The sequence below is a fragment of the Cottoperca gobio genome, chromosome 23, assembly GCF_900634415.1.
Source record: "Cottoperca gobio chromosome 23, fCotGob3.1, whole genome shotgun sequence".
NCBI classification, from domain to species: domain Eukaryota; kingdom Metazoa; phylum Chordata; class Actinopteri; order Perciformes; family Bovichtidae; genus Cottoperca; species Cottoperca gobio.
Window position 1 is genome coordinate 14,964,784 of NC_041377.1, and position 126,174 is coordinate 15,090,957.

General features: G+C 40.4%; 3 protein-coding genes across 8 annotated transcripts in view; 2 read left to right on the top strand and 1 right to left on the bottom strand.

Annotated features, from left to right (window-relative positions):
- LOC115028165 (protein mono-ADP-ribosyltransferase PARP12-like) overlaps window positions 1–10,151 on the bottom strand; it is a 13,089-nt gene extending 2,938 nt beyond the window's left edge. Inside the window, exons 1-10 of one of the 4 annotated variants that reach the window (XM_029461679.1) lie at window positions 9,780–10,151; window positions 8,629–8,764; window positions 7,627–8,329; window positions 7,482–7,532; window positions 7,272–7,398; window positions 6,087–6,249; window positions 2,336–2,444; window positions 2,139–2,235; window positions 1,945–2,014; window positions 1–114 (exon numbers count right to left, since the gene is read on the bottom strand). The exon at window positions 1–114 is cut by the window's left edge and continues 17 nt beyond it. In XM_029461679.1, the coding sequence (XP_029317539.1) occupies window positions 1–114; window positions 1,945–2,014; window positions 2,139–2,235; window positions 2,336–2,444; window positions 6,087–6,249; window positions 7,272–7,398; window positions 7,482–7,532; window positions 7,627–8,329; window positions 8,629–8,764; window positions 9,780–10,051 (1,842 nt within the window). In that variant the 5' untranslated portion in view covers window positions 10,052–10,151. Of the gene's footprint in view, window positions 115–1,944; window positions 2,015–2,138; window positions 2,236–2,335; window positions 2,445–6,086; window positions 6,253–7,271; window positions 7,399–7,481; window positions 7,533–7,626; window positions 8,330–8,628; window positions 8,765–9,779 lie in introns of all 4 variants that reach the window. The other 3 variants (XM_029461678.1, XM_029461677.1, XM_029461680.1) reach the window with 3 other exon arrangements.
- A 3,094-nt stretch (window positions 10,152–13,245) lies between these two features.
- etv6 (ETS variant transcription factor 6) lies at window positions 13,246–38,147 on the top strand. 2 transcript variants are annotated; one of them, XM_029462068.1, is made up of 8 exons: window positions 13,246–13,639; window positions 16,839–16,968; window positions 30,722–30,886; window positions 33,679–33,813; window positions 35,831–36,430; window positions 36,584–36,726; window positions 37,418–37,518; window positions 37,624–38,147. In XM_029462068.1, exons 1-8 carry the CDS (start codon window positions 13,610–13,612, stop codon window positions 37,724–37,726), a joined length of 1,407 nt encoding a protein of 468 aa, XP_029317928.1. In that variant the 5' UTR covers window positions 13,246–13,609; the 3' UTR covers window positions 37,727–38,147. The 2 variants fall into 2 exon arrangements, with proteins under 2 accessions (XP_029317928.1, XP_029317929.1); XM_029462069.1 differs by having other exon boundaries at window positions 16,842–16,968.
- Window positions 38,148–38,997: 850 nt separating this feature from the next.
- Window positions 38,998–114,259, top strand: LOC115028108 (chemokine-like protein TAFA-2). 2 transcript variants are annotated; one of them, XM_029461527.1, is made up of 6 exons: window positions 38,998–39,444; window positions 81,948–82,051; window positions 96,124–96,279; window positions 106,430–106,554; window positions 108,481–108,527; window positions 113,354–114,259. In XM_029461527.1, exons 2-5 carry the CDS (start codon window positions 81,949–81,951, stop codon window positions 108,508–108,510), a joined length of 414 nt encoding a protein of 137 aa, XP_029317387.1. In that variant the 5' UTR covers window positions 38,998–39,444; window position 81,948; the 3' UTR covers window positions 108,511–108,527; window positions 113,354–114,259. The 2 variants fall into 2 exon arrangements, with proteins under 2 accessions (XP_029317387.1, XP_029317388.1); XM_029461528.1 differs by lacking the exon at window positions 38,998–39,444 and adding an exon at window positions 72,871–72,986.
- Window positions 114,260–126,174: the final 11,915 nt, after the last annotated feature.

The window sequence follows — 126,174 nt, forward strand, 5'->3', positions numbered from 1 at the left end:
AAGAGCTTTGTTCTGAATCCTCTCTATTTTGACAACGTCAAAGCCTCTCATCGAGACAAGGAAGAGAGTTTCAATCTCCTTAAATTCTTCTGAGGAGCGCTGGAGGGAGACTCGCTGGAAAATACAAAAGAGAAAATGTATTATTTTTACCCAGGCAAAAAAATTGGATTGACTCGTATGGTGGGACTCATGTGCAATAAGAAAGTAAATCTTTACTTAGGATACTGTTAATTACTTAAGCTTATCTGTATTTATATCCTTTTTTTGGTTGTCATACCTTGTCTCATATTTCTCTTCTTGTTAATAACTCATAAAATGGTCAGGCTCCAGCATATCTGAAAGATCTCACAGTACCTTATAAACTAGAGCATTGCGCTCCCAGAATGCAGTTACTTGTAGTTCAGGGGTCGGGAACCTATGGCTTGCGAGCAAATATATGGCTCTTTCGATGACGCGATATGGCTCGCAGACAATTTTGAGCTGACATTTAACATGATTAACAAGAAATAAATAATTATACTGTGTCATTTTAAAGTAAAACATTTAGCAGTGGATTTGTTTTTAGTTCTCCCCTCTCCTTTCCTCCGCTCTGTCTCTGACTGCACAGCGCACACACTTACACACATGTGTGTGCGTGTGTTTGTGTGTAGGGGGCGGAGCCCCGCCCTTCGCGAAACAGCAGAGGAGAAACTGCACAAAGCAAGCAGTAGAGCAGGGGTGTCAAACTCAATCACAGAGAGGGCCAACATTAAAAACGGGGACTACGTCGAGGGCCAAACACGGTCCACATGTATTGAACAGGATACACATATTGGATAAAGTGCAAAAAGATATGGAACATATTTAAGTCAACTGCAAACGGATTGCTGAGCAGTTCAATTTAAATTTCTGAGCTGCAAAGTCGGCAAATACGCTCAATTTATCAGAAGAATGCGGTCGGGAACACAGCGGTGGAGATGTTTGTCAGTGTTTGGAAACACGTAGTGACCAAAGTTTCCTTCTGCATCAGAGTCTCCCACAGGCGCAGCTTGGCATCATACATGTCTGTTAAACCTGCAGCTTCAGGGCCGTGTGATCACAGTGAGATGCTTCATTATGTCGCACAAACAGGCCAGCTCACATCGTCCCAGAGATCTGTGGTGTGTTTCCCTTTGCTTGCCAAAAACTTTCATTTCATTCACACATTTAGATACTTCCTCAAATATGTACTTACTGTGGTTGTGCCATGCATTGATTTAATTACCAAAACCGGCGGGCCAGTTATGATAGGCATATGATATTTTCTCGCGGGCCGGATATAATTGCCTTGAGTTTGACACCTGTGCAGTAAACACTGAAACGTGCACATAAATGAGATAAATAACGTAAGCATTTAGTTTGCTCTCCTCCTTCTCTTCCTCTCTCCTCCTTTATGTAAATGTATGTTACTAACTCAGCATCTGGTGCATCATCCCCGGAGTTTCTGTGTCTCTCATGTGGCAGGTTGCCACTGATAAAGTTTACATCAGGATCATGAATCATGGCTGCGCCTGCTGCCCTGATTCTGCCGGACACCGGGAAGCCTTTTTGACATTGATAACAACATTATCTGTGCCCCAATTGTTGAGTTTGTACATTCATTCTGCGTATTTCACTCTCAAAACCGTACAGCTACTTCCAAAAAGTGCATTAGAAACCATGCATGATTAAAAGAGTAACAGCATTCAGGAGTTACACAAACAATAAGCTAATATGGCCATTGTGAAAATTATGACGTGGTTTTGGCTACTCTAGCAGCTACACTAGTGCTAAGTTAAACTAATAATTTAATGGTTTCTCCTCAAACATTTAAAAGCATGGACATTCACCTGACGTCTAAGCCATGGCATAAATGTGAGACGAAACAGTAGAGACTTTTAGGTTACGGATGTCATGCAGTTTGAAGGTGTGGTGTGTTCACAATACCCCGTATCCTGGTTGAGGAGTCTGTGTTGCATCCCAGTGAGCGGGTATAGCCAAAACGAGAGGCCTTCTGCTGTCAGAAACCAAAGCAGGATTAGGATTAGTTTTACCGTAAAGTGATTTGAATAACAATGTTTCTTAAATAAAAAGGTGGACAACACAAGTGAGACCAACATAGTTTATTTGGGACGTCGTACCTCCCTTTCCTTGTTTCGACATCAGCTGCGGAGACAAACTGGGGCCGTCTTCTCACGAGCCTCTTAGTGCCATATTCCTCGTTTGTTTGTAACATGTCTGAGGAAGAGAGAAAAAGGATTATAATACTGCTTGAATATTTTTTTTAAATGCACAAAAAACTGTAAACACAGAGATCCATTGGGTAATATTTGTTTACCCAGGAAACTCAGTGAGTATGACGGTAAACCGGCGGTGAACTCCACCACATCTTCGTCATTGTTCAGAAACTTCTGCTCCAGGTCAGAGCTCTTAATGCGCCCACCAGCCTGCGAAGCAAAGCAGATACATCTGATTTACCTCAAAACTGAACTGAAATGATAGGTGACCAATCAGGAGCCAGTTGGTATGGTATGCAAAGAGACTATTGCCTACAGAAACTTAAAAACGAAATATATTTTATATATATATATAGGGGGCGGAGCCCTGCCCTTCGCGAAACTGCGAAAAACAAGCAGTAGACCAGGGGTGTCAAACTCAATCACAGAGAGGACCAAAATTAAGGCATCGTTTCGGGGATGAAGCTTGGAAACTGCAGCGCCCACAGAGTCATACTTTGCCTTGAGTGTATCATTATACTGGAGGTTAATCAGCTCCATTTGGATGTTCACATGTGCTGTTTCCATGTCAAGTGCAAACGGATTGCTGAACAGTTCATGCGCAGTCGGGAACACAGCGGTGGAGATGTTTGTCAGTGTTTGGAAACACGTAGTGACCAAAGTTTCCTTCTGCATCCGAGTCTCCCACAGGCAGCTCCGCTTGGAACGCTCTCACTGCATCATACATGTCCGCGATCACACGGCCCTGAAGCTGGAGGTTTAACAGTGAGATGCTTCGTTATGTCGCACAAACAGTCCAGCTCACATCGCCACTTTCCCTCGACTCAGCCATCGCACCGCCATGTTCAGAATGTATCTCCTCAGGAAAAGCCTTAAATTGTCTCTTATAAAGTTTCCTGTCTGTGTTACGGTGCTTATTACTTGTTCCATCTCCAGATCTTTACAACATAGCACTTCCTGGTGTATGATGCAGTGATACACCCAGCTCACCTGCACAGTTCTCCCGCTGCATCTTCTCCCGCTTCCTGCACTAATCCGCTCTTTTCATCACATCGCAGTCTGTCGTCAGTCCCGTCAGTTTGTCCCGGAGCAGCTTCATTTCATTCACACATTTAGATACTTCCTCAAATATGTATTTTCCCCTGGTCGTGCCATGCCTTGATTTAATTACCAAAACCGGCAGGCCAGTTATGAGAGAAATATGATATTTGTGGCCTTGAGTTTGACACCCGTGCAGTAGACACAGAAACATAAATTAGATAAATAACATAAGCATTTAGTTTATTTATTAAAAGAGCACCTGTTCAATGTGAAAAGTGAGTTGTGAATATAAAAATGTATGAGGGGGGCGCGGAGTTCCGTGGGGGGGGGGGAGATTGCACCATTGCACAGACAATGGTAGGGGAAACACTGATAGCGCTTTTAGTACACGGAGACGTGATATACTTAAAATTCAATTTTATTAAATATATGGCTCTCAAGGATATACATTTAAAAAATATTTGGCTTTTATGGCTCTCCCAGCCAAAAAGGTTCCCGACCCCTGTACTAGTAGGATTTCAGTTTTGTTCTCATTTAATTTTAAGAAATTATTGCTTATCCATTTATTTATTGCTGACAGACAGGTGGTGATGGAGTTAATAGCTGTAGTATCATTTGGTTCAGCAGAGATGTACAGTTGTGTGTCATCCGCTATGATATATGTTCTGAACCAGTTTAATACACAGTCAGAAAGACCAACCAGTTTTTCTAGACGATTAATTAGGATGTCATGGTCGATCGTGTCAAATGCTGCGCTCAGGTCTAGCAGGATAAGAATTGAGACCTTGTTTGTCAGAGTTTAGTCTGAGGTCACTACTTATTTTAGTCAGAGCAGTTTCTGTGCTGTGGCATGCTCTGAAGCCTGATTGAAATTCCTCCAGGATGTTGTTTTCTTTAAGAAAGGAGTTTATTTGGACCGAGACTATTTTTTCTAGTATTTTGCTGATGAATGGAAGGTTATATATTGGCCTGTAGTTGGTCAGCGTATTACTGTCTAGGTTAGGTTTCTTTAGCAAGGGTTTTACAACGGCTGTTTTGAAGACGTCTGGGAAGATGCTCGTTAGAAGAGACGCGTTTATAATATTTGTGACTTGAAACTTGAAATGCTGTGGAATATCCGCTTAAAGAATGCTGTAGGTATCCGGTCAACACAAGAGGTGGAGGAGTTACATTCTATCACAGTTTTATGAAGCTCAGTTAATGTGATGCAGGTGAATGTTCCCATGGTTACATCACAATGTTTGCAGATGTTCTCTGTGTCTGCATCATAAGTGATGCTGGCTCTGATTGAAGTTATTTCATTATTGAGGAACAATGCGAGTTCTTCACACTTTGATGCAGAGGACTGCGGAGGGGTGGGGGCAGTGTTCAGTAGTTGGTTAATAGTCGAGAATAGTATTCTAGAATTTACAACATTCTCTGTGATAATCTTAGAAAAGTGATCCTTTCTTGCCAGCTGCATTGCTTTACCATAGGCAGCCATGGATTCTTTGTAGATACCGTAGTTAACTGTGAGCTTAGTTTTCCTCCATCTTTGTTCAGCTGCTCTACAAGTCCTCTTAGTCTGAGTAACATTGCTGTTGTTTAACCATGGGGAGATTTTGTCAGTGCATTTCTTTTTGACCTTTAATGGAGCAACAATATCCAGGGTAGATGACAAGGTGTTGTTTAGATTTTCAACCATGAGATTTAAGGAGCAGTCTGAGCATGGCTCACATGATCTCATGATGTTAGAGAATGTTTCCTCTGCTGTGTCATCTAGTATTCTTTTTTTGACCACTGTCTCTCTTTTGGTCTTTGTTAAGATTAGGTTAGCATCAAAACACACACAGTGATGGTCAGATATTGGTAATTCGATTACCGAGACCTTATCGATGTCCAGCCTTGTCATTATCACTAAGTCTAGCGTGTTACCATGCTGATGAGTGGGTTCACTGATATTTTGTTTTAGATCGTAGCTGTCCAGTAACTTTTCAAGTTCAATAGTCTTCGGATCATTCTTCTTATTTACGTGAATATTTAGGTCTCCATGCAGGATTATTCTTTCACATCTAGTGATGCTGAGTGAAATCAGCTCTGAGAATTCCTCTAGAAATAGTGCTGAATATTTTGGTGGCCCGTACAATGTGATGATGAGCAAAGATAATTATGCTTTGAGCTCAATAGCAAGATATTCAAATGATGTAAATTCACCCAGGTCAATGTCATTACATACAAGCAACGCTGATAAAATTGCGGCAATCCCTCCCCCTTTCTTATTTTGCCTGACTGCCTGATAGTATTTATAGTTTGGAGGACACGTCTCAGTCAGTGTTGCCACACCATGTTGTTTAACCAGCTCCAGTAGCTCCGCTTGCCGAGGCGTGTTGTCAGCGTGCATATCTTCAGTTAAACGGTTGGCTGCTTCTGACATATTTTCATGCTGCTCCACTGTTTACTAACTCACACTGTTATCTATGAGGAACTGTTTCAATGTTTGCAAGGTTTTTATGACGTGGCGTTATCGGAGAGCAATGACTTCAACCCTTGATCAGCCTAATCAGATACTCAATACCTAATGTTGCATCCCTATTTCAGAATATTAGCCATATAGCATTATATAATTAATCCATTGTTGCTATAAAAAAATACTGAAAAAAGCAACTCTAACTGAACTCAGGAAATTAAAAACTCAGCACTTCTCCGCGACAGGTCCGGTATGTTCTGATGACATTTTTCAGCCCTGATATTAGTTAGATTTTGTATTTTGGGTGTGTAGTATGCAGTTATAACCTTCAAATAAATAAATAAAAATAAGAAATTGTGACTCACAGATGAAGCATACATGTTCCACTCTTCAGAGTCATCCTCCCAGTACCAAACCCACTCAGTGGTGTGGATGAATGTTGGCTGGAGCAGAGAGTTCACGGTTGAGAGTCGTCGTACTTTGTTCGATCCACTGGACATTGTGTCAAAATGCACAGGTGGGCTGCTGCTGCTAAAGACAGCGAAATAAATAACGATTGATTAATACACTTCAATTAATTTTAATAGCATGTCATCTATTGAGCTACACCGATACATTAGCTTGAAACATCAGATCAATATTGGGATTTTTACCTATGCTATGTTAAAATTACCTTTCATAAAACGTATTTAATTATTTCCTTTAAAATTATATAATATTATATAATATAATATATATATATATATATATATATATATATATATATATAAATATTTTTCAAATTCTAATAATTAATTGTGATTTAATACTATACCAGTAAGAGGAAACATTTTTTTTACTATAACTATAACTATAGTTCTCTCTCCATAATGAATATGTCATTGACATGCCCTGAGTGATCCCTCTATGCTTTATATCCCACCCAACAAACTAGTATTATAAGGAAATAAAGAAGCAAGATGCTTAATATGTTCGTTTTTTTGCTTTCATTAGAAATTGGATATCGGTATTGTTGTTTTTACACTATTGTATTGTGTTTTTTGTGCGGATTAAACAGATTATATATAATGTGTTATGCATATGTGTGATGCTAACTAGATTTAGTTATCTTTGGACAGAGTCAAGCTAACAAAATATTTCTTTAAAATAAATAGTAACTAGAACTAACTTTTCTTGTAACTGTGTATATATTTTAGGGGTAGACTTACATCTCACATACAGCAAACTGCATTGTGAGATTAAATAGCAAGAAAAATGTTATTGTTATATCTGTGTTTCTACAAATAATAATCTTTATTATTGTTTGTAAGATTATATGTTTTTTACTTGCATACACAACTGCCTCCAACAGTGACAACAATGTAATTGTTAATTGTAAAGTCAAACATTAGATACACACTGTGAGCAGAAGTGATGGGCAGACCAAACTGGAGGACTGGGTTTACTGGAGGTCGTAAGATTGGAAATTGGTTGTTTAAGTGTACACCTAAAAATAACTTTGCCCCAGAACTGCAGAACTACAATCTCCAGTGATTGTCAGTAGAGAGTACCTGTATGTGTTTTTGGGGTCACAGTAGTCCTTCTCAATCGCCTCATTTTCAGGTAAGGCGGTCCATTGATCATCCTCTCGGACCTCCCATCTGTACGGCATCTTGTCGTGGGCTTTAAGACATCGCTCTGAGAAGACATCGGTCATGAAAACGAAATACACGCCGATGATAAAATTCACAGTTTCGCATATGACGTCATTGATTACTCACCCTCATGTTTACAGTGTCCTTTGATGAAGTACAAGCATATCTCCGTTTTATCTAAAGGAAACAAACACAAAGTGCATTATAAAGTGCTGTTTTTACATTTTACATTTTACACACTGTTCTACCGAAAGCTTTTGCAGTAGTTTACCTCTGACAGGTCTTGGTCTTCTTTCGGCTCCATCATCACTGTTGTCAGCACCAGGCATGTCAGTAGTGGAACGGGTACATTGCGGCTGTTGATGCGGCTCTTCGTTCAGACCGTCTTCGCTGTACAGATCTAAGGTGTCGATGTCAGCAAGGATTTCATCAATGGAACAGTTTTGATGCGGTTGATGGTTGCCCCGATTTCCCCTGTTGCCCATGTTGCCGCGGTTGCCCATGTTGCCTCTGTTGCCTCTGTCGCCCCTGTTCCCTCTGTTGCCCCTGTTCCCTCTGTTGCCCCTGTTCCCTCTGTTGCCCCAGTTCCCTCTGTTGCCCATGTTGCCTCTGTTGCCCATGTTGCCTCTGTTCCCCCGAAAACCAACTGCCCCTCTCCCTCTGTACCACTGCATTGGGTGCCAATTCATGCCATCGTCACTGCTCGCATCATTTAGTTGCCGCGGTTGGCGGTTGCCCCCAGCGTACCTCAGAGCCAGTATGTTTGCGTACACAAACTTCAAGGAGGGAATGAGTTCGTCAGGCACGCCTCTCTCAGACAGGATCTTGTATGGTTGTGGAGCATTCAAATCATGAGTCTTGGAGCAGCTGCAGTTGGAGTTCAGGTACTTCTCGCAGATATGCAATCTTGTGCAATTATAACCTTCCTCACACAGGCCGAGCTGCCCGCCACCATTGTTGTAATTATGACAAATCTGGGGAAAAAAGCAAGGAAAACAGTTATAAAACAATAAACAGTACATTTAATTTTGCACACGACTGACAGGTCACCTACAGATGATTCAACTTTCTGCAACAAAGTGCGGGCAAACTTAAGGTTTTGGATAGAGTAACTTTTGGTGGCGAATTGCGGCGAGAGAATACCCGCAGCCAATGAGCAAAAAGAGTCCTATGACTCATGTGACATATATGACCTCTATTACAACAAATGTCTTCGCGCCTGAAAACCTTGAAAAGTCCTCTGGATGAATATTCTGTATGAAGTCAAACTCACTTGGGGCAGGAGCCAGGGATCGGTCTGCATCAGCAGTGTGCACAGCTCGGCTCGCCTCAGGCTCTCCAGCCCATGATTTATCAGCAATCCCGCATTGTGATAAGATTCCAGGTCATGGGAGAATCTGCATCCTGTACTGTCATCAAAAAACACAAAACACATAGTTCATTCATGAATTTGAATCATATATGGTTGTTCAGCAAAAATCCTTGCATGACATTTTGTAAAAAGGCAGGTTATTGAATTGCAATGACTACTGCAGAATGGTCAAAGTTAAGATGAAATTAACATTATATGCAGTAGGCCTATGTGCCAATTTAAGGAATAGTTCAGCGTTTCGAGTAATATGTTTATTTACTTTCTTACTGATAGTAAAAGATTGATACCACTCATGTTTGTATGGTAAATATATAGCTAACGCCAGCGGTCTGTAAGCTTAGCTTAGCATAAATCCTGAAACAGTACACTGGTTGCCAGAAAAAAACTCCATGACCTCCAGAACTTACTTCTTTACAAGTTTGGAAAGGGAGGGGTGTTGTTGTTGCAATCTGCAACCTTACCTCTAGATGTCATTAAATCCTACACACTGGACCTTTTAATATAACTTTATTACAGAACGCTTCAAAGGTGATGGAAAGTGGGTTTTGGTAACAGAGTCAAGCTAGCTAGTTTCCCAAAATGTTTGTACCTTCCGCAAGATGTGAAGCTATTGTCACAAAATTCCAGACTATTACTTCAATAGCATTATTCTAAGTTTGAAGCTACTTAAAAAGTCGAAGGAACCATCAAGTCAATGTGCTAAATTAGCCCGTAAAGCTACAAAATGTCCATGTTCGTTTTTATGACAGTGAATTTGACAGTGAAATGTGAACTTGCAAGACAAAACAGTGCCTGAACACACCACGAGTTTCAGGGCCTTAAGGGTCAATAAACTATACAAGCTCATCACATTTAACTACAACCCCTAAACAAACCGTCTCGTTGTTCATTGAATAGCTCTAATCATATGTAAAAAATAATGATAATTTCAATGTCAACAATAAATCTTGATGACAAACAAGTGAGATATTTCTGAAAGAGCACAGGCCTTTCCATTGCCCGGTAGTCATATGACTCTCCTAGGTTTCATACTTTAAAGGAAACGTATTTACCTCGACCGAGTGAAGGGACATAATCCAGTTAAGAGGAACTTTCTACACAGGTGAAGCCCCCCGCATCCTCCCGGACATTCTTTCCCTCTGCACAGTTTCAGGCTGGTCCTGGCCACCACCTTCGGCTGCCCGAAAGGACAACACAAAGCAAATTTCTCTCGGTTACGAATGATCTCATTCGTTTCATCGCTTGAGCCAAGATTACACAGCAAATCCTCAGTGTTAACTGCTCCTTGGTTGGCGCAGATGAACTTCAATATTTCCAACTCCATTATTTTGACGCTCCTTCTGTGTTTGCTTCCACCTCGAAACCTCCTTCGAGCCAAACACGACAACAACTGCAGAGTGGCTGCTGGTTCACTGTAGCAGGAAGATCCGGTATCATTTCTCCTGATTGGAAACCGAAACCTAAGGAATAAATGCTGTAACGCTGCTCTCGTCCGCTTGAGGGCGGTAGCGTGTTATATGACCTCATACAGCCATGTATTCATATGATATAGATTTCCCTCTGCTTTAGGCCTATAGTTGATCTGTCCTATTAAAAATGTTATACATATTTATAATCATCTTGAGATCCATATCCTGAAAAGTAAAGCCATTGAAAAGACATGTCATGATAACAAATAATCTAATATATTTCATATTTTATTATTTTGTAGGTGTACCAGAAAGGAAATTTCACCGAAAGAAACTAATTGTATTTCTCATTCACATTTAATTTACTGAATAATTGAGAAAAAAATTAAAAGATGGCTGTATCAAGTCTATTGCTATCAGAAAAATGTAAACATTAAACATGATTTAATAATCTGAATCTCATTGCATTATATGTTTATGAATGTCATAAATATTTTCTTTCAAAGTGTTTTTACTGTAATCCCTTTAATGTAAATCTGTAAATCCCACCAACTAACACATGCCAAACGCAACGTGTCACCCTTGTGGTTGAAATTCAATTCAATACATTTTATTTGCACGGTAAATCATTCTAAAGGCAATGAATGCTTAATGAATTATTTCACCTACATTTAGTCTAGATCAATATCTGTAAATTTGTTTTCACCATAAATTATTATTTTTCTGTAGCTCATCATGGTTGATTTTTTTTTGGCTAGTAATCTGCTGTGATTTAAAGTCAATTGAATAACATTAACAAATAACAAAGATGCATGTCTAATTATTAACCAGGTCTCAGTCTGCAGCATCAGGGTGAACGCTCATCATTCTCTCAGCTTCACTCGTCTGCATTTGCTCGTTAACTTGCACCACATTTCCCATCAGCCTCATTGCTTCCTGTCCCCCTCCTTTCCTTCAATAGAATATACAGTATGTATATTGGATGTGATTTTCATCTGCTGCCCCCAGAAGCTCTGAAGCTTTAGGTTTCAGTGCAAGAACAAAAGCTTTCAGACTCACACCTCAGACATGGGACCTTTGTCACATGTCAGATGCTTCTACACAGGGCACGAGGAGTCAGAGAATGATATCCAGTGTGGGAACATATAATGTAAATCATATCACTAGATCTCAACTAAGTCAAACACCACAAGATCATTCCCTCCAGTCTTTTAATTGGCCACTCATCATAGGTTAGGTTAGTTTGTTTAGCACAGTGCACCATCTGTGAGGGGAAACTTGTGCCAATTAAGTTGTTTGTATGGAAATGAGTTACTGTGCAGCAGTTAAATCCATTTAAGGCAGTATTAATAGATTTCTTCGCCACTAGGGGGCAGTGAACACGCTCTAAATACAACAGTGGAACATTATCAATTGGTCTACTGAAAATGTAAACTTTTAAAATCCTAAACTATTAGATGTGCTTATTTACAGCAGATAAAAAAAAAACATTAAGATTCATTTGAATTTGTGTTTCTGGCAACCTGATGAATCGAAGTATGATACTCCTCTTCCACCAAAATTAAAGAGTACATGCAGGTTTTTTAAAGTACCCACTTCCCATTGTATGCTTTCAGTTTTTTCTTTCTGGTGTGTCACGGTTAACCTCACAGACGCATTGGGAAAGCAGGGTTAGTGAACAGTAGAGAGCAGCCTGCAGGCCAGTGATAATGTTAGGGTGGTTATTCCTTTTTAATATCTGTTACTTATTCAGTCTCTCTTTAAATCCTTAACCAGAGTTTTTCATTGTAGGAACAGTTGAAGACTAACAAAGACGGTTTTGATAAGTTTTATTTTGTTTCTCTCAAATTTGAATGAAGTGTGTTTTGAGGATCAGCGAAATAAAATGACTGTTTCTGTCAATGGAGTCTGGTCCCTGTTGATTATATTTATTATATATTTACTTAAACGTGCATCATAGCTCCACGTCAGAAAAAGAGGCAAAAATGATGGTTTCCTGGGTGTCATGTTTCCATCACTGCCAATGGGAGCAGGAGCAGATAAATACCTGTGACTACTGCAGAGTCATTTGTCCTGGAAATGAATACCAATATTGACCTTTCCCATTGAAGACAAAAGCCAGATGTTAGTGAGTTTGTTTTTGTCCAGGGGAAAGGGGGCTTGATATTAACTCTCATTTTTAGCATTTCATTCGTTGTTAATATAAAAATATTGATTGGTTCAGGTTTAATATTTCTGCGAGTGCAGTATTCATTCAGATAATATTTCAAGTCTCCATCTGAATTCCAATGAGGACACAGCTATCTTTTAACCCTTGACCCCTTGTGGAGAACTGGACCAAGCTGAGGGACCTTACTTTGACCACCACTTCATACTTCAATACCTTTTTTTCATAAAGCTGATAAGTTGAATGAAAAAAAGCCCCCTATAAAGAGTAATCAGTAGCTTACTTTATTAATTTGTATTAACTTCCTTTCCTTTCCTTTAGTAACCTATGCCTTTTGTTTTATAGTTGTTGTATTAGGCTATCTATTGAGCAGAATGATTGACTTTAAAGTTTGAAGGCTATATACAATATTTTATTTTACCTTTATATAAAATGTATTAATTAGTCAAATTAATTAGTTTTCATATGGAGTTCCTACATGTTGATTTTCTCTTATATCTCCTTAGCTTTTTTTTTTTTTTACCTTGCATGCTGTGTAATTAAAGCATGGCTGTTTAGCCTGTTGTGTAACCGCATTTACATGAAGCTTTGATTTAAAATAAAGAAATAGAAAAGCAGTCTGTCTGTCAGTGTGTCTCTCAGACTGCTAGATGTGTGTCTGAAACTGCGACCTGCTGCGATTTCCTGCTTCGGGTTTCCCTTTAAAAGGGGGCAAGGCTCAATGCTGGGAATTCACGTCATTTCGCCGTTTTACACACATTCAGATCAATGAGAGAGAGATAGAGAGTGCGTGCGAGAGAGAGAGAGCGAGAGAGAGAGTGCGAGAGAAAGAGCGCGAGAGCGAAAGAGAGAGAGAGAGCGAGAGAGAGAGTGCGAGAGAAAGAGCGCGAGAGCGAAAGAGAGAGAGAGAGCGAGAGAGAGAGTGCGAGAGAGAGAGAGCGCGAGAGCGAGAGGGAAAGAGAGAGAGAGCGAGCGAGAGAGAGAGAGAGAGAGGGGGAAATAGAGAGAGAGACGTGCTCTTCCAGGAAGGGATTATTAACCAGCACGCTGCCGACATATGAAGGGAAAACACACGCAGACAAAAGAAGTTTTCACACCGACAGTCGCGCTATGGAGCCGACCAGCAGATAGAAAAAGAAAAAGCAGCCTATATGAATAAAAAACAACTTCTCCGACAACAACAAGCCGAGCAATCGAGCTGCCGCTTCTGCTGCTGCTGTGTGGGTTCCTATAGGAAAGAGAAGGAGATAAAGAAGAGGGCACAACGGAAAAGTGGAAGGACAAGGAGAGAAGTTGACGGGAGATAATGTCTGAACCCTCCTCCGCTGCGAACAAGGTAACACCGTCCTCTTTGTTTCCCGCTGACACTTTCCATTTAAGGTTTTAGTCCCTCGTAGTATGCGTGTAGTACTCAGTGCACGGATTTATATTACCGTATAGCTCACGAGCTGCACGAGCTGAAGCGCCATTCAGTTGAGGCGCGTTTGTTTTGCTAGTCATCTGTTGCTCGCGGCTCCACGCTTTTAGTTCGCCTCCGCTCTGCTGATGGGAAGAAGTCGTGACTGTCGGTGGCACGTTTCATTTACCGCCGCAAAAAGTCACCAAATGCCGGTGTGCGACCATGTTGTTAGCTAGACATAACACTTTTATAAACGAGAGGTGAAGCATCAGTAAGAAAGCGTTTAAGGGGATTCTCGTGCAGTCACAACAATACAGTAGGGATTGTTAAACTTACTGTTAGATAGGCCTATACTACAGTAACCTATTATTTTACAGTATTGTGTGTCGTATGTACTGCCATTGACTAACTCGGTATACTGCAATTTAAGTGACCATATACAAAAATAACTAAACAAATGCTTAAATGAAAGGTTTCTTCTGTTTAAGAGCAGATACTATTGGTGGATGGACAGAAAATCAATGGTCAACTTTTTGATAATCGATTAATTGTCATTTATTGAACACTTCCAGCTTGATCAAGCTTCTCGTGCGTGACGTTTTGCTGCTTTTATTTCTTTTAATATCATTGTAAAATACTATGATTTGGTTTTGGGATGTATACAATTGTGATTGGCATATTTTGATTTTTTTGTTTGTTATAGACTAACCAATAACTATCTGATCAGCAGCCTTGCCTTTTGTAATCTAAATGACCATTCATTAATCAGTAATGAAAGTAATCTATAGTTGCATCGCCAGGAAGAGGAAGGTTGTGAGAGATGAGGCAATAATCAGCAGCAGCACAGACATGATCCCAGTCCCAATAGGAGCCGATTAATCTGCAATAATTTTCATCATCGATACATTATTTCTGTCTTGCAGTTAAGCAAAACACACAAATATTTACTGGTTCTGGCTTTACTAAAGTTGACAATAGGCTGCTTTTCTGTTTTTCAATTGAATATGTTTTGTTTTTGCACTGTTGGTCAGACAACACAAGACAGTTGAAGATGTCACTTGTGACTTGCATTTTTTAATTATCAAATTATCAAATTAATCAAAACGTTAATTGTTTTTTAAGTAATTTAGTTGCAGTCCTATTAGGACCAATGTAGAAATATTATTTGGGAAGTCAAGGTCTGCAAGCTGTTCACAATGACGGTGTAATGTTGTGTTTCGGTATGAGGGATGTCTTCTCATTGCTGAGTCTGATGTCACTGCACAATTGCAGTTGCATGCTGGAGAGTGATCTGCACACCACAGCCGCCAGTAGACAGGACTCCCCTTCACCTTTTTAAACAGCAGCCCAGTCTGTGAAATCACTTTGCCTTTTCTGCAGTCTCTATCACAAGCGTTGTCCTAACTCCCCCCCGTCGCCTTTCCACATACCTGACCTTTTTCAAGACAGCTGAATTTTTACAAAGTTGGTTGAAGAGAAGCCTTCGCCTCTGAGAGGAGGAAATAGAAGACTGAAAGATTATTGCTCGGCTTCCACAGGAATTTCCTGGTGCATACAGTTGCTGTGCAGGTCTCAGAGTGGCTGGGTGGTGACAGCAGGCTCAAATTGGAGGGAGAAAAGTAAAAAAAAATTGAGCTTCATTTCCTCAAGAAACTAAAGTGGCTTCATGCTCTGCCCTTATTTGCAGGAAGGGAAACCACTCAACAGAGCTGGAAAACCTCGTACCATTACCTAATTTCAATAAGTGTACAATTGCAGAGCGAGATTATCCTGGAGAGGGCTACATCTAACAACTGTTCTCATTATAGAAAAATATGCTGATAATTGATATTTTTCCTGAATAATTGATTATACGTTTAGTTTTATACAGTGGTCTAAATATAGGGGGAAATGCCTGTCACAATGTCCCAGAGCGAAAGGTGACATATGCAAATTGCTGGTTTTCTGTCCAAAACCCAAAGAGATCTCTTTTTTAGAATCATGTAAAACAGAGAGAAGCAGCACATGCTCATATTTTGGAAGCTGAAAGGGCACAGCTTTTATTTTGGATAAATTAGTTAAGTGATTAATTATTAAAAATCCGATCCGATTACACGCAGAAACACTTTCTGCGTGGGTTTATGTTCTTCAAGAATCCAAATACTACATGGACGGTTGTACGTGTGCGGTCTGTGCCTGGTTGATGTAACAGGTGTTTTGGTGATAAAGAAAATTGGGAAGACTGCTACAGCATCTGGCCTGAACCGACTTATCACTGCATTAGTCTTATTTTAAATGCAGGTATACAGTGTATACTTACCACTCTGAAATGAAACACCTGGAAGAACTGACATCTAAAACATTTGCTCTAAAGTTCAAATTATCCTCGTATTTGAAATGAACCCTTTCCATCATATTGTAATTACTATTAACTTCAGATCACAAATCCATATGGGTCATTTTCACTCACTTGTAGGTCACAAATTGTCTTTCTCATATAATTGTAATTGTAGCCTAGTTCAGTAGGTTTTCTGACGTTTTAATTGATTTATTTAAGCAATAATTGAGAGAAAGTAATAAGTTGTAGACTGCCTCGTGTGTTCCGTAACCAAATATATTTGCTGCAAATATAGGGCTGAAATGATGAGTAGTTGATTGCCAAAACGTAAACAAAAGCAAAAAATTGGATTATAGATAAAAATGTTTAATTTATCAAGCAAAAACGTCAAAAATGTGCAGGTCCCCAAACTTTTAAGATATTATGATGGAAATATTTCAATTTGTTTTGACATTTTATACATCAACTGATCCAGCTGTGTTGTTTCTGAGCCTCTAACCCTAACCCTAAAGACACTGAGATCATCTTTACAAACAGAGCGTTTGGTTGGTTTAGGTTACTTCAGTGCACTGCAAGGCAACACATGTGCTAAAGCATGTGTGGCATTCTGGATATGTGCATTACCAGAATGTGTGTACACGGCATGACAGTTTATTAGAAGCACGCACTCCTCCGTGTACAGAGATAAAAACCAAAGGCTAGCCGATGTTGTGGGTGCATGGCAAGGTGAGGCGAGTTGGCGTGGGACTGTTTGGGTTCAGGGCCGGTGCGTCGTTGAGCTTTGTGAGCCATGCTTTGTGTCTCTGTGTCTATTCATAGCAGGAGAGGAGCTCTTTCAGTCCTTCCGCGAACCCGCTGCCAAACTCCACTTCCTCCCCCGTCCATGCTCCCGCCGCGAGGCCAGCCAGCCGAATGGAGGACGAGCCTGCCAGGCTGCCTGCGCACCTGCGTGAGTCACACACTCTCTCACACACACTCTCTCACACGCACGCACACACACACACACACACACACACACACACACACACACACACACACACACACACACACACACACACACACACACACACACACACAAACACACACACACACAAACAGATGAGCAGTGATTCCTACACGCATTGATCAGTCGGTCATTTGCACAGGACAAATGGATTTTTGTCAGTGTTTTTCCATCATCTTGCGCTGCAAATGTTTCTGTTTGGTTGAATTTGTAATTTGGGAAGTCAGATTTGTATTTGTCTCATCAATCAGCTGTCAATCTAACTGTGTGGGCGGGACCGTGGCATTTTTGGATTTTCTGTCATTCCACTTTGAGCTTCTGTAAGTGGCGATATAAGAGTTTAGAACAGTAAACAAAAGCAATAGACAGCAACATGAATTAAAAAAAAAAGTTTACTTTACTTTAATAGTTTAAACCCATCACATGCAATTATGACAACACATACACATTATCACTGCATGAGTGCCGGCCCAGTCATGCTGGACCTCTCAGCTGGGAGGCGTTGAAGCAGATCCGGGGTCAGACACCTGAACCGTACACCCTTTCACTGGACCAGAACTGACAGACCTATTGCACTGGAACAACCAGGAACAGTTACACAGCAGTCACAGAATGAGGCTGGCAGGTCACTGCCAGAGACACCAAGAGCTGCCAGCCAGCAAACTTGTGCTGTGAGAGCCAACACACGGGCACCGATCACGAGGGCGTCCCGTAATAACATACGTGGATGTACTCAGGAAAGATGCGGGAGCAGAAAATACTGGCGAGCTAGCCAGATGCATGGAGGATCGGGATGACTGGAAGCACCGATGGAGGGCCCGTCTGAGGACGACCTAGTAGTAGTCAAGTACAGATAATGTAGAGCGGAGAACACACGGAATGATATAAAAAAAATTGAACGACAAACTGATTGGGAAGGTTGGTCAAGGGAACCAAGACCCCTGCACATTTTTAGTAGGATTAAGAACGTATTCCCAATTATTTAGAAAAATCCCTGGATTGTGGATATGGAGCGTTGGGATAGTTGGAAAAGCCAAACAGAACAACATTATGTCTGACTAATGCTCAAATAAATCTACATCTGCATGTTTTCTTCTTCAAGGTTCATGTTTTCATTAAAGCCATTTAGTACAAGACGTTCACTTTACATTTCTTCTGATCATTGAATTAGAGGCGTCCTTGAGCCTCCTCACAGGTAAATTAGTCCCCGCTTGCAACCGCACTACTAGTAATTGAATGATGGGCGAAACGTTCACTATTATGGAATAAAATGAGTTTTAATTGCTTCCAACATCTCAGATTTTATTTTGGATTCTTTTAAGGTCGGGTGCTCAACGACGGCCATTCTTCTGTTGTGAGCCAATCAGAGCTCGGTAGGCGATGTTAAGTCATACTCCTGTGCCAAAGCCTGAACAAAAAAAAGAGTATTAATAACGCAACTGTGCAGGTTGTTGAAATTGACTTACAGAAATAACAACTCCTAAAGCAAGACTAAATTCATAACAAACTCTATATTTTTCTCAAAGGGCACCATATTGATGTATTTAACGTACAACATGTTGGGTGAAAATTCCTCTGGTTTTTTTCATATCCAAAAAGCAAGGTTATTTTTTTTACAAGATCTAGCGGCACTAACTGACATTACTGAGTCAGTGAGCTGACGTGATGACTCTCTTCTGCTGTGTTTCAGCATTTACCCTTCTGCAAAACCGTACAGCAAAAGTTGCATAGTCACGCTTTTTAAAAACGCGTCAACAAAGGAGTTGGATGAGTGATGAATGACAAATGATGTTGCTTTTCTGTCGGGCAATATTCACATTCATGACAAAAACAACAGTTAAAAAAAATTCAATTCATTGAATTAATCGCACACAAAGAAATGCTCAGTGAATGTATTTTATATTAGGTATGCTTGCTTTGTCAGCTTAAACACGCTTAAACCTGTATGAACAGCATGAGAAGCTAAAGCTGGAGTTGCTGGAATCAGACAGTTAACAAACTCACTGGAAGTCAATGTGGCTTTTGTTTCGAAGCACCAAGTATAACAAAATTGCAGGTGTTAGATGAACCTGAACTGGTCAGAATTTGACACTACCTGAACTTCCGGGTGTTAATTGAACCGAGAGAGACAACAAAGTGAAACAGTCTGTAGGTGAGGCAGTACAGGTAAAACAAATCTATTGATATATGTTTTTCATAATTCAATGAAGCAACACACTTTGAGACTTGGGTTCGTTTGCATTGGCTCACTGTTGCTTAACCAATCGCAGAGCAGGCGGGGCTGGTGCTGTGCCAGGAGATAGGCTCGATGTTCAAAGAGTAACGCTAAGCTGCTTTGTCCATGCGTCCGTCAATATTTAACCAGTTTATTATTATTTTTTCTTCGAGCAAGCGTTATGTTTAGGGCTGTTGTAGGGGGGGGCGGCTGTACAGGCTGAATGAGATGCACAGGAAACTCCCTCAGACCACTTCCTCTTTTGCATTGTTGCAGAAAAAAAGGAAGAAAGCTCAACAGGTCCGTGTTGAGTTTCCTGTCGGGTAAACCGATGGGTCAGCTCACATCCGCACACATGTGGAAGTCCTACTTTTTGTTTTAATCAGATTTCAAACACAGATCCTCGCACAGACAGGACTCTCGCACATCTGCAGGTCAGGAAAATGTCACTTTTTTCCCCTCTTCTCGCTCTTCACTGTTTAGTTTAAGGTCGCGATCCACTCTCAGACAGATGTCTTTGTCACTGAGCGCTCAGTCTAGAACACCTCTGCTCGTCCTTTCTCCTCCTGCCTATCTAAACACACATGTGCTGGAAAACAAGCCGTCCATTAACCCCCACACTCAGAGGGAGTTCTGTCTTGAGGGGGGAGAGGGGAGGAAGAGGAGAGTGGAGGAGGAGAGGTGGGGGGGGGGGGAAGACAGAAAGAAAAAGAATGAGGGAGGAAATTGCAGTGTGGGCAGAAATCCGCCTTCTCCATTTCCTGGGGAGGAAGTGGATTAGATCGGGGAGAGTTGCAGCCTGCTCCTCACACTAAAAAATGCTACCAGGCTCCATTTTTAACCCTTTCAGTCAGACATCACAATACAACCCCTCTTTCTTCTTCTTTCGGCTGATCCCATTAGCGGTCAGTTTGAAGATATATTTGAAATAAATCGTCTTTTTCTTTTTCTCCCTATTGTTATGAAATTTGGATAAATTCCTTAATCTTTTACCTCTTTTGCATTAAATACCTTTTTGATTTTTTTGCAGTCAAATTAGGGCTGCACAATATTGGAAAAAATACATATACAGTGTATATATATATTAACTAAGCTTTCTGGCTTCTGGCTGCAGCTTCATATTTACCGTACAGACAGATGTATGGTATCAAACGTTTCATCTAACGTATCTAAAGTATTAAGTATTTCTTAACTAAACTTTGTGATTATTGTGGCGTTTAATGTTTAAAGAGGGCATTTCAAGAAATAGAGCCACACTAAGACATTTAAAGGCCTTTATTTAACCATGTAAAAACCAACATATAAATCTCTTTTCCACCTGGCCAAGAAGTCAGCACTTAAATTACGCAATTGTTCAAAGGAATTTCTTTTACATTTCTTTGTGGCTTTAAAAAAAAAAATCCCCATGACACACGTCATTACGGGAATCATCCAGCAGTATTAGTCTGCGAGTAGACACATATGCAGCTTTAAACAGCAAGCGGAGGAGTGCTGTCAATTTTTGTTTGTCTACGTCAAAAGCGAGAAAAACACCAAAAGGCCTGGGAGGGAATTCGCCACCACGAACTGGAATCGTCAGGTTTTTAATTCAATCGCAATCCAGACAACATCGCTCGACATGGCTCCCACGTACTCAGAGCGTGACGCAACTCTAGTCAGTGGGAAAACACTGAATTATTTAAAAGGTCCAAAACACAAAGTGTTACAGTATTATTTTACAACAAACATGCATGACATACAAAAGAAGAGTGGCTGCAAGAGTAAAAATATTTTTCTGGATGATTTAAAAAAAAAAAAAAAAAAAAAAATCCATGTCCATGGAAACAAGACTGACTGGTTTCCTTGGTGTGTGTGTGTGTGTGTGTGTGTGTGTGTGTGTGTGTGTGTGTGTGTCTGTGCTCACAGCTGGGTTTGCGCTATGCATGCTTGTGCGAGTGGGTGGATGAGTGTGAGTGAATCTTGTGTCTTTTGTGCAAAGCTTGCCAGAGGTAGTGTAGGTGTATAGTGTGTGTGTGTGTGTGTGTGTGTGTGTGTGTGTGTGTGTGTGTATGTGTGTGTGTATTACCGTACATGACTGCTTTTTATGTTGTGTGAGTGTTTGGTCTTTCTGAGGGGAAATTTCCTGCCCCTGGAAGCAGCCCTTGTCCTCAGGAATTTCCTGAGTGGGTAGACGACGCTTCCTGAATAAATGTTGTTGTTGTTGTTATGTGTGTGCATGTGTGTGTGTGTGTGTGTGTGTGTGTGTGTGTGTGTGTTTGAACTCGCTCTCTTTTCTCTTCTGAAAGGGAAACTGTTCTCACATGCCAGCGAGTGAGCTGAGCGCAGCCCCCTTCTCTTCCTGTTCGCGACACACTCCACATGCCGTTTGGAAGCGGAGGAGGGGGGGGGTTGCTTTACTCTAAACATCACAATGAACACACACTCGTATTACTCTTACTGGCGACGTGTTGATTTCAGGCGTTAATAGGAAAAGTCACAAAAGCACAAATGCTTTTCCTTTTGATACATATCCATAAACACTTATTTGGTGGTTGGCAATGATGTGTTTTATATCTCCGACATGTTTGGAATAAGGGAAAGAAAAAGAGATGCTGGGGGTGTTAGCATGAGCAGTAAACAGACCACATACAGCAACTTAAACTTCATCAACAGGCAAACAGCAGACAACACTGTTTTAAACCTGAAGCGGGACAAGCTGAGATATCCTGACTTGTAGTCCCTAATATGTTCCAAAACCCCAAACCATATACTTTTATTTCTAGTAGATGTTTTTGAAATCAATATTCTTTACTGCTTTTATATAAGCAGAAAAAGATACAATACATATAATAATAATAATAAATCATACACTTTGACATTTTTGCCTTTTTATTGATAGCAGTTGAGATGGGCAGATGCAATAAATGTCACCAGCTGGACTAACTGACTATGGAAATCGGATTTTTATGAGACCAGGCAGCTGACCATGAGCTGTCATTTATTCGCAAAAAACACACTGACCTTTTGAGTTTTTTTGTGTTTGCTTAGAATAAGTCTGTAGTGCAATTTTTATTTTTACAATATCTTTCTGTTTCTGTAAAATGTAAAGTTCCCAAGCCCATGATGAGATTACTTAACCTCTTGCCATTCCACCCCTTTTTCTTTGAGGGGTAGGGGTGGTGTACATCATCTGAAAGTTGGGAACCTGAAGATTAATTTGTTGTTCTAGTCATAAAAAAAAGTTTAATTAAGTAATTATTGACATTTGGAGACATTTGCGATTGAATGGCGAGCAATTCTGTTCTGGAAACTGCTCAGAAACTCCTCGCCGTATATCCTCTGAAAGCCCTCAGTCTCTACTTTGTGGCTGTAAAGTTTAATGATTACCCCAGAGGTCCCAACAGGTCATTTTATACAATGAGGTCAAGTTTAGAAATAGCAAAATTATGCAATTCCAAGACTTTTTAGGGACACCAGCATGCAGAAATATTCAAATACTCCATTATAGAATAGGCAAAAATAACCCATTTGTACTGCATGCAAAGAACTGCAGGATTTTTGCCCCATTGGATTAGCAAGTGACCCCTTTGAATATGTCCATCCCTCGCCAAAATGCTGCCTAACTTTATTCAGCCTCCTTCCTGACAAGCTAGCATGAACTCCTTGTAACTAGTAAGTTGATATTGACATGAACAATCAGTTGGGCTTTAATTGGCAGGTGATTCTGGGAAATGCAGTGTTGAAACCCCACACAGTTGAACACTTGCCAAGAAAGGTGAAGACGACATTCCAATATGAGGGTATGGTTTCCACTTTAGCCCTCATTCAAAGTTCTTTAGCTCTGCAAAATCTACATAGATCAGTGACCAATGGTTCCCAATGTGGGGAAATTAAAACAGTGTTTGGCAGCATAAAATAGTTCATGTATAGGTTTATTTCTGAAAATGACTTAATAGAAACAATCTTAGAAGTGGTTTGGTTGAACTCCTTACAGGTCGTAGACATATGAGAGTCCATAAGTAAACATTGTTTTTAGAAAAAAAAAGGTTGTGAAACACTCCCATGGGAAGCCTTGCAGTAAAAGTGATCACTGCACAAAACTCTGACTTGAAGAAGAAGAAGAAGAAGAAGAAGAAGAAGAAGAAGAAGAAGAAGAAGAAGAAGAAGAAGAAGAAGAGAGTATAGTATAAGGGTGTGTGGGTTTCAGACAAGCAGGGTCCTTTGATTAAGTGAACAAATGTCTTTGAAGCTTCTGCATTTTCAAAAACAGAAAGAGAGAAAAAATTGGCTCCTGAACAAAAGGAAGAGTGGCAGTTGACGCTGGATTCAGGAACTAACCTACAAGAGCCGGCTTGCTCCTGCACTCAACAACAAGCGATCAAAAACAGGTCGCGCTACTTCCTGGCCATAAAAGTTCCGTGTGATTGATGATCTGTTTTATGTTTGTTTTGACTGGATGAAGTCCAGGTTTGCTGGACGGGGATAGGCACGTGCATGCCGGTGGAGGAAGCGGAGGATGAATATGAGAGAAGGGGGAAGGTTCTCTTGACTGAAAAGTAAAAGTGTGTGTGTGTGTGTGTGTGTGTGTGTGTGTGTGTGTGTGTGTGTGTGTGTGTGTGTGTGTGTGTGTGGATTTTCCCCTGCCGCACCCACCTGAATGGAGATGAATAGTGTGTGAGCTGTGGAAATGTGTAGCTCTCATACCCACATGTCCTTGAGTCAGGGTGTCAGAAGGTCATGGTCAGCCTTCCTCCTCCTTCCTCCTTCCTCCTTCCTCCTTCCTTCTCCTCCTCCTGTCTGTAGAATGAAAACCCTTTTTCTTTATTGAGATAGCAAGACCAAATATCCGCCTACTTCTGCTCCGAGAGAATAGGCAAACATTTACCGAAGAACTGAGTGACTAAGGGGCTTTGAGTTTGGAGAGCAAAGTCCCAGCCTTTACTGATGCAGCACTGCATTTTCAGTTTATTTAGTTATACTTCATTCAGGTCAGGCTAAGCTAAAATCCTTGGTCTTATATTTTAGGTGTATATTTAGAGTGTTGAAGGAAACAATACCTGAGACTTTCAGATTCAAGTGTGACTCGGAAAAACAGCAGGTGTGCAGTTTTGTTGCAGCTTCACAAATAAAGAGAGGGGAAATGTGTGACACACTACAAAAGCTGAAGCTGAACGATTCCTTTTCTAATTGAAAATGGACCTGAAACTGAGATCTTTGCGCTCACATTTAGACTTTTTGTATCGTCTCAAGTCATTCATCAACCAGTGGTAGGGAAAAATCTGAAAATCTAATTTAATGGTTAAATATCTACCAAACAGAGAACTAAAAACAGCTTGTTGTGTGGCTCTAGATCCATTCAGAAAGGTACGTAAACAGGCTGTTCAGGTTAACTAGCAAAAAGTTAATGCTAACATTGATACTAGCTGCTCCTAAGCAGTGTCCCAATTTACACTAGTGGCTAATGCTATCATATTAATTAGTTATGTGGTTAGCTAGCAGAACAACTGATGTTAGTGCAAACTTTGTAATGATAGCTTCTTCTAAATGGCCCAATTCTTAACTACGTACAAATGCTATATAAAGCTAGCTATATATACTTTAATTAGTGTCCAATGTGAAAGCACTCCATACTTGAAACATGGTTAGAATGAGCATTTATTATGTAGTTGAGACACAGGGATACATTAGCTACTGCGCTAATCAGAAGACTTAGATACTAGAGTTAGCGTGCAAACATAACATAAGCAACATAACTTAAAATCAATCAATCAATCGAACTTTATTTGTATTGTGCTTTTCATACGGCCAGTGCAGTTCAAAGTGCTTCACAGATGACTGAAAAGAAAAGACAAAAATAAGACAGAAGTTAAAAAATTATAATTTATAAGCAACAATAACTAATAGTAGTAAAACAGTGTGAAATAAAAATCTTGATTAATAAAATAAAGTTAAACAAAAATACAAGGAAATAAGTGCTTGATAAAATAATAAAAATAAAATAAGTGAATAGAATAATATTAAAAATGTCTATTAACCATTCCTAATCAAAGGCCTGGCTGAATAGGTAGGTTTTTAGTTGGAAGATTTCAACACTTCCAGTAGCTCTCAAGATCCTCACGCAGTAGGTTCGGAGCATAATAGCTACAAGGTGACTCACCAGTGACAAAATGATAATTTCTCAATCAGAAACAGGCGGAAAGAAATCAACCATGTCTGTTTATCTTCACTGTGCGTGGACTCTGAACAATGTTTGCCCATTTAAAATAGGACATGGTGGGGGTTACGCTTAAAAGCCAACTTTCGTCAGTCACAGATATCGAGAGGCAGGCGTTGCAGTTTTCAGTTGGGTGAGAGAAACATAAGCAGCATGGCAGCAGTGTTAGTGGGACGTTTAGAGCTAAAACGGTGAGTCTGAACGGGACCGCTAAAGCTCCACAGCAGGACGGACCTCATTAACTCGTCTGGCTGCAAGGGGAAGTTGAAGGCTTCTGTACCGCAACAACGAAACAAGATACCAGTGATCTCATCCTCCTCTCCCCTTCATTCATCCTGAGCGCTTATGAGTTGCCGTGGCAACTTGTGCGCTCTTGTTTGTGCATGTGTGTCAGTGTGCATGAGCGGGGGCCCGAGAAACCACAAAGTGAAAATTATGCGTCATCAGAGAGGATTAGGAGCCCACGGTTTAGTCAAGGGCTCGGGATCCCGCTGTTGTCGTGCTTAAGGGTTTTATTCAATGTACACACACACACACTCACACACACACACACACACACACACACACACACACACACACACACACACACACACACACACACACACACACTCAGGAACACTGTGAATCGATACATTCCACAAAGGCAGATACTGATGACAATGAAGACTGAAATTGACTTTCTTCTTGCAACCTTCAACATATCTGTAACAAGATTCTGTGACAGAAAACAACCAGAAAGGACAACATTTATCGGATCGTGTGTGTGTGTGTGCGTGTGCGTGTGTGTGTATGTGTACACCAATAGAACGTTTCCATCTTTTTTTTAGAATCAGTTTCTGTCTAGATCTCACTGATGTGAGATACAAAATACGATCCAGAAACTCACAACTGGAACGTGACTCAGGTTTTACAGCTGAAATCAGATCAGCGTTGACACGACTGCCAATATATCTTCGTGTTTCACATATATCCAACCGTCATAGTTTTTGGCAGCTTGATGAGCAATGTTAGCATGAAGGACAAAGACACGTCAATGGACGGAGAGAAAGTTTGAGTATTTCTGTTGCATCACTGTGAATTCATCTTTGTGTAATATGGGTTATTAAGTTTGACTAATGAAGCTTCAAATGCCTGTCGGGATATTTTATGACGCCATCAACCGAAAGCTGCCTTCCCATGATAGGAAATGATCTCAGAGCGAGGTAGGGCGCAGAGCCTTGCGGTGAAGGCAGCTGCTTAGTTTGGTATCTCAGCAATCAACAAGGTCAAAGTTCAAATAATTAGAACTTTGAGTGGCAGAGGCAATTTGGAGCGGTGCGCCACGCCAAGGTTACCGCTTCCGCATAGTCGGGCGACACCGCTCTCTCCATAGGAAATTAACGGCACAGCCAGCGTGGCGCTATTTTACCGCTGATCATGTGAAAGCAACTATAAAAAAAAGAAAGAAAGAAATCCTCAAACACAATCCTCAATTTGAATAAAGGGATTTATCGGATTAAATGAGTATAAATCGTCAATTAATCCGAAATGTGGATTAAAATCGAATATTTTGTTTGGATAAAATATGTTGTGAATTTTGGAAATGATAACCTCTAGCTTTTTACAACAAATCTGGATCACATGAGTCGCAAACAATCCTGCACGGCCACTTACTGGACTCTAAATCTACAAATAGTATAATACTAATAAAAAGGAGTGTAGTCTAATCTTTACCTGCAACTGTGCAGAAATACAGACTGAATGAATGAACAGAAAACATGAAAATTTGAATGTCAACGTTATGAAGGAAGTTCATTGGTAGACGTTAAGGCAACCTGCTAACAACAAACGCAGTACCAGTTCCCTTTTATACCATGCTGCAGTAAACACTTAAGCATCATAGATGCACTTCCTCCCGTATGGATAATGTTGCTACAAGAGTCTTCTATGTGAGTGTGACTGAAAGCTAGTGCCTGAACTAGCTTGCAGGCTTAGCTTCAGATATTGGTTATATCCCAGAAAAGGTATGAACAGTCACAAGAATCAGATATGAGCAAGATTTCAGGGCTGAGCACGATGCCCCACTCTGTAAACTTTACTTGAACACTGGCTTAGTATCTGTTTCCCTTCCTTTTTGACTTTCCTTCCTCTTTTTGCGTCTTTCTTTAGCCCTCCAGCGTATTTTCCAAATACCCCCCCCCCCCCGTCCTCACACACTATGCGCTGCTGCTCTCATCGCTCTTTCCTTTCTGTTTCTACTCTTCCTTTTCTCATCTCCATCTTGCTGTCTGTTAATAAAGCTCCCGGCGTCGCTGTCTAACCTTACCGCAGGAAGTTTCCTGTGCTGAAACAGAGCCCACGCTGGATTGCTTCCTGCCAAAGTGCGTTGTGGGACACGTTTGTTTGGGCCCCCTTCTTCCTCCTCCTCCCTCCTGCTCCCTTCGTTGCTTCCTCCTTTGGGCTCTGTGCAGATGGCGGAGGCCGGCAGACCGGATCTCGGAGGGTTTTTGGCAGAGCAGCACCTCTCTCTGGCTCTGGAGAGAGCATACCGCAGCCATGACCCCGCGACCTAGGCTGCACTGCTGCCCGCCCTGGCCTCACTGCTCTCACAAGTCAGCCACGAGAGACGAACGTACAGCTGGTGCATGCAGTGCAGATGGCAGCCTGATTCAAAATTGATAGAAAGTCAATGATGTTGTCTGTTGGGAGTGTTCCAGTACATCCTAGATGGATTCTTCTTATATAGTCCAGTTAAATCTAAGCCCGAAGTCAGCTACAAAAGGGACATATTTTATGCTGAAAAACTCATTTTAGCACTTCACAACACAAATCTCAAAATAATATTTACATACACCATATCAAACAGACTAGAGATAATGTAGCCTCGCTATGATTTCTACTGTGGCCAAGAACCCAATCCCTTGAAAGAATCAGAAACCCAGTGAACGATAGTTCCTTATCCGCCCATCACTCGCTCCTGTGGTTATGAAACACCTGTATCCCATTCCCTGACACTTTCTTAGGATGTCTGTTGACAAGCTGAGGGTCAGAGCTTGACAGGCCGTAAGCTGTGCTTCAGATAACCGAGGCCTTCCCGGGTCTTATCGACAGAGCTCGTGCCACTATCTGAATATAGAGGACTAGAAGGGAAGGGAAGAAATGGGAATCCGACAATCTAGACAGGGTTTCATTTTATATTGATTGCTCTCTGTGAAAACTTCCTCTGTTTGATGGGTTGGGGGAGCTGAGGGAGGAGAGGCCTGAAAGCAAGCACAAGGTTCCTATTACTTGTGTGACAGTGACATTGGCGGCCAAAGATAACAGCTGTCAGACTCCCAGAGGAAGTGTTTGAGGCAATGTGATAAGTGAGATGTAAGAAATGAGTAGTTATGCTCCGTGTGGGTGTCATGGCTGTTCTGATCGTAGCCGTACACTGATGCAAGTCTGTTTTTGTGTGTGAAAGGGAGAGGGAGATAGAAAAAGAGAGGGTTGGGTTGGGGGGGGGGGTCTGAGTCATACTGTTGATTGTTACACCGAGAGTGCAAAATGATACGATGAGTTGGCAGTATTTGTGTTAGGCCTAATCGGCATTAATAAGGGTCAAAAGATCTTTATGTGTAACCCTAAATATATACATTCTGTCAGACAACATCAAGAATATCAGAGTTTGAGGACATTTCAGAAAAAGTCTCAGTGGTTGAAAATTAACCTCATGATCAAATTTGATAAATAAGACAGTTGGTAAAAGAGGAGGAAAAAGGTATAGTGAAGCCTAGCTCTGGTTAGCTACAATAATAAAATCCTTGCATACTTAGTTAACCTATTTAGGTTAGCAGGGATGACATATTTTTCTTGCCCAACCCGGAAATCAGCATCGCCCTGGTTCAAATTTGGAATTTGGATTATTGCTCTGTGGCAAACAACAGTTCATGATACTCGCACGCTCTATTTCAACGTTGGCGTAGTGTTCGGCGTCATGACGTTTAATGTCCCCGACAACTTCAGTAGTCTTAATTAGCCACTTGTAAGCAACAACCTTTTTTTTTTTTAGGACACGTAAAAGCTTCAATGCTCACCAGTGGGGTATTTACTGACGTATTTTATGTCGTAAAACAAAACATGAAATCTCCTAAACTTAGACTTTATTTCAGGAATCGAACCAAGTTCTAAAAACGTTGAACTTTGCTGTCTCGTCTACTGTTTTTTGATACGAATCCCTGCGGCACTCAATTTGCGTGGTGTTGTGTGTTTTTTAATTTTTTATTGTTGACGCGGGAACTGACATGCGAAAATAAGTTAAATGGGTTTAATTTCTTTAAAAAAGGGGGGTTGGTGGGCAAGTAATATAATCAGTATAGGCCCGAACACCGTGGCAAGCCTATCTAGAATTGTTGTATTTCAGGGCAAATTTATAATCAAATGCATTTTCAACATGGGGGTGTTTTCATTTCCCTCAATACATTCTGAGTTTTCTTGTCGCCAGGATTATTTCTGCATTCACAGCCGATCTGAGAAACGTTTTTAAGGCTAAAATCCCTCAGATTAAATGTAGCTGTTGTGTTTTTCTTTTCAATTTCACAGTCTTTCCCTGATGCCTTGAAATGCTTGTTGATCACCAGTGCAGATGTTTTACACTCGTGTTCCCACGGCAGTAAAAGAAACATTTCAGAGTGTGAGGGAGGGGAAGAAAACAAAAAAAAACATACTGTCATTTCTGTTTTCTTCTGCTCTCTTTCCCTCCATGTGTCTTTATCCGTTTATACACAAACTAATAAACTGTCCGTCCTCTGATGTGCCTGTCGGGGGTTTACAAAAGAGCAGCACAGCTCATGACAGATCAAATAAAAATAACAGTCTGACCGTCTTTCATGCTTTTTTCCCCTTTTTTTTTATCCTTGTGCTTCATTCTGTATTCTTTCCTTAACCTATCATCTTCTAATCTTTTATTCTAACCCCCTCTCCCTTTCTGACTCTGTCTCCTCCTTCATCTTTTTTTTCCTTTATCTCTGCTGACGTTCCCGTAATCACTCACTCCTTTTGGCTTTTATCTCCACTTCCTCAATATCCTTTTTACTGCCTCTGCCTCCTTCCTTCCTCTCCCCCGCTTCCCCTCCTCCTTTCCTCCCTCCCCTTCACCCTCCCCTCCTTCCTGCCTTTCCTTCCTTCCTCAACACCCCCCCCGCCCGCCATCCTTCTGCCTCTTCTCCTCTGAGCTCATCCTTCTATTCTTCCTTCCGCTCCCCATCACCTCCACTTTGTTGCTTTCTTTACCAAACCCTTGTCTCATCTCTCTTTTCTCCCATCTTCTTCAGGTTTGCAGCCAGTCTTTTGGAGCAGGGATGACGTGGCCCAGTGGCTGCGATGGGCCGAGAAGGAGTTCGCCCTGCGGCCGATCACCAGCGGCTCCTTCCAAATGAACGGCAAAGCCCTGCTGCTGCTCACCAAGGAGGACTTCCGCTACCGATCCCCCCATTCCGGTACTTTCCTTCTTTCCACCTCTTTCTTGGAGATTGTATTCCAGGCTGGGAAAACTGGAGACGCCAGTGAAAAGTTTTACGCTTTCATTAGATTGTCCTTTTAGTCCAACTGGAGCAGGAGCCAGACTGGAAAACAGGATTTACCAAGTAGCAGTTTTAGATCATGGAAACAAAGAAATCATGGAAAATTGGTGCAATGAATAGAAGCTGAGGGAAAAAAAGACTGATAGGAACAAATGCAGTTGGAAACGGATAGGTTGGGTTCCTCAGATTAGTGAAACACTTGATTAGTAACATGGTTGGGGCAAACACTGACCCTTGATCAGCTTTTGCACTTTGTAGTTTAGACCAATATTATAGTTTGTTTGTACATGTAGCTTTAAAATCAATGTGTTTACAGCAAAACTACACTCTTTAAAAAAATCAATAAAGTGCAGAGGAGGGAGGGAGGGAAGGCGGCAGTATGAGGCAGGCAGCTGTTACAGCGAGGCTGCTGGGGGAGGAAGTAGGGGACGGTTGATCAGGAAGTACAAACCAACCTCAACTGTTGCCCCGGCAACGCTAGCGACAGGGCCTGTGAGCATAATGCATAAGAAGTCAAGTGTTTTCCTTTGCAGAGTTTTGGATTTATATTTTGAAATTCAACTGGATTCAATTTCTGATTGCATGTCCTGGAAATGATACATTCCACAGTCAGTCAGGGCTGAACTCAGTGCTGTGTGGCTCAGGATGACATAGTCATAAGAGTGGGATGGAATGAGTGATCAGCGTTGTGGAATATTAAGATAAGTCATGGATTCAACCCTACACAGCCTGGAAAGAAATGACAATGTCATTACAGGTCATTTTATGTCCACAATGGTCAGAGGACAGAGGATTAAAAATGAATGCATAATCAATGCTGAAATATACACAGAAAAACATTTATTGACGAAGAAAAGAATAAACCGATGAATGAATACATCAATCGATTTAGCTAATTAATTAATAACAGGAAATTAATTTTTACTTCTTTATTTGTGTATTTAAAGCTGAGCTTTATGCTGCTACTGATGTTTGCTAGCTGCATGATCTTGTACATATAAAAAATAAAATGTTTTATGTTGCAATGAATTAACATCTATTTATTTATTAATTTGATGTTTTAAATGTATGTTTTAAATTCAGCGATTTCTTTTAATTTTTGTATTTTTATTTATGTATTAAATTCCAGATTTTATTTATTTTATTTCACACTTAAAAGTATTAGTATACATTATATTAATAAGGTATTTATTAATGTATTAGTAACACTGATTTATTTAAAACATTTTTAATCCTCCGGAAAACCGAACAGGAAGTGAGTTTTTTCTGTTCAGTATATACTTCCTGCAATAAGAGACCACAACGTGTCCCTTTAAATGTTAATACACGTTGTGAGGAATAATCTGCAGTTCTAGAGAGATGTGGCCCAGCTGACAGCTGTTGTCAAGCTCGTGTTTCCATTTCAACTCTGCAAAAACGTTCACATCCTGTTAAGAAATTGAGGTGGAGGGGGGAAAGGGAAAATGTGATTCATCATCGCAGGTTTTTATTAGTTGTCTTTAGTCGTCTCAATGTGACACTGAGATTATTTTGTTGTAAAAGCGTAAACGTAGGGTTTTGGAGACATAAAGCTGCATATTGATTACATTTTTAACCCTAGTAGTTGTTTTGGCCCTGTTGTCAGTGACATCAGTGAAAACGTCATTTTAGGGAACAGAGAAAAATATTTTGGCTTGTGATGTGTCTGTTTCCTCCTTTTTGGGGATTGTAAGGGTGCAGTTCCCATCAGTCCCTGGATGTGTGTGTGTGCCATAGTTTCTTTTTGTAGAAGCTCTAAGTATAAAACCATTTTTCCTCGGAACGTCTTAACCTCACGTCCCGCAACACAGTTTGTCGAGCCACATCACAGCTACGCGTTTAGACTTTAGAAAATGTTTAATGGTGAAAAAATGTAAAGCCAAAAAGAAGGGTGTTTCATATATCAGCTCTGACTAACTGTAAAACGACACTCAAGGCAGATTTTTAGACACATGTGAAAACTAGTATTTCCGGAATCAAAGCAAACTTTAAAGCGTCGGGAAGTGGGAATTTTCCCCTACACTGCGACACCACATGACTAGAAAGTGAGAACTGAAAGGGGTGTGTGTGTGTGTTCATCACTTCCTTCATGAGAATAATTTCCTTGTTATGGTAAGCCTTGTGTGTGGTAGACTTTCATTTTTTTTATAAATCACAACCACTGTACCTGGGGTTATTTGTTAACCGTGTAAATGTTTTGTTACACCGGGAGAGGAGGCGTTGTTGAGGCAAAACAAACATCTGTTAATCATTCAGTGAACTTCCTGCTCCTGCTTTGTGCCTGGTGTCACCACTACTTTTATAACCACTTAAAAGGAGAACGCTGGGGTCATATAGAGCGACGACCCATTTACTTGTGTCAACATCGAGGCCACTAAGTATTGTGCAATGCCCGATGTAGAAACGCATGTTCTTCAGCTTTACAGGCAAGGTGTTGGAATATCTAGGAAATGTTTTTCTAATAACAAACAAGTGTTGAGTTGCTATGACGTCCTGTCCTGGAAAGGTCACTCTAACGTGGTGTCTGCCTCCTCAGAGACTCTTCCATTATTGCTCAAGCACCCCGTTGCCTGGAAAGAGAAGAAGAAGGGGGAACCTGATTCTGTGGCTGACGCCAACACTACTTTCCCATCTTTATGCAGGCGCAAGGTGCTACCGATGGTAACCTCTGACCTTTTGCATATCTGCAGGGGACGTCCTGTACGAGCTGCTGCAGCACATCCTGAAGCAGAGGAAGCCCCACGTGTTTTACCCGTCTGCCTACTTCCCCGGGAACTCCTTCCACTCGCTGCCTGAAAGCGCTGTGCAGCACCTGAAGCTTGAAGGTCAGTCCAATAAACGTTTATTGCATGAAAACAAATGCGGGACCGGAAATAATACGTTGACTCCAATGAATAAAAAGAGATGGATGAAATCATTTCAATAAAGACGCGAGGAAGAGACGCAAGGGAGGGAAACGAGGAGGCGAGTTAGAGGTATTGGGATAAACCCAATATAATGTAGTCCAGTACAACACCACTGCAAACTGCATATTATATTTGTCACGGTAGAATTTATGGCAGATATGTAGCCTTGAAGTGCATTAGATTGTAAAGGTGTACCTATAAAAAAAGGCCACTGAGTGAATATAAAGTAGGCTAACTTATATTATTATTATTGTAAAATGTTGTTACTGTTCTAAAATAATGTAGCTGAGTGTTTAAGCTAATGACATTTAAGGTGTGGTAAATTGGTATTTTGTGGGGTATTACTTGAGGTAATAATATAAAAAGTGACTTAGTTGTTAACAAAACTTCCCCAGCAGAGATCTCATTTTAGCTGGTAGAAGTATGCTAATTTGATCCTATAATATAAGATACTTTGTTAAATAATTACATACGCAATTAACTGAGTCACTTGTTAAATATTGTAATTACATGTACATTATGTCAAATGTAGTATTTATGCTAATGACAATTATAATAATTGCTAATGATGAAAGGGGTTAATAGAGATGTCTATAGGAGTTGTACATGTCATTTTTGAACCACCACTTGTGGAACGTTGGGGTGAAAGATCAAAAACTTCTTGGAGGAAAAAAATCAAACATTAACTGCAAGGAAGTAATGATAGTGTTCAGTGGAATACCTGACTGTGTTTTCTGGCTCCGATCTGAGGAAACAAGCAGATGGGTTGGAGCAGTAACTTCACATGTTGTAGCAGTAAAACCTGCTCCACAAGGAAACGCTGCTTTATAAAACAACACCACAACATGTTCCAGTGGCATATTATTGCAGCTTTACTGGTATTTGTCACCACTGTCTTCCTTGTTATGAGTGGCACTTTGTAGACGTTTTTCTTTTCTTTTTCCATTGCTTGTGACTTAAGGAATCGGAGCAACATGCCCACTACTGCCAACACAAACCAGACTGAAACTCTTTAAAAACAATCAGCGTTCTGAGTCTAACTTGCAGGGTTTTAGTGACACCTAGTGGTCTTTTCTGTGTGAAGCCAGAATACCAAGAAACCAGGAAATAACAGTAATCAGCATCTTCTACGTTTACTGGCAGTGGGGACAAATTACTGCACAAGTTGGAAAACCTCTAAATGACTAAAGACTACATTTTGATTTTAGATCAAGCAAATATCACAGTCCTGAAAAACAATAATACATTTTATATTTCATTTAAGTAGATACTTTTTTTGTGGAGGTCAGATTTGGTCACAGCCTTGTACTCTTGCTCCTTTCTCACCGTGCTATTATTAGCCAACATGTGTTTACTGTTGGCACACCTGTATGGCAAACACAAAAAAAATGGTCTCCACTCAAAAGAGTGAAAAACTCCCATCATGATTTCCTTGAGCTGAGAGTGATGTCTTCAAATGTATTTGACAAGTGAAGTTCATTTCACTGAAAAGAAGAAGTTGGACCCATATGCTGGAGACTGCGGTCCATTTTAAAAGGTCTTTACTCGACAAAGGTTGGAGGCAGTTATGTAAACAAACTTCTCTAGAGCAAAATAAACAGAGGCCAGGCTGTAAAAAGTCAAACGGCTACAGAGAAGTCGAGAAACAGAGTGACGAAGTATCACCAAGCAAAATCAAAAACGAGCACTGAGCGACAAAAACAAAGGCTTTAATTAAAGGCTTATGGATTTAGGTGGTGCCATCTGACATTTGCCATGACAGATATTTATTTTTAATATAATGCAAGACAAAGTAAAGCGGCAAATTGTTGTGTTTGAGAAGCTGGAACCGTTACGCGTTAACATTTCTGCTTGAAAAAGAATGAATTGACCGTCTCAGCTGTGTAACTCAGTTGTAGATATGTATCACATATAGATTTTTTTTTTGTAAACCCAGAAACGGTACGGCGAGCACCGCGTGGTACAGAGCCACTCCCCCAGCATCCACCCACCATCGAGCTGCGCCATCGCCCCCGCTCCCCCCACCATCAGACCACCAGGCGATCCCCTCCAGAGTTAAGCCACCCCCGCTCAGCCAATGAAGACCACCTCCAGGCCTTCTCGCAGCTGCCCGACAGCAACCACCACCCGACCGAGGAAATGTACCCTCTGTCGGTGTCCCCTGCTGCGCCCAACGGCCGATGCGTGACGCCGCGAGATGCCCCTTGCCCGGGCAGCCCTGGGGGCCAGGAGGCGGGCCCTCCTCGCGTCATCCAGCTCATTCCCAGTGCCATCATGAACCCCCTGCTCCTCAGCCCGAGCAGGAGTGGTGGGGGTGCCGCCATGGACTTCAGGCACAGCCGCGGTGGACCCCCGTCTCAGGGTACGCTCGAGAACGGACGTGAGGGCAAAGGTCACGGCCACCATCATCAGATATCACATTCCCAGCAGCAGCAGCATCTACTGCAGCAGCAGGAGGAGGTGCTCTACAGGAACCACGTCATCATGCCCGTGTCTCCTCCAGAAGAGCAACAAATACCCATCGGACGGATAGCAGGTGAGATTTAGCCCTCGCAAGGTTAAAGGTTAAAGCTTTCTTTAGTCACAATGTGAGAAGATACTTTCAGAGACAGCAGTACTATATTTACTTATCTCCTATCCTTAAGCACCACAGGTAAAACAAACTGTTTCCCCTGTCGTGTCTTTGCAGACTGCAGGCTGCTGTGGGACTACGTCTACCAACTCCTGTCAGACAGCAGGTACGAGAACTACATCCGCTGGGAAGATACGGAGAGCAAAGTCTTCCGCATCATGGACCCCAACGGCCTGGCCAGGCTCTGGGGCAATCACAAGGTAAACAACACACCAGAAGTCTGTATACTACGAAGCAGAGATTTAGTGGGTTAGCAGGGTATGTTGAGCTTAAAGCCAGAGCTTTCAATGTCACGAAGGTGGCTCTCTCTTATGGCTATATCGGCATGGTCATTTCTGCTACAGACCTAACATGGTCCGGAGCAGGTTAGTAAGTATTGAGCCGAACGTTAGTAAGGCAACCGAACGAAGTCTTGCATCTACAGTAGCGCAGATTGTATGCTAGTATGTTTTATGCACAATATATAATTTTTTATTATCGCCATTGCAACGTCAACATGCACTAAGGGAGTCAGATGTTCTTCTCTCTAATATAATTGAAATAGATTGAACTCAGTTTGTTGTGCTCAAAGCGACAACAAATGGATCGATTCACTATTCATTTCACAAATGGTCCGCAGAGCATTTTGGCCACCTTTAGCTCATTGTTTTGGTTTTAAGGCCAACAAACTCTTGCCTGCTGGATTTCTGAAAAGGGAATTGTTTGCTATCACATGACCAAGCCATTAATATGTGCAGCTATAAATGACATAGTATTGAAAGATCTATAAAAACCTGTGTCATTCTGCAGATCAGTAACGCCCCATTATTATTATTATTATTATTATTATTATTATTATTATTATTATTATTATTATTATTAATGACACTCTTGTTCTCCTACCTCTTACAGAACAGGACCAACATGACGTACGAGAAGATGTCGCGAGCACTGAGACACTACTACAAACTGAACATTATCAGGAAAGAGCCTGGACAAAGACTTCTATTCAGGTAAACTTAAAGGCAGAACAAAATGAGGCTACATCCATTTTTTTTTGTCTATTCTATAACAAGTTTGAATAAATGACCAAACTCGTTTCCTCATCTGTTCATCAGGTTCATGAAAACTCCAGATGAGATAATGAACGGTCAGACGGACCGGCTGGAGCACCTGGAGTCCGACACAGACGAACAAATATACATCAAAGAGGAATGCTGAGGAACTCTGGGAAAACAAGTCCATGAACTTCTTGCTACTACTACAGCCGCTGATGCCTTTCAGAAGCAGCCTGAACAATCGTCTAAATCTGGAGCGTGTGGACGACAGACATTACAATCTCTCTTAAGATCGCATTAGGAAGATATTTTCCTAAAGTAAAAAGACAAAAAAACAACATCAGTTGTTGTTGTGATTTTCCTGATGGACAGAGCTGAAAAGACTTTCTACGTGTTCCCCTTTTTATTTCCGAATGAACTGCAAAAGCCAATCACTTTGAGCTTATGTCACTTTGATGATTTTATTGTCTCCTCACTTGCATTATACTATGGAAATTTGTGCTGTTTGTAAAAAGAAAATTGGGTGTGTGCGTGTGTGACAGGAATGTTTTCACCATGGAATAAACATTTTTGATCAAACTGTATTATCTTAGTGTGGAGTATACTTAAAAGTTAAGATACTTTCCTGAACATTAATCACCACATTTATCTTTTTTGTTTCCTGTTTCTCTGCAGAAGAGTCTGTGACAGACTGGTGAAAGACATACAATGTCCACATGGTGGCAGTACTGCACCATTAGTTTTTTAATGAGATAGGAGCAGTAGTGGATGCTGTCCACAGTTCAACAGTTCATCAAATATGCTTTTCATTTGAAGGGTCATTTACAGAATTGAATGTCATTATATTGTTGGAACTTTTGGGAGATTGAAAAATGATCAGAATTTTGTGAATTTCTTGCTTTTGGTGGAATTGATTCGCCTCATGTCAAATGATCGCTTGAGCTCAATTAATCAAATGTGATTTATTACTTATTAATTGCCATTTCAGTGTAGGCACTCACTAAATGTGCACCAGCAGTTCGACATTATTACATAATATTTCTGGAACACTTCTTAAATTAGTTAGATTGTGTCTTTGGTATGCTGACAAAAGCAGAATAATTCTGTTTTATGAATCATTATTCTACAAATGTCCAAAAGAGCTTTGAAGTATAATCATGTTGTTTGAGAATTATCCTAACAAAACTGTACTTTTAAAAAAAATATCTAATTACAATACGATTGATTATCACATTGAGGTTCATTTGGAACAGGACAAATGCAAACTTTTTTTTTACGTATCAGTTATGGTGACGTTTAATTAGCGAGTCACATGTAAATATTATACATGAAACACAGTATTGACAGTAATCAGAGTACTGTAACGCGTTACCGGCGGAGGTAGCGCCGGTGCGCTCCGGACTCTCCATAAAAGTTAGTGCGCACAGAGCTGAGCTGTCAGACTGGGAAGAGACGCGGCGGAGCAAAGACTGCAGACTCAAGTGATTGATCAGGATCGATCCCACTCTGAGAAACTAATATATTCATTTCAAGTGCGTGGTGTGATCCTCCGGGGGACTGTCACACACACCAAAAGGCGCAAATAAAGAGTGTTAACAGGCTACTTTCTGGACCATAACGGAATAAGGAGACAGGGGAGGTGCAGGAGAATCTCGGCGGTGCGGCGGATGAGATGCCCGCGCAGAATAATCGTGTCTGATTCTGACAAGGCAATTTTTGATTTCATCCGGAAAAAAAAAAGAGGCACCACTCCCGGTTGTTTTTTGTTGACAATCCAGGACGCAAATGCCACATTACATACACACCCGTGGATTGTAGCAGCAGCCCCACCGATGCTGTGAGAGGGCGTTAAGGTGCGGGAAGGGAGTGGGACAATTACAGGTAAGAGCCATGCACGCGACCCCGGCGGTCATTTTCTGCCCTCTTTCACAAGGTGTTAGGAGTTTCCCCGCCGGTGTGCGAGCACAGCCGGGCACAGAAAGAATATCAGCTACATCAATATCCAATCAGGACCGAAAGAATTAGCTCAAAACAATAATTAATTTAACTCTCAGTAACTCTCCATTCTCTTGGGTAAGGCATACATTTATATGTTTAATTTTTATCTGTAACTGATTTCGAAAAAATATTTCGAAAAACAGGAGAACTAATTCATTTCACTTTCTTCAACGGACAGACATCAGAGGCACTGCAACTGTTTTCTTGCAGTCATTTAGTGCAGTGATACTAAATTTCCCTCGGGATCAATAAAGTATCTATCTATCTATCTATCTATCTTATAAAATGCATTAAAAAAAAAGTTCAATTCAGTTTTTGGGTTTTAGTAAAGAGCAGTTTCTCAGCTTTACAATCAGTTCAGTTTACTTTATTTCACCAAATCAGGATTACTTCTTGTTCTCAGCGTTAGAGTTAGTTTTATAAGATTCTTCTAGTTTTTATTAAAAGCCAGAACTGTACTGTATGCATAAATACATGTTATGGTTGTTGTTATAGGTAGGGGTCAGGAGGTCAACTCATTTGAATAGCTTTGTATCAATTTGACCTCCTGCACTGAGACTAATGTCAGCTCACCTGAAGCAAATGGAGTCCTCTAGATGATGAAACACAGTGACACAGCGGCAGGGGGTAGGCTACACCTCCTACTCCACCTACAGCCACACGCCTAATGCTTTTCATTTGCTAAATACAACAGGAACAAAATGAATTGGACATGCTGTCAGTTTACAATACAGGGATGATACAGCGGATGGAAGAGGAAGAGACTGTAGAAGGAAAGAAACTCACTAAAAGGTATACAGTGGAGCAGTGAGGGCAAGATGGAATTATGATTCTGACATTTTAGGAAAAAATTAGGATTTATTATTTGAAAAAAATCGCAATGCTAGTTTTTTTTTAAAGTTAGACTTTATGCCGAAATGTAACGTTTATAATAATATTAATAATTTATTCTCAAAATGCGAAAAAAAATAAAGAAAATATTCTCTGATGAATTTTTGACTTATACCTGGCACTAATACTGAAAGTCCGACTTTATACTCAACACTTCGACTTTATTCTCAAATTATGTTTTTTAATGTTGTCTTATGTCTGGCCCTAATACTGTTCCATAGCAAATGCTTCCAGCTGAGCTTAAATGTTGCACAGACCTTTCCATTCTCTTCCACCATGGTGCAAATATTTCTTTTTGGGATTCTGGATGAATGTGTAATGTAGATGTTGTGTCTGCTGTCTGGTGATTGTTCACCTGCCCAGCAGATGGAAATGAGCTAATAAGACAAATACTGGCATAAATCATCACTTCTCCTTTTGAGATTAATGTTTTATTTGTACAAAAAAAGATCACATAGACAAATCAAAAACTGCAGCTCCACAGTTCTACCAATTAAGTTAAGTAATTGGAATATTTCTGCCTTAAAAACCATTTTTGAATGCTGTACTTTTACAAATTGCTCAGAAATAATACGTGTTATATTATTGGATTATAATTATTGATGCATTAATGTGTTCATCACTGTTGCAGCTGATACAGGAGCTTTTTGTTTTTACTCTATATACGCCGAGTAGCTTGTGAATTTCACCAAGGGATCAATAACATTTATTTTAACCTATAATAAAACATGATAAATTATTTGTTGATTATATTTTGTACTATAAATCTGAATCTTCAAAGTAACTACAGTTATTAAATAAATGTAATGGAGTAAAAAGAACAATCATTGCCTCTTAATTGTGGAGTAAAAGTATAAAATAGAAGGAAATGGAAATACAAAATTGTACTGTACTGTACTTGAGTAAATATACTTTCCCTTGAATAAATGATGTGGATACTTCTTCCTGTCTCTCAGCACAGAGCAGAGAGATGCAGCAAATCACATATGACGTCATCTGGCAACCTCAAGCAACTTTTAGGAGCCAACAGCTACTTCCTAAGAGCTGGCAGCTGGCCGTCCCCAGTTATCTGGAAGCATTAGCAGCAGCTCCTCCACCATGAATGATCAGCTTTAAAGCTCTCAGGTTAGACCAGCCCCCTTTCCAGCTGGGCAAAGAGGTGCTGACTGTCTGGCCAGCAGCGGCGGATCAGCCAATGTCACCTTTTTTTCCGGAGGGTCACGTGACCTCGTCCTCTCGCTGCCTCGCCATTGATCCAAAGCGATGACACCGAGGCTTCATGGCCCGCTGCTCCTCGCCAACCAGGCCGACTCAGCACTGCCTCTGAGCAGCTGTGACATGCAACACACCAGCAGTGAATTAGTCTGTCTTTGTGGGCACTTGTTTATGAAACTTCTTTAAAAATAATGTTCATAACCTCAATTTAGAAATAGGTGCTTTGAAACGTCTCGGAACAGTAGAGAAAAGCACTGTAACAGAAATGAAGGGGACACCAGTTAGATATCATTACTAAAAACACACATACCGGAAAGGTATGTTTAAATAATAAGGATTAGCCCCCCGTCAAGGTTAAGTGGGTATAGCTAAAGGATGGATGGATGAAAATCGAGTTATTACAACTTGCACAAAAAGGTTACTTTTAGTTCAAAAGTAACATGTTACATAGCATACCACTTTTAAGGACATTTCGCATCTCATGTCTTTTAAACACGTGGATAACTTTGCGAATTTTAACAAAACTACTTGGTTAGGGTTAGGAAAAGAAAATCATGGTTTGGTTAAAACAAGTAGGCCTACGTTTGTTACGTAACTTACGTTTGTTACGTAACTTACGTTACGTACGTAAGTTAATCATTCAACGTAAATAAGTCAATGTTGAACTTTGGCTTCACACATACATGAGCAGCGGTCTCCTGGGTGAAAGTCATGTGTTTTGTTTGACCCATCCATCTTTCCCTGACTTCCGGATGCATAAACAAAGTAAAAAAATGCATAGTGATAATCGCGTTTGGCAATACCCGGCTGGGTTGTCAGTTCTACTTTGTTCAATCTGTCCAAAGTTACTTAACTCATCATCTTGTATCAACCTGCCTTCAACAGCATATAATCACTAGTTTCAAGAAAATGCTTTTAACTGGCGGAATCAGAGAAACGGTGTATGTACTGTGAGACACAGCACATGTACTGTGAGACACAGCACATGTGCTGCCCAGGGATTTATCCACCGCCGCTCCACATGAAAGCCTTGAGAGGATGTCAGGTGCTCAGCTGTAGCGCCTTGATAGGTGCTTCTCTTCTCCTGCAACTATTGGAATTTGTTTAAAATATTGGCGTCTAATTGGCACCCACTGTGCGGGTGTTTGATGTAAATAGGAAGCGAGGGCTTTTTCTTTCACGTTCTATTTGATCTGCGGCTCCTTCTGTTTCATTTGGAGTAAAACAAATCCACCAGCCGTTGAGTAAACAGGAGCTCTGCAGAAAAAGTTACAATAACAGCAAAAGGTTCTGATACATTTTTCACTTTGACCTCTTCTCCTGACTCTCCCTCTTCTTCTTCTGATTAGATTTTTGTCTCACTCGCCTGCTGACAGTTTTTTCAGCAGGGCTTTATTTTGACCGGTTCGCTCACTTTCTCTTGCTTTAATACCCTCCAACCACACTGCTGTAAACCCTGGGTACACTGACCTGGTGGTTGTTTGTTCTACCCCCCCTCACCTGCTTGGAGAGAGTTCAAGATCCATTTTTAGCCGCCAGCATTGATAAAATAGCAGCAGTATTTGAAAAAGAAAAGTACTTCATAATGGGATTTTCTCTCTTTTCAAAAATAGTTGCAAATGCAAAACTGATAGAGCAAAAAATATTAAAGGAAAATAACACAATTTTTTTCTCACTTTACTCTATCATAGGTTTATTCATAACTATGTATTTTAGAAACATTTTTGCTTTTATTTTTGATAAAAGACAGTGAAGAGATGACAGTAAAGGAGGAAACAGAGGGGATCGACCGGACTTGAAATATTTTGTCAGATAGAAACATATTGTGAATTTTGGAAATTAATGTATCTATCCTTTCTCAATGTATTTTGACTTTTGGACATTACAACGCTGTGGAGTCACACTAATCAGAAACCATCCTACACAGCCACCTCTGAAAGTAATTCTACAAATAGTATATTACTAATAATATTAGCGTAGTAGACTAATACCGGTTTGAAACAAAATGAATCACATGCAAAAAAACTAAACAAAGAAATTGCACAGCATTCAAATATTGCTTCAGAATTTGAATGTTGTTATACATGAAGCTTCGAAGTTACAAACTATTTGATACAGCCCAAATTTAACATGGAATCTATGACAATGAAATCAAATTTACACGACCATTCCCCACCCACAGCTTCACTCTCCCCCTCACAACACAAAGGGCACACTGCATCCTACATTGGCATTGAAAGATTGCACTGCACACACATTGCATGGTGCAGAATTGTCCAATATGTACTTAATTTGAAGACTTTGAATGTGTTTTAAAGTTGTGGCTATTGGTGTCCACATTCTCCCAGATCTCCACAATGAAATTGGTTAATAAAAGTTATAGGAATGTGATCAGCAGGAGGTTAATGTAGAGTACAGGGCCAGAAATGAAGCCTTTTTAAAAAGAAATGGATTTCTTCTTTCTGCACTCATGTTTCGACGGTCTGCATTTTCTTTTTCGTGTAGTGCCGTCCCAGAATCCTCCTCTGGGACACAACTCTCTGTAGTTAGTGATCACACTGTACTCCACCCTCATCCAACAGTGCTACTGTAGTTAGCTGTGATCCCATGAAGGAGAAGGAAAGGATGAGACAGCAGAAGAGTGAGAGAAACTGGAAAAGACAGTGAGAGAGAGAATCTCTGGTCTGTGTCCATGTTTTTTTTGGGTTTTCTTTTCCCGCGTTGACGTTTTATCTCTTCTGCAGTGTCTTAGTGTTCCTCTGTGTGTGGCCCAATTGCTCACAAACATGCGCCCGTCACGCAGGATAAGTCCGGCCTCCGAAAGCCCCCCAAACAACACCGACGCACATTTTGGACAGCGGAAACATCTTTCTTCCCCTCTCTCTCCTCTCCCACCCATCCTCTTCCCTCCCTGTTTCATTTCAATGGCTGCCGATTTATGCAGCGCTTATGGGCCTACAGTTCTTTCATGATGTGAGCCAAACCCATCTGGGACTCAATATCCTGTTTACCAGCTCTCAGCACACTGAAAACCACAACAATACTGAGCCGGGGCAGAAGTTCAGAACTCATTACAGTTTGTTCAGGTCACGGCCAAGGTCGAAGTCTTCCTCTTTCTCCGTTACTCTGCCACGTCGTCTTCAGAGAACAGACTCTGTTAGTGCTGCTTTTTTTCTCCTTTTCCAAACTTCACATGATGTCATGTCATGCATTGTCAGCAAATCTCCCAGATACCACATCTGAAGCCGCTATGGTTGGTCCAATAGATAATTGACTGAGCTCAAGATATTAGCTGATTAAAATAAAAAAATCAACTAATTTGAAATGTTGTTAGACAAATAAAACTATTTGATGTGGTAGATTTCTTTTAAAAAGTAGTTTACTGTCCCCCAACTTAATTTACTACATAATTTCCTGTATTTCAGTGAATGATACTTTACTATCACGTTTTGTTTCTTTTTCCCAAACTGTTTCTAACTTGCCATTAAGCTCATGATCACCAATGATGCTAACGTTAAGATGGTTAAGTTCATTCTGTCTTGTACTAAATACCCTTTTTTGTTTCCCTTTCCCTGTCTGTGACACACATTTCCCAAAACAGCTGGACACTGTCATTTTTAACAAGCGGTACTCACACAGGAGCAAAACGTCAATTTGCTGCGGACTATTTTGGTACCCTATTCCATCGAGTATTTCTTGCAGCAGGCAACACACGTTCTCATTTCCAACTTGTCACACATGGACGCTTGGTCAAGACCCCTCGGCGTCAATTTTGAAACACTGGAAAATAATGCGAAAGGAGTACCCAATGTGCAGGATAGTCAGATAGACTTCTACACGTGGTTAGCGTTACGTACGTGTCGTAAGTATGTTATGTACCTGATGCATACCTGTCAACCTTCCCGTTTTTACCGTATTTTTACTTCTATCCCGTTTTTCGCCCATTTAAATATTTTCCTGTAATTACCCGTATTTTTAACCTTAAAAAAATAGGCCTAATTAAAAAGTGTAAAGTGGCCTCCGGTAGAGCAGGTGGCAGTATTATGTTTAACATGAGCTGAAAAACGTTATCCACCAGTAAACACACAGAAGAAGAAAACAGGAACAATAACACAGAAGAAGACGAAAACATACATATGAGTCACAGTGAACGAGCGATAGATGGAGATGCAGTTGTACCTGCCAAACAAGTTAAAACTTTATGTAAGTACCTGGCCAAATTAGAGGAGACCTTTCCCTTATTTATTAAAAGCAGAGTCGGGCAAACTCGTGTTTTTTGTAAAGTGTGCCATTCAGATGTTAGCATCGCACACAGCGGAATAAGTGATGTTCGCGAGCAAGAAAAATCGTCCAAGCACAAGCACGCCAAGAGGCACAAAAACATACACTGTCAATGACTTCATGTGTAACAAGAACTGTTTCGGAGGCAAACCAACTGACCAAAGCTGAGGGAAAGGTGTCAATGCTTTGCGCTAAAAATAATGTAGCCTTCAGCTTCTGCAATGATTTCAGTCGCAGTGTAGCGGACATGTTTCTCGACTCTGCCATCGCATGGAAGTCCTCGTCGGGGGAAACAAAAGCCACATCAATCTGTCACGGTAGCGAAAAGGTGAGGACTCAAATGCAAGACGGCAGGCGAGGAGATTAACAAAAAGAGGGCTTTATTCCAAAAAACAGTAAAACAGTAAACTGAAAAGACAAACCAGGATGACACGGGGAGCATGAGGGAGCATGAGGGAGCACGAGGAAGCACAAGGAGACATCTGCAAGGGTGACGATCTGACAAGGAACACTGGGAAAGACAGGTATATATACACACAGACACTAAACGAGGGGAACGAGACACAGCTGGGGAGAGAAGCTAAAACACAAGGGCAAGGTGAATGGACACAGGAGGAACAAATCAACAATCACAGGAGGAAAACACACAGACAGGAAGTACAACTAGACATGACATAAGGGGCAGTGAACACTTCAAAATAAAACAGGATATACAAAAATCAAGACTGACATCAATCATCAAATAAATTGATGATAATAAGTCATCAAATAAAATACATAAATCTTATAAACATGTCTGTACAAGTAATACATACTTTAAATAAACATGTATTTCCTGAATGTATATACCCGTCCCTTATGTGTTTACGTTTACATTAGTGGCTGAGAGCTGTTAAAATATGAGCGGAGTCTTGCAAATTATTTTCCCTTATTTTGAAATTCCAATGTTGACAGGTATGACCTGATGTAAGTTAAGTACTGGGTTATGTTTAGGAAAAGATCATGGGTTAAAATGAGTATGTTTTTTTACGTAATGTTGGTTACGTATCCAAGGTTAAGTAGTGACTTATTTTCATTTATGTAAGTAATGTACAAGACGTAAGATAGGTACATTACATAACTCACGTACGTAAATGAAAATAAGTACATTACACACACAAGAAGTTGGTTACAACAGTGGTCTCCAGGGTGAAAGTCTCAGTTTTGGTTTGGCCCATCCTTCCACCACGATTTCCTCTCACTGCCGACTTTGCGCTCTTTTCACAACATCATCTGACTTTCTCCTTTACTCCCGTCATAATTGCTACAGCCACACGCCATGTACCTCCAGAACAACAATGGAGCTCTACGTTGGTCTGTGACAAATTAGCTATCACTAATGATACTTGTTTGATAATGTGTTTTTTTTTGACAAGAAAAATATAGAATATTGAGACTTATCCATTAGCAAGAAGACAGTGGCTGCATCCGAAATGACTCCCTCATTCACCTCTCTAGGAACCATCACCTTATTGTGGTGGAGAGGTTTGTGTGTCCCTATGAACCTGAGAGCTGTGTTGTCTGGAGCCTAGTGCTCCTGGTGGGGTCTCCCAAGGCAAATTGGTCTCAGACGAGGGGCCAGACTAAGAATGGTTCAAAACGACTTCATGAAAAAAAGAAAAAGGAAAGGAGAGACCCTGCCCGGAGGAAGCCCGGGGCCTCCGTCTGGAGCCAGGGCCAGAGGAAGGGCCCGACAGCGTTTGCCACGGAGCCCGGTCGGGCACAGCCCGAAGAAGCTTCGTGGTGCCTCTCATCCATCCATCCTGTGGGCCCACCACTCATGGGAAGAACCGCTGGGGTCGGGTGCGCTGTCACACGGGTGGCAGTGATTGGCAGGGACCTAGACGGACCAGACCCGGGCAGCAGAGGCTGGCTCTGGGGACGTGGAACGTCACCTCTCTGTGGGGGAAGGAGCTGGAACTAGTGCGGGAGGTGGAGCGCTACCAGTTGGATCTGGTGGGGCTTACATCTACGCACAGTCTTGGCTCTGGAACCGTACTCCTGGATAGGGGTTGGACTCTATTCTTCTCCGGAGTTGCCCAAGGTGTGAGGCGTCGGGCAGGGGTGGGGATACTCACAAGTCCCCGGCTGAGCGCCGCTACGTTGGAGTTTACCCTGGTGGACGAGAGGGTCGCCTCCCTACGCCTTCGGGCTATGGGGGGAAAACTCTGACTGTTATTTGTGCCTATGCCCCAAACCGCAGTTCGGAGTATTCGGCCTTCTTGGAGACCCTGAATGGAGCCCTGCAGGGGGCTCCAGTAGGGGACTCCGTAGTCTTACTGGGAGACTTCAACGCACACGTGGGAAATGATGGAGACACCTGGAGAGGCGTGATTGGGAGGAACAGCCTCCCTGATCTAAACCCGAACGGTCGTTTGTTGTTGGACTTCTGTGCTAGTCATGGAATGGCCATAACAAACACCATGTTCGAACATAAGGATGCTCATAAGTGTACGTGGTACCAGAGTACCCTAGGCCAAAGGTCAATGATCGATTTTGTAATCGTATCATCTGATCTGAGGCCACATGTTTTGGACACTCGGGTGAAGAGAGGAGCGGAGCTGTCAACTGATCACCATCTGGTGGTGAGTTGGATCAAGGGGTGGGGGAAGACTCTGGACAGACCTGGTAAACCGAAACGGGTAGGGTGGGTGAACTGGGAACGTCTGGAGGAAGCCCCTGTCCTGGGGATCTTCAACTCACACCTCCGGTGGAGCTTTTCAGACATCCCTGTGGAGGTTGGGTCATTGAACCTGAGTGGGCGATGTTCAAAACCTCTATTGCTGAAGCTGCGGTAATGAGCTGTGGTCTCAAGGTCTCAGGTGCCTCAAGGGGCGGTAACCCTCGAACACCGTGGTGGACCTCGGTGGTCAGGGAAGCCATCCGACTGAAGAAGGAGTCCATCCGGGTTATGTTATCCGGGAGAACTCCGGAAAACATTGCAGGGTACCGAAGGACTAGAAGGGGGCAGCCTCTGCCGTGTCAGAGGCAAAGCAGCGGGTGTGGGAGAAGTTCTGAGAAGCTATGGAGAAGGACTTTCGGTCGGCACCAAGGTGCTTCTGGAAAACCATCCGGCACCTCAGGAGGGGGAAGCGAGGAACCATCCAAGCCGTGTACAACAAGGGTGGGACCCTGCTGACTTTGACTGAGAAGGTTATCGGGCAGTGGAAGGAGCACTTTGAGGAACTCCTGAATCCGACTAACACACCCTCTATGGTAGAGGCAGAGCTGGAAGCTGATGGGGGATCATCGTCAATTTCCCTGATGGAAGTCACTGAGGTAGTCAAACAACTCCACAGTGGCAAAGCCGTAGGGGTTGATGAGATCCGTCCAGAAATGCTGAAGGCTTTGGGTGTTGAGGGGCTGTCTTGGTTGACACGCCTCGTCAACATTGCGTGGATGTCTGGTACAGTGCCTAGGGGGTGGCAGACCGGGTGGTGGTTCCCCTATTTAAAAAGGGGGACCAGAGAGTGTGTGCCAACTATAGGGGTATCACACTTCTCAGCCTCCCTGGTAAAGTCTACTCCAAGGTACTGGGAAGTAGTGGAACCTCTGATTGAAGAGGAACAATGCGGATTCCGTCCTGGTCGTGGACTCTTCACTCTTGCAAGGATCCTGGAGGGGGCCTGGGAGTACGCCCATCCGGTCTACATGTGTTTTGTGGATCTGTAGAAGGCGTATGACCGGGTCCCCCGGGTGATACTGTGGGAGGTGCTGCGGGAGTATGGGGTGAGGGGGTCACTTCTGAGGGCCATCCAATCCCTGTACGCCCAAAGCGAGAGTTGTGTCCGGATACTCGGCAGTAAGTCGAACTCGTTCCCAGTCAATGTTGGCCTCCGCCAGGGCTGCGCTTTATCACCAATCCTATTCGTGATTTTCATGGACAGGATATCGAGGCGTAGTCGTGGAGGAGAGGGGTTGCAGTTCGGTGGCCTGAGGATCTCATCGCTGCTCTTTGCAGATGATGTGGTCCTTATGACATCATCGGTCTGTGACCTTCAACAGTCACTGGATCGGTTCGCAACCGAGTGTGAAGCGGTCTGAGGCCATGGCTCTCAGCAGGAAACCGGTGGATTGCCTACTCCGGGTAGGGAATGAGCCCTTACCCCAAGTGAAGGAGTTCAAGTACCTTGGGGTCTTGTTCGTGAGTGAGGGGACGATGGAGCGAGAGATTGGCCGGAGAATCGGAGCAGTGGGGGCGGTACTGCAGTCGGTTTACCGCACCGTTGTGATGAAAAGAGAACTGAGCCAGAAGGCAAAGCTCTCAAACTACCGGTCGATCTTCGTTCCTACCCTCACCTATGGTCATGAAGGCTGGGTCATGACCGAAAGAACAAGATCACGGGTACAAGCAGCCGAAATGGGTTTTCTCAAACGGGTGGCTGGCGTCTCCCTTAGAGATAGGGTGAGAAGCTCAGCCATCCGCGAGAGACTGGGAGTAGAGCCGCTGCTCCTTTACGTTGAAAGGAGCCAGTTGAGGTGGTTTGGGCATCTAGTAAGAATGCCACCTGGGTGCCTCCCTAGGGAGGTATTCCAGGCACGTCCAGCTGGGAGGAGACCCCGGGGAACACCCAGGACTCGGTGGAGAGATTATATCTCCTCACTGGCCTGGGAACTCCTCAGGATCCTCCAAAAGTGCAGGTTCAACATCACACTAGTGTAAAAGCTGAAGGGTGCAGCTACCAGTTATTAGTAGAAGTCATAAGTTTCATTCAGCTAAAAGTTCTTTCTGTGTATTTCTCAGTGTGTTGAGATCATATGCATCCATCTGCATGTTAGAAATCAGACGTGGAAACATTAAATCCACATACAATACAAAGAGCATTTTAAACACAGGTAAAGGTACCCTTTCCATGTAGCTATCCATATTTATTCATGCCGATGGTTAAATATTAATTCATGGTGTATGTTGGTTTTGTGGAAAACATACAGAGTGCCCTGTGTGTGCTTTTTCCCTCTGGCAGAGTTTCAGCCTCATCCCCACTGAGCTGTACGCCTCATTTGGCTCACTCTGCGCCCCCAGGCTATTTAACCCGGGGGCTGTAACCTAAAGACCTGATACTGGCAGCCTGTGGCTTTCAATCTGACCGCTCTCCCCCACTTATCTGGCAAATAAGCTGTTTTAATTGCTTACACACAGAGCCCTATCAGGCCATGTAGTGAGCATGGAGATAAGGGTTACACAGACTCAGGCATTAGTAACAGGATGAGAGGACCGCAGAAAAACAGAGCTGCAGGGTCCCAAGAGGAGAAAGAGTCAGGAAATAGCTGTTGCCATCCTATTAATTTCAAACTCGCAGAGCCGTTCCTCCAGCTTACTGTGTAGGGCTCAGCGCGGCTGTTGTTTCCCCGAAATCAAAGCAAATTTGAATGATCTCCTCAAGATGATAGCGTGCAATGTACTGACGTTATCGAAGGGGCATAGTGGGAGTATCGGATGTGTACAAATCACACAGGTTATTGTGCAAAAAAAACTACCGTGATAATTTCAGCTTTTCTTTTGTGTGCGGATAAAAAAAATAAGTGGAGCGTTTGCTGTTAATTCAGAATCTTTCTTATTCCAGCTGCCGGGAATTTGTCGTGCGTTCATTACAAACAATGACAGCTTAAAGATGATTACAGTACATCACGGATGGCAATGCCTCAAATTAGACAACACAGGTCATTTAAAAAGGAATGTGTATGGATTAAATCATTCAGTCATTTCCCAGACTCTGGCGACCTTCATTTCCAAAGAGATTTGGATTGTTGAAGTTTCACTGTGTATTGTTTTGACCCATGTGGCCCGCATGAAGAGCTAGTCAATACAGTGGCTGGGTAAATGTCAGCTACACTAGGCTTCTAATGAGACCAGAGAATAAGGAGACACCATCATAGGCTCTGTGCTGAGAGGCTCATTTACATTCTACCAGGCGACAGCTGGATATATGAGGGGAGAGAGATGGAAACAGAGAGGGAGGGAGGGAGAGCTGGAGAAACCAAGAGGCAGCAGGAGAAAACTTCTTAGTATTCGGTTCGCAAACATTTCTCAGAAGAAGACATTATGTCATTGGTTGAGTTAAAGGAGGTCTATAATGCTCATTTTCAGGTTCATACTTGTATTCTGGGTTTCTAGTAAAACATGTGCTTTAATGTTAAAAAAACACAGTATTTTTCTCATACCGTATTCACTCCCGTTTCTAGCTCCTGTCTCTTTAAGCTCCCCTCTCAAAAAGCCCAGTCTGCTCTGATTGGTCAGCGTTTCCGGGTTTTCCGCATCTGTGTTTCGGCGTCTCTACAACTTCATTGCAGCTATTGATAGTGTGTGGTGACACTTATATATATTGTTGTCCTGACATAACCTTTATTTTCACCTGGCAAAACTCCCCCCCCCACCTCTTTCACATATGTAAAAAAACCAATAAGGAACTTAAAAAGATTTATCCTAGCAAAAACGTTTTCCACCTGTTCTTAAGCCGTAAATGCAGGAGAGAAAACTATTTAGATCACTTCCGTACTTCCGTGCTATCATTTTAGGGAAGAGGCTGATTTACCTTGTGAATTGTCCTTACACATTTCCATAACCACCAAATGATTGCAGAATAAATAGTTTGACATTTTGGGAAATACTTGCATTCGCTGTTAGAGCTTCATCTAACACCGGAAAATGTCAACAGAAGGGTTTTTTTCTGTGATAGTCTCCCTACTCTTTAATGAAATAAAGATGGGTACACCAGAGAAGAGACATATTGTATCAGTCCATGTTCAAAACATGCTTCAGGTATTAATCCACCCAACCCTCGACTGGGCCTCAAGAAAGGGCCTGATATACGTGAGCAGAAATTATATGAAGCCCGCTGCCAAATACAGCAGACCTTTCGAGTTCAGACCAGCCATGTTAGCTCACAGCTACAGGTAATCTAGTTTGCTAGCTTGGTGACTTTTCAACAATATGAATGCCATGACTATCTATGAATAATAATAAATACTCTCTTTAACTTTCTAATTTTGTTTTCAAACTTCTGTTTTATGCTGCATGAAAAAAATAGTTCAATCTTCTTCTGCTTTTGAGAAATTTGTATACAAATAACAACCAGTCTACCGATCCTGTAGTGTTAAATCAAATTTCATTTAAAGTGTGATCCTGTGGTCTCACATCTACTGCCATTCTCGCAATCTGACAATATAAAAACTGAATTTCTGATGGAGACTAAGGAGCAGTGGAGGCGGTGATGAATATACTCTACATCATGTCCTTGCCTTTGCAACTCCCCATCCACTCTGGCTCAATGTCAGGCTACTATGCAATTGTGGGTGAGAGAAAAAAGTAGAAATGCAGTCACATATTGGATTGCAGGTACAGTAACATATCAGAAATGAGTAACAGCAAGCCTCCAGACTGCAGAACCTGCTGAGCTCCAGTCTCACGGCACTGGGGTCTGTTGATTTGTTGACATACATGCCAGATGCTCCAGGTGCCACTTGGGATGGTTGCCAATCTGTTTTAGTTGCTGGGAAGATTCAACTTTGGACACCTTTGGACAGAACCGGGCTAGCCGTTAATCCCCGTTTCCAGTCTTTGGGCTAAGCTAAGTAGCAGAGTTAACCAAATTTTTTCCATCATTGACTGAATTTATAAAACAATGCTGTGCGTCATTTTTTGACAGATTAGAACACTGAGGGCGATCGATTGTAACTTTAGGTAATTCACAGCGAGTTGAAGAGCTACAGACTGAAAGGCCTTGCAGAAGGAGTGCATGCTGCAGGATTAAAAACATAAATAAAACCTCTGATAACTTTCCTGGGAGAAATATTCCCAGACTTCAAAAACTTCGGCTAAAGTAGCGCTAGTAATTCCAGTAGTTACGTACTCTTTTTAGTGTCAGGTATGTACCGGGTCAGCCTTTTCCCCCCGGACCTTTCCCACTTGCCCACTCTCACGCTACCTGCGGTGGCGCATTCATGTGCACCTCGGATGGTCCCATTTCCAGAGTTTGGAAATTGTTCATCAGACTTTTCGTTGTTCATGAGCTTCAAGTTGTAATATGGAAAAATCATCAACGCTACAAAGAAGATGTGTTGTAGTTTTAAGCCCAGAGGGTTTGAACAACACTTTGACACTTTTCCAGTATTTGCGTGACTAACTAAGAGCAAAGGAAGCCATGAGCCATGAAATATGAACTAATTCTGATTACTCCGACAACAAATGAACGCAGCACAAATGTCTTATAGCTTGTTGGTCAGTGACATTTCTGTGACATCGTGTTGAGTTTTTAAGGAAAGAAATTAAGGGTAACATTAGATTTTTGACGATCCTGTCCATCAAAATGACGAGAAATTCTAACGTTACCCTTGCCTGGCAGTACCTTTATATTTACAGATATGAGAATGTTGTCAATGTTGTTATCTTGCAACTTTACCATTTTGATTCAGTCTCATCACTCATCAATCATGTTTCAGGCACAGAAGGCAGCTGTTAGTGAACATAGTTAGCGACTAGCTAGCAAAAAAAGTGGAGTACTTAGTAGCTAATGAGCCAGATATCTGTTTTAGGAGTCAGTGGAGACCAAAACAGTTAATTTCACATTTGTTTCCAATGATATGCAAAGTTTCCATCATGTAACCATATGTTCATGTTGCAACATGCAGCACCTTTAATCCAGACGTATACAGTAGGCATTATGAATGTACTATCATAACAGCTTTTTACTACTAACGTTTATTATATACAGGACTGTCTCAGAAAATTAGAATATTGTGATAAAGTTCTTTATTTTCTGTAATGCAATTAAAAAAACAAAAATGTCATGCATTCTGGATTCATTACAAATCAACTGAAATATTGCAAGCCTTTTATTATTTTAATATTGCTGATTATGGCTTACAGCTTAAGAAAACTCAAAAATCCTATCTCAAAAAATTAGAATAGTTCCTCAGACCAAGTAAAAAAAAAGATTTATAACAGCAAAACAAAATCAAACATTTGAAAATGTCCATTAATGCACTCAGTACTTGGTTGGGAATCCTTTTGCACGGATTACTGCATCAATGCAGCGTGGCATGGAGGCAATCAGCCTGTGGCATTGCTGAGGTGTTATGGATGCCCAGGATGCTTCAATAGCGGCCTTTAGCTCATTAGCATTGTTGGGTCTGGTGTCTTTCAGCTTCTTCTTCACAATACCCCACATATTCTCTATGGGGTTCAGGTCAGGGGAATTGGCAGGCCAATCGAGGACAGTAATGCCATGGTCAGTACACCAGTTACTGGTGGTTTTGGCACTGTGGGCAGGTGCCAGATCATGCTGGAAAATCAATTCCTCATCTCCATAGAGCTTTTCAGCAGACGGAAGCATGTAGTGCTCTAAAATCTCTTGGTACACAGCTGCATTTACTCTGGGCTTGATGAAACACAGTGGACCAACACCAGCAGCTGACATGGCTCCCCAAACCATCGCTGACTGTGGGAACTTCACACTGGATTTCAAGCAACTTGGATTTTGCTCCTCTCCAAGCCTTTCTCCAGACTCTGGCGCCTTGACTTCCAAATGAAATACAAAACTTGCTTTCGTCTGAAAAGAGGACTTTGGACCACTCTGCAACTTTCCAGTGCTTCTTTTCCATAGCCCAAGTCAGACGCTTCTTCCGTTGTCTTGAGTTCAGAAGTGGCTTGACCATGGGAATACGGCTATTGTAGCCCATTTCCCGGACACGTCTGTGAACAGTGGCTTTTGATACCTGGACTCCAGCTTCAGTCCACTGTCTTTGAAGCTCCCCCAAATTCTGGAAGCGACACTTCTTCACAATGCTGTTAAGGCTGCGGTCATCTCTCTTGGTTGTGCAGCGTTTCCTGCCACATTTCCCCCTTCCAACAGACTTTTTGTGGATGTGCTTTGAAACTGCACTCTGTGCACAGCTTGCTCTTTGAGAAATTTATTTTTGTGTCTTACCCTCCTGATGGAGGGTGTCAATGATGGTCCTCTGGACAGCAGTCAGATCAGCAGTCTTCCCCATACTTGTGATTTAGTTTACTGAACCAAGCTGAGTGTTTTTCAAGGCTCAGGAAACCCTTGCAGGTGTTTCGAGTTAATTAGACGATTCAAGTGATTCGTTGAACACCCTACTAGTATACTTTTTCATGATATTCTAATATTTAGAGATAGGATTTTTGAGTTTTCTTAAGCTGTAAGCCATAATCAGCAATATTAAAATAATAAAAGGCTTGCAATATTTCAGTTGATTTGTAATGAATCCAGAATGCATGACATTTTTGTTTTTTTAATTGCGTTACAGAAAATAAAGAACTTTATCACAATATTCTAATTTTCTGAGACAGTCCTGTATTAGCGTCCAACACCAGAAGCCCAGTTATATATCAGGTTTGTCTGACGTTTGTTCAGTCCTGTTTCAGCATTGTTTTGGAAGTTTATATGTCTGCTACAGCAGATGTTATCTCTGGAAAGGCTGTGGGGAAATTCAGAAATAAGTGATATTCTGATGGAGGGTGTCACGTTTGTCAGTGAAAGATAAAAAAATAAAAAAGCAGTGGCACACACTGCCCCTGCGACCAGACAGTACTGCATTTTCCTGGATTCATCCAAACTTTCTCTTTTTTCAACACAACATAATTTCTGTCAAATGTTGTATTTGTACTATGTTGTTTATCCTGTACACACGACATCTATTGCACGTCTGTCCGTCCTGGGAGAGGGATCCCTCCTCAGTTGCTCTCCCTGAGGTTTCTTCCATTTATCCCCCTTTAATTATGGGGTTTCTTTTAGGAAGTTTTTCCGTGTGCGATGCGAGGGTCTAAGGACAGAGGGTGTCGTATCCTGTACAGTCTGTAAATCACACTGAGACAAATGTATAATTTGTGATATTGGGCTATACAAATAAATTTGATTTGATTTGATTTGATTTGCATCTGACTGCAAGAGAAGGATGACCCAGTGAGCTTCTCAGCTGTTGTCTTCTTCTTCTTCTTCTTCTTCTTCTTCTTCTTCTTCTTCTTCTTCTTCTCCGCTGCCTGCTCACATTGCTGGAGGATTGGTTTGCTCCTGATGAACTGAATATTTCCTTTTCAGTCACACTGAAGGACACAGCACAAATCAAGTTCTCAAATAGTCAACTTTAATGAGTTTAAAGCAGCACAGCAACCAATTACATCGTCAAGCTCAAGGTGCTGACAGCTACAAAGCCTGGAGTGAGGAAACACTCGCAATGAGCAGTCTCTTTTCCAGCCATCATATTCAGGCAGTATGGATGCGAAAACACTCCTTCTTATTGGTCTAGAATTGTAACCGAGGAAAAAACTGTCCCATCCTGACGAGGTATGCCACTACAGATTCATCACATTAGCCCAAAACTAAACAACATGCTAACTCTGTAACACGCATACAGAAATAACACAAAGCAATACATTTACAAAGCACTGTTAGTTCATTTCAACACATTTGTGCCCTTATAGCAGCCAATTGACATATTACTAAGGTTTTTACTAGATAAGACATTTCGTAGGTTTTTAATGGTACAACTTTATTTAGTGCTAGTTTGAAACTAGCAGTTACTACGAACTTTGGAAGGACGTGCACACAAACATTTTTCCTTGTCTTTGGAGTGCTAGTTTAGGAATACTAAAGAAGTACTTCTTTATCTTAATTCAAGACGACTTGAGTATTCTTGGTGTTACATGGGGTGTATTAAGTTTAGATTATGAAAATATGTGATAAGAGGACAGAAGACTAAAAGCATTAATACAATGTAAAAATGTTCACTTAACATCCACTTCATGAAGGCACACAGGATATCAGCACACCCCAGCAATTTTCATTTGCTTCCTGAGGAGCCTCTATATACAAAGGTATAAGATCTGATACACACTGAGGAGCATCTGCTCTGCATAGCACTGTCTGTATTTGTAATGAGACTAATGTTGTGTTTGAACATGAAGGTATCAGAGCCCCATTAATAAGAACACACTGCTATCCAACACTAAAGTAAAAATCATCGCAATTTGGGATTTTAGTTGGAATTTGAAGAGCTTTGAGTGGCATCTACATCATTTGAAGAACATAATATCTGCTCTGACATAATTATTCCTGGCATGTTAGTGAACCTCATATCACAAACTGCTAAAGTCGCTCTCTTGAAGCTGTCAGAGGAAGTAATTTCAGTCATCTGTTTTATTAAATATGAAGCATCAGCTATAATAACAATCTTTTCCAAAATGAGGAAACTTTATTATTTTTTCATATGTATGATTGGTTCAATTAGTTACTAGCTCCATTTTTGCGATTTACCATTGCTAAGCGGGGCTTTACGGAAATTATTTGGACGATCAGCTGGCATCTGTGATCTGCCAGATTGTATTGTGCAGTTCCTCAACATACAGAGTTTCACTGCTCACTTACGTGATGTTGTTAGTCTGTCCCCTCCAGCAAATAAGAAAGAAACAGTCGACTTATATATGTGAAGGGCTGATCTCTGATCAGAGGCTTGGTGTCTATCCCATAGCTCAACGATGCACCCCGGTCACAGTGTTGTTAACAGAAATCAGTTATCAGAAATACATGACTCAATAGCATGACATGATTCTAAGAGTTTGTTTAAAGGGCATTAAGATATCATCACTTTTATTGCCTAATAGGTGGCAGTAGGTGCCGCAATAAGTTAATCTCTTCCAAAATAAAAGTCTCAATCTCCTCTCCTGTTCCTTTTGGACTACGGTGGCTTGAAAGAAAGTCCCGGTAGATCGGTAATCAGAGCAGAAAAAGGGGGGAAATCTACAATAGAATAGGAGAACAGGATTTATAGTATCGTCCTCCACTGCTTAGGCCCAGACACAACAAACCGACATCAGGAACTAGTAGGCGGCAAAGGTTGACTGTCACTGTCCCTTCACGTCGTCTTGTCCAGAAAGTCACACTTGAACACACGAAAGCCAACGGCCAACTAGCACGTACGTTATGTGCCTGCTTGAGAGAATATAACTATCTATACCAGCAGGTGTCTGTATTCGTCATTAAAAAAGGGAAAATGGAACACGTAGGACACAACCAATACTGTTCAACCATCATCATAAATAAGCAAAAACTGCAAATGAGTGGAAGTGAACATATTGTTGGGCTCACTGAAGCTGAGTACCAAACATTTTTGGGCATTAAGGCAGAAAAGGTCCTGCTGTAAAGCTGTGCTCACTGGCTAATAGGATCGACTGAGCATTAGCATGAGCGTTTATTTGCATGCATCGACCTGCGAGTCGAACCTGAATGCTTTTTGAGGTTTACAACATGCTGAGTGCAGTCATTTACCCGTCCAAACAGCACGTCGACAGCTCGCAGAGTGACAGGTCCTTTAATGGCAGCATTTTAAGAGATTTTAGCCATTGGTTTACCAAATGCGTCGAGTCATGTGGCTGCGGAGGGTTTTAAGGGGAACTTCTGAGTGATAGTAATGAGCTCTAGGAGACAGCAGCGCTGCGGTTGTAGCCGGCAAGACGCCCAATTATCTGTCGGCACCTGTCGAAGTCGGTCGCGGCTGCACGGAGTGCCGCCTTCAGACGGCGTGCTCGCAGTCCCACACCTCTGCTTTCTACTGTATGTCCTCTACTCCCTTATAATGAGAGGGAGGCAGATACACGAGCACAATAAATTGTATATTTCAAAGAGTTTAATTTTGTCCAGTTTACAGCCTCAAAACTCAGGAGATTACAGCGTTGCATTCACAGGCACAAAAAGAAAACGGGTTTCTAATCAACTCTTTACATGTACACATGTGCATGACAAAGACTGCAGAAAGAAGATGAAAGAAGTGATATGCAGGATGCATTATCGTAGCGTTGTAATGTTATCATTATACTCACACTAAAAAAACAAACTAACACAAAGCAACCTCTAGAAGTCAAAATAAGTTGAAAATTGAACTTGTAAGCAAAAGCTGTACACTCTCATCATAGAGTCCGTCTTCTCACTTGGCCCACCAGGCTCCCAAACAATGTAAGGAAGTAATGCTTACAACATAAGTTCTGGTGTAAGGGGAGAAACCTTATCACTGACTTACTGCATGTATGTGTAGTGGATATACTGTAAATGCATCGTCTCATTTCCATCCTTAACCCGACGTCACCGTTCTTCACAAACTTTAAGTGCTTTTCATTTCTGGTTTGGTCAGACAAGACTTCGTATGAACTAGTTGTGTTCGAGCAGAGAAACCGATCCTAAGACCCGAGTTCTTCATTCTCCTCTCAAGAAACATGAAAGTAGTCATTTGTTCAGATAGATTGAAATGACCTGTTGAAGACCCCAAAGCATCATGATGTTCTTATAGTGCAGCAATAAGTCGGTTGGAGGGGGTCCGGTGGCTGGATGGATGGATGGGTAAAGGTACAAAGTGTTTGACTTTGAAGACTGGAGTTTGTATCTTCTCTTAAATCATGAAGGTGAACCGTCTCTAACTAGCTTGTTGTAGTCACGTAGACTTTAGATATAGATATATAACTCTGGAATAAATAATTTTTAGAACATCCTCTGTGAATGGCTTCATGCCAAACAAATTTGTCATTTGAATCCAGTTTGTCTGATGTATCAGACTAACATACACACACACTCCCACCCACCCACCCCTCTGGTCTGCCCTTATTTTGTTGATAGATGATGTAATAACTTGGTGAAATATAATAAATTGTGTCTTTACATGGCTTAAAATTGCAATAAAGTTTGGAGAGGCAATCAGTTCTCAGCTAACATCACAGTATTACATTATCTGCCATCACAGGCATAACGTAATGTTAAATGATGAGCCAATAATACTTACAATATTAAAGGGCTCCGGACGTGATGATCAGAGAATCTTCCGTTTCTTACTTGTCACATTTTATGCAATATTATTATTGGCGCTACCGTGCTAATTAGCAACAATAAATCACATCAACCTTAATGACACAAAACAATCTGTGACAACTATGAATTTCACCAATAAATAGTCTCGAAATATAAATGATGTTAATTGGGTGTGATAATTTCACAACACATGTCACGTTTGGGTTAAAAACACTCGCTTCAGTGTTGAAAATGTAATTAATTAAAGGTAGTCTGTAAAACCTCTCTGTGTCAAGACTTTATCATAACTATAGTTTGAGTCCACAGATGAACATATTTGCAGCTTCCCGCTGTCCCACACAACACGCCCCTCTGCATCCCTGTCACTTCCAGCACGATGTGCATTGAAATATATTTTCCTTATCTCGGACGTGGATTGTGCCCTGAATTCCCTGCAACGGGCAATGGATTCTATAAATGTGGAATTTCATACTTTAGCATTCAGTGTCATGCATAACATTTTTTTTCTAACAAAAGATAGACCGGGGGCCACCGTGTTCTTAATCACTTAAATCCACATGCAATCTGGCTCAGCCATCTTAGCCAGGGCCGCGGATCCATTAGTCCCTTCTCATTTCAGGGGGGAGAGCTGCCAACCCATTAGTTCTGCTATGCTCCGCCAGATTTCCATTTCAGCAGTTTCTGCAAGAAAATGGGGAAAAGTTGCGGATGAATTCGAACTAATCCTCAATTTTTCTATTGCCTTTAATTACTTGTTCCGGCCTCTGACACTCTGAATGGTCATCAGCAATAAGTTGACTTAGCATGGGTCCCATCTTATTGTTAAAGAAGACGGTCTTGTGTCTGTGTTTAAGGGTGTATCTTGAGGCTTTAGCCTGGCATTAACACCCCCCAAACACACGCACGTACACTAACATACTGTGATTTGTTCATGTAGAGATCTTCAATTGGATGTTTATGTCTCACTATTGAGCCATGTTAACACCATTAGAGTCGCCTCTTGTCCCTTTTGATGGATTTCCACTCCTGCAGAAAACTTATTTTCTAATTGCACGGACCTTTAGTTCAATTGAACTCTCATCGCTCATTACAAACAGACTAAATTCAGATTATGATTAGACTTAACAGTCGACTGATCTCGGTTGGTTGGAACTTTCCCCCGGCACTGCTCAGATTTTCGTACCTTCGTCTCAATCCTTCTTACTTGTCCTCTATCTTCAGTACGAAGATTGAACACGACTGAGGAAATATGGCCTTTGAGAGCAGCTGTAACCCCCCCTCCTCCTCCCCGCCTCCTTCTCTGTTCCACATCCCAGCAGTCACACAGCATACAAGTCAATGTGACCGCTGAGGCAGAGCAGCCTTTTCATATCGCTAACATTGAAAGCAGACCCAAACACCCCAATGAAAGCAATCTAATACCACAAATTAGCCTGTCACTTAGCCTGGATTATAAACCTCATGAGGGGGCCGCGGCTAAAATAACTTGAACCTCGTTGTTCCGTGATGTAAAACAGCCGAGAGAGGAGTGTAACAAAAAAAACAAAAACAGGTGCAATTTCATTTTAAAGCCAGTGTGTTCTGCTCAATTGCCTTGAGTAATTAAATTGATTTTTCTTTCTTTCTCGGGGCCATTCTGTCCTCCACAGCCTCTCGCCAGCCGCTATACTTCCGCTCTGACAGAGAGAGGTCGGCGCGAAAGAGCAGGAGATAACAGGACGAGAGGCGCCAGTGATTTATTGCTCGTGTCGGAGGCGCTCGTCATTCGCGGCGCATTCACGTCGTTGGTGTTTTAATACAAAGTCGGTCAGAATGTAAATACAACCTGAGTGTGAGGATCAGTTATGATAAGCTGGCTCTCTTTTCCTCACACACACACACACACACACACAAACACAAACACACACACACACTTTTATCTACTGCAATTACAAAAGCATTCTAAAAGGTCACACTTACACCACTTCACCTCAGTGTTAGTTCTAATGGAACTGACCCTAAGTCTCTGGTTCACCTCTAACTGTTTGGTGTGGTCAGAAAACCTGTCCAACAGTGATGTCACAGTGTACCGAGACATTCTGGAGTACGCATCTACATCCTGCAGGGAGTTGATTTAAAGTTAAGAAAAAAACGTGGTTTCTTATTTTCGTAGTTTTGGCATCATTTCTATGTGCTCGCTAAAGTAACTGGTGAGAATTTGGAAATAAAAAAACAGTGACCAAGTTGTAAATAAGCTAACTGTAGGCTATATTCTGATTATCGAAAGCTTTATTTGAAGGTAAAAGTCTTAAATTAATGGACACGAAATGTAATTTACAATCTTTGCACAAGGAAACAACAAGTACGTGATGTCAAAGTTGAAGTCTGTAGACTGCGATGGATATTTCCAATGGACAGTTTGGGTAATAATGTTACAGGTCTCTCTTCTAAGGGAGCTTTCACAAGCCAACATTTACTATGGCTTGTGAAAACAGCCTTAAATTTGACTAACTGAGATTCATTTAATTTAGTTTGACCATTTGATTGTTTTTGTTTCTTCACCAATTGGACAATTGTGTTGCGTTTCCAGATCCCAGCAATTAATTTAGTGCAGGAGTGATGACAAAAATGACAAAATATTAAATTACAGGCACTTATAATTTCCATCCAATTCAATGGACATCTTTTTTAGACGCTTTTTTTTAAAACTTCCACTTCAACTGACCCTTTCAGCTTAATGTATCACTTCAAATGACACTTCGACTCCCTTCAGCTCTTTAACTGGTACTTTCACTTCATTCAGTTTTCTTCAGTAATTATTTTCTAACTGCCACTTTAATATCATTCAGTATTCAAAATTTCACAGTTTACGAATAGATGAAACATCAGCAGATTAAATCGATAATGAAAATAATCATAGTTATAAAAGATCCAAGTTGGAACACATTTGTATTATCCATTAAACGCTGTCCAGCTCTTATTATTTATTTTGTATTTTTTTGCTAAATTTGTAGTCCATTTCCCTCATCCTGCCTCATCCATCTTGTTTAGTGATTTCCCACATTTCCCAGAATGCTTTCCAGAGAAGTGGTGTGAAGTATTTGCAATCAGCTGCAGGTTTTACACAGAAGGAGAGAAAGACAGTGATGGCGAGAGATTTCCCAACTGACCCCGACTCAAAACCCAACCTGCCTCATTGCTTTGCATGCTGGTCTTTTTCTTCTTCTGTGGGTGTCCCTGTCTGAGTGTTAAACATCATTGCAAAATGGTGGTCATAGAGAGATGCCCTTGGTCTTTACTTTTGACATTTTAGATCCCTGATAAATGTTTTTGCTACAACCTGTAGTTGCTGATACCTGGATAGAATGTCACATATTCTACGTTCACGCAGCTAACGCTCTCTATCCCACATAAATGACCCCATAAACTGTATATTTACAGTGACAGTGAAGGGACAGTTGATGAAAACTCTATGCTGTTCATTTTTATTCCATCGTTCACTGGGTGAAGATGGAACTTTGTCATGAAATCTCAAAAAAAAGAAATCGGCCTGCGTCTCTCATGTTAGTAAAGTCGCATCCAGGGGATGTTTCCCCGGATAATCAGAGGTGCCAGATTCATCTCAGAAGATGGATAGGCTAAAAAGTGTGTGTGTGTGTGTGTGTGTGTGTGTGTGTGTGTGTGTGTGTGTGTGTGTGTGTGTGTGTGTGTGTGTGTGTGTGAGAGACACTGTACAAGAGTGGGGGGCTTTTTTTAGATTTGGGATTTTATTTGTTGAATTTTCAGATACACTTTCAATGAATATAACCAACAATTAAAACCATATAACTTCAAACACGAGTTTAACACAACAAATTGTCAGAAAACACACATTTTATTGGGGACCCACTCAAATGTCAGTGGTCAACATCACTGAGAAATCCTGCACATGTAGGTACTATGTCAAAAAGGAATCCTTATTTCCTTGGCACTTTGATGTAAAAACCTGTTTGGGAGGTATCAAACATGACGTTCGGGGATGATAATTGGCTAACAGATAAACCAGAGCTTGGGAACTAATTAAAGAGTATCATGATCGGCTGTCAACGCTCCTCCTGTCATCGGCGTGGAAAAGTTTCATTAGACACGTAAAAATAGATTCCCCCGTGCTCCGACACCTCACTCGCTCACCTTTCTTCTCATCAAAAGCGTGCGAGAACCCCCGTCCTTGTTGGCTGCAACTAACCGGCGATGGGAATGGTGGGTTTCCCGATTTCACAGACAGAAGGGATATCCTACGAGGTTGAGCGCGCTGGGCATGTCATCGGAGGAAGCATTTGCAGTGAGACGGGGTCGCTGAGGAGATAAAAAAAAAGTTAAATTGCTCTTAAAACGTGGCTAGAAAAACTTGAGAAGTCACAATCAATGCTGAACGCATCACATTGTCTTCTGCTGCGTTCCTCGCAGCTGTGCAGTTCACGTCGGAATTTAGACACAAATTCTCTCCTTGTTCAAATCTGCTCGATTCGTTTTCCTGTTAAGCTTTACAAAGCAGCTGCAGCCTGACAGCTTTTTCACACACGGCGTGTGAATATCACAATGTTTTGATTGACACGTCTGCGGCTCTGTGTTTATATACCTTCCATTTTTCCTTCAGCTTCATGTTGAACCTGAATATAAAATAACCTCCTTGTAAAAACACAGCAAGGATTTGAAGCTAATTATACCAGACTAGAAATACTTATTTTTCCTCATAATGTAGTTTATTGCAGAGTGAAGAAGCAAAAAGCTCCTCTATGTGCTGAAGGGTCTGCAGGAGACACAGGCACACGACTCAGGCACTGGCTGTTTGTTTAATGATGATGATAAATGGTGGGGTCCTACATGAATACACAATAATCTGCCAGTTTTAGTTTTTTCCCCCGTCAGAATTTATTGGGAGTTTTTAGAATATGAATATGAAATTAAAAGCATAAAAGGTAGAAAAATATACTTTCTATGTGGCCTATAATGCATTATAAACATAGTTATAATGCCTTATAATCTGTGTATAGCACTGTATAACTATAGTGATAAGAACTTGTACATATTCATAATGCCTTATAACAATAATTATAACACATTATGATGATTTATAAGGTCAACTATCATAATACTTCATAATTGTTAAAAAAATGTTTCCCAGGATCATAGTGTATTAGAATACCCATAGTTGTAATATATAATGTACGCATTACGATGTGCTTATAAGTGATTCTGTGGTATCATTAAATCTATGCAATCTATCTGATGGTAGCTGTCAATCAATACTGATCAAACCACACCCAGTGTTAAACTCTTAATAAATAATAAGTGAGAATACACGCACACATTCTCAAAAAACACAGATTTAGACACACACACACAGACACACACACATACACACAGACAAACACACACACCGACACACAGACACACACACAGACACACACAAAACAAAAAGATTATTTCTGCCACTGATCAGAAAAACAACAACTTATTTAGGAAGGTGCATCATTACCCACCCATGACCTAAGTTTTAAAATTCTTGAAAAACTACTATTTTGAAGTTAAATTGTTATTGAAATGAAATGATAATAACATTTCTACTTTAGTAAAGAAAACCATTATAACAAGTGTGCTGTAACAGAAAAGCGAGTGGTGACACCACAAGGGTTGATTGGTGATACACACGTATTTAATGTTATAAAAAAATACTTCAGATTTAAAATAATAAACATTTTTTATTGTCTATTTAAAAAGACACGCCACAACATTATGACAGAAATTTCAACGCCAGGGCATGAAACCCTTTTAGTGTTGTGTTTATGCACTGGGACAGTGTTAATGAATATATATTTAAATAGTAGATAAAACGTCATATAAAGAAACTAACGTGGAAACCACATTCCTCATATCTGCTCTCTGATACAGAATGCAATTTCTCTTCTGCTATCAAACTGGGACAAAAGAACAGTGGCATTTAATATTCTGATACATGTGAAAATCAAAAAGCCTGTGATTCAGCTCTGGCTTATCACATAACTGACAGCCGAGCCGAGGGACAGCAAAAAAATTAAAAAAAGGCTCAAACTCAGGTTGCCATGTCCTGTCATGCCCCCTTTTTATCCCGAGGAACAACTCCGGTAACTGCCACAGATGTATTAATAATCATTTTTCTTTGAGGCGTTAGTGAGGAAGCAGAAAGACAAAAAGCAATTGAATTCAATCAAATAAAACATCCCGACACATTACAATGTGCAACAGCGTGAAAGAGTGACCCAAAAAGCTGGAATCGAATCAGACCGAGAGCTTTCTGCTGACTTACACACAACTCACTGGCTGTCAGGGATAAATATAATTTTTCATACATCATTTATTTATTATCTACCATGTTGTTCCACAGTCATCGAGCTGACACACACATACACAGAGGGATTCTTGCGCGAGGACAGCGGGCTGTCACAGGGATCAAACCTGTGTCCTTCCAGTTACAGGACGGACTCCACAAGGACACACTGACACCACAATGTGACATTGATATATATATTTTTTAAATAACTGACAAAAATGCCACTTTGTGATTTAACCTACTGTGGGCCTTGATGCAGTTTTGACAGTTTGGCTTTATTTCCCTGCACGTCCTTCATAAAACAATTCTAAGGACTGTAGCTAATAATAACAACACATTTCTTCTTAAATCCGGTAACTTTCTTTTGTTGGGGAGGAAGAAAAAGTTGTGGAATTTCCCTTTCTAGGTTTAAACTGGAAATGAAGCCTCTGAAACACATTTGGACATTGGCTGTATTTTAGCTGTATTTTTCTTTTTTCTGATACATTGGTAGAAAACGGTCAATGGCCTTTAAATTGGCAAAGAAAATGCTCACTGCTGGTATAAAAAAATAAAATAATGTATGTGTACATGACAGTGACACTGAGTCGGATCATTTACTTTAGTAAAAGTATACCACAGTGTACCAATACTCTATACTCCAGAGTATGTCAAGTTCAAATTTTTACTTAAAAGTACAGAAGTATTATCACAAAACGTAATAAAAGCATGTTTTCTTTGTCCAGATACTTCTTTTTTTAGACTATGTGCTTCTATTGTGTTAGGGAATATGATAACGACGTAGTATTTCCCCTTCCTAGTTTAAGGTGGAAAAGTCTTCATTCCTCTTGTTTGGGACGTCAAAACTCAGAGAATCTGAATCAGTTTTTTGTTGTATATTTTTGGTTTGATTTATGTATTGATGTATTCAGATCCTTGACTCAAGTAGAAGTATCATTCCCAAAACCAGAGTGTAAAAAATATAAATGCTATATGCTAAGCTAACTGTTGGCTGTAGCTTCATAGTGGTTGATTGTTTTATCCAACACTCGCCAAGAAAGTAAATACGTCTATTTCCGTAACTATTCTTTCAAATAGTAGTATTGAATACTATTATCAAAATGCAGAAAAATTCCCCCTTATTATTTATTGGATTGTTAATACTAATATGTACTTGAATAGGTAAGTACATTTCTCTCTGAAATCTCCACAATTCCTTTTCCAATTTTTCTGCTCTCTTATTTTTTACTAAGATGTTTCAACTGTATTCATTGATAATTCATAAAGCCTCAGCTAAGAGAGCAATTACAGGGAGGCAAACAATAAGCTGTTTTGTTATGAGATCTCACCTATAAAAAGAAAGCAGAGAAGACTCTGGTTTTAGAGGGGTACACTGTGATCTGTGTGAACGCTGCTGATGGTGCCAGGCAATGTTTGAAGGTGGGGGTTGGACTGAAATAGCACACTGGATCATGAGACGGTGATGCATTGACACTTTGATCAAAAGAAAACTAAGGTTGAGACCATTTGGCTGTTGCGGTTTTGATGAGCGTGGCCTCTCAGATAGCATCTGGACGTGTCGTTACGGAAGGTCGTTTTGGTGGTTAACTCTCTGAAAGGGCACTCAGCATCAGTGTCGGGTAACAGCGCTGATATTCGCTCTGCCTCGGCTTCTTCTTTGGTGAAATGTGAAATCAAGGCCTTTCCTCACCCGGGCCCCGTTCGCGCCGCAGCTGGAAGTGTCCCAATCAGTTTCCCCCTCACATGTGACTCGTAGATTCAATTCTATAATCAGCATGAGCAGTAAAAAAATAAAAGCTGTGTGGCATCACTTTTGCTTGCTCAACGCCAAGGAATAGCTCACAAAGTCATAATTTCTGAGAAACATTAGCATGGAGGACAACTCAACACTGCAATTAAAAGCAACAGGAAAACGGCGAAGCTTGATTGGTGATTGGAGGGGATTTTGGATAGATTTGTAAAAAAAAAAGCTCAACAGTAAAGTTTACAAGAAAGTTACGTCTTACAATAAAGTTTTTCTATACACCCCAAGTGTTGTTCTATATGCTACAAGTGGTGTTGACCTTTTCTGACTTTTTCTCCTCCATGCACCTTAAAAGCGGGTGGTAATGGCCTATTGGTATAGTGCTTCAGCTTCCAAATCCAAATTCACCATTGTACCCCTGATCAAGGTACTTAACCCCACGTTGCTCCAGGGGGACTGTCCCTGTACATTCACTGTAAGTCACTCTGTATAAGAGCGTCCGCTAAATGACCTGTAATGTCATATAATAAAAAGTAGGTGAAATTGAGCCAGAAACCCCCGCTTTGCTTTGAAAAACAAAGACACAACTACACTTTTATTGCATGTGGGTATTTCACAGAGCTGTCAGGTCCTTGGTTTGTGATATGGATTACATCCTAGAATTGATATGAACAGTCATCCAAAACTAATCAGATACGAGCAGCAGATCAGAAGTGAGCGTGAAGGCCCGAGGAGCGAGTTTACAGACTCTTATGACTTGAATTTGGATTGTGAATCACACAGTGAAGTAACTCGGTGCTGCTGCAGGCTGGTGTATAATTATATGATGAGCAGGACAATGTGCTAAAGCGGGCCTCCTTTTATAGTCCTAAGTTCATACATTAACATGGCCCTGACAGCTGTCTTGTCTTGTTTATGAAGTGAACTGAGCAGGATTTGTGGTGGATGCTTCACAGAGCGCGTGACAAAGAGTGGGCAAACTCCCTTGTTTGGCGTGACAGGGTTGAGAGCCTCCCTCCTCAACTGTCAGAAGGGAACAGTGTTTTGGCGAATGAGCGATGTTTGTTCTGCGACGGAGCAATCGGCTCCCTGCAGCCGTCCGAGGTGACAGTCTCTGTCACGGTCCAAGTAAAGAGTGCGATAGAGATGGAGAGGAAGAGGAAGGAGGGGGATAATCCCTGTATCGAATGCAGCTGCAGAAACAGAGATGGAAAGTCCAGCTTTTTATGGTTTAGTAACACTCCCTCCGCCCGCCCCGCAATCTCTGTGATACTGTGGATTACACACTTGCCTTGTGCATTTTAAGGGTGCATCTTCCTACAATTGAGGGAAACGGAAAATTGATTTAAAAAAAATGATTACTGGCAAGTAAAAGGCATTAGTTTATGACTAAAGCGGCTTTACAGGCAAGATGTTTATTTTTTAAAAACACCACAGTGTTAGAAGCCTTAAAGTGTTTTTTTGATCGTAAATTCATTTGGATGTTTGACCTTCACTGTGCGGACTAATGCTTGAGCAAAGTTTGGTACTCGAGGACTGATTTCACATTTGTCTGTTGAAAGGAGAAAGTTTATCCGTGCTCATCCTGAATCTCAATCTACGTTTGGAAGTCCAGTATTAAACTTACACAAGTGTGACGTGTAAAGCCTCCAGTGCCCATACACTGAACATTTTTCAGTGAAGTAGAAGAGACATCTTGTGTCCAGCAGTTATGCCGGACAAACATGTCTGGAGGGGATCTTTAACTTCGAGTTTGTCCCTTTTTGAATTTGACCAACAGGGTTGTTCTTACAAAAAACTATTTGAAACAACACACTGAACTCTGAACTCTCCATCCACAACACACTGCGAAGATGAATTTTCTTTACTCAGTATAAAATATATAGTCTTATTATATACTTATTATATATTTATACCACAATCCACATGAATGCCTGGACTTTCATGTCTAAATGATTTTTATAATTTGAATTATTGATTATCTGAACATTCACTGCCTGGTTCTGAAACATTGCATTGGTCACCTCCTGTGCTTGCAACCTTTTCGAATGCTATCAGACCATTAAATGGCTGCTATCAGTTGTTATCACTACAATTGTAACGCTTCAGATGGGGCAAAATGGACAAGCTGTATCTATCTGCACGTTGTGAAAGTGACTCGCGTGGTTAGCGTTGTGAATTGAAACATAAGTACTTGGATGGGTTTATGAAAAGATAATGGTTTGGATTTGTTAAACAACTTAAATTAAGTTACGTACTTGACAAAAGTACCCTAAAATAAGTCAATGTGTTCAGTTTTTGTTTCACCCAAGAACACAAACTCCTGGTAAGAAGCCTCGAGTAAAGAAAACAAACATACAAAATGGGAACAAACGAGGGAAATTAGTTTTGAAAAGTTCTGGGAGTTACAATCATTGCCATAGCAACTCTCTACCAGTAGCTGTTCAGTATCTGCTATAGGGATGCTCTCTATACGATTCCTTTGTCTCCAGGGCCGCAGCGGCTTTGCCTCCAGCTCCGGAGTTGGACCACGAGTTGTCCCAATAATCTTGAGCATAAGGCTCATACGAAGTATCCTGAGCCTCTGCACTGGGTACCTGCATTTCTCCTTTGCTCCCATCATAATTACAACGACTACTAGAGGTTTAGCTGTGTCTTCTCGTATCTGTGATCATCCATGTGAATAGATGATATCTGAACCTACTAGTAGATGTAGCAACCCGCTTATAACCCATATTTATGAAGCTGATAATGTTTATTTAATCGGCTAATAACCTTCAAAGCGGGTGTTGTTGCATAAGTGACCATATCACCATAATTCAATTTGGGCAAGTAAAGTTAAAACTGTCAAAATTGATTTGAACCATCTAGCTTTTGATCATCAATAATTGTCTCTCAGATAAATTCATCATTAAACGCGACATATTACCTTTTAAAATGTTTAATCCAAGGTTTGCATGCTGTAGAAATTATTTGTATTTTAGTTACCATCACCTTAAAAACCCCTCCTCGCTGTGCAGAAAGCCATTGAAGAATGAATCAGTTTTTTTTCTCCTTCACAAGCAACTATTAATAGACCAAGGACGTTGGAGTCCTTTACTTGTTAATAAAAAATATAGTGGCTTTGTGTTTGCCCATCAAAGTAGGAAAATAAGTGACACAAATGGGACAACAGTGAGAAAATAGGGCAGGGATCCACTTGCAGTACTTTATTTCACTGAAGTGCTCAGCATTGTTCTGCCAAATCAAATACACGTTTGCATTCAACCTTCCTCTCACTTCTTAACATTATTCTAAAGCATGGCTGTATAAGAAGATACTGAAGATGCTTTAGCTAAAAGGTAGAGAAATATCTTTTCATGTTCTGTCTGTTATTGTTCCGGCTTGAGCTCTTGTCAAACTAAATACAGTAGTCAATCTAAATCTTTGTTAAGCTCTCACCTACCTGTGCATACAAACACAGAATTCAGAGACATCAGAAATCTGTCACCAGCCAATTCTCTCTTTCGTGGAAAATCAGTGTAGTTAATTATATCTGACAACTGAAACAGAGAGTTAGCTCGTACTGTGTTTGTGCTGTAAATGTACTGCCAAGCAAGGTAACTTAATTTTTTAGGATATAAATTAGGGGAAAGCCGTTACTTCACAGATAAACGTTTTTAAAGATAACGTCGCATTCAGAAACACCACCAGGACGGTATGATTTGATTTTGAACTGACATTGTGCATTGTTACTCTCAACTCGGGGCAAAAGTAACACAAGTATGAACTTAAATTGTTTATATTATTCAATGTCAATGTTGAGATGTGATTACAAAACTCTAATGCTCTTTATCTTCGGGGCGCTACAGCCAATCAGAGCACAAGACACGGGTTGAGGGGATACCTGGGGGAGGGGCCATGGACCAATGTTGTTGTTGCACCTAAAGGAAACTATATTAATAGCAATATGTGTTGAAACAGGCAATTATGGAAACACGTGAAACAATAAACAAAACTTTTCATTCAAAAAAAGTGACGGCTTTAGTGATTTACTTTCCCGTAATCCAAAACAACTTTCCGTGTAAAACAATGGAAAAATAGTGCGTATCATATGTGATTTTCCGCGGTTCTGGTAAGTGTTGCGTGCTGTACATGTTGACGTAGTTAGGCATATCAGACTCGCATAGGCTCGGAGAAAATCGCTGGCGCTATCCTACTTAATCAAAGTAAAAGTCATCATGCTTATTTCTACTCCAAAACAACCTGAGTTTAAGCTTGAGAAATGTAAGCTAACGTGATAACCTGAACTAACCGTTAGCTACCTAACCAACAGACTAGTTTAACAGTCAAACAAATAGCCTAATGTTGACATGCTAACTAAATACTTGCTAATTCCAGTGTGATGTTAGTGCTTTAGTCCAAAGATAGAATATAGAACTGTAGAAGAGGAACTACTCACTACCTAATAATTCCAGGCAGAAAAGCAGAAATAGGCATACTATTGATATTTGTGAAGTTTTTTAATTTAATTAATTTAGAATTAGCTGTAAATATATTCCTACAGTATATCCTGTGAGCATAGACGGATATAGTATGTCAGTTTCTTTTTTACTTAATGCCAAAATAGTGCATGCTGCTCTTACTGCTGCTGCTATATAGTGTTCTTAGCATTTAAGTGTGTAATTGGGACAAGTTGATAGGTCCAAGACATGTCAGGTAGCATGCTAATGAGCCTATGATGCTAGAGAGCCCCAATATGGCTGCCAGGAGCAGAGAAAGGGAACATAACAGAAGGGAACATAACCTGGAACTTTTTTTTATTGCATTGCTCAGTCTCACTGTGAGTAAAAGAGAGGAAAGAAAATATCGGGCAAAGTCTCAAGATTGGGGGTTGTTCAACTGTGTCTCGAGGCAACAGTAAACCATATGTTATTCTTTCTCCATCGACAGCAACAATAAAGTGAAAGTAGACTCTGGGCAGTGCTGCACTTTGCCCTGTCAAAACTTTTTCATTCAATTAGTTTCTTTTCTTGAGTTAAAAAAACATTTAGTGCTAACTGGAACTGCCTAATAAGGTTGATTAAATTTATCCTGTCACTGTACTCTAATAGAAAACACAGCTAAAGAAAATGAATGCAATTGCATTAAGTAAGGAAATCTAATTTGCTTTGTTCATAATGTATTATTGGACGGGTGTATTGAGGTGGTTGCAGTGCAAAGACATGCAGTAGCCTACTGTACATCAGAGATAAGGTCAGCAGCGTCACTGCAGTATTAACATGGGGCTATTTCTTTTTGATTTAATTGAGGTGGGAATTTGCTGTTGCTTGTTACAATAAGGTGTTTTCATCTTTGTGAAAGTAGGAATCTTTTAAAAGCGACGGCTCCTCAGTCAGTCTGTCCACTCGCCAAGGTCAAGCCTCGAGTGGAGTCTTTTGAAAGCAGGCTCATTGGGTCTGCTGCCATCAGGCTTGTTTCACGGAGAGGAAGGCAGTGGGAGGGCAGGACGAAATGACTGAAACGATCAGAGTTTTTGGTCAGAGATGGGGATTTCTTGCTTCATTCAGTTTTAAACAAATTCACTTTGTACTCTTGAAAAGAAATCCGATGATCTACACCACCGGCTTATACGCCGCACAACAGAGCCAACTCATAACAAAGGGATAAAAGTCCAATCTCTGGATAAATTTGCGCATACAAATCCAGGATAACTACTGAGGTGGCACCAGTGTAAAGAATATGCATTATTCTTCACTAAAGGAGTTCATTTGCATTTGAAAGTGTTCTCAAGTGCAGTGCAATATACTGTAGATAGGAAAACGTTCTGTCTCTTTCTGGCAAAAAGAGGAGATATGAAGCACTGCAGACAATCAGAGGATAATTACACATTTCATTTAAGCTTCAGTTTATTAGTATTTGTTTTTCATCTGCTATCCTCCAAATGTCAATGTGTAGTTCATGTTTCATGCCTATGGCAATCATCTGTGCTTCACTTCAGGGTCTATTCTGTAACAAAATGTATACATTATACGCAAAGTATTGTCAGACTAAAATTAACAATTAAAACTTCCAACCACTGTAGACAGAGTCTACTTACTCATTTGAATCTTTGTTAAAACCTGCATTATAACGTCCCCAGTGGCAATAAAAACTCCACTATTCAATTGTATAAAATGTATACCTGAAATAATACTTCACCAAAGTAATTATTGCCAAGATAATTATCTTTATTGCTCTGGTCTAATGGAATTCCAGGGAATATTCAAGGAAAATCCATGATGCTAGGGCTGATCACAATCAAAGGAATAATTTTGGGTTTTCTTTTTGCCTAGCTTAGCATTACGACTAAATTAAGTGAAAAACTGCTCATTTACACAATCGTATCTAAAAATGTAATGTGATTTTAGCGGGAGTTATGTGTTGGAGCTATGTCGCCGCCTTTAGGTGTTATTAATTGATTTAATAAAAATATTTCTTCACAACACTGACACATTATCACGTATCATCATAGTATGAAGTTGTTATGCAGATCATGTTGGAAATGAATTACACATGCAGATCATGTTAACATTTAATTAAAACAGACACAGACATTGACATTCATTTTGTATTATGTTTCTGGTCACCTGACTAATGTAACTCCATTCTTCTCTCCCCTTTGAGCTTAATATGGTTTGGGTCCCAAGATAAATACTGTATCTAGATCTTTAGCTGCTAAATACTCCACTATGTTTAATAGCTACAGTCATTAAGGGCTGAGCAGGCTCTTTCACTAAAAACAGCAGCTTGCTATGAGATTCGAACCAAAACAGTAAAATTGGGTGCCAAAACCAAAACAATGAGCTCAAAGATGCTCAAACGCATCATAGAGCTGAGAGGAACTGTCAGGGAATAATTTTCCGTGTGTTTGTCTTTATGAGTGCCCGTTGCACATTGAACAGAATTATTGTTCTGATGAAGTTTAAGTTTCTCTAGGTGGTCAATGTTTGTTTATTTTAACCATGAAATACTGTAAGGCTCCCTAATCAAACTATAAGCGTAGAAACGAGCTACCAGACCTCATTAATTAGATACGGGCTGGATCACATTGTTGCGTTGAGGGCAGCTCAACAGACGTTTACAATTTTAATAGCGTGTCGTTGGGATTCATTCATTACTGCATTTCTCCAAAGTTGCTCAAGTCTTCCGACTCAAGGTCGAGATGTGAAATGGCCTCAAACTGTAACAAATCTTCAGCGACTCGCTCTGTCAAGCACACCGCCGCACCAATGACAACACAGCACATTCCGGGACAATGAGATGTCATTTATAGAATTGCACCCACAGACAGCACCAACAAATGATGCTGTAGTGCTCTACCCTGCACTCTGTCGCGCGCACGCTCACGGACACATACACATACATACATACATACATACACACACAAGCGTCCAATTCTTCGGCTAACCAGCCCGCCATGAAGGTGAACATTAGCACCCACCGCTCTAATACAAGTGTACCTAAGTGTACAATTTGAGGTCCATTTCAACAAATTCATAAACCATACCATTACGTTGCTATCACACTCAACTGTAGTGCAAGTCTCCTTCCACACGTATCCAGCTACCTTTCAATTTCCTGCTAAGTGTCGTGAAGCTGGCAATCTTGGCCTCTGTGGAGGTTTACGTCATGTTGGTGATGGAAAAATCCACCATGAAACCATAAAAGATCAGTTTAATCCATGTTGTTGTTTGGCGTATTTTTCTTCTTCCTATGGATAAGTGGCTAAATAACATAATGTTCAGATATTTCCAGCATGCCCAGAGAGCAGCAGGTTAGGGAGCACGGTTACAGAAATAAAAATCTTGGAACCCTTCGGGTATCGGTCTTACGACGATAAGCTTCTGGGGGCAAGGGGCAATATTTCAAGGGTTTCAGTGTACGGAAATCCGGGCCAAGACTTCCTTTTCCGTCCGCCCGGTTAATTGTTTACTTATCTCTATACACAGATATCTGCACATGATAGCAGAATATGTGGGCAACGGGACAATATTTAGGTAGAGGAAGCAATCTAGTTTCTGTTTGTAGTCCGAGTAATTTTGGCCAATCGTGTTTTAGCGACCTTTCGTTGCATGCAGGTAAACACTCCGTGTTGAGAGAAAAAGACGCGGAGCGCATTGGCCAAAGTGCAAACTAAGACATCTCTTATCTCCAACTCCATTCTCGCATCTCAAGTTGTAATCGGACTGTTAACTGACCGGCGGACGAAAATTATCCTTTAGCTTTCTGGGAACCGTGGACATATTGGCCCTTACCCCCTAGAGCAGGGGGCGGGAACCTATGGCTCGCATATATGGCTCTTTCGATGACACAATATGGCTCGCAGACAATTTTAGTAATCAAGTAATAAGTAATTATACTGTGTCATTTAAAATAAAACTTTTACTAGCGGATTTTATTTTTTAGTTCTCCCCTCTCCTTTCCTCCACTCTGTCTCTGACTGTGGGTGTGTTCGCACATGTGTGTGTCGGCAGTGAAGCCCTGCCCTTCGCGAAACCGAGCAGAGGAGAAACTGCGCAAAGCAAGCAGCCAGGTGTGTCAAACTCAATCACAGAGAGGGCCAACATTAAAAACTGGGACTACATCGAGGGCCAAACACGGTCCACATTTATTGAACAAGATACAAATATTGGATAAAGTGCAAAAAGATATGGAACATATTTAAGTCAACTGCAAACGGATTGCTGAGCAGTTCAATTTGAATTTCTGAGCTGCAAATTCGGCAATTGCGCTCAGTTTATCAGCAGAATGCGGTTGGGAACACAGCGGTGGAGATGGTTTGTCAGTGTTTGGAAACACGTAGTGACCAAAGTTTCCTTCTGCATCCGAGTCTCCCACAGGCAGCTCGGCTTGGAACGCTCTCACTGCATCACACATGTCCATGATCACACGGCCCTGAAGCTGAAGGTTTAACATTGAGATGCTTCGTTATGTCGCACAAACAGTCCAGCTCACATCATCCCAGAGATCTGTGTTGTGTTTCCCTTTGCTTTCCAAAAAATGGCAGATTTGCTCATGCATAAAGAAATATTTGACTTTTATGGCTCTCCCAGCCGACCCCTGCCCTAGAGGTTTATCGTGGTCAGACAGATAGCCGAAAGTTTCAGAGATTGCAGTAATAATGACAAATGTTTTGATAATCAACTGATGGGACCCGGTGATAGATTTGATAGCTTTCCTTTGTAACCGCTTTAGCTAATATTAGCATCACAGTCCTAAAACTTGAAAGTCAATTCAAAACTTTTAACAATGATGATAATGATGTGTTCAAAGTTTAACTGTGGAGAATTAGAAGACATTTACACTCAATAACTGCTGAGCTACATGCTAGCTATCTGTTTGAAATTGATTGACTTTTTTCAATTGTTATTTATTTATGTGAAAAGGGACAATGTAGTTAATGTAATGTAATTAATCAACTTTCAAACAAATGTAAATATAACCAAGTTAGCTAAAAAGTTTCATCGGCAGTCCCTTTGTCGGATCATGTTAGGCACGAATAATAAAAACATGCATACATACAACATTATGGTAAAAAGCCTAATAAATATAGTTGAACAACATGAGGAGTAGTGTAGGCTTACCAAATGAGTTCAGTCATGTTAAAAGTGGATAAAAAATAGCATCAGTTTTGACATTGCTGGTTCTATATACACTATATCTTAACATTACACTTAAATTAATACAAATTAATTGTGGTATGGATTTACATTGATGTGAAAAGACATCCTGGTTAAATGCAGTTCTTCCGTGTGGGATTGTGCTGTCGCCCCCAGTGGCACCTCTAGTAGCTCTGTTTGCAGTAGATTTGAAGTTGATGAAGCCAGACAGAGGACTAGGAGCTATCCCATGCATAATCTCATAAACGACGCAGACATTTTTGTATTTGATGAGGTTTTCCCAGCTGGCAATGATGAAAGTGGAATGGCTTTTTGTCTAAAGAGTTTGTTTGTATAAAGATTGCAGTGGTTTTAAGGTTGTAGAGTGTATATTAGACCAACTAATCAGACAATGGGTGATGTGGGAGAGAACCATTAAGTGGAAGAATATCTTCGCTGCCTCAGTTGATAGGAAGCTTCTGGTAAACGCAAAATAAATCATTTATGTGGATGTGTTTTGGTCTTTTATGAGCGATACGATGCTCATCTTACTCTCAAAAGAAGAAAGCAAATCAATTTGCAGTATTTCCCAATAGAAAGAAAGTACAAATTACTATTAAGAAAATGTGCTAAAAGTATCAAAATGCTATATATAATGAATATTATATGTAATAATGTTAAGTAGATTTATCTTTATAAGCTAAACTTAGTTTTAGCTCAGCTATGATGACCACATTTCTAATTCTGAATAGTAATAAGCAACTATCAAATAAATATAGCGCACTAAAAAAACATCCAATTTCTCTCTAATATGTAGTAAAGAGTTGTAAAATGACATAACACCTAAATACTGCAGGTACTTCTAAATTCCACTTACTGCAGTACCTGTGTAAAGGTATTTAGTTACAATCAAAATGATTGATATCAGACAGACATATTGCTGGAACTATTTCTTGGCCAGACTTGGTCCAGACCTCCTGCAGTCTTGCGGTCACTGTGAGGATGCCAGACCACTAAGCACAGCGCATTTCTAAAGCCAGCAATAAATTAATTAATTTTAAGTCAATTCTCAATTAATTAAAATCATTCCCAATCATTTCATTCTTCAGAGACACAAAGCCAGTCCGTGTCTTTTCCCCAGGGCCAGATCCATAAAACCCTTTTTTAGATTTGTGACTAAAACTGTTTGCAAAGACAGAAATGTTCTTTTGTCAGATTTATGCCTGATTCTGTTTTATAAATCTCAATCATTGTGGAGCTGGGCGCACATGCAAAAGCTTCATTTCCACTCTCACAGGTAGCAATAAATGCTCAAACATCTGTTTGTGTCACGGTAGCGAAAAGGTGATGACTCAAATGCAAGACGGCAGGCGAGGAGATTAACAAAAAGAGGGCTTTATTCCAAAAAGCTTACAAAATAACAAAAATACAAAAGGTAAACAGTAAACTGAAAAGACAAACCAGGATGACATGGGGAGCACGAGGAAGCACGAGGAAGCACGAGGAGACATCTGCAAGGGTGACACTTAGATGACGATCTGACAAGGAACACTGGGAAAGACAGGGATATATACACACAGACACTAAACAAGGGGAACGAGACACAGCTGGGGAGAGAAGCTAAAACACAAGGGCAAGGTGAATGGACACAGGAGGAACAAATCAACAATCACAGGGGGAAAACACACAGACAGGAAGTACAACTAGACATGACATAAGGGGGAGTGAACACTTCAAAATAAAACAGGATATACAAAAATCAAGACTGACAGTTTGCATATTAATACTTGCGCCCTCTCTAAGACCTCTCAATGAGAAATACGGTGACGAAAAAGTGCAATTTCAACGACTGTGCAGCTGTCACTATGCATGGCTGGGGCTATTTGTAGCGTGTGTACCACTAACTCATCACATAAACCTATAAAACATCATAATGATGAAATAAAAGAACAATTAAACCTTTGCCAATTGAAACAAATTCTCTCCTCGATGGGTTAGATCATAGGATGGCCAAGGCGGCTTGTTTTGTCTCCTGTTCGCGACCTCTATGGCGGATTACAGCCATGCAAGCCTATAGCCCCAACTTCTGCCGAAACTACGCTCTAGCTGAGTTTAACCAGTCGATGGAAACACGTCTACTTTTTTTTTTTTGCAACATTTCAAAAATCCGTTTAAAATTTGCTTGACAAATGGAATCACAGCTAATGATTTATGCATGGCGCTCATGTTGAAACTGACTTTACACTGACTTTAAGTGTTCACTAATTTAGGATGAAACTATAATTAACTGGTATATAATCGTTTGAATTTAAATAAAACACATTTTGTAAATGCGCCTTTGATTGAAATTTGACAAAATAACACAATCACTAAAAATGGCAAACGACCTAAAAACAATGTTACCCGTCTCTCAATTTATATTCATTCTCCTCATCTTATCACCTGCAGCTATTGCAGTTTGTGGGGAAAGGTGTACTCACGGTTTCCATGTGTACACATAATTTATACATCTGCTGTATCATTTCAGAAAAGTTCAAAGACAACAATTGTTTTTAATGCGTTTTGATATGTGCAAGTAATCAGTATGAGAAATTGTTTCCCTTTGTGTTTGTGTTACCTGCATGTCTTGATAATCTTCATGCGTCTCCTTGTCTGTGCTATTTGACACATCGCTTGATTCTAATTCCTTGGTGACACTGGGAAAGTCTGGGCAAAAAGGTCATGTCCGCCCTTCCAAAATAAACTTAATTACACAAATAATATGAGAACCCCAACGAGGTTTGGCCAATCTATACGTCAATGAGGCAACCAGATAAGAGGCGGTAAATAAGGCATAAACGCAGCTTGTAACATTGTACGCTCACGCCATATGATACCATGCCTCTTCCAGTAATTACCGTAGCGCTCCTGCATCCCCGTTTGAAATCTGATCATTGTCTGTCAATGATAACACACTGTGCCAGATGGTGTATGCAGTGTGGCCTGAGCTCCAACACTTCATTAGGGAGAGGAAGTACAGAGGAAAGCGTGCTGTGGAGGGGTGGATTAGCCACTGCGGCCTGCTTGCTCTCTTCCACTCTGCTGTAGAGCCGAGAGAGGCTTACTGAAGCCTGTTAGGGCAGCAGAGGGTCTTCACCTTCTGTTCGTGTTCCTTCTGTTCGTGTTCCTTCTGTAAAGTCCTTGAGGAGTTGCAGGGGAAGGAAGGTTTAGGGCACATAAACAGCTGTAGTTTGTTTTGAAAAGCAAGAAGAAGGATGAAAGCCTGTATCTCTTCTTGATAAGAGCAAATATGCATTCAGACAGGCTAAAACAATTGTGAAGTTAAACTGTGAGCTAGTGGAGCAGCACCCTCTTCCTGTACCAGTTAAATATAGCGCTTGTATAATGCTGTTCTAAAAAGGTAACAACGTCATAGGTTAAAACTACTCATGTCAACTCCTCTTTCTTTTTCCCAGGATGAGTGAGCGATACATGCAGATCGGAAGTAAAGGGGCTCTACTTGTAATGGTGCTTGTGATCACCGTCTGGGAGATGACCGTACCAACAGAAGGCGCTACAGGTGAGAACATTAAGACTAAATCTACACCTGGTTTTTATCTTGGTCAGAAGTGTCTTTTTTGTTTTGTTTTAAGTTTACCAATGGTGTCATGGTGCGGTTTAAACATTCACACAACAGGCAGGTTGCAAACAATTAGACACAGGAGGATCATATCAGGTCGGGGGAAAACACACAAAGACAGGATGTAAAACGAGACCTTACACAAGGTCAGTGTTCTTTACAAAAGTAAAACAGGAAACAGACAAACTAAAAGCCAGGGTCATGACAAATGGACTTTCTGTCTGTGTACATAATTAAACACTTATTTCTGATGGGAACAAATGCACTTTCTAATGAGGCAACCTAACAAAAGTTTAATGTTTACATTAAGTGCTGTCTCGAGCTTCTCGTCCATAAGTAGCTTCCTTCTGCACGATGATACAGGACTGCGTATCACAATTCTTTATTTTTGTCGCTTTGAGCACCACAAGCCATCTAGTTCCATTTTATTTGAGAGAAGGCAGACATCTCCTTCGCCAATATCTCCAACACTCAGCAACTCCCACCAAAACAATCTAGATTGAAAATAAGTATTTTTGATTTTGGGCTGAACTGTTCCTTTAAGAAGTTTCCAAGCATTATAAGCATATTGTCTGCCTTACCTATAGTGTAAGCAGCTCAGTTTACATTTTAAGTTTTTATTGTGATGTTCTATCTAATTTACTTTGACAGTGAGAAAGATAAAACTGCCGATATTTTTATATTTGCCAACACAAGGGTTGTCCGTGTGGCTAAAGTCTGCATCTTATTCCTCCACCACCATTGAGCTCCACCGTTGCACTGGGTGACATGTTCCTTCATTACATCAGGCTTGAAAAGAACAATGAAAGCATTTATTTGTGACCTGTCTTTAAAGATTGAGAGTTAAACTGAAGGGGGCCACAGACAGGGTAGGGAAGTCATAAAGTATTGACAGACTAATGAATCGCTGGTTGTGTTTCTTTGATAATGTCGTTAAAATAACTTTTATCCGATCCATATACCTCAAATTAGTAGAATCACAATCTCAAATCACAACAGACAGATTAAAAATAATGGTCATTAATTGATGCAGCAGAGCCTCAGATGTGCTGACTTTGAGTCCTTGGTGTGAGTCAAGCTCCAAAACAATGCATTCTACATTTCTCATAACACAACTCAATAATTAAGATTCTTATTGTCTCCAAAGGGGAAATTGTTTAAACACGGTGTGCATTCAGCGTGCCTTGAAAACATGGAAACATTGTACAGTACGTAATCTCCATCACTACATAAAAAACCCAATACAGAGCGCGCTATTGTGGCTAGATATGGAATTCACCACTGCAATGGCAGCAAAGACTCATCGCAGCAGAGTATGTGTTGTGTTAATACTTTTTTTATGTCTTTTGTTCCACTATCTGGTAAATGCCTACATCTGTAAAACTCCACATGCAGGTTTAACGCAGGAAAATATATTCTCCGAGCCCAGCCTGAGATATCCCTTATGACATCATCAAGGGTTCTTTTCTTAGACTTGACAAAGCTCCTCCAGAGCCAAAGACAAACAACTGTTTTCAAAGTCTGAGTCACACTCTTTATACTGGTAAACTGATACTGATGTATCAAATCGGAGTTCCCTTTTGAGATGTTTATTCCAGTAGATATAGGGAGGTTGGAAGCTTTGAATGGCAGGAGTCATACCAGAACTGCTGTTCATACAGCAAGGAAAACAAAGAAGTAGCAGAAATCTGATGTCAGCCAATTTGAAAGTTCAAATGTAGGCGATGCTTCTATCCTATTAAATCATTCAACAAATAGTTTTAAAATTGGACTGCACCTAATAATTATTCTTTTGTCAAGTTATCTAACGATAATTTTTTCAATTGGTTAATTAATTAATTGATTATTCTAAAGATATTTTTTTCTGTAACAATACTTTAAGCAATAAAGCAAGTAAACGACAAATATAAAAACAGCTGAATACCAACGTTACCATCCCAGCAGTGGTGCAGAAATTACTTTTAACATGGGGGCGATTAAGAAACATAAAAAAAAATCTATTTTAAGTAACTACTACCAACAGCAACACATTGCGCATGTTTATAATGCTAATATATCAGGCTTTGATGGGTATAAAAAGTAAACAGGTGCTGTCTTGCGGCCGCCGATGTCTTGACAAAGCGCTTCGTACCGGGATGCTTTCGCTTCAAGTGTTTGCCCATAGCATAGCCATTTACAATTTGCACAGCTTAAAGAGCACCACTGTGTCGGGTCTCTGTCTAAATACTCCTAGAATTTAGAGGATTGTGGGCATTTAGCTGCAGCTTGTTCTCCGGGGGAATCCATGCTTTGCCCGGGCGCAGCCATCTTCTTGCAACTGGCCGACACATATTATGCAAATCGATGTTTTTCCGTAATGGATGATGTCGATTACCTCGACAAATTGCTGATACCATTGCTCCAGTCGTCCCATCATGGTGGCCCAAAAAAGAGGCAAAAGAGAGGTCAGACTTCTCTACATCGAAAGAAAAATAGCTTTTCTCTGTGCACAAGCTTGTTGAGTCTCCATCAATCCATTGACTCAGCTCTGTAGGAACTAAGTGGACTTGCGGAGGCTTCTTTGATTTGTTCATAGTGTGAAGCTTCAGCTCTCCATCCAAAAAAAAGAAGTGCTCAACACAGGGAGGAGTGCATCCACAGTGGCTTCCACTTGTCATGTGAGGTGTTTGGAAAGTACTTTCTCAGCATGGAGCGCATTACAGATAAAATGTCACAATAGTAAATGGGGGAGGAATTGGATTGAAACAGCTATTTTGGAGGCATGCGTCAAACTCGTCTCCCCCTGCCTCATTAAAAGTGTTGTCCAGTCGTCAGTAGTAAACCCAGGGAGATCAATTATGGCAACTCAGCAACATTACAAGGAGAGGCCAACCCACATGTTTCATCACTGGGAGTCCCACTGATAATACGCAGCCTTAGGTAATTGTTGGTGTACAAGGCAGTGCTGCTACCGGACAGGATGCCTTTTTGTGAGCGTGATAGAAATCGTGCATACCTCTCTTTGCTTTGTCGACCAATTAGATGGGAGTGCGGCGCTTTGATGTGCAGCGCTTTGATTGGCAGCGATCCCCACTCAAGGCGCTCATCATTTCAGCAGGAAGTGGATCAGAATAATCTTGCACAAATTCAATTTATCTCTGATAGCCACCGCAGCCCCCTAATTTCCCCTGGGTGTTATTTCTGTTGCTGTAAACCCGTTATCATTCAAGGGATGATATGAACCCAGAGCACGTCCAAAGTAGAGAACATTTATTTCTTCCCAGAGAACACAGGAAGAAGAAGACTAAGGCTTCTCTCTGACAAGCAGGGCACATTTAGTTCATTTCAGTAAGGAGACAAGTTGATGTTCTAATGCACATATGAGCTTTCACTTCTTTAAATAACCGTGTGTTTTGTCAGCAAAGACGTGATCATATTTGCACATATCAAACATGCTTTTGTACTCTCTGACAGTTATGTAAATCCAGTTATTTCCTTCTCTGCTGTGTGGAAAAAGAAGATTTGCTTTGTGCTTTCAAGTCAGTTACTACTGTGGCTGTTTACAACACAAACTTAGAACGTCAGTGGTCATTCTGTTTGTCCTTTATTGACTAAAGGCAGGTTGGCAGAGAGAGGATCAGGTCAGACAGGATTCAGTCCCAGGCCACATGGCTAGCAAGTTGTGGGGACAACTGATTTATTTTCATTAGCATCTATTGTCATGGATCTGTTGAGATACCTGCTTTCCTGTGCATGCCATGCCCTCTACTTATTCTGCCTATACTTGTTGTTGTTTTTTATATCCTTTTTACTCTTTCAAAGGGTAGGTTAAAAGGTGCTGATTATATCATTGAATCGTCTCCAGTTCCAGTCTTGTGTATTGAGTATTAGACACCTTCTACAGGAGGCTCTGGTGTCGAGTGGAAATAAAACGATTCATGCTTCGCCTTCCAAAATAAGAAGTTTAAGGCTTCTTTAAACTTAAATTGCGAAGTGATTTACTTCTACTTACTGGGATGATTGTGTTGATTCTTCTTGTGCTTTGCTTCTGCAGTAAATCTACAGAATTCTATGAACACATGAATGAAAAAGAAAAGTATTTAAATTAACATGCAAAACAATAATCTTTGCAGCAGTGATTCTTTCCAAGCTTTGGCATACATGCAGAAATGTGTGGGTATATCTTTCTTATTTCCTATTTTACTACTTAATAATTTTAATAATTTGTTCATCCGCCTTGTGATTCAGAATGTAACGGGTTCTTCCTTGGCCCATGCTACACCCTTCCACAAGATTAAAATATCAGGTCAGTATTATTTCCGTAGTCCTGTTGACAAACAGAACCAAAAACATTGTATAAAAAAAGTATTTCTGAAGTCAAGGATGCCTCCTTGGTAGGATGGGTCCTACAGAGGCTCAGCAAAACTCCTTCCTAGCGTAAGAAATGGACGCGTTTTTTTATTTTAGTGTAGTTATTAACAAACAATTCAGTGCATTACAATTTCTAGTAGGAACATTGATATTGATGAGGAGACAGATTCCAAACCCAAAGGCTATATTGACAATAAGTAATACAATTAACAGGGATTTGGACAATTATCATAATTTATTAATGTAGAATACACACAATTCATGTGCGTATGTAATAAGCATATTTTTGACAAGTACATTCGTGACCAATATGTAAAAGTTAATCCTCAATGAAGTAGGTCACACATGAACACTTCATCAGTCATGTAAAAATCACTTCAACATCATCAGAAAAACAAGAGGTAGATCTCCGCCTGGCTTTAATAAGGCAGCATTTCTCCGGAGACGGTGCCTTCAGATTTTATGGTTGCCCAAATGGGTGCCAGGAGTTTAAATTCTGACCTTCAAATTGTGCTAGTGTGATCCTTGCAGACACATTACAGCCTTGGATTTCAGTGTCCACAATGGGAAACCACTTAGCAGGAATCAAAGCACAGCACAGGTTGCTAAGGGGAACTTAAACCTGAGTAGAATGAAATACATTTGATAGTCCACACTCAGTGTTTTGTAGACAAGTAGCACTCGGGTGGTATAGGTGTAGTTTCAGTTAGCGGTATGTCTTTAGAGATGCTTCCCTTCTAGTTGTAAATGTTGCACTGACGTATGACCTCCATGTTTGACTTATTATACGTCTGGTGTTGTATTCGTCAGCGATTGTTGCTTGCTCTGCACCTTAGACTTTCTGCTCTTTGTAATAAAAATGACTTATATGATGCATAAGCAGCATCTTGCCAAGAAAAGAAAAACACTGCTTGCACCCTTGAGAGAGCAGTAACTAACAGTTAGAGACACTACAGGATCCCCATGTTAAACACAACAATCAATCCACATCCTCAGTGTTGTACATTGATTTTGGCTCCCTGAATCTGATCTGTAATTGTGGCTTGAAGATGGATCCTCATCTGTCACTCTTCTAAACTGCTAACAACAAAGTAAGGAATAGTTAGAGAAAATCCCTATTAACATAAGCGTTTTTACAATATAGTACATTGACCTCACTTCTCTATATTTTAGCTGGTATTTTTGGAAACACACAACCGCTGTGTATAAAGCAAAGCAGTGATTACATTATCATTCACAACAGCATCATGAATGCTACAAAGTATGCATCATTTGCAGTTTCTCCTCTGTCTCCAGAGACCAACGTATAAAAGCTTCTCAAGCGGAGTAATTTCAGCACTGCACAGAGAGCAATGCCCCATCACTTCGCTCTGAAAGCTACTTTGGTTCAAAGGATTCCCTGAAAGGAACAAAGGCCTGGTAAAAAAAAACAATACTGTCTGATAGTCAGCATCAAGTGTCGGGAGTTCGTGTTCGAATACATTCTCGGGATTTGATTCGGAATTAGATTCAGAGCTGCTTTTGGATTTCACTTTTTTCCTCACAACATGTTGTGGTTTTATAATAGTCTCTGGACTATTCCTTGGACAGGACTAGTAACTTTGTGAAGTCTCTGCTAGTTGCCTGGCAACCTCACAGTAAAGTGTCATTTTTCCCCATTTTGGTTATGGTACAGATTAAAGAAATGAGACAAAACCTGTTAATTAGTGCGCTTTAGAGGCGCTGGTAGGTGATTTTCGTTCAGAGCCAGACTAGCTGTTTCCTACTCTTTCCAGTCTTTATGGTGAACTTACTGTATTTCAAAGAGAGTGGGAGTGATATTTTATTTTCTTATTTACTTGCCAGAGATCTAAAACGCAAATCCAATCTAAAAGAGCACTTAGAGCAGGTAGAAGAGGTACTAGATGTGATAGAGGGGATCATTTTAGTTAATCATGTTTTATAATATCTTGTAATATATGCATCTTGAAATTTAAGGTTTTGTTTCAAAACAACATTTTGGACAGAGCCATGACACTTCAAGGGTAGCTTGAATTGAAGTGGCTAATGGGGACAACACTTAAAAAAACAAATTGGTCCAGTATTGAGCGAGAGCACTGCAGCTGACAGTCGTGAAACACTTGGTTTGATTTTATGCAAAACCTGCTGAACTGAAATATCAGGACCTTATACACATTGTCGAAATCAGCAAAATATTCAGTCTTAACATTGAAAATCTTCTGTTCCGCAGTTGCAGCGTTCTCGCTCAATACTGGACCAATTTCAAAAAATTGTTGTCCCCATTAGTCACTTCAACAAATGACATTGGAAAAATATGGTCCATATTGAAAAATACTGAAGTTTCCCTTTAACTTAATAATAATAATAATAATAATAATAATAATACATTTTATTTATAAGCGCACTTTTGATTTGCGTAAACAAAACTCAAAGTGCTTAACTTAACAGCTCATGAAGAAATCATTGGCATTGATTTACATCCTGTCAATAAAACAGCAGATATAAAATTAGTCAGCCTTACTAATTTATTTTAATGGGAGGCACAAGAGGTAGAAAATGGCCATAACATTATTATGGTGATTAGCCATTTAAAAGAAAATGTATTAGTTTATGGATGGAGTCTGATACGAGTCCACAAAAGTAAAAGTTTCGACTGTTTTTATCCGAGATAGCTAACGGTGATACAGGGCCTCATGCAGCAACAACAACATACACTATATAAAGGCAGGTGTTTTGCCGTGTGCAAATACTCTGGCACATGCCCAAGTATTGGAGAGATTCAAATCAAAATCAAAGCGTTGTTAAATAAACTTGTGTTTTTTCAGAACATAAATTCTGGTACAAGAAAATCAAAAAGCACCTAAGAGCAGTATGTAAGCCATTCAGAAGATGCACATACACAATACCATCCAAAAGGTTTTTATAATATTAAATGGGATCAATGGACAATCCCACAAATTGAATTCAAATTATTGTAACGACTCTAAAACAGATAATAATCTACATTTCATAATATGATACGTGTCTTTTTATGTTCCTCAAATGGAATACTTATGTTTCCTTGCATTTGACAAACAAAAAAAGAGAAGAGCAAAACAAGAAAACATTGGTGAATCCCAGAAATCCATGGGTACCAACAAAATAAGAACACATTCTGCATATGGACAAAAATAAGGACATTTGTTCTCATGCATGAAGCCCAACATAATGCACTTAAAGCAATTTATGCTTCGTTAAATTGCCATGTAAGTACTATAGCCATGTAATTATTGTTCATTCTGAGACTGGGCTGTGCATGGCCAATAAGGCCAGGAGATTGTCAGTGGGCTTTTACTACATCAAATCAATAGACCTGTCTGTAGAGTTTGAGTCATTTTGTTCTAAGAAACCATCAAGCAACACTGCATTATGTTCCGATTAGCAGTGAGCAGGTAGTGTTATATTTTAAAACAGGTTTATTTTCTTGGCAAGATGATTGATGCATTGACTCACTAGATGTGGGTTTCTGAAAGCTCACACATCTGATGCATCTTCATTCCTCAAACACAATCTGTTGATGAGTCATCACAACGGAAAGATCGAACCTTTGAACTGAGGGGAGCTTTTACAAAAAGATTAGTTGAGTTGCAGAGCGCCTGTGTGGAGGGGATCCAGGGGAATAGTGTCAACCTCTACACGTGTGATGCCTCGGTCACCAATATCTTCCAAAGGTGCTCTTGAGAAAGGTACTGAGAAAAGTCTACGTCAGATTCATGACGTGCTCTTAAACCGAAGAATTGTTCGCACCAGTCTTCCTATAATGATGAATCCCATTGACATCATAAATTGAAAGTGCGGGAAAGTTGATCCAAATTAGCAAGTATAGTGAAAAAAAAGACTTTAGGAAAATTTAGACAAGAATGACGCCCAAATGAAAGTCTAAGGGGGTAGAGGGGTTGACGCTAAACGTGGAAAAACAAAAATAAAACTTCAATAGTTCTGAAGTGGAGGTACTTCTGCAGGAAGTGAACGCCAAATGAGCCGACATGGGCGCCCAACTGATGAAGTAAAAAACACAAAGTTTGGAAATTGGAGAGCATGGTTCCTAATTAACATATTGGTGTAAATGTAAGTGTAATTGTAATGGTTATTTATTTTAAAAGATTATGATTCTTTGTAAAAAAAATTGAAAAGAAATAATAATAATAATGAAAAAGATAATAATAAATATTATTCTAATTTATTTCCATACTATTATACAACTGCAGAATTGAACACAATGCAATAACACATTTCAAACATGTCAGCACTCAAAAGTGTGCCTTTGAGTGTGTGTAGAATCTGTTCTTACCTAAGAACAAATAAGAGACCATCGGTGAATGTCAGAATCTTAAAGTGGAGGAAGCATGTGAAGCACCTTGCTTCTCACTGTCTGTACGATATTTAGTCCTTACGTCATCCTGTCTCCAGCATTTTTGACCCAGAGGGAGGACAATAATGCTGTTTTTATACCCTGTGATGTCTTGAATGTATTCAGTGCTTGTATCAGCAAAGGGTGTGATGATTAGTCTCAGTTTGTGTGTGTGATACAAAAAGCAATGTGAGCAAATAGCACTGAAACCATAATTAAAAGAGACATTAATATTTATTTTCTGGAAGTACGTCTTAACTGTATATGATTTTCTTCCTTCTGCCTGCAGGCAAAGCAATGTAACAAGCCTCAGGGCTTTTGTTTGTAACTGGCTGCATTCAATTCTCTTCCAATGCAAATTTCCCATTAGGTCCATGTTATTTTTTTATATATACATCCATGATTCAAGACATTTTTGTCAACTATTTATTCTGAGAAATCTGTGTTCCCTGAAACACTTCATCTGAATTGCTGCCCCCAGATTATATTTTTCAGTTTGAAGAACAAATTATTTAAACCTTTATAGTACATCAGTATTTCTCAGGAGGGATTGCATTGCAGTTAAGAACTGATTTACAGTAGAAGGATCAGGATTTTTATTTAGAAAAGGTTCAATCAAGGTTAGTGTTTGGTTTAAATGACATTATATTACATTTAGCTGACGCCTTTGTCCAACGCAAACAATCATGAGGATACAACTTTGAACAGTAAGAATCTTGCAAGTACATTAGCTTCAATATAGGTATAATCATTTTAAGTGCAGTGCAATAGCATCAAATAAGAAAAACCAATGTAGGTACTACATACAGAAATAAGTCAACCATTTTTGAGCCAGGATAGCAAACAGGCTGGTTTTATTTGAGGGGTATCCTGGTCCCACTCGCAGTGAGGGAGTAGCAGATGCTGAGCGAAGTGAGCAAGCTTTGGTGTATGGCTTGACCATGGCCTGGATGAAGGAAGGGTCTGATCCATTCAATGCATGGTAGGCCAGCAGCAGAGTCTTGAAGCAGATTCGGGCAGCCACTGGTAATCAGTGGGAGGAGCGGTGTAGTGTAGGAGAACTTGGGTAGGTTAAATACCAGTTGGACTGCTGCATGAGTCGTAGAGGTCAGATTGCACATGTAGGTATTCCAGTTGCAGTAGTCAAGGTGTGAGATGACAAGAGCCTGGACCAGAACCTGTGTCGCCTTCTGGTCAGTAGGGGACAAATCCTCCTGAAATAGTAAAGTGTGTATCTGCAGCAGCGGGCTGTTGCAACAATGCTGGCAATGAAGGACAGTTGGTCATCCAGTGTCAAACCCAGATTCCTTGTAGTCCAAGGAACAACAACCGAGGTGCCAATGTTGATAGGTAAGCTCTTAGAGCCTTCCCCGGAAGGAAAAGCAGTTTGGTGTTGTCAAGGTTGAGTTTCAAGTGTTGTGCAGATATTACCTGAGAGATGTCAGACAGACAAGCAGCGATTTGTACATCTACCTGTGTTCCAGACCCAGGAGAAGACAGAATCAGAGTGTCAACTGCGTAGCTGTGGTAGGAGAACCCAATGACAGGGCCAGGATGAAGCCCTGAGGAACCTTAGTGGTAAGTTGACAGGGGTTAGACAAAGACCAGGTTACCCTGTAGGTGCGGTATTTTAGGTAGGATTCGAGCAGGGAGAGAGCAGAGCCGGAGACTCCCAGTTCTTGGAGGGTATAAAGGAGGATCTGGTGGTTCACTGTATCGAATGTAGCAGAAAGGTCCAGAAAGATGACAACAGAGGAGAGGGAAGCTGATCTAGCAATGTGAAGTTCCTCAGTGACAGCTGAGTTGAGTGACCTTATTTGAAACCATATTGGTGGAGATCAAATGGTTGTTCTGGTGAAGGTAAGACAAGAGTGGATTGAAGACCGTATGCTCAAGTATTTTGGTAAGAAATGGAAGAAGAGAGTAGGGGACTAAGTGTTCACTTCTGAAGGGTCGACTATGGGTTTTTTTTGGAGAGGGTTCACTCTTGCCTCTAGATGACGAAGTTAGTTTGGTTTAGGTGTTGGTTATACAACAAGGATAAGAGTCTATACTGTGTCTGAGGCTGTACTTGAGCTAAATGCAAAAATATTGATGTTTAGCAGATATAATGTTCATCATGTTCACCGTTTTAGTTTATAAACTAAAGTAATGGACAAATTGAAATTTCAACCTGATGATGAAACTACACAAAAGCATCCTAAAGGGGACATTGATGTGTAAAGCAAATGTTATGTACATTCCATCCAATACCTGAGACAATTAATTTAAAACCATAAATATCGACCTCCTCGTGGCACTAAAGGACAAGGCAGTAGGATTCATTATTTCGGGACCATTAATGTCAGCTAGCGACCTGAGATGGTCACAGCCCTATTAATGTGTAACTTTAAGCCTTAATATTATTAAAATGGGTGGTGAGTTATATAAAAAGTCACCCCCGTACAGTTGACAAGAATAGGGAAATTAACAATAGAGACAAGAACTGCTTTTTGTACCAGGCTGTAAACATGTTTATTTCTGCTGTAAAGTTGGCATTTTATCAAGGGGGTCTATGGAGATTGGGACAAACTGCAGGTGAATAGGTTACAAATCTAATAGATATCACCAGGATACTTGTTCAATTAATTACTTACATTAAGGTAATACATGTTTTGTATTACAAGTTTTCTAAAAAAACTATGTTTAAATATGCAAATTTGGGGTGAATTTAGGAGAATTGTGTATGTTGGACACTTTCTTTCCACTAGTCGGAAAGAACACATGTTATGAAAGCAAAATAGCCCAAACTCTCTCTCTCAAAAAAATTAAAGAAACTATGTTTTTACCTGTAGTGTCTCGCCCTAACCACTAGACCACCAGGAATCCTCTTATTTAAATTTCATGGAATCGTTCTTGTCTTATAAAACTTTGAAAGACACAAATCTACAAAACACAACTGCAGCAGCAACAGGAGCGTGTCCAGGACCAGAGGAATCTTCTCTGTCACAGCGACAGCACGGCAGGTTTAAAGCAGGTTTGCAGGACAGATTGATTCCCAAGTGAAATGCTTTTCTCTGTATCTGCTGGCAGGGCAGGCTGAGCAGGAATCCAAGTAGAACTCCAAATCCAGTCAGAAAAACCACAGCCTCTCAGTGTGAAGCATGTCCTTTGGAGAGAGATACTGGCTACACTTCTTGTACATCTAAAGCAACTCAGCTTGCTGTGTTGTTTGTCTTTCATATCTTTTCTTGTGCGGCCCACAAGTAAGCATCCAGCTTCTTCTGGGAGACTACCTGCATTATTTTTTATGTATGAGGACGGATGAGAGGGGGATTGTTAGAGCAGACATGCTATCAAAATTTGAGTGCATAATCAAAACGCAACTTCCCTTTCCTGTCTCAGTCTTTTTTAAATTTGTCTCTGTCCTTTTCTACCCGCTGTGTTAGCAGCAGCCATCATCATAAAATGTTTGATGCTCTGCGATCACCGACAGTAGGCAACCCAATCGGAGAAAAAGGAAGATGAAAATATTTGCTGCGAGGAATATTAGACTTAATTTGAATGTAAATGCATTTTTTCCTGAGTTCTAAGTATAAAATGTAATAGGTAAATGTCAGAGATATAGCAGTGCTCGACAGTTGCAGAACATCTTTGTGAGATTTAATATCATTCAGCCTCAGCAGATAAGCTGACTCCATCACTGTTATTCTCAGTACTTGCTTGTTCCAGCAGCTGGAAAGTGCTGCTGTCCACGCTGAAGTGAAAACGTAATTAACTGGATTTAGTTGAGCCGCGAAAAAAGTACAGACAGTCTGGACCAGTTTCACGCAGTCATTTCACAGTTACTGTTTACTGCAACAGCAGTGAGTATCTCAGCAGAAGGACACCTCAAGAAAATGTCACATGCAATTAAGAGAATGGAGCAGCTCAGGCTCTAAATAATTCAGACAATGAAGCGTGATCTGGAAATTGGCTCCAAATACTGCAGCACTGCACTTTCCCCTTCACATATCTGAATTTTTCTTTAGAGGCTGCTGCCTGTTGTGGGAAAACTGGAACGGTATCAGTTCCAATCATTGCCATCTCATACTTAAGTTATTATTTATTTAAAGGCACCTTTTAAAATAAAATCAGATATACTGATCATGATGAAAATACTGTTCAAAATTATCTTTGCATTTCCAGCTTAAGCAAAAAATTTTTTTAGAGGTTTGAAAAATGGATAAAAAGGAATATTCTGAGGGAAACACAAAATACTTTTAAAGGGGCACTCATCTGATCTTACACATTTCAGTCTACCAGGTATGCTTGGTACTACCCACCCTGTGAAAACAGTTGTATGATGTGATGTCATAGCGATGTCATCAGGACACAGTGGAGGTGTACGAGTGAAAACTAGCATTCACCCTGAAAAACTTGAGGCGAGACAATTTTTCTTTTCATGCACTGTACAATTTTGTGAGTTTTCCATAACATCTTCTTTTAGACTAGTGGAAACAAAACATCCAAAATACAAAAACTTGAATGTAAGTTTAATCAACGGAAGTTTCATGGTGTTATCTATTTTTATTATTACACTATTCAACTGTAGTGTCTTGCAACTTTAAGGGCCATTTTCCTCATACAGAAATGTCCACTTCAGCAGCACTTACAACCAAACCTTCCAATTTAATTTCTATCTATAATCTGAAGGTTTTTTATTGAGGAATTTGTTCATATATCATTCATAAAACATGTTATTCATAAAACATAATGAAAAATATATTTTTATTTTATGTCTATTGACAGTATTTTCTCATTTATGGAGCGATATGTACACCTGGTCTTATCTAATATCTGTTCTGATCTATTTAATAAGATAATGTCTCATTTCCATATTTAAACAAAGAGTGTAATACAGTAATTGTTCTAATGTAAGTAATAAACTTGGGAAATTTCATGTTGATATTCATTAGTTAAGATATCTACCCTATTTACCTGTAGTGTCCATTAAACCACTCAAACAATTATACGTTCAAAGGAATGATGCACAATGAAAGAGAGGGAAATTGAACCCTTTGTAATGAAAGGCTTCATTTAAGGAAATTGGTAGTGAGCCCTCCCTGGTCATTTCTTCATTATTGAGACAGATGAGCAGATGCAGAGCAAACAATGGAGACCCAAGAGAGATATTCTTATGGGACTCAATCCAAGGCCAGTAGTGTGAGTGTGTAAATGAGGATAATAACTATTGCACCACCGCTTGACTGAATCCTTACTAATTACTCCATCTTTCCTGTTGTTTCTCCAGCAGCGCACCAGGTCCGAACAGGCACCTGCGAGGTGGTGGCGTTGCACCGCTGCTGCAACAAGAACAAAATCGAGGAGCGGTCACAAACTGTGAAGTGTTCTTGCTTTCCCGGACAAGTGGCCGGCACCACCAGAGCCTCCCCATCGTGTGTAGATGGTACGCTCTGCCTTCTTTCTTTCTTTTTCTGCTGATACTCTTTAGGATTAATTTCGTTAAGATCATCGATAGGTGTTTTAGCACACTAACTCATTTATGTGGAGTTTCTTCTAAGAGATGCTGTCAAGGGGCAACAAATAGAGGAGCGTATCTGGACTGAGATGATTCATAAATGCCACAGCTTGCTGTTTTAGCAGAATGCAACATCATGGGAAAATTTGATAATTACATATTGGATTACACATGAACAAATCCTAATAATGACAAAGGGGATTTATCTAAGTGCTGGAGTTGCAATGAAAATCGGTACAAAAGAGAAGAACTTGCCCAAACTAGAATCTGCACTATTTAGTTACATTCAAATGCTTTCTGTCATAGAACCAGGACAAAAACACTTTCCAGTAATTAGCCCCAGTGCAAAACATTTGTGTACCCCTGACAAAAGATCATTCTCGAGGGTACTGTAGTCCGTAAGACATTTAATATAATGCTCCATAAACAATAATGGTATTATAAACACCAAGAAAATTATATCATAACTCACAACTCATCATTTAAGCCCAAAGTGGATATGAGTCAGTCAACCAAGTGAAGCTTATTTACTAAATTGATTTCCACTGTTGTTATATAACAAACTTGACAAATGTAAAAATCTGTAAATGATAAAAAAAAACAACCACTTAGATCTTTCGTGGAAAGGGCGCCACCATTTCAGTATTCCTGTTACGTCACAGGGTTGGTTTGGTCAGCTGAGTTCAAATCAAATCAAATTTATTTATATAGCCAAAAATAACAAATTTGTCTCAGTGTGCTTTACATACTGTACAGGATACTACATCCTCTGTCCTTAGACCCTCGCATCACACAAGGAAAAACTTCCTAAAAGAAACCCCACAATTAAAGGGGGAAAAATGGAAGAGACCTCAGGGAGAGCAACTGAGGAGGGATCCCTCTCCCAGGACGGACAGACGTGCAATAGATGTCATGTGTACAGGATAAACATAGTACAAATACAACCTTTGACAGAAATTATGTTGTGTTGAAAAAAGAGAAAGTATGGATGAAACCAGAAAAATGTCAATAAGGCTTCCCGGTGTCCAGCAGGACCAGGGCAGCAGGCGCAGCCACGATTCCTGATCCTGACGTAAACTTTATCAGTGACAACCTGCCACATGAAAGACACAGAAACTCCGGGGATGATGCTCCGGATGCTGAGTTAGTAACATACATTTACATAAATGCATACAGATAGAGAGTGAGAAGAGGGGAGAGAGGAATAGACGGAGGAGAGCAGGGAGTTGTCCCCCGGCAGTCTAAGCCTATAGCAGCATAACTAGGGGCTGATCCAAGGCAAGCCTGAGCCAGCCCTAAGTATAAGCTTTATCAAAAAGGTGTCACGCTGGGGTGAAGGTGAGGACCCAAATGCAGTACTCTGGACGAGGTCTTAACAAAAAGTGAACTTTATTGAAATAAAGCCAAAACTAACAAAATACAAAGTAGCAAAAAAAACACAAACCAATCAGGGGACAAGCAGAACACGACGTAACATGAATGACAATCCGACAAAACACACTGGGGCAGACAGGGATAAATACACAGACACCAAACGAGGGAACAAGACACAGCTGGGGGAGACATCTAAGACTGAATATCATGTTCTATTTAAAAATAAAGATTGATGATTGTGTGTATGTCTTATTGAGAAGAGAGTGCTGGGGTTAAAATGTGGGCTTATTAGGCTTTAAATGATAGTACAGTTTAAGATTGGATAGAGATAGGGGAAATGAAATGCAACAGATGGACACTGGTCGGATTCGAACCCCGTGCTGCTGTGGCAAGCTTTTAATTGAGGGAATGCCTGCTCTACGAGCTGCGCATTTTTATGTGGGATGTACATTATTCTTTTAACAGATTTAGATCTGGTTTCTTTACTTGCACACAAGGAACAGATGATGCTGGCGTGCATAAAAATTGTTTCGCTAGTTGGCTGGCTCCATAATGATAAAATACAAATGCAATACCAACAACTCAACAGCAATTACGCATACTACTACGACATCAACCCACAAATTGTGCATTGTTTAGAGCGGTTATAAAGTGTTGAGGCGCTCAAATTCAAAACTGTCTCAACCTGTCAGAATCGAGACGAGGCAGTGGCAGCGAATCACCTGATTGGACCGCGAACCAGTCCGGTGATTCATTCAGGAAATGAAGCAGTTACTGCTTCGGACATATGAAGCAAGCTTCAAAGCAGTGGTTCTATGTAATTGTAGTCCAGTTTGAAGCTTCAACATCACACTGCCATTACTAGGCTCAGTCTCCCATTGTGCTCTTAGAGACTCTAGGAACTACAAGTTACCCTACATTCTGGCAGCACAATACTCTAGTTGGTTTATAAGGTACTATGAGATCTTTAAGATATGCTGGAGCCTGACCATTAATTGCTTTGTAAGTCAGGAGAAGGATTTTTAATTCTATTCTGTATTTTACCGGGAGCCAGTGCAGAGCAGCTAATGCAGGAGTGATATGATCCCGTTTCCTAGTTCTTGTCATTACATGTGCCGCTGCATTTTGGAGAGTCTACTGAAGAGTCTTAAGCGACTTTTTGGGACAACCTGATATCAATGAGTTGCAGTAATCCAGCCTTGAAGTAACAAATGCACGGACTAGTTTTTCTGCATCATTTTGAGACAGGATGTGTCTTATTTTTGCAATGTTACATAGATGAAAGAAGGCAGTCCTTGAGATTTGTTTTATGTGGGAGTTAAACGACAGATCTTGATCAAAGATGACGCCAAGATTCCTTACAGTGGTGCTGGAGGCCAAGTTAATGCCATCCAGAGCTTCTATGTCATTAGAAAATGCGTTTCGGAGGCGTTTAGGGCCAAGTATAATAACTTCAGTTTTGTCTGTGTTTAACATCAAAAAGTTGCTAGACATCCAAGTTTTTATGTCCTTAAGGCATGCTTGAAGTTTACACAATTGTTTTGTTTCATCTGGCTTAATTGATAGATATAATTGGGTATCATCCGCATAACAATGAAAGTTTATAGAGTGGTTCCTTATAATATTGTCCAAAAGAAGCATATATAAGGTGAATATAATCAGTCCAAGTACAGAACCTTGCGGGACTCCAAGACTGACTTTGGCTGTCATGGAGGATTTATCGTTAACAAGTACAAATTGAGATCGCTCAGATAAATAGGACTTGAACCAGCTTAGTGCGGTTCCTTTTATGCCAACATAATGTTCCAGTCTCTGTAGTAGAATGTCATGATCAACAGTGTCGAAAGCAGCACTGAGATCTAACAAGACAAGATCAGAGACAAGTCCTTTGTCTGATGCCAATAGAAGGTCATTGGTAACTTTCACCAGTGTTGTCTCTGTGCTATGATGAACTCTTAATCCAGATTGAAAAACCTCAAATAAAGGTTAGAAATATTATTATGAAAAAAATCACACAACTGTTTTTCAACTGTTTTCTCAAGGATTTTAGCGAGAAAGGGTAGGTTAGATATCGGCCTATAGTTGGCTAAAACCTCTGGATCAAGACTAGGCTTTTTAAGAAGTGGTTTTATTACAGCTACTTTAAAGGATTGTGGTATGTAGCCAGATAATAGAGACAAGTAGATCATATTTAATAACGAGGTGTTAATTAAGGGTAAAACTTATTTCAACAGTTTAGTTGGAATCGGGTCTAAAAGACAGGTTGATGGCTTAGATCAGGGGTGTCCAAACGTTTTTCACTGAGGGCCACATACAGAAAAATATACAAAGGGCTGGGCCACTCATACTTTTGAGGTATATTGCCTAAAACAAAATCACGGGGGGGGGATGAGGGGAAATGGGGATGGATATATCTCAAGCTTGTTAAACAAATAAGTTATTGGGCTTGTTAACATTTTCTAGCGTTAGAAACTTTATTTGACTAAATTTATTGAAACATTCAGCTTATTAACATGAATACTTTGTAATATACTTTTTAACTCACCTATAATGGGAACAGCGTTGCACTCAGTGGGAGCAGTGATGCTGCGCTGTGGACTGAAGGATGCTGCAGGTCAGGAGTAAATTTGGTGGTTGAGATATGAAGGACATCACAGAGATGCTGTCGGTCATTTTAGTTCTCAATGTGCTTTTGTTCAGAGTTAACAGAAAATGTTTGCTCACATATTTGAGTGGGGAAGTGCGCAACAGTGAACTCTTGTTCAGTGTTGAGATGACCAGTAAGATCAACTAAAAATACCAGGTCTGCCAAACATGGAGGGTCACTCAGCTCATGAAGAGGTCGGTCCTTCTCTTTCAAAAACAGATCGATTTCTGATCTCAGGGAATAAAACCGCTGTAGCACACTCAGCCAGCGCACATCAGAACTGTGGAGTACGTCCCCATATTCAGCATCGACATCAGATAGGAAAGCTTGAAATTCTCTGTGGTAAAGTCCTCGTGCTCGAATTATGTTGTGCCCTTTAGACTCCTAAGACCAAGCAGCTCTTCCGTAATGCAAAAGTTATCGCCAACTCCCCGCAAAAAAAATTAACAGCTGAGCGATGTCTGTGCTCTCATCACATGCAATCGAGTAAAAATCTAAAGCCCAAGCTGTATCTGTCACTTGATGTTTTAAGTTAGCTGGCAAGTCAAAACTGTGTTTCTGTGTTTGAACAAAGACGTACAATACATTCAAGCGCAAGTTTCTATCTGAGCCATATTCCATTATACTTTTAGAATTTGCTGTGGACCAATTAAAAATGGACCGAGGGCCGCAGTTGGCCCGCGGCTGTAGTTTGGACACCCCTGGCTTAGACGAAGAGATTGTTGAAGTTAGTTGGTTAAGGTTGATTGGAGTAAAACAATCTAGATATATTTCAGGAGTTACAGCTGTTTTTGAAATTTCGGAGGTTGAAGTTAATTCATTACCAATTGAGGGCAGGAGGAGATTAATTTTGTCTCTAATAATTATAATTTTATTGTTAAAGAAGCTCATGAAGTCGTCACTACTGAGAGATATAGGAATAGAAGGCTCTGTAGAGCTGTGGCTCTCTGTCAGCCTGCTGAAAAGAAACCTGGGGTTGTTCTCATTTTCTTCTATTAATGAAGAGTAATAAGCTGCTCTGGCATTACGGAGAGCCTTCTTATACGTTTTAAGATGATCTAACCAGACTAAACGAGATTCTTCCAATTTAGTGGAACGCCATTTACTTTCAAGATTTCTCGACTTTTGTTTTAGTTTGCGGATTTGTAAATTAAGCCATGGAGCTTTCTTTTTCTGTTTTATGATCTTCTTTAGAGGAGTGACAGAGTTGAGTGTTATTCACAGTGAGGCTGCAGCACTATGATGATTATTAATTTGGGAGGGACTAAAGTTAGCATTGGAGTCCTCCATTATATTGATATTCAGTCCAGGTATTGAATTAAGGGCCGATAGAATAATTTCCTTAAATTTAGTCACAGCACTTTCAAATAGACATTGAGCGTAGGATATTTTGCCTACTGGCTTGTAGTCCAGTAACAGGACTTCAAAAGTTATAAAAAAAATGGTCTGACAGAAGAGGATTAAGACACACTGATAAACTTTCAATTTCAACACCATATCCCAGAACAAGGTCCAGAGTGTGGTTTAAACAGTGAGTTGGTTCATGTACATTCTGACTGAACCTGATTGAATCTAATATTGAGATAAATGCATTATTAAGGCTGTCCCTATCAACATCCACATGAATATTAAAGTCACCTACAATAATTACTTTATCTGTATTCAGGACTAAACTTGATAACAATTCTGAGAATTCAGATAGGAATTCAGAATACGGACCAGGAGGGCGGTACACAGTAACAAATAAAATTGGCTTTATTGTTTTCCATGTTGGGTTTGAGAGCGTAAGAACAAGGCTTTCAAAAGAGTTAAAGTTTAGTTTAGGTTTAGGATTGATCAAATATGACCGCAGCTTTTCCAATCTTTGTGACAAATCAAAACGCTTTATTCATACAGAGTCAGAGGCTACCATACAAGGTGCGACGTGCTCATCAGTAGAGATAAACACACACTGTTGCAATTCAGTATCTTATCTTGTGATAAGCGTGATTCCATTAGACTGACATAATCTTGTTATCACAATATTACATTTATATCAACTAGCAAAAAGCTAAAGTATGGGTTTTTCCTATTTAAGTCCTGTTTGAATGTTTGGATGAAAATGGTGACATAGGCGTCCCATGGGAATTTCAAAATAAAGGCGTATCTTAAAGATGGCTACATGATACATCGCATCGATGCTATCAGATCATTGATCGCTGAATCGTTTCTATCATCACACCACTAGTATTAGTAGCAGTACCAGTTGTAATACCTATTCAAATATTACTATGTTGGTATAAGAAATACTACAGCAGTGATCAAAGCATTAGTACAAGTACTTCCATTTTTTGTCATCATTACCCTGTCGGATGCTATGACATTAGACTGACATAATATTATTATATTTGAATGTAAGCAACCAGTGAACACTCTCTGGTGAATCCAGGCCCCTTACAAAGAAGCTCCTGAGATATTTCTTTAAATCACCTATGAATGAATGTGAAGCTGCCTGACTGTAAATGGCCCAGAGTATCTCTTAGCATGCTAATGTGTCCCCTGACTCGGCTGAAGTTGCTACTTCACTTTGGTCTGAAGAGCGCAGGTTTCTGGCTAAACTCTGGACCCAATTGTGTTTGACCTATTCCTTGACATTTTAGTATTGATATTTTCTGCAAATTAGAGCTGTGAGCCACTGGCCTCAGTTTAAAGCTCCACGGGTGATCTCAGAAGAAAATGTTCAGCACTTAACCTTTTAATTATTCTTTCTTCTACAACCAGGGATTACCTTTAGCTCCACTCTGTGTGAGACAATCTTCTCTTTATATGAAGACAAATGAACCTCCGGACATCTGAGAAAACTTGAATAGATTTGAATGTGTAATTCAGAGAGGTAGCCACAGAAAATACCTGTTAACTTTACCAAATTAAGTTTCTAAAACAAGTGTCTTGATGACTTTGAACAAAGCGTTGTGAAATCTTTAAAAGCAAATTCAAATCATTAAACTACAGATCAACATTAAAACCAATCCACTGGTCTGTAGATGTAGTAGTTTACAGGTCCAGTGGATAGATTTGTGATGTCGAACATGAATATATGAATTACTACGGGAGAAAAATAAGGAAAATAACTTCTATCAAATTAATCCTTTGCTTGTCAATCAAGTTGAAAGTATTTAATTTTTTTTCTTTTACCTGGCACCTGGACACTTTTTCACCATGAGGACATCTCAGGAGACGGACCTTCAGTTAGTGTAGCATTACCTGTAGCTATGAACTGACTCCCTGTAGGATCAGCAAACTTTCTGTTGCTGACATTACATAGGTAGTGGTGTTATTTTCACCAGCTCTCAGAGTTTCAACTTGTCCCTGCTGTTCGTTAGTCGTCAGCTTTTTTTTTTATGACGGTACATTTAGGCTGTAGCCTACAGACCCAGTATAGAGGTGTGAAATGCCCCTATTTCTATGCAGAAGTAGAGTAGACAGTTTGGAAATACACGCAATACAAATTTGCTTTCTTGCCGAGAGTCACATGAAAAGATTGACACCACTCTCATGTCTGTAGGCCTACGGTAAAGATGATGCAGGGGGAAACATGTCGCCTGGCTCTGTCCAAAGGGAGAACAATTCACCTACTATCACCTTTAAAGCTCAATAATTAACAAACTGCCTCTGGTTGTTTAGTTTGTACAAAAACTGAAGTGTGAAACCGATAATGAGCCAGTTGACGGGAAATTGTGAGCCGCACTAATTCTTGTCTGGGACCGATAACTGCCTAGAGTGACTGGTTGCCTGACTTACCTAACTGTCATGGGCCTTGCAGGTCACAGCTGTCCCTTGAGATTCGAAGAAACAAAACACCTGCACTCACAGATAAATGATCTTGTTAGTTATTGTGAGAAAAACCGAACAGCTTAATTAAATCAGCAGAAATGGCAATTTATATACACATGTGAGGTAAAAAAAGAGAAAATTGCAGAATTAAGATCCATCCATGAATGAGAGGGCTCAAACTAGAAAGTAAATAGATACATCTCTGAACACACAGCATGTACCTGAAATACGGATGGGGATACAGATATTTAATAAGAAGCAATTTAACAGCTTTTCTTTGTTCAAACCTTTTGGGCTCTCACTTTGTAATATGTGAATCCAATATGCGAAAGCAGCTTGTGTAAGGTACAACACGCTTAAATATGGAGGGGCGAGTTAACCTGAGCATCACCGTCTATGTAAAACCATACTACGACCTTTGCCGAAGAACCTTTTGTAAGGTATCATGCTGACAGTCAGACGGAGCTGCACATTTAGTTTCCAATATTGCACCCAAAATTACAATTCCCTATCTGCTACACTGTTTGTCACGCTCTTGCCAGAACTATCGGCTTTGGCCACACTCCAAAGACACCCAGCTCAACAACGCTCACTGTAATCTTTAATGCTGGAACATGATTGCAATTAAGCCATTATAACTTTCAGAAAAGACGCAAAAAAACATTACTGATCATTAATGAATATGAACTCAAGGTCAAAGCAAAGAGGCAATTATAACAGCTACAATAAAGAATGCTCCCAGATGTTCTCAGTCTAAGCTGCCTTCGTGTTTTTAAAGCATAATTTCCTGTTAAATGAAACGTATCCCATGCTCTTAATATATGTTTGCTTATCAATACTCCCATAACATTTCATAAGAAACCTTTGTGGCTTTTTAATAGCTGCTGCTACACAACCACCATCTGTTTGCACTTGACCTGATGCACATTTTACACCACACTGCTGCTATAACCATGGCTGTGTGGAACAAATTGATTCCCTCATGTCATAAAGTATCCATTCTATGCAATTTACTCTGCTGAGGCTCTGGTATTATGTGTGGACTATAATAACAGTCCTCTTCATTAGGAAAGAACACTAATGCTAGTGGAGGGGGGATGTGTAATGTAGATAATGACCTCTGTAATATGGCAAATTTAAATGATGACTTGTACAATGGAGGAGCAGAAGCTTTATGCACTCATGGAGCCAACTCACTGTCGCTGAAAGTTCCTGAAAGTAGATGGCTGGAGTTCTTTTTTTTTTTTTTTCTGTTCCCTTCTCGCACACATGGGTATGTATGGCAAGGCTCTCAAACGAAGTGTGTTTGAATACTCAAAATAGATTTAGTGAGTGTTGCAAGTCACAAAGCAAATCTTACATCATTTACCTGAGACAGCTGTCAAAATGTGACATGACTTGTTGAGACACAGCGTGGATGGTAATTGAGGAGATACTTCCTTTCAGGCATATAAGGCCAAAGATGTAAGTTTGAAATGTAAACACAAATGATCCCCTAAAATGAAGAAAAAGATCTTGTGAATTTGGGGCAAGAAGTTGAGCGTGAAGCAGTATTAATTTTGACAATTGGCAAAACAGCTAGTGCAAAAAATAAGAAAAACACTCAACCCTAACCCTAACCAATACAACATTGACAAAACAATATCATCTTCATTATAAATAGGATAACATATACATAGTAATATTGTTTTAGCGAACATCTAGGAGGAGAATTACAGTTAGCTTACTGTTTTGTAAAAATGTTAGCATGCTTTCCTGTATGTTTTCATAGTGTGCACACATAGGATAAAATTGCATGTATAGGAAAAATGTTTTATCCTATGTATGTTTACACAATGAACTTATTATTTTTATCTCTTGTTAGCGCTTTTGTATTACACTCGTGAGCCGGATGCACCGTAAATCCGTTCTTCTGTGCCATGTTAGCGGTGTTGTAGGATACAGGTTGACCAATCAGTATCAGACAATGTGTGATTTTTTTTAGATGCATTAAGGTCATTGAATTAGATTATTATTTATCTATTCATCACATCATCATTTAGTTTTTATTTGTTGAACATCTTCATAATCATCATAATGACTTCCTGCTAATGTTGATCTAGTTTTCTATCATGGAAAAGTTGTCAACCATATTTAAAAAATATCTTTTGTTGACGCAATCAACACTGGTGTGAAGGCCTTCAGACAATGTGAACAAAGACATTTCAGATTATGTGCTCTTTGACCTCTACGTCTCTTCACCAGCCTCGATAGTGGAGCAGAAGTGGTGGTGTCAGATGCATCCATGCCTTGACGGGGAGGAATGCAAAGTTCTTCCTGATCTGAAGGGCTGGAGCTGTGCTACAGGGAACAAGATCAAAACTACCAAGGTAAGTTCAAGAAACCTGTTTAATTCAACCTTGCACCATCGACTGTATAAAAGAAGTGGAAGTAGCCACCCTGACATCACCCATTTGTTTGTGGCCTACCGTTTTGAAAGCCTCAAGTTTGGCATTTTGGTCATCGCCATCTTTTTTTTAAGTGAACATATTGGAATGAGAAGGTGGAGCTGGAGAGGAGCGAGGCTTGGTGTGGCCAGGCGCTGCTAGACTCCCTAGGGCAGGGGTGGGCAACCTTTACTATCAAAAGAGCCATTTTTCCCCCTCTTCCACCAAATAAAATGTATCTGGAGCCGCAAAATGTATTTGATACCACAGCTTATAAGTTTTATATATAGTTATACTATATTTGTTGCATTTATGAAATTACAGAATGACAATAAAGGAAACCGTTGCGATCTTATTGCTATTTTTTACCTGTTTTAACAAAAGGAAAACACCAAACTCTTGTGAAGAGGAGGAAAAAATACAGTGGCACGTTTAGACCTACTTTGAAAAGAGTTAAACACAGAACTATGCAGGACTATTTGAGTCCTTTCCATATGTGTTGAATCAAATAAAAAGGAAATTAATGTAGTATATAATACAATACAATACAATATAAAAATGAAATGAAAAAAATATATATATACACTTTGAAACAAAAAAAATGTATAGCTGCAGCCTAATAGCTTAAAAAGAGTAAACATAAAAAAATTGTCAATTTTGTATTTAATTATGTCCGTTTCAGAGTGTTTTCATCCACATGGTGGTGGTGATCATTTCTTTGGCTTTTAAACAATTCACAACAGCCTCACAAATGTCCCCCCCCCCATATCAGTGTCACAATATCACATTTGAAAGATTGTCCACTGTGAAACTAAAAATACATAAAAATAAATATTTAGTTCCATGTTTTTTTTGTGAAAGCTACAGGGAGCCACTACAGAGGTGTTAAAGAGCCGCATGTGGCTCCTGAGCCGCAGGTTGCAGACCCCTGCCCTAGGGTGTCTTTTAGTACAACCAAATGCCAAGGTAGCGATTTGTCAATCAAAAGGTAGCCACACACTCAAGCGTGATCTGCTTTATCGTCCTTTTTACTATAAACGGGACCATAATTTACTAATTAACATCATGCTTTATTGAATAAGACTTGAAACTAGCGATTGAGACCATAAACACGTTAGGAAAATGTTTACCGGGGTAATAAATCAAGTAAGAAGTATGGTAATTTTCTCATAGACTTCTATACAATCTGACTTCTTTTTGCAGCCAGTGTAGTCGCTGCATACTGGCCAATAGAAAGAATGCGGGTTAAAGCAGGCACTTCCACATTGGCTTCACTTTTTTCAGACGCGGAGGCTGCCCCTTTCCTCGCACAACTTCAACTCTTCAAAGTCAACCGGCTGTGGCTTCTGTAACAGTCGTCTGCCCCGCCTTCACCTAAAAACAGATAATGTTTGCTGTCGGTGCTTGGACCCCTGGGGGCCTGTAATCAATGGCTTGCCATGTCTCCTTAGCACTTTCAGGCCACTTTGAGCACCCAAACTGGCCAATTACTCACTCCAATTACTTGCTTTTAACATTGTAACATGATTCCTGTATCCTTCACTGTGTTATGACGACCCGTAGACTTCAGTTCTGCCTCACTCCATGTACTTAATTATTTAAACTGCCCGCACCACACCTGCCTGGAGCCGGTAGCCTGGAGCCTGGGGCTATTGATTGAGTGACTTGTCGGGACCTCAAAAATTGGATACCGTATATATATATATATATATATATATATATATAATTAGTGGGTTTTTTTCTTTTAGTGGTCCATGGTCTCAAGTCTGTCTAACATATGTAAATGTTTTTTTGGTATTTTTGGGTGAAGCATGACAGTTAATCATGTCTGTTCTTTCGTTGTCTTCTTTCATATGGACGCCTGGAAAGATTTCCGCGGACAAAGAGCAGCTTTGGTAACGTCAGATGCTTCACAGGTAAAAAAACTTTTAATTAATTTTTACATTTGAAGATTTCTTCATTCGTCCTAACTTCCATGTGAGAAATACAGAAAGATTCCCAATAGGGATCATTAATTTGTCTCATTATTCCTTCATTGTACAAAAAGAGTGGCACATCATTTACTGCGTAGTTTCACATTTTCAAAAACAGACAAGGCAAATGGTATTATTAACCACATTTCCCGTTAGTGTAACTGCACCAGAGATAGAGAGGAGAGAGAGAAAACAGGTGTACGATGCACGAAGACAACAATAACCTGTTCATAGCCTCAGCATTACTCAGTAGATTTATTTCGCACACCTTTGAACTCAGCTGGAGAAACAAGTTTCTTGAAATCTTACTGCAGGGGGTCGAGCTTTCTTCTTCACCTCTGCAGAGCTTTTGGGAAAAGAGCCCAACATAAACATAAGAAACCTTCAGCTACACTGTACACTCTCGCTCTGTATCATAAATGCATTCATAAACACTGGAAACACCTTGAGGATTCATAGAGTGAACAAAGCAGTCACCGGTCAGGACACAGCAGGTGTCTGACATGCAAAGGTGATGAGCTCCAGCTTTAAAATCTGTACATTTTCACGCCCCCAAATGGCAGTGATTGTCTGTAAATCCTGTCAAGAAAGAAGAAAGAACGAGGAAGAAAAGGCATCCAAACTCACAGCGCAGTTTCCCTCACATTCTATCATCAATCTGCGTTTCAATATTTTATAATTTCCTTTCATGGTACTGAGTTTACATATTAAAGACTCACAGATCACTTCAACGGATATATAACCATAAAAACCTCTTAATTAAATAATAAGTCTTTTAAAATCTAAATAAATCTAATAATAAAAGAAAATCATGTTCCCTTCCCATTGGCCATAATGGTGGCCTCAATCCACCTTGAAATCTTGGAGAGGGATTATGTCAATTTCTCCATTATATACATTTATACTGTATATATATATATATATATATATATATATATATATATATATATATATATATATATATATTTGATTAACTCTATCTCTATCCGGTTATCAGTCAACGGAGCCTCAGGTTTGAGCCATTTACACTGCATGCTGACAGCAGAATTTCCACAAGGGTTCTATCTTCAGAGTTCGTCACTTGTGAGATATTGCATAGGCATAGAACATCAAATCAAACAGGATGTTTAGATGTTGAATATCTCTTCTACAGGCTGGTGTGCACTTCTCCTATGAATGAGCCACTTACTTGCCAACCGTGAGACATCAAAAATAGGGAGGATTTTCTGCATTCTGGTGACTTTTAAGGAATGAGGATAACAAAAAAATACTCTGCAAACAACATTTTTTATGTTAAACACTTAAAACAAATGTTTTTAATTCTAAGGAAAGAATACAGAATAATTCCCACCTCTGGCGTGAACTTGTGTAAATGCCCCCCCCCCCCTCCCGAAAAACGTTGAAGACCCCTGCGTTAGAGTCTGTACACGCCACTGCCCTTTTGATGGTGGTTCACGTCTGTGCTCGACAGCAACATTGACTGAGAAACATGAATCCTTCTTTCCAGGACGTCTGAAATTAGCTTCACTATTTCTACCTCATAGTACTTTCCATTTCTCTCTCTGTCTTACACTGAGGAGGAAGAGGTGCGAGTCCAGGTGGAAACACATGCTACACAGTGCCAGACACTGGTTGTGATAGAGAAAAAATAAATAAAAGGTGTTAAATTTGGTATAAATACGGGTGATTTGTGACCTCAGGAGGAAACCGGGAGAGGGCAATAAAAAACGTGAGTCTCCCGGGAAAACCGGGAGGGTTAGCAACTGTGGTGACCAGAATATATGGTATTGATTTGTACTATTCATCTGGCATTGCCTTCAACAATCAGACTTAAAAAGTTCTGTTTTGCTTTAGCAAAACTCATAAAAAGCGCTATGACACCTGGGGCAGTCAGGGTGCAAAGTTTTCCAGTGCAGTGAATATTGTAAGTACTGTTTCCCTCGTGATTGTGTTTCTAACAGATACAGTTGAGCATACAAATGAATACTGAATGTTCACCTCCTACTATCCTATGTTCTCCTTAATGCTTAGCTACGAAATTGCCATGCTACCATTCAAATGAACGCACCTAGCTTACAAATTCCCCTCCCAAACAATCGCTGTAAGTTTTGGATTTGTGGCGAGAATTACCCAGCAGCCCTGTCAGTAAAACTTAAATTGGGTAAAAGGTGAATCTGCAGTGACCCTGCTTTTGATTTTATATGCAGATTCTCACTTAAAAGATCTTAGTTGCTTTAGAATTGCCATACTATGAAAAATCCCAGCGTTGGTAGTTACGACACAAAACATATTGCTGAGAAGGACACTGCGGTGTGCCAATTACACGGCTGAATTACACAAACGCGAGCCAATGCACCTGCTGTGTTAAATCTTTCAGCCAGCTTTACTTCAGGCACTAAATGGAAATGAATCCTTTGCCAGTTAAATTAGCACTTGTCAGCCACCAATTAAACAAATGCAACACCCACAGAAGACTTAGTTTTTTTCTCTCAGTATTTTTTGCATTGTGTCAGACAGTCACTCAAATACTGTTAATGATTTCCCCCCTCCAGAAGTGAGACACAGTGTAGATCCATCTCTGAAGACATTTTCTCTTCTGACAAGAAGCGTCTCCGCTCTTTGTCTTTTTAGCGTGGAATTATTCTCAAATTAGTACCACATTAATCACAGTGACAGCTGAGAATGTAAATGACTCTGTAAAGGGAATAATTTATTACAGCCTGTACGGAGACCAGCAAAATGCTGTGATAACTTAGATTTATGGAAACTCTTTACCCTGGGTTTGATATGATTATGCAGGTTTTTTTGTCTAGTGATGGTTTGATGGTTTTTGGATTGTTTTGCTTTTCTGCGTAATTGAGGGTGATTTATATGACACTGTGCAGTGCAGCTCTGCCGCTCTGGCCTGTTCTGTGTCAAACAACCCATTTATGAATTAATCTAACCGGGCTGTCAGAACTGTCTGTTTCCTATCAAGAGTTCAGCATCGATAATGGAGCCTTACAAGTTCGGCGAAGTCTTCCCTCAGTCCATCAAACCTACGTGGCAGCTGACAGACGTTTGGAATCGATAGCGGACGTCGTTATGAAGGTTGTTATGTTATGTTCCTCGAGAGCCTTTTCCAGAATGTACTTTTGGAAGAGCGGAGAAGCTGCCAGTCAGCCACTGGGCTTCATGACAGGCAATTTAATCTCAAGGAGGATGGAGGTCTTCAGAGTATCTGACAGCATCAAACTAGGACAGAGAAAAAGCTCAGAGTGGAGCACAAACCCAACTCACCAGCATCCTTCATCCTGGATACTGCGTCTAACGGATAGATCAATGTGCTGATACATGAAGCCAATATAAGTCTTTTATGAGGTACTGGGGTGATATTGAATCTAAAAGAATTCCACAACTTGACCTTTACACTTGTCTTTCAACCTGTCAGAAGGACTGCACTGAATAGAGTGTGACCCGTGTAGATGGTTTAAAGAAGCTATTTTATGTTGCTTGTGAGTGAGCTGATGTTGTCAGTCTTCATATTTCTTTTAACCAAAATTGGCAGTTCAAAGTCAGTGAAGACGATGAGTTTCCCCTGGACTCATGAACTAACGGTGATATCTTTCAGACGAACTTCCCACACAAGATATTTCATTGACAGATTGTCAAACCGTCAAGGCCTTAAGTTATTGTGTTTGTGTCCAAAACCACCGGACCAATCAGCGTCCTGCGAGGAGCCAACGGCAGTTACTGTCATTGTTTAAGTGTGTGTGTTTGTGTGTGTGTGTGTGTGTGTGTGTGTGTGTGTGTGTGTGTGTGTGTGTGTGTGTGTGTGTATGTGTGTGTGTGTGTGTGTGTGTGTGTGTGTGTGTGTGTGTGTGTGTGTCTGTGTGTGTGACGACACGGAGAGAGGGGATTGTTCGTTCAAAACAACAATGGCGGCTCCTAAAGAGGTTGCCGTAGATGCTTCAATATCACAGTTGTATCAGACCTGGAGAGGATTTCTTCTTGAAAGAAGTGCAAAGAATGGCAATGGAGGCTTGTATCGATAGAAAAGACGTTTTGGCTCTTCTCCCGACTGACTTCGGCAAGAGTTTGATTGACAGATGGTCCATCCATGTCAAGCATTTTATTGAAAGTGCCTGCACTTTTCCAAACAGTATCCATTGACCACCATCTGGAACCTCAGGCTATATTCATGCTCCCAATGTGATTTCAGTGACCTCTAACCCTAAACCTGTACCCCCACCCCTATAATAAACTACCGCTAAGCCTCTACAAAAAGCAAAACTGTGAGCATGCAGCTTGTTTCATCCAACTCTTTTGCAGTATATAGCCTCTAAAGGCCACTAGCAAATGTTTTAAACCTTTAGCCTGATTTTTCCCCTAAAGATAATAGATCTTTCTCACAGTGCCAAACATTACAAATAAACTGCAAGAATAAAAAGAAGCTGAATAATGGATCTGATTTTGTAACAGCTTTTACCAACATCTTTGACATGTCAATCAATGTGGGCGGGAGTCGCACCTCTTCTTTCTTGGATTTTCTGTTGATAAAGTTTTCTTACTGTAGGTTATGCTCTTTTCTTTTTCTGCTCAGCCCTGGCATCAGTCTCAAAGTGCTCAATTGTGTTATACCACTTACAGAGAAGCAGGCATTTATGTACAAGTATCATTCAAACACACTACAATGTATTCAGGTAACTTTTTTAAATGGAGTTTTGATGTTGGCACCGCTTTGACGGCTCTGATTTAATTTTAACACTCTTTCTTTCTTACTGTCACAGGTGAACCAACAGCTCATGTCTTTGTCAGATGATCAAAAGAGAATAAATGCGGAGGACCTTTCTGTAAATAGAGACTTCCTTTCTTTTGGACTGCAATTAATCTTTGGAAAACTGAATGCTTTTTCTTGAACTGTATGGACATCAAGGACGGATCATCCAGCACTTCTTTTCGAAGGACTCCATATGATTAGCCTTACCGGACAACAGGATTAATTCTCTGACATTGTACTGCTTGTAGTGGAATACAACGGTGAACTTTGCCTATATGTTAATTTATAGAGTAATATGTCCTTTACAGGGGATTTGCATCATCAAGTTGACCTGGGTTGAACAGCAGGTCAGTTTGTTGTAAGCCTTGCAAATATTCAATACAAAATGTGATTTTCAATTGTGGCTTTCTTCTCTAACAACGTGTAGTTTGAAAGGTTCAGATATACATGAAAATATGTGGCCGAGCAGCAGAAATTCAGGGTGATTCTCAAAGAAATACACAACCACTTACATCAATGTTTCATTAGTGTATATACTATAGTGGAATACTGTAAACCTACTACACAATATGAGGACAGCTACATTGACCCGGTGCTGTAAAAAGGTATGAACTGATGAAACCCAGCAGCTGTTAAAAGACAGAAAGTTGGATCCAGGCTGATTTTTCCTTCTGAAAATCACTCTGCCCATTTCCTGCCGCTTATGCCAGATTTTGTTTTCGTATCACTGCTCTGGAGTTCAGATTCTAGATAACAGCAGTGCAAATGAAACACACACAGCATCTGGTCACCGGCTGTGTGATGACAACAGTGTTCCCCAAACAGTTTTCGAGTAGTTACTCAAGTATGATTTACTGACCACCTTTCAGTAGGTATCGCTGGCACTTCCTTGTCTGTGTAAGTGATAACATCAGTAATAAAATATGGTTGTGTAACTAAAGCCTTGTGTCTTGTTGGTCCAACAACAATTGTATTTATTGCCATGAAATTATGTAGTCATGGTCAACTTAGAATGACATCTAATGAATTTGGAGATGAAATACCGATGTTTTGTCATGCCCCTCACCATCTGATGCAGACGGCATCAAAGCACCTTTTAGCGTCTGTATGAGATGCACAAGGTTTTCAAGTAACTACAATGTCCGCATAGGGAATGGAAATGGAGGATTTGAATCCTCTTTTTATAATCAAACATGTACACAGCACAGCACACACAGTGAAATTTAGACTCCTAGTATGAGGAACCATGGGCTATTATACATACAGCACCCGGTGAGCAGTGTGGGGGCCCAGGATGCAAACTGGCACCTCCAGAAGTATCAGTCCACAATTCGTACTTGGTCCATTCGGGGACTTGAACCGGTGACCCCTCCGGTTCCCAAGCCAAGTCCCTACGGATTGATTTACTGATGCCCCAAGGAAGAGGTTTGGGTGGACAAACACAGGACTTTCACAGAGGAGATTGCTGTTCGTGTCCCGTGTGAAACCAAAAGTCATCATATTACCATTACCATTTTCATACGGAGATGAGCTGTCAAAGAAATTCTGCAATACAAATTCCAAACAAAAAGAAAATACAGAAACACATTTTGTAACACAATACAACATTACTATGGACTACGGATCCTTTCCAACACACAGCTGATTGTGTGTGTTGCATTTGATCAATTGATCCCATCTTCTAATATCTGTAAACAACTTCCACTGCTCAGAAAAGTGTAAGTCTGTTTGTAAATGGGAATTAATTCACCGATCCATAATTCTTTAGGACCAGACATCTGCATAAAAAATTTTTTAAGTTGCCAGGTGACTGAATGTGAGTTCAGCGAAGTTCTATCATCAACTGTTGACCCATTCTAGTCCGATCTTTTTGCGTTTAAAAAATGAATGTGAATAATGACTGTAGTCTCTTCTTTTTTTTAAATCCTTTGTTACTTGCTTCTTCTGAAAGTGTTCCACCATTACAAGTTGATGCTTCATCACAGAAACACACATTATTGCATTTTCAACAACGGGCACATTCACATTGAGCCAAAATTAGCCTCAAAATCCGTACTCCTCGGTCTCATTACTCAAATGTGAACACACGGACACAATATATTTCTCAGAGTTCCCTTCAGAATACACAGAAAGAGGCTCCTTTTAATTCCAGAACTTCGTTTTCAACCACTATGTTTGTTAATTTATACATAAGGTTCTCCTACAACCTGCTGCTCATAAGTTATGTACCTATACAGACAAAATCCTCCAATAAATGAATATATGGTTTATGACAATACCTCACCTAAATATACCAATATTACATATAATTCTCTTCCAAATGAGACCTTCTTAAAGGTTTTTAGCTGAGGACCCCGGTGAGAAATTAGCTTCCCTTGCTCTGGGAAACAGGCTTATTAAAAAATTTCATATCCGTGCCATAAAGGGACCTACCAGCAACAAGCTTGTAAATCAATTTGGATCTCAACCCACATTTTAAGAAGCCAGATTACTGTTGAGGATTTTCAATGCTTCTCTTTCGGGAAATTACAAGAAAAAAAAACGTTTCCACAGCAGAGGCAATAGTGGAATCAGGAGGTTGTTCAGCAGCAGATGCTTGACAGAGAAACTTGACACAAAAAGAGACATTTCTCTTGTTTCTTGATGTTTTTAAATGGACCTTGGTTCTCTTTTAGTAACATACCCCTCTGTTCTTGCTGTACACACTGTTGCTTTTCTGCATCGGTCAAACATAGTCACACCGAATGACTCTGTTTCCCAGGCTGCTATCCTTTCCCAAACATCGGGTGTGTGAAATGCGTTGCACCGAGAACAGAAGACCAGCGGCGCCTGAAGCGTCTTTCTCATGTTTCACGAGGAGCGAGCACTTCCTTCAAACATCAAGCTTCGTTCTTCTTTGCTGAAGGCTTCCTTTTGACAAAACGACAAACATTATCCATGTATCAAAAGCCTGTGACACCGCTGGCCTCTTGCGTGTCAAAACAGTTTGACATTTCCAGGGTCAATGCTAGACTCCCGGTTTAGGTAGCTGAGTCACTTCAGAGGAGTTGGAGGAGCGTCCGGGGGTGGGGAGCATAAATACAGAAAAGCTCTCTTTCAAAGCTTTGATTTCTTGTAAGAGATTCAAATGAAGTAAAGGCAGGCAATTCTGTCTCTCCTTCTTCTTCTTCTTCTTCTTCTTCTTCTTCTTCTTCTTCTTCTTCTTCTTCTTCTTCTTCTTCTTCTTCTTTTTGCTGCAGTCATTACAAGAGCACATCAAAGGAATCTCCTCCTCTCACCATATGTTGTATAGTTTCATAATCTAATGAGGGTTTTGTAATTACACAGTCCACCAGGGGAATGGAGCTCATTGATTCTCTGGGAAAAGAAATTTCATTTAATTTCATTTGGTTTTTAATCGTATTACATAACAAAAAGGGACTCGTCAGAATTACATGTCAGACAGACAATTTACAGATGCATATAAATCATTCTGATATGGAGTCTTTCCAAAACTTTCCAGGCCAGAGGACATTATGTTGGAAATGTACCAACATAGAGGGAAACATTTTTTTGTGATATGTGTGAGTTTTCCTCTGATGCATTCATCAATCCATCAAATAAGACACTGGCTGTAGAAGAGTTATTTATATTTTTTTCTGCAGGTGTAATAAAGGCTATAGCTGTGAGAAGTGTTGACTCACAGTAGCCTTCTCGCTGCTGTGTGTTGAAATCCTTTTAAGCCAAGCCTGGGAACGTCTGAAACTTTTCTTTGTCTCAGCTGTGAAACCTCCATCTTCTCCAGCCGTGACCAGAATGCAAAACAAACTGCAGCTTATAGAAACTTATGCCTGACGTCTTTTTACTCCTATCCATCCATCTCACAATGAAATAATTAAACATCACAAGGTCATTATACATTTAAAAAACATATGTTGCATTGTGTGCATCTGTGTATCTGTCATCAATGAGCCAAAGTGGTGTGACACATCCACCTGTTCGCAGGTTAAAGTTTTATTCAAAGTAGAAGTAGTTCTGTGAATAAGCCCTTAGTGGGCGGGACCAAAGCTACAGTTTCTCTCTTGGCTAAATAATACCAGCCCAAAGGCAAAAAGTATATATAAATGATGTTGTTTCTGTTGGTTGAATTTTAACTTCTTTTTGCAATAATCATGATGCTGAAAAACCAGGCTTATGTACTACATACTCAAATCAATAATATATATATATTATTTTTTTGCCTTAGTTGATAAAATTAACAGTTGCCATACTCTCCTTTTAGCTCCGTTTTAATCTCCACCAATTTCTGAGGGAAATTGGCATTTTTATTTCATTCACCTACTAGTAAGTAACTCTGTCAGTCTGCCATTTGGTGCTGGTGTATTATTTTTTATTTTTTTACTGAGAAAAACAGCTGCCCACTGCTTCCTAACAAGGCTGATGAGAGCCTAGAGAATGAACCAAAACACTAAAGTTATGGACCTTAAAGAAAAAAAAAGCTCAGAAGAGTTGAGGGAAACTGCAGTGTTTGGTGATAATTTGATCTTTTGTTAAACATGAAATAATTTTTTTTTGTAGCTATGGAATTGCATATTTCAGATTCCCAGCTGCCACCACGTTAATTACAATGAAAACATAATTTGTTGGCCTTCATGCACTGCAGAAACTATTTGCATGACGTCATCTTGCCACTGCCTTTAAGGGATGGATTGGATTTTCTGAAGTGGGTTTGCACGCAGTGTTGCCAACTTGACGACTTTCTTGCTAAATCTGGCGACTTTCCAAATCTCTTGGCAAAGCATATTTCAATGGCAAAAAAGAAAGTTATTTTATAGTTCTAAACATATTTAGGGTGTTTTTTACTCACTTTTTGTCTCTCTCTCCCACAACGTTATTCCTCTCTCCTAAAGCGTCCATTACAATTACATGCAAATGGATAATTATGCATATTAGGCGATCATTTAGCGACTTCTAGCGACTTTTAGGACAGCCAATAGCTACTTTCCTTACTGAGGAGTTGGTAACACTGTTTGCACGAGGTAGTTATCCATCGTAAGTGTAAAGATGGCTGCTGGCACACTCCCAGTTTGCAGACGGGGACGGTAGCAAAACAAATCTGAACTATCCCTTTAAACAGTTCCTAGACAATTCAATGATATCTTAAATCGCTTGTAACACTTTGTATTTGAGTAATGCAATTCAATATAATATAAATGTCTGCTTTCATTATGTACTTTTAATATAAAACTAATCATTATATTATATTACAGATTTGGTAATGCATTTTTAATAAAATACATCATCCATCTGGCAAATTAGCACTCCCAATTAAGTGCACTCACTTTGTACATTGTAATTACTTCTGACAGATGCAGTTGATTAATGTGGGCTGAGTTTTTTCTAAAATCAGATTAATGACAGAGAGCTTTTACTTGCAATTCAATATTTTAAGTGCATTTATGATTTGTTTATTTATTTCCATCTGTTTCCATATTTGGTTTGGCGTTACCATGTCTGCACTGCATTTCCCAGAATTCACCTGTCAAACTAACTGTCTGGATGGGGGAATGATGACTTTCTTGAATTCTTCTGGTGAAGTTGGAATGTCTGTAAATATGTGATAAAAAAACAAAAAACATTAGTGTTCAGAACAGGAAATACACAAACTCTAAATAAAAAAAAATAAAATATTCAAATAAATCTGTAATCCAATGTCGTAGAAGCTAGTAAAGTGTTTCTGCAGCTGGGAAAAGCTGAAGTGGAAAATAAAATGTTCAGAATAAATATGAGACTCTATTTAATCGACAGGTGCTGTAGTTTCACCCAGGCAATGTAATTGTGTTCACCATGCTGATGATTGGCAAGCACAACATTGCAAAGAAAATATTTTATTCAGACCACATGCATTGGTAAGTGCTGCATAAATGCTCTCCCCCCCACCAGTGCCCCTCGAGGACATTCTTTACTGTTATTATACAGTAGGGAGCTACAGTGATTCATCGCAGTTGTACCCCATTACTGTTGTTAAGACTGCCCTCAGGGGTGTTATCGTTATTTTTAGTCATCGGATATTTGATGAGGAATGGATCCCCGAGCACGTACTCCAACCAGAGCTGACGTCAAGAACTGTGTCCGGTCCTTCTCATGCCAATAAAACCGAGGTGTCTCTAATTAGCACAAAATGGATCACGCCTGTTTGCCACGTTCCCCTGAGCTCCGTGAAACATCCCTCACAGCGCAAGGGTTGGATTACATATGGATAAGACAAAAGGAAGCCGGAGTGATTCATCCTGTATATAATTATAACACCTGACTTCCTGTGTCTCTGTGTCATAGAGAGTACTTCCCCTTACCCTGCTCAACATCTCATCACAGTAGCCTCTCAGAAAAAACACCCCAGGCATTACAACATGGGTCATATCATTTTCTGGTGGTTATGATTACATTGGAGATGCATCAGGGTCCAATCACACAACAAACCCTTGATTAAGCCACACTATCTAAAGGGGAATAGGGTAAAAATTCTAACAAATAGATATTTCCATGAACCTTCCCAAGTTCATTAATGACATAAAGACAATTTTCTTGTATTACAAGTTTTCTGAAATGTTATGTTTAAATATACAAATGAAGCATTATCTATTGCTAACCGTCTGTAAATTTAAGAGAAATCTACAGACTCATATAGACAAAGATAAGTAAAATAAACACCTATTGTGTATTTTGGATTTCTTTCCACTAGTCTAAAAAAGAAACTTTATGGAAGCAAAATACAAATTTGAGAATTACCCAGGGCATGAAAAATATGTTTTTGCGTGTAATGTCTCACCCCAAAAGCACATATCTGAAAGTGTTACAGAAAGAGATCACACCTAATAAGTAACAGTGCCTGCCAAGGACGGCTGATGCTCTCATGTAAGTGTAGGGCTACTTTTCACTTTTCTATTCCATGACAATGGCAACCACGAGAGAAATGGTCGTGGAGAAAGGAGTTTCAAACTTTGGCCAATAAAAACTACTACCACTTAGTACTATGTACTAAATGTGTTATATTAATCGTATGAAATTGCCGCTCCTTTCTTTAAGAAAAACAAAAACTAGGAAGGTGATATATATCAGCACCAGTTTTGTGGGGTGAAAAAGCTGTCCAAGCTTTGCCTTCAGAGAAGCGAGCAGCTTATGCTCCGGTGAGGTTTTAGTAACCAAATTAAAGAGCCACGGATACAATGAGCACCAAGGCATCTGGCACTGCATAATGTCTGTTGAAATCAGTTTTCCTCAAAGCTGCCTCTTCATTGTCTGCCCGCTGACACAATTTTCTGATTCTATTGGGAAGCTAATAATTGGTTGAAAATTGGTAAAAGCAAGAGAAAATGAGATGCAGCTGAGCATTACATCTTCTATAACAAAGCAGACAAACGGATGGCAATGACGATTTGAGTGAGCCATCAGTGTCATCAAACGTACCTGTGTTCAGCATGGAAAAGCAGATAAAGCATAGAGTCTAGTTTTTGCTTTTGCCATTGTGTCTACCACCAATGATACAATTTCATTAACTGGGCAGCCCGGGATGAATTTGCTATCAAAAAACCAGCTGGAACAACAATAGTGCGAGATTGACATTAACCAAATAACACGAGAGGGAGAAATCACAGGCTTGCCATGAAAGCAAGTAATTTCAATAACTGTCAGATGTTTGGTGGCAAATCAGAACCGAACAAATGTGTCTTTTGTCAGTGTCTTTGTTTCCTGACACTGTCTTTATCTGACTGATCCAAACATGTCGTCTAGGTATGCCTCTGTATTCATCAAGGCCCGACTGAGATATTTTCTCCCAGTGTGACTAGCTGCTATATATGCCAAACTACACAATCATAATAGAGTTTCTCTCCCTATTCCCTTGTGAAAGCTTTTCTTATTTTACTCATTCAATTATGAAGAATAAAATATGGGATTAGATATTTTCCGGGCTTTTTCCTCTGTGCACAATCCATTTTTATTCCTTGCAATTTCACGCTTTATGGAATTTTCCAGTCACAAGTCAAGACTAAATGACTCATATTTAGCACAAAGAAAAAACTTCACTCTGGAGGTATGTGAGGAAGAAAAGCAGCACCGGAAGCCAGGCCCTTAGTGTTGAGCAGCATTGGTCCCCGTTTCATCTCAGGGCCGCTTTTAACGAGATAAACCCTCTACTGACAGTGACCTGAGATGAAAGTAGAAGACACAAAGCCGGCAAGAGTTCAGGGAAAGTTCTTCAATGCCGCACCTACCCGCATGCTCCGCCTGCCTAAACCTATCTCCACCCCAGGCCTGGTGCTGCTGGGGAGGGAAGTGGGTAGGGCGGCGGAGTGCGGCGGTGGACTAGAAAAGTTCCTTTGCCTCTATAACAACTTTGTGGATGATCCCATAAGGAGGCCTTGCTAAGTGCTAAAGATGCCAGGATTGACGGCTATAATCTCGCTTACTCTCTCCATCTCGCTCGAACTTGGCCTCTTCTTTTGTTCTTTAAGCCCTGGATTCTCATGTATCTACAACTCTATTTGGAGGCAGCGCTGGTTTCTGCCGAGGGGAGGGGAGAGGATGCCGCTGCAGGAAACACAGAAGCTGTAGCAGAGGATGCTGCCACGGTTGAGGCAGCAGAGGTTCCAACGTCCTCTGAGGGAACTAACAGGTGCGTGCGACTCGCTGAACCATTTGAATGACTGGGATTCAGATCGGCTGTTTTTTCTCCTGACATACGTGATAAAATGTAATAAAAACAAATACAATAAATGAAAGTTAAGTGGTAATTTAGTGGTTCTCAATTTGGCTTCTTTTCATTCTAGGTGTCTAAAATTAATACAATACCAAATAGTATTTGGTATTGGTATTGGTAATTAGTGTATCAAATGAAGGACAGAAAAATATATCCTCAAGTTGGGCATATGAAAGTGTAAGACTAGGTGGAAGCATCTCCTGGTTGGGTAGGGGATGGGGAGTTTGAGTCATTTTGAAATTGGATGTATCATACTATATGTCATCTGTTGAATCTCTCATGCGTATATTATAAAATTTAAATGGCAAGTCATAAAAAAAGGCAACGAAGTATCAAGAGCAGGCACATCCCATTACTTGAGGCCTTGTGAGTGTTAAGTGGGGAGGCCAATGGCCCAGTCATTAATGTTGACATGAACACTATTTATTTGCAAGAATCTAAAAATTACAGTAATAATACGCTGTTTCTGGCTTTGCCTGTTACATCAGAGTATTTGTACAGAAACAGAGTCAAATCATGTCACAGGGATTTCCTACATTGAGTCTGGATGACCGACCTATAGGGAATCATTTTAGACCAGCATGTGATCATTTTTTTTTTTTTTTTTAAATCCAGGATTTAAGAGAGGAAGATTAACAATCTGTTATGTTTTGACCAGATTTTCATCTTTCCTATTACTTTCACTTTAACTTGTATCACTTTTATATCGTGTCTTATGTAAAGCACTTGCCTTGCTTTTGAAAGAGGCTATACAAACCAACTTGACTCGAAGAAAAAAAACAGTTCATGTGTTTCTGCTCATTGAGCTTTAAAGGTGCAAAGTGTAAGATATTCAAGATTCTTTATTTAAAAGATTGAAAAAATTAAGTAACATTATGAACAGAATTTCAAATACATCTATGTACTGTGTTGCACAGATATCTATTAAAATGATCATGCTAACTGGCTTGCCCCGGCCCGTCCTGTCTAGTAATACTACTTGTTCCGACTTGCACCCTTGCCTCGTCCTCACCGTCGGCGGGAGTCTGCTTCACCGGGAGAAGAGCGTTCGGCGGCTGGAAGACGGACGGATCTTCTGTTAGCAGTTAGTATAACATTTAGCCAGAGCTACCCAAGCTCCGAGGCTCTGATCCCAAGGGATGCCCCGAATTCCCGCTGGATCATCAAGCTTCCTGTTGCTGCCGTTACACAGGTAAGACCCAGCGCTCCACCAGCTCACTGTGACTCCAGGTGCTGGGGAAGATGGTTCAGAACTATACATTGCACCTTTAAGGCAAATTTAGCGATTTCTTTTATTTTTGGAAGCTCAGTTCTTCACATGTATTGACGGTGTTTGTTCCAAAGCTTATGCACATGTCATTATCATGAATTAGACACAATTAATTTGAAGAGATGACGTCAACATGAATCTGCTGTCCAGTGAAACCATGCATGCTATTAGTTGTACTGTACAACATGGCAGCACCTCATTAGCAGCGTTGTAGGAGTTGGATAACAGGGTTGCTTGTAACATCCTGTCATGTGTGTTAATGTGTTTATGTTATGTTTCATGTTTAGTTTAGAGTCTATGTTTAGTCTTGTCTCATTGTTCACTTGTTAAGTTACAGTCACTCATGTCTCGTCTCGTCATGCACTGTCTGTCATTTCACTTCCTGTTTTATTTTGTAATTACCTTTCCCTCTCGTTTCAGAGCACTTCCTGTCTATAAGGTTTCCCGCCTGTTTGATTGTTAACACCTGTTTCCCATTACCTTGTGTGTGTGTGTGTGTGTGTGTGTGTGTGTGTGTGTGTGGGTATATATAGTCCTTGTCTCCCTTTGTCCTGTGCCAGTTCGTCTTGTGTTTTTGCCACCAAGAGAGCTAGTGTTTTGTACCAAGTAGCATAGAATTTTGCCTTTAGCCAAGTTTAGTTTAGTTCATGTTTTTTGCATTACCTTTGTTTTACGTTTTTTCCTCATGAGTGATTTTTTGTTGTACTTAAAATCCTCCTCACCTACAAAGCCCTCCACAACCAGGCCCCCTCTTACCTCACTGACCTGCTTCATCACCACACTCCCTCTCGCATCCTCCGTTTGTCCGATGCCAACTTCCTGTCCCTGCCACAAAGGACCAAGCTCCGGACCTGGGGCGACAGAGCCTTCTCCATCGCCGCCCCCTCCCTCTGGAACTCACTCCCCAAACACATCCGTGACTGTACCGATCTCACCATGTTCAAATCCCAAATCAAAACCCACCTCTTCAGATCTGCTTTTAATGTGTAATTATGTCTATATATTTTTAATGTTGATGTCCTGTTTTTCTTAATGCAATTTGTAATGTTATATGTACCTGTAAAGTGTCTCTGAGTACCTTTTTAAAAGCACTCTATAAATAAAATGTATTATTATTCATGAGTATGTGAATCCATGGGATTTCCTAGAGGCAGAACTCTCCAGCTCTGATCCCCTTTTTCCGGCAAACATCCTGTTTGTTTTGCAGACCGAAACCTTGGCGAGCAGCGGCGCTCAAGTGGACACCAGGCTGCTACTGTGATACATTAATGACCGCTCATTTCCGTGGAGCACCGGCTCTCTCAATGGGAGTGCTGCATGGTAAGCACCTGTAAGCATCAGCTCAATGACAGGATGCCCCCTCATACACACACAGTGGCAGCTTGGCTGAACACAGAAAACCAAAATGAGCCACTGAAAATGCCCCTCATGGTTTACTGTCTCCGTATTGCCAAATCCATGCTCGACAGGATGTGTCTTAGGTATCACAATAATGATCCAAAAAGACAATGAAAAACACAGGAATTCCTCAGCTACTCTTCTTCACGCTTCGGATCTGCACTCAACTGCATGCAGTCTGGGAAGCTGTGTTCAGATCCTTGGACACAACAACTGTTCTGAATCCCAAAGCATCACTGCTTATTTCTGGGTAAACCCAAAAGCCTGTCAAATTATATGTAAACGGTTGTTGCGAATTGGAAGGGACCAAGGTGACCTTGTCATTGAGGGATAGATAAAATACTTTTCCCCTTTTAGTGGTAATCAGGAACAAATTGAAGCTGTGGGTTAATTTACGACTTAATTAGCTAATTAAGGACATTTATAGTGCTGGTTTGTATTTGTTGCTGTGCTTGTGCTTTTCTTATAGAAAGAGTACTGGTTTTCAGTTTGCTATGCTGTAAGGATGGCATTGTTGGTCTGTCGGTCCACAAATTGAGTCAGTTTGACATTCTGGATATCACCTTCAATTAGCTAACATGCATATTCCTCCCGAATTAATTGTCTATATTGTGGTCCCTCCACTTGTCATTTAGTGCCATCCTTAGATAAAAATGTACAAGAATTTATGCATTTATGATCAAGTACCCAAAAAAAACCAATACAATTCCCATTCACCTTAGCTGTATGCTAGGTTTGTTTTAATTAGCAAATGTTAGCTAACACTAGGGTTGGGTACCCAATTACTGTCTCTGTAATAATAAAAGTGTAATTTTAGTTGTGAAAAACAATCTCACTACAACCTCAAGCCTGTCAGCCTGTTACTGGGGCATAGCGTGAGAACGCTATCATGTGTGTCTCGGAGGAAGCCCATGTGAGACATATTGCCCTAGCTTTGCATTCCGCTTTACAAATATTACAGCGAGAGTTGTCTGCATCAACTTTTCAAAAGTGCAACCACACTTGTAAGCGTTTTCTGCTTGCCAGCTGCAGGGCTGACGTCATCTTGCTTTCTCTCTTTCTGTGCCAGCGCTGCACACACTTGGCTGTGGCTCATACTCTCTTACCCAGATGCACTCTCAGGTACCATAATATGGCAATAATTGATTTAACGTGAATTGATGACGTACAGGGTAAAGAAAGCCTTGTGATGTTAGCATTTGGCCCAAACTACAACTGTGCCTAAGAACAGCATCACAGAGCTGCTAGTGTTGCTGTTAACTCTTAGTTAGCTACAAGCAGCAGTAGCCTTTATTGCACTTTAGAGTTAATCTTTCAATGTCAATGCCGATTCACACAGATGTCTAGAAACTAATTATGAGTCATGGGCTCATTATCATATCGACCAGCCCGCAACCGGTCGTTATCTACTGATTCTAATTTGCTA

Bases quoted from the DNA above. Each gene is read 5' to 3' on its own strand.
- LOC115028108 (XM_029461527.1), top strand. From the start codon at position 81,949: ATGAGTGAGCGATACATGCAGATCGGAAGTAAAGGGGCTCTACTTGTA. The intron at 82,052-96,123 runs GTGAGAACATTA...TTGTTTCTCCAG, and splicing joins ACCAACAGAAGGCGCTACAG to CAGCGCACCAGGTCCGAACA. The intron at 96,280-106,429 runs GTACGCTCTGCC...TCTCTTCACCAG, and splicing joins CTCCCCATCGTGTGTAGATG to CCTCGATAGTGGAGCAGAAG.
- etv6 (XM_029462068.1), top strand. From the start codon at position 13,610: ATGTCTGAACCCTCCTCCGCTGCGAACAAG. The intron at 16,969-30,721 runs GTGAGTCACACA...CATCTTCTTCAG, and splicing joins CAGGCTGCCTGCGCACCTGC to GTTTGCAGCCAGTCTTTTGG. The intron at 30,887-33,678 runs GTACTTTCCTTC...GCATATCTGCAG, and splicing joins CTACCGATCCCCCCATTCCG to GGGACGTCCTGTACGAGCTG.